Source organism: Hemiscyllium ocellatum, chromosome 13, assembly GCF_020745735.1.
Source record: "Hemiscyllium ocellatum isolate sHemOce1 chromosome 13, sHemOce1.pat.X.cur, whole genome shotgun sequence".
NCBI classification, from domain to species: domain Eukaryota; kingdom Metazoa; phylum Chordata; class Chondrichthyes; order Orectolobiformes; family Hemiscylliidae; genus Hemiscyllium; species Hemiscyllium ocellatum.
In genome coordinates this window covers 64,921,248-65,036,297 of record NC_083413.1, presented here as the reverse complement: position 1 = coordinate 65,036,297, position 115,050 = coordinate 64,921,248, and the positions used below count along the sequence as shown (strand labels likewise).

Below are 115,050 nucleotides of genomic sequence, written 5' to 3'. Positions count from 1 at the left end.
CAGAACCACAAGTGTAAAGTGCAAAAAAAAATTGGGTTAAAAACAAAAAACAAAGCTAAGAATTAATAAAATGGAAAACAGTCATAGAGTCAGAGAGTCATAGAAATTCCAGAACAGAAAAAGACTCTTCAATCTAACTCATCCATGCCAACCGGGTATCCCAACTCAATCTAGTCCCACTTGCCAGCACCCGGCCCATATCCCTCCAAAGCCTTCCTATTCATATACCCATTCAGATGCCTTTTAAATGTTGCAATTGTACCAGCCTTTACCACTTCCTCTGGCAGCTCATTCCATACGTGTACCACCATCTATGTGAAAAGTTGCCCCGTAGGCCTCTTTTATATCTTTTCCCTCTAACCCTAAACCTATGCCATCTAGTTCTGGAATCCGCCACCCCAGGGAAAAGACTTTGTCTATTTATGCTATTCATGCCCCTCATGATTTAATAAACCTCTATAAGGTCACCACTCAGCCTACGACGCTCCAGGGAAAACAGCCCTAGTCTAGTCAACCTCTCCCTAAAACTCAAATCCTCCAAGTCTGGCAACATCCTTGTAAGTCTTTTCTGAACCGTTCCAAGTTTCACAATATCCTTCCAATAGGAAGGACACCACAATTGCATGCAATATTCCAACAGTGGCCTAACCAATGTCCTGTATAGCTGTAACATGACCTCGTAACTCCTGTACTCGATACTCTGACCAATAAAGGAAAGGATACTAAACACCTTCTTCACTATCCTATCTACTTGTGACTCTACTTTCAAGTAGCTATGAACCTGCACTCCAACGTCTCTTTGTTCAGCAGCACTCCCTGGGGCTTTATCATTAAGCGTATAAGTCCTGCTAAGATTTGTTTTCCCAAAATGCAGCATCTCAAATTTATCTGAATTAAACTCCATCTGCCAATTCTTAGCCCACTGGCCCAACTGAACAAGATCGTGTTGTAATCTGAGATAACCCTCTTCGCTGTCCACTACACCTTCAATTTTGGTATCATCTGCAAACTTACCAACTATACCTCTTATGCTCACATCCAAATCATTTATGTAAATGACAAAAAGTAGTGACCCAGCACTGATTCTTGTGGCACTCCACTGGTCACAGGCCTCCATTCTGAAAAACAACCCTCTACCACCACCCCTGTCTTCTTCCTTTGAGCCAGTTCAGTATCCAAATGGCTAGTTCTCCCTGTATTCCATGAGATCTAACCTTGCTACCAGTCTCCCATGGGGTATCTTATTGAATGCCTCACTAATGTCTAAATAGATCACGTTTACCACATTGCCCTCATCAATCCTCTTTGTTAGATTAGATTAGATTAGATTCCCTACAGCATGGAAACAGGCCCTTCGGCCCAACCAGTCCACACTGACCCTCTGAAGAGTAACCCATCCAGATCCATTTCCCTCCGACTAATGCACCCAACCGTATGGGCAATTAAGCGTGGCCAATTCACCTAACCTGCACATCTTTGGACTGTGGGAGGAAACCGGAGCACCTGGAGGAAACCCATGCAGACAGGGGGAAAATGTGCAAACTCCACACATACAGTCACCCAAGGCTGGAATTGAACCTAGGACCCTAGTGCTGTGAGGCAGCAGTGCTAACTACTGAGCCACAGTGCCATCCTTGTTCAAAAATCTCAATCAAGTTTGTGAGACATGATTTCCCACACACGAAATCATGTTGATTATCTCTAATCAGTCCTTCACTTTCCAAATACATGTACATCCTATCCCTCAGGAGTCTCTCTAAGAACTTGCCCACCACTGCTGCCAGGGTCGCTGGTCTATGGTTCCCTGGCTTGTCCTTACCACCCTTGTTAAACAGTGGCACCATGTAAGCCAACCTCCAGTCTTCTGGCACCTCATCTGTGACTATCAATGATACAAATATCTTAGCAAGAGGACCAGCAATCACATGCCTAGTTTCCCACAGAGTTCTAGGGAACACCTGATCATATCCTAGGGATTTGTCCACCTTTATGCGTTTCAAGACATCCAGCACTTCCTCCTCTGTAATATGGACATTTTTTAAGATGTCATCTATTTCCCTACATTTTATATCTTTCATATCCTTTTCCACAGTGAATACTGATGCAAAATACTCATATAGTATCGCCCCCATCTACTGCGGCTCCACACAAAGGCCACCTTGCTGATCTTTGAGGGGCCCTATTCTCTTTCTAGTTACCCTTTTGTCCTTAATGTATTTGTAAAAACCCTTTTCGACTCTCCTTAATTCTATTTGCCAAAACTATCTCATGTCCCCTTTTTGCCCTCCTGAACAAACCCTCAATTTCTTTAGTCGTCCAGCATTCCCTATACCTGCCAGCGTTTCCTTTCACCCTAATAAAAATATATTTTCTCTGTATTCTTGTTATCTCATTTCTGAAGGCTTCCCATTTTCCAGGCATCCCTTTCCCTGCAAACATCTGCCTCCAATCAGCTTTTAAAAGTTCTTGCCTAATGCCGTCAAAATAGACTTTTCTCCAATTTAGAATTTCAACTTTTAGATCTGGTCTATGCTTTCCATCATTATTTTAAGACTAATAAAATTGTGGTCTCTGGCCCCAAAGTGCTCCCCCACTGACACCTCAATCACCTGCCCTGCCTTATTTCCCAAGAGTAGGTCAAATTTTGCACCTTGTCTAGTAGGTATATCCACATACTGAATCAGAAGATTTTCTTGTACACACTTAACAAATTTGTCTCCATCTAAACCCTTAACACTATGGCAGTCCCAGTCTATGTTTGGAAAGTTAAAATCCCTACCATAACCACCCTATTATACTTACGGATAACTGAGATCTCCTTCCAAGTTTGTTTCTCAATTTCCCTCTGACTATTAGGGGGTCTATAATACAATTCCAATAAGGTGACCATCCCTTTTTATTTCTCAGTTCCACCCAAATAACTTCCCTGGGTATATTTCCGGGACTATCCTCCCTCAGCACAGCTGTAATGCTTTCCCTTATCAAAAATGCCAAACCCTCTCCCCTCTTGCCTCCCTTTCTGTTCTTCCTGTAGCCTTTGTATCCTGGAATATTAAGCTGCCAGTCTTGTCAATCCCTGAGCCATGTTTCTGTAATTGCTATGATATCCCAGTAACATGTTCCTAACCATGCCCTGAGTTCACTGCCTTCCCTCTTAGGCCCCTTGCTTTGAAATAAATGCAGTTCCGTCAACTTTAAGGTTAATAAATGTAAAAGTGTATTTTATTTGGATATTTTTGAAAGGAGCAATGACGTATTGGATAAATGGAAATATAAAATGGAGCTCTAGACAAACAGAAGAGTACAATGAGACAGGTGCAGCCATATTCATGCAAATATATTAATATACTGCTTTAGATCACTAATAATGAGTGCAAATTAAATTGAGAGCAGTAAGCTGTTATTTAAATTGATTATATGCATAATCAAGGCAAGAAGAAAATACTGGAACCTGCATGAGTTCAAAATGGTAAATTGGATTAATAATTAAAATAAATATAATTTACTCAGGAAATGCCTTGTGATTTTATCACTATATTTGGATTTTGTGTTTTTTTAATGAAAAGGAATTCCATAATAGACAGAAGAACATGAACAAGTGGGAACATATAAACTACCCTGTATTAGGTGAATATCATGTTAATCCAGGGAGGAGAAGCCATTGAAAATTTTGAAGACAGTGAACTGTGTGGGCTTATGCCATTGAGGATCTTTTGAACATTGTGTTTCTCTTTCTATGCCATCTTATATCCATTTTCAGTGTACAATATCATGAAACATACCTCTTCTGTGGTTAAAAGTTATGTGCGTTCATTTCTCAGAGAATTTTAATCTCACTTACTCCCCTCACTTACACAGGCCTCTCAGTATCTAATGTCACCAGCATATTTCAACACACATCCTCACTATTTCTCCAAGAATTCCTTTGCCTCATTGGCAACAAACACATTTGAGGCAAACTGTTGTGGATACATGCTGCGATTCAGAATTGAACACTAATTCACTCAACATTTGAGTGCAGAGAGTATTGCATTGCTCACATAGTCAAGACACCCTAAGATAGTATGGTACTTGGAAAAAGAAGCAATTAGCTGATCATTTATTTGTCTGCCTTTTAGGGCTCTTGATGTGTGCAATTATGATTGTCTACAAAACAATTACAACACTTCAAAAGAAATTAGGCCACAATTTTTGTTCTGCAGTGGTGCCTGTTTAATTAAAAATGCTTTTTAGTGAGAATCAGAAAAAAGCTTTGGTCCCAAAAGTGCCAGCTGATTAACAGTGCAATGAGGGAACCAGTGCATTTGGGACCTGAGTGACAGGAACACCAAAATGTTATTTATTTATTGTGGTTGATGGATTGGAGAAATAAATTCAGGAACATTGGTCCTGGTGGGCAGTGGTCATAACTTGTCACTAGTTTAAGTCATCAAATGGGTGATTTGGTGTTGAGTTTTCAAAATAGAACCCAGTGAAGATTGAGATTGAATCTGTAATTCTGACCCAGATCAGCCAGTTAAATAAAAACATAAACTGCTGGAGAAATTCAGCAGGCCTTGCAGCATCTATGAAGAGGAAGCAGAGTTAATGCTTGAAGTCCAGTGACATTTCTTTTGAACTGATGGTAGCTAAGAAAAGGTGGTAAATGTGCTGATGTCAGAGGGTGGGGGAGGAATGAGACAATAGATGGAGGTAGAGCCCAGAGAAAGAGCATATGATGGGGAGACAAATGAATGGATAATTGTATGCTCAGGAGAAAGAAAAACTGACAAGGAGCTCATGAGAAGATGAAAATAGATTGTGTGAGTGAAAGCAGCCCATGTCATGACAAGGCATGGGGGTGTGGTCGGGGTTAAAGGATATGGATGATGGTGTTCAGGTAATAAAATGATCAAAATTAATATTGAGCACTGCAGTGCTCCAGCGAGGCTCAGCACATGCTGGAAGATCAGCATCATCTTTTCCACTTGGGGACACTGCAGCCCTTAGGACTCAATGTTGAGTTCAATAATTTGGAGTTGGAGGTATTGTGGAGTCATGGTTTGTCGGGGGGTAAGTTTGTGAGTAGGTGGCTGAGGGGTAGCTGGGCTGGGATGGAGATCAGCTGTATTATTTTTGGGTCATAACAGGTAAGTTGTAAAAGTGGGCGGCACAGTGATTAGCACTGCTGCGTCACAGCGCCAGAGACCCGAGTTCAATTCCAGCCTCAGGTGACTGACTGTGTGGAGTTTGCACGTTCTCCCTGTGTCTGCGTGGGTTTCCTCCGGGTGTTCCGGTTTCCTCCCACAGTCCAAAGATGTGCAGGTCAGGTGAATTGGCCATGCTAAATTGCCCGTAGTGTTAGGTAAGGGGTAAATATAGGGGTATGGGTGGGTTGCGCTTCGGCGGGTCGGTGTGGACTTGCTGGGCCGAAGGACCTGTTTCCACACACTAAGTAAGCTAATCTAATCTATTGTTTGAATCCTTCTAACGTTTCCTGCCCAACTACTAAAGTAAGAGTGTCATACAAACAAGAAGAACATATGGGGAGATAGTGAGGAAAGAGATCAATCTGATGCTGTTGCAGTTGAAAACAGAAGCAAGTCAAACAGTCAGGGCAGGTAGGACTAATAAATTAAACTGCATTTATTTCAATGCAAGGGGCCTAACAGGGCATGGTTAGGAACATTGGACTGGGATATCATAGCAATTACAGAAACATGACTCAGGGATGGACATGACTGGCAGCTTAATATTCCAGGATAGAAATGCTACTGGAAGGATAGAAAGGGAGGCAAGGGAAATGGCGTTTTTGATAAGTGATAGCATTACAGCTGTACTGAGGGAGAATATTCCTGGAAATTCATCCTGGGAAGTTATTTGGGTGAAACTGAGAAATAAGAAAGGGATGATCACCTTATTGGGATTGTATTTTAGACCTCCTAATAATCAGAGGGAATTTGAGAAACAAATTCTCAAGGATATCTCAGCTATCTGTACAAATATTAGGGTGGTTATGGTAGGAGATTTTAACTTTCCAAAAATAGACTGAGACTGCCATAGTGTTAAGGGTTTAAATGAAGACAAATTTGTTAAGTGTGTACAAGAACATTTTCTGGTTCAGTATGTGGATGTACCTACCAGGGAAGGTGCAAAACTTGATCTACACTTGGAAAATAAGGCAGGGCAGGTGACTGAGGTGTCAGTTGGGGGAGCACTTTGGGGCCAGCGACCATAATTCTATTAGTTCTGAAATAATGATGGAAAAGGATAGACCAGATCTAAAAGCTGAAATTCTAAATTGGAGAAAGGCCAATTTTGACGATATTAGGCAAGAACTTTCAAAAGCTGATGGAGACAGATATTCACAGGTAAAGGGATGACTGGAAAATGGGAAGACATCAGAAATAAGATAATGAGAATCCAGAGAAAGTATATTTTTGATAGGGTGAAAGGAAAGGCTGGTAGGTACAGGGAATGCTGGATGACTAAAGAAATTGAGGGTTTGGTTAAGAAAAGGAAGGAAGCATATGTCAGGTATAGAGAGGATGGATTGAGGGAAGCCTAAGAAGAGTATAAAGGCAATAGGAGTATGCTTAAGAGGGAAATCAGGAGGGCAAAAAGGGGACATGAGATAGCTTTGGCAAATAGAATTAAGGAGAATCCAAAGGGTTTTTACAAATACATTAAGGACAAAAGGGTAACTAGGGAGAGTATAGGGCCCCTCAAAGATCAGCAGACCAGCCTTTGTGTGGAGCCGCAGTAGATGGGGGAGATACTATATGAGTATTTTGCATCAGTATTTCCTGTGAAAAAGGACATGGAAGACACAGAATGTAGGGAAATAGATGACATCTTGAAAAATGCCCAGATTATTGAGGAGGAAGTGCTGGATGTCTTGAAATGCATAAAGGCGGATAAATCCCCAGGACCTGATCAACTGTACCCCCGAACTCTGTGGGAATCTAGGGAAGTGATTGCTGGTCCTCTTGCTAAGATATTTGTATCATCGATAGTCACAAGTGAGGTGCCAGAAGATTGGAGGTTGGCTAACATGGTGCCACTGTTTAAGAAGGGTTGTAACGACAAGCCATGGAACTATTGACCAGTGAGCCTGTCATCGGTGGTGGGCAAATTGTTGGAGGGAATCCTGAAGGTCAGTATGTACATGTATTTGGAAAGGCAAAGACCAATTAGGGATAGTCAACATGGTTTTGTGTGTGGGAAATCATGTTTCAGAAATATGATTGAGTTTTCTGAAGAAGTAACAAAGAGGATTGATGAGTGCAGAGTGGTAGATGTGACCTATATGGACTTCAGGAAGGTGTTCGACAAGGTTCCCCATGGAGACTAATTAGCAAGGTTATATCTCATGGAATAAAGGGAGAACTAGCCATTTGGATATAGAACTGGCTCAAAGGTAGAAGACAGAGGGTGGTCGTAGAGGGTTGTTTTTCAGACTGGAGGCCTGTGACCAGTGGAGTGCCACAAGGAACGGTGCTGGGTCCTCTACTTTTCGTCATTTATAAGACCATAAGACCATAAGTATAAATGATTTGGATGTGAGTATTAGAGGTATATTTAGTAAGTTTGCAGATGACACCATATCTGGAGGTGTAGTGGACAGCAAAGAAGATTACCTGACATTACAACAGGATCTTGATCAGATGGGCCAATGGGCTGAGAAGTGGTAGATGGCGTTTAATTCAGATAAATGCGAGGTGCTGCATTTTGGGAAAGCAAATCTTAGCAGGACTTGTACACTTAATGGTAAGGTCCTAGGGAGTTTTGCTGAACAAAGAGACCTTGGGGTGCAGGTTCATAGCTCCATGAAAGTGGAGTCGCATGTAGATAGGATAGTGAAGAAGGCGTTTGGTAAGCTTTCCTTTATCAGTCAGAGTCTTGAGTACGTGAGTTGGGAGGTCATGTTGCAGCTGTACACAACATTGATTAGACAGACCACTGTTGGAATATTGCATGCAACTCTGATCTCCTTCCTATTGGAAAGATGTTGTGAAACTTAAAAGGGTTCAGAAAAGATTTACAAGAATATTGCTAGGGTTGGAGGATTTGAGCTATAGGCAGAGGCTGAATAGGCTGGGGCGGTTTTCCCTGGAGTGTCGGAGGCTGAGGGGTGACCTTGTAGAGGTTTACAAAATTATGAGGGGCATGGATAGGATAAATAGACAAAGTCTTTTCCCTGGGGTGGGGGAGTCCAGAACTAGAGAGCATAGGTTTAGGGTGAGAGGGGAGAGATATAAAAGAGACTTAAGGGGCAACCTTTTCACGCAAAGAGGGGTACGTGTATGGAATGAGCTGCCAGAAGTTGTGGAGGCTGGTACAATTGCGACATTTAAAAGGCATTTGGATGGGTATAAGAATAGGAAGGGTTTGGAGGGATATGGGCTGGGTGCTGGCAGGTGGGACTAGATTGAGTTGGTATATCTGGTCGGCATGGATAGGTTGGACCAAAGGATCTGTTTCCATGCTGTACATCTCTATGATTCTATGACTCTATGTGGGTCATTCAGTTCCTTCAGCCAAACGTCTGTTAAAATAGATCCTGCTGATTTGACTGTAACCTCAAAACCACATGCCTGCCTTACTGATGATAAGATTTCACCCATTTGCTTGTGAAGAATATATCCACCTCCATCTTACAAATATTCAAAGATTCTGGGTAGAATGTTCCTTCTCGAGTGGACATCAATGAGAAACTTAGGTAAATACAGCGAAAGTGGGAAAAGCACATTCTTAAAGTCAAGAAGCACATTTCTGATTTTCTCCATAAAGTTTAAACAATGAGTTCTGAAACTCGCTAACCACATGATTTCTTTGTATTTGGATGCCATTATTAGCTAATCTCACGTCATTTCTGCTCAGCTTCCAATTATCCCCTCCCCACCTGAGAAACTAGACTGGGCCAATTCAGAGGAGTTACCGAGTGGCTATGGCTCACTTTTTTTAGCTAGCCAATCTTATGCCAATAATATTGTAGCCCCTACAAAATCAGCTTTCACTTTCTGCAGTAACTTTTGATGTGACACTTTATCCAACACCTTCTGGAAATCTAAGTACATCTAACAATTTCCCTTTACTTCCTCAAAGCACTCCAACAGATTGCCCAAAAATGATAGTGGTGTTGACTCACCCTTGATTACCTTGAACATAGGTTATGGTCTGCTATAACTTAGAACACAGAAAAAAATAGCACAGGATCAGGCTCTTTGGCCTGCTATGTCTGTGCAACCATGATGCCATTCTAAACTAATCCCATCTATCTGCACTTGGCCTGTATCCCTCTATTCCCTGCCCATTCATATGCCAGTCTAAATGCCTCTTAAATGTTGCTATTGTAACTGCTTCTAACACTTCCTCAGCAGCATGTTCCAGGAATTTACCAGTCTCACCATTAAAAACTTGCCTCTCATACCTCCTTTAAACTTTCCCCCCTCACTTTAAAAGTATGCCCCCTAGTATTCGACATTTCCACCCCAGGGGAAAGAAAAATTCTGACTATCTCCCTTATCCATGCCTCTCACAATTTTGTGTACATCTATCAGGTTGTCCATCAGCTTCCAACACTCTGGTAAAAGCAATCCAAGTTTGTCCAACATCCCCTTATAACTAATAGACTCCAATCCAGGCAACACTCTGGTAAATGTCTTTTGCACCCTCTCCAAAGCCTCCACATCCTTCCTACAGTGTGGTGACCAGAACTGCATACAATATTCCAAATGTGGCCGATACAAAGTTTTGTACAGCTAAAACATTGACTTGCTCACTTTTATACTCACGCCCTGATTGAAGGCAAACATGCCATATACCTTCTTTACCACCTCATCCATTTCAGAATGAGCTTTCAGGGAGCTATCGACTTGCACCCCAATATTCCTCTGCAATGCTCCTAAGGATCCTGCCATTTTCTTTTCCCTTGCATTTGACCTCCCAGAAAGCGTGACACTTATCTGGATTCAAATCCATCTGCTACCTCTGCCCAATTTTCCAATTGATCTATAACCTGCTGTATCATTTGACAACCTTATTTGCCATATACAATGCAACCAATTTTCCTGTCATCTACAAAGTTAGTAATCAGACCAACAACATTTACTAATAGCCTCTAACATTTTTGTGATGACAAATATTAAAATGGCATGTATGTTCTTAGATTTCTGTCTCTCTTCTTTTTTGATTAGAGGAGTTGTTTTCATTATCCCCCAATCTAATGGAATTTCGCCCACATTAAGGGAGCTTTGGAAATTGCATCAAGTATCTCAGTAGCCAGTTCCTTTTTTACCCCTAGGACACTGGTCAGCCTACAGCTCCTGCAAATTATTCAGTACCACTTCTCTTGTGATTTTTGAGGTTTTCTTTCCCTTCAATCCCTGATTTATAGCTGCTTCTCAGACCCTCTATAGTGAAAACAAATGCAAATACCTGTTCAATTCATAAAATCTCAGTTTCCATTACTAATTCTAATGTGAATTTATCTTCACATTAACTTTTATTTTTCAGATACGTGTAGAAATTATTTTGACTTTTCTACCCAGCTTTCTTCTATATTCTAATATTTTACTCCTTATTCATTATTTGCTGTCTTTTATATTCTACCTATTTTTCTGACAGGCTATCGTCAATTTGCAATTATTTGCTTTTTCTTTAAATTTGATAATACTCATAAATTAAACATGGATGGTAGGTCAATAGATTTTTGTTTTGGAATGTACCTTGTTGTAAAGTGGAAGGTGGGTAAATGTACCCTGACTAATCTTGACCAGTTTATAGTAACCATTTTCAACTCAGGCTGTGAGATAGACAAACAGGACTAGAGTCAGGGGAAGGTCCAACAGATGCTTATTGAACACTTAAGGAAAAACAATATTTATCAGATTCTACTATTGTACTTCTGAGGATTCACTATACCTTATCCAGAGGTCCCTACTGCTGCATTTCAATTGTTTGTCTGAAAAAACTGATAATACCTGTTCAATCAGGCTGGTATAGGCTCTTCCTTGGTGTTTGAGGATTGGCTGCTGTTTCAGAACCTGTAGTTGTCAATTTGGGCTTCGCCTCTCATCCAGTGCAGGTCTGATCTTTGGGTCATCTCATGGAGGTGGTCTCTTTGGAGATGCCATTGAAGAAGTTGCAAAAAGCAGAGCAAACTGGGCTCCATGTTACCCTTTTTATCTCCCCTTCATGACCTTGAAGATTATGTGGCCTGTGTTTGATTCTAGCATTGGGCAGGGGCAGGAAGATCCAATGAGGTGACTATTTCCTACATTTTACTTTTTTATATCTATATACTCTACGTAGGCTTGGACTTGTGCTGAGCTGCATACTGCCAAGTCTGTGTCACATTCTTCGAACAAAGCAGGTTCACTGGAGATGCAAACAATATTCAACTAAAAAAAAATGGCAGTTATTATTTGGCCAGCCGGTTCCAGGTCTGATTTGTTTTAACAAGAAATTGATTGTTCAAGGCATGGCTGCATGAATACTATTTGTTCCAGCTATGCGGTTTGTACATTGCAGAGTCTGATTGGGTTAAAATTTGGTTTCTACATTTCAATTTTTTATCCATGCTATTGAATATTTGTCAATATTTCTGTAACAATTTTGGATAACATGAGTCAACTGATCACAATTTGCATTCTGAAGTATCCCCTTTAAATATCTGTCAATGTGTCTCTATTGACTTAACCTTTAACCTTTGCCAATTCACTTTAGAAAAAATCATCTTGGACCAATCCCTCTCCCTCAAATTGAATGCATGACTCAATTGTATTATGGACCCTGTCAATTAGGAATGCCTTCACTACAAGATCATTAATTATTCCTATTACATTGTGCAATATTTGGTCTAGTGTAGCATACTGTCCGGTAGGATCCAGAACATGCTGTTCTAAGAAATACCAGAAAAACATTTGAGGAAATACTGTTTTGTGATGGGGTTACTTCTTTGACAGCAATCTTTAGATATTCACATTTTACTGAAGCCTGAAGATGCTCTACAATTTAATCATACAAACAGAAAGTATTATTATTCTTACAACTCAACCAATCTTGCGGAACATATTGTGTGAGAGTCTGAGTATCACACATACGAATGATAGCCTTAATTGTGGGATTGTTGATGATAAATATCCAATCTTTGGGTGAGAAAAATGCAAGGTAATATCAATAAGAATTGAAACACATTTGATACTTTGAAGATGGCTAAAATCAGCCAAGATTTTACACTTAAAAATCAATGATTAATTAGATAAGCTACCAATGCTTAAAGATTCATAATGGACCAGTACCAAATGAGATGCATCCAAGGATAATGAGTGGTAATTGCAGTGACGCTGGCCTTGCACTTTCCAATCTTCCTTAAACTTAGTTTGGACAATTGGCCACACAGATGCTTTCCTGATGGTGGGATAAACAGAATAAATAAATCAACTCAGGTTGGTGAGGGCTGTGTGATGCAGTGGTACTGTCACTGCCTATAACCCAGGGGACTCAAGTTCAAGACCCACCTGTTCTGGAAGTGTGTGTGATAACATCTCTGAACAGGTTGATTGGAAACATTTCGTGGCGCAGTGATTGTGTTTCTGCCAACATACTAGAAGAAGGTTTGAATCCTACTTGCTCCAGAGGTGTATTATAACACATCTGAACAGAGTTGATTAAAAGTATTGATGCATAAGGCACAATTTCAAAATTCGTGGATGATACAAAAATTGGGAAGCATAGTGAAATGTAAAGATGAAAATGCTAAGTTTGTAAAGGACATTGAAATGCTAGTGGAATAGGTGACAACAGGCAGATGAAGTCCAACATAGAGAAAGACATAAGTTGTATTGGCACAATATGGGAGATGGAGTGAAAATTTAAAAAGGGAATGCAGGAGAAGAAATCTGGATGTAAATGTACATGTGATTACGGGACAGAGAATGGCTCAAGTTATTAATAAGGTGTCCAGTTTGTAAAATATAACAGAAACTTCTAGTTTTATTAATAAGGGCCAGAGTGTACAAGAGAAAGAGGATCATGCTAAACTTGTAAATTATATATTTTGCATCAAATGAATATTGCATTCAGTTCTGGATAAAGGACTTTTGGAAAGATGTGAAGATTTTGGAAAGAATCAAGAGAATTCCAGGGATGAGAAACTTCAGTGATAGAGATGGTTGCAGAAGTTTGGGCTGTCTTCCTTAAAAAAAATGGAGATTTGATGGAGACATGCAAAAATGATGAGGGAGTTGGGACAGAGCAGATAAGTGGCAGTTCATCCCGACCAATGGATTGAGAACAAAAATACAGATTTAAAGTAACTGACAAAAGCAAAGGTAGCATGAAGAAAAGCGTTTTCACACATTAGAACATAAGAACCAGCAGCAGGAGTAGCCAATTCAGCTCTCTCAAGCTTGTTCCACCATTTAATACAATCATGGCTGATCTCATCTTTTCCTTGACTCTACTTTGCTGCCCGCACCCTTTAACCCTTTAGTCCATGAGTAATCAAAACTCTATCTCCTCCTAAAGTTTTTCAATGACCCAGAATCTAATGTGTTCTGGGATAGTGAATTCCTGATTCATGACTATTTGAGAGAATTCTTCATCCGTTTTAATTCTGCCACACCACATTCTTCACTTAAAATTATGACATCTTGTTCTGGATTGCCCCTCAAGGGGAAATTCCTACTTGTCTACATCATTAATATTCTTTTGCATCTTACTTACCTCAATTAAATCTCCTCCCATACTTCTAAATTAGTGAGTATACGCTCATAAAACTAGCCTTTTATCTCTGGAATTAATCCAGTGAACTTTCTTTGAAATACTTCCACACAATTAAATCCATGCTCAGGTAAGGCGGCCAAACCTATACACAGTACAGTATTCCAGATGTAATCCCAATATTTTGTCCAATTACAACAACTTTTCTACTTTTGTATTCCATTCCTTTAGCAATAAATACAAACACTCCAATAGACATCCTTATTAACTGCTCTCCTTGCATATTGGCAACTCATGCAAGAGGACACCCAGATCCCACTACACTGAAACATTTTGCTTCTGTCCAATTAGATAATAAATTGCCTTTCTAAAATGAATAAAACTCACTCACAATTTTGGCCCATTCAACTAACCTATCCATAACCCTTTGTAAAATCCTCACTTCTTCCTTGCAAATTACTTTCCCAACTATTTTAGTGTAATCTGCAAGTGAAGTCTCTCCCTATTTCTAAGACATTCATATAGATTGTAATTATTTAGGGCCCTCAAATACTGAACTCTCAGGCACGCTATGAGTCAGAAAAAAACCCATTGATTCCTATTCTGTTTGCTGTCAGCTAATCCTGTATCCAAACTAATGTATTACTCCATGATGAACATTTACATCGCACTGTCTGAGTGAATGATGGAGGAAGTATCAATCCAGGCACTCAGCAGGGAATTAGACTTATCTGCAAAAGATATTGCATGCAATTCTGGATTCCTTCCTATCAGAAAAATGTTGTAAAACTTGAAAGAATTCAAAAAAGATTTACAAGGATGTTGCCAGGGTTGGACAATTTGGAAATGACAGTGTTGGACTGGGGTGTACAAAGTTAAAAAAATCACACAACACCAGTTACAGTCCAACAGGTTTAATTGGAAACATTAGCTTTCGGTGCGGTGCTCCTTCATCAAGTTATTGTGGAATATAAGATTGTAAGACACAGAATTTATAGTAAAAGTTTACAGTGTGATGTAACTGAAATTACACATTTAAAAATACCTTGATTGTTTGTTAAATCTCTCAGCTGTTAGAATGACCATGTTAGTTTCACTTCTTTCATATGTAAATCAGAAAACTTTTTTTAAACGGTACATTCTCAGGTTAACTTTAACAATTGGTGTCAGCCCAGATAATATGTTGAAGGTGCTCGCCCCGTGTGCTGTTTTCTGTGCCATAATGTTTAGACTGATTCTAATCTAAAAAATGAGTTAACAGAATCTTACATGGATTCATGCAGTTTTTGAGCAAAGTAAAATGTAATTCTGCAAGTACAAATTCACCCCACAAGTGTGTTAGTGTGTATAGTGCAATGGTGGTCACCTGTAGTGTGACATGAACCTAAGGTCACGGTTGAGGCCCTCCCTACGTGTATCCAACTTAGCTATCATGTCTCTGCTCAGCCACTTTTCGCTGCTACCTGTTCCAAAGGCCATCTTAGAGGATGGTCACCCGAAGGTCCGAGGTTGAATGTACTGGACTGCTGGAGTGTTCTCCAACTGGTAGAGAACACACCTGTCTGTTGATTGTTGTGCGGTGCCCATTCATCCACCGTTGTAGCCTCTGCTTAGTTTCACCATTGTACAATGCTGCAGGGCATCCTTGCCAGCAGCATATGACATAGAAAACGTTGGCTGAGTCGCATGAGTACCTGCCACGTACATGGTGGGAGGTGTCCCCATGCCTAATATCCATGTCCACACTCTTTCAGCGCCTACTGTGACAGGGTTGTATGGGGTTGTCCTGAACGCTGGGCAGTTTGCTCCGAACAATGATCTGTTTGAGGTTTGGTGGTTGTTTAAAGGTGAGCAGTGGAGGTGTGGGGAAGGTCTTGGCGCGGTGCTCATCCTTATTGATAATCTGTTGCAGGCCATGAAAAACATGGCGTAGATTTTCAGCTCCTGGGAATTAGTGGACAACGAAGAGTACTCTGTCAGTTGCAGCACGTGTCTGTTTCCTGAGAAGGTCATTAGTTCCTTGCTGTGGCACGTCGGAACTGGCGGTCAATGAGTTGAGCCAGGGTTGGAGAATTTGAGCTACAGGGAGAGGCTGAATAGGCTGGGGCTGTTTTCACTGGTGCATCGGAGGCTGAGGGGTGACCTTATAGAAGTTTATAAAATCATGATGGGCATGTATAGGATAAATAGACAAAGTCTTTTCCCTGGGGTGAGGGAGTCCAGAATGAGAAGGCATAGGTATAGGGTAGGAGGAGAAAGGTACAAAAGGGACCCAAGGGGCAAGTTTTTCATTTTGGACTCCCCTAGCCTGAGGAAAAGACCTTGGCCATTCAACCTATCTATGCCTCTCATGATTTCATAAACTTCTAGAAGGTCACCCTGCAGCCTCCAATGTTCCAGGGGTTGAAGTATGATAGTAGAAAAGTATTACAACTGTAGAAATGGCTGTACAAGTTGCAGGCCACATGTGGAGTACAGTTTGTTCCCCTTATTTAAGGAAAGGTATTATTTCAGAGAAAATTCCAACAAGGTTCATTAACATAATTCCTGATATGAAGAGTTTGTCTCTTGAGCATAGTCAGAGCAATGCACAGCATGGAAACAGACCCTTCGGTCCAACTCGTCCATGCCGATCAGATATCCCAACCCAATCTAGTCCCACCTGCCAGCACCCAGCCCACAATCCTCCAAACCCTTCCTATTCATTTACCTATACCTAACGTTACAATCGTACTGGCCTACACCACTTCCACTGACAGCTCATTCCATACACACACCACCCTCTGCACGAAAAAGTTGCCTCAGGTCTCACCCTAAACCTATGCCCTCTAGTTCTGGACTCCCGCAGCCTAGAGAAGAGACTTTTGTCTATTTATCCTATCCATGCACCTCATGATTTTATAAAACTCTATAAAGATCACTCCTCAGCCTAAGGTTTTACTAAAAAGGTGACATTTTAACTCAGACAATGCTTTGAAGGTCTGAGGTCAGAGTCTGTCTGCATTCCAACCTGGAGTCAGACTGGTTTTATTTCCAAAGTAGGAATTTGTGAAATATCACAGACCAACCACCTGGATTGTGTGCTTTTCCAACATTTAAAAGTCCACCTTACAGGTTTTTAATTCCTACTTTGGAAATAGAACCAGTCTGACTCAAGCTTGAAAAACTTGAACCTTGAATTGTCATGTTTTTAATTTATAAAACTAAGTTATCTTGGGAATATGACTTGATAGAATGAAGTTGCAGGTTTTCTCATGTGATTTTGTCCACTGCAGCACCTCCACATCATTGGAATTTAGGAAAGGTGATCTGAAGATTTAAAAGGGGATTCATAGGCTAAATACTGGCGGGATATCACCACCCCTCATGGGAGAGTCAAGAGGTAGAGTTTAATCTCAGAATGGAGGGGTGGCCAATTAAAGACTGAAATCAGGAGGCACTTCTTGAGGGTAAGTAGTTTGGGGGGGGGGGGCAATTTTTGTGTATACTTGAGTGGCTGAATGGACTACTCCTTTTGATATTATTTCAGAGAAAGTTCCAACAAGGTTCATTAACATAATTCCTGATATGAAGAGTTTGTCTCTTGAGCGTAGTCAGAGCAATGCACAGCATGGAAACAGACCCTTCGGTCCAACTCGTCCATGCCGATCAGATATCCCAACCCAATCTAGTCCCACCTGCCAGCACCCAGCCCACAATCCTCCAAACCCTTCCTATTCATTTACCTATACCTAACGTTACAATCGTACTGGCCTACACCACTTCCACTGACAGCTCATTCCATACACACACCACCCTCTGCACGAAAAAGTTGCCTCAGGTCTCACCCTAAACCTATGCCCTCTAGTTCTGGACTCCCGCAGCCTAGAGAAGAGACTTTTGTCTATTTATCCTATCCATGCACCTCATGATTTTATAAAACTCTATAAAGATCACTCCTCAGCCTAAGGTTTTACTAAAAAGGTGACATTTTAACTCAGACAATGCTTTGAAGGTCTGAGGTCAGAGTCTGTCTGCATTCCAACCTGGAGTCAGACTGGTTTTATTTCCAAAGTAGGAATTTGTGAAATATCACAGACCAACCACCTGGATTGTGTGCTTTTCCAACATTTAAAAGTCCACCTTACAGGTTTTTAATTCCTACTTTGGAAATAGAACCAGTCTGACTCAAGCTTGAAAAACTTGAACCTTGAATTGTCATGTTTTTAATTTATAAAACTAAGTTATCTTGGGAATATGACTTGATAGAATGAAGTTGCAGGTTTTCTCATGTGATTTTGTCCACTGCAGCACCTCCACATCATTGGAATTTAGGAAAGGTGATCTGAAGATTTAAAAGGGGATTCATAGGCTAAATACTGGCGGGATATCACCACCCCTCATGGGAGAGTCAAGAGGTAGAGTTTAATCTCAGAATGGAGGGGTGGCCAATTAAAGACTGAAATCAGGAGGCACTTCTTGAGGGTAAGTAGTTTGGGGGGGGGGGGCAATTTTTGTGTATACTTGAGTGGCTGAATGGACTACTCCTTTTGATATTATTTCAGAGAAAGTTCCAACAAGGTTCATTAACATAATTCCTGATATGAAGAGTTTGTCTCTTGAGCGTAGTCAGAGCAATGCACAGCATGGAAACAGACCCTTCGGTCCAACTCGTCCATGCCGATCAGATATCCCAACCCAATCTAGTCCCACCTGCCAGCACCCAACCCACAATCCTCCAAACCCTTCCTATTCATATACCTATCCAGATGTCTTTTAAACGTTACAAGATTCTCAATTATCTGAATGATACAGGGAGTATTTTGTTTGCATAACTGATCATTCAGATAATCAATCCGATCATAAACAAGCAGCAATGTATGAATGCCACTCATCTAAACATTTCTCAGTTATCTGGTAATACACGTCATAATACTGTTTAATTGAATGCTAGGTTGCCCAACACTTGTTTTTAACATGACTCAGCTTGTTTGGATTATCAAAAATTTGGATAATAGATTGTACTGCACATTTTCTCCTTAACATCACATCATTGCAGACCTTGGGTGTAGGTATGCCATCAATTAGAGACAATTCACCAACTTCTCAGACAATTTGGAATATTACTGGCCTAACCTGTAACTACATCCTGGAAACAAAATCAGACAGAAAATAATTTTCTCTCTGAATTTCTACAAAACAAGACTGAAGCGTCCTTTAAATTTAAAGGCATGTGATTGATTTCAGACATCCAATTTAGGAACTTAGTGAAAAGCTAAAGTGACAGTAAGAGTGGCAAAATCCCAGTTCTACCCAGCACTACCCCAAAATCAGATAAACAGTGAAAATGTAAAATAAAGTGACATTTTATTTCAGCAGCAAAGATTCATTGCAGAACATGTGAGGTAGTTAAGGCAAAACAATGTCAACTTCAGCTTAGTGCAAGATTTTTGATGTCTTTAAAATGTTTCCTGTTGATCCAATAGTTTAGAATGATTTCACATTAAACGCTTAAAAATATATGCTTCAAAATACAGTAAATCACAAATATTACTCAATAAATAACATTTCCCCAGAGCATTTGCACTGCCATTTGTGGATTCAAAAAAAAATCCACTCAGCCAGCACCTAATGCCTCCTGCGTCTTCCCCGTACGCGTGTCCTAACCCCTCTGGTGCCAAAATGCTGCTGCCCTGAAATTGCATCTGTCAGAGGTGTTGCGGCTAACTCAGAGGACTGCAGTTTCAGTATTCGGAGTGGTCAAAAATGGTTCTACTGGGTTTGTTTGTGCCACTTCCGCACTAGCTGCACGAATGTCAGGTTTTTGTATTGTTATTTGGTTAAGGTCACTTGCAGCATCTTGATGGCATTGCATTGTCTGCTACAGAGGAAATTCATCAGTAAGTTTTTGAATTGAAAGTGCCAGCTGCTGACAAAGACTGGTCCTTAACTCCATCACCTCCTGTCAAAGACTGTTATCCCAGGATTGTAGTCCTCCCACATCAGCATCAGTTTGCTTGCCCTCCCCGCCAGCATTTGCCACCTCCTGCTCCTCTGGAGGCCACTCAACAACTTTAATTTGATTACATTTATCATCATCTCCTCTTTCACCCATGGCTCTATTCCCTCTCCACGACACCTTTCAACAATATTGGGTGCTGTTGCCTGCTCACTATGCAGCTTCATGGCATATCACAGGGCTCCACATGCAGGCATGGTTTAAGCATTCAGTTAACACACACCTCTCCCCAATTCCCATGTCTGCTTGACAACCAGACACTGAACTACTGATTCCCACCAGCTGCCTTGCCCTCTCTTCATACTAGATTTAGGTTCTTGAGAAATGCCACACCACCAGCCCTGCTCAGTAAATGTTCCCAAGCATTATGAGCCATCTTAATCTGTTTAAACAGACATGCATCATAATTACTTGTGCTATCTTGCTAAGATTTGACTCACTTCATAGTTTAGAGTTAACATTCACTAAGCATTTTTATCTCACTAATCCAAGGGATCTGTACAAATTGTCAAAATCTCCAAGAGTAACAACTTCACAACCGTCTCAAATATGTCACTCAATCAGTCCACAAAATAAGACCTTCACTTCTTAACCGGTTAAATCCTAAATGAAAGTTCTACAAACCCTGCCAGATCGTGTCAAGTCATTCAGATTCTTGTGACATAGCACTATTCCACAGACTGGAGCAATTAGCAGTCACTGTTTCCGCAACCTCCTTCCATGCCAAAATGCTAACTTTTCTAAGTGCCCTGAGCTTTTCGTAGGCAAGCAGCCTGTGTCACTTTGCCTCTACCCCATTGAGAAGTACGTCAAGGTCTTCATCACTAAAATTATGACATTTCTTCCTCTCATCAGCCTTCTGCACTGCCATTTTTCTGCAAGAAAATATTTTTCAAATAACTGACAATTGGCTGGCATATTTATTAAGTACGTGCTCACTTTCAAAGTTACAGGTTCAGGCTGGAATGCAGCATGTAAGAAATTGAGTGGAATGCAGGACTGCAACATGTTACATTCTGGGCATAATGAGACATGGCATGAGAACAGCAAAGGAACAACAGATTTAGAACTGGGAAAATAAAGGTACTAACATCACGTTCTTACAAATGTTTGGTACGAGAACAATTTACAAAGTGCCGTTTTATCCATTTGTTCACAAGTCTTCAGTAAATCAACTAGTGTACAGCAGTAACTGAAAAATTACAACAAGTAACAAAACAATTTTAACATGTAAAATGGGGAAAAAACCATACAATTTAAGCTAACACCAACTAATCAAAACATTTGCATAATGCAGACTGATAGTCAACAATGGCAGAAACCTCAATATACGAGAACAGCGGACTTCAATTGCATATCAGAATATCCACAAGAAAATGATCAATAGGTGTTTCAGTCTGAACGAATAGTATTTTCAATAGCTCTTCATTTGCACTGTTTTGAAAAAGAGAACAAATATTAGTGAACAGCCAAGAAAGTGACATCCTCCAATGTTTACAATGACATCAAGAAATGATAATTGAGACTTGCAATTAACATGTTCTTTTGGCTTCTTTCAACCAAACAAGGCAACTTCCAATTGTAAACAATATTGCATAGAGTGCTTGATTCAAATATGTTAACCATCTCTAATTACAATCCATAATTGAGAATTCTGAATTGACCACAACTGTGGTAATATTCCTAATGTGGTAAAACGACCAAAGTGTTGAAAAATTAAACCTGCATTGGCAGCCAACATTACGTACCACTTTCAGCAGAATCTTTGACAAAATACTGTCATGTTTCTTCAATGCCAATTGCTGGAAAAACAAAAAAAGTATGTCAGAAGGCATAATAGCCAGGAAAATAAAAACAGGATAGCAAATGTCTTCACCTTTAGTCAGAAATGAAATAGAGCATCATCAGTCATCGCATCTGACGGCACTTCCTATGTGTATTATCATCATTCAGAGATGGAAGAACTGAAACTTTTGGCACAGTAATTTGATTGCAAGCAATGTTACTCATTGAAACTCACCTGAAAATTAATCATCCGTGTGTATACCCAAGCATTCAGGATGGTCAACATCTCTACCTGAGATAAGAGAAATGTGCTCAAAATGATTAAATCTTGGTATATTTAACTCAGGAACCTAATGCTGCGATCAGAGAACCAATACTCAACACTGCTCACCGACAGTAATTCCAGCTTTCAGTAGTTATCACCACCCACAGATTAAATTAGCTTCGAATTTACTTCGATTTACTTCAGATCTTGTAATATTTAAGTACATTTAATATAGTAAAACACCCCAAAGCAGAGAAGCAAAAAAACAAGCCAGGATAGAAATGTGTGGAGAAGACTTTAAGCATGTTTCAAGAAAATCTTTGGGCCAAGATGGAATGGCAGCAAATGGAAAAAGCTGAAATAAGGGAAATGCACCAAGAGCACCCCAAAATGCTTCAGTAAAAGTGACCACAATCCATTAAGAAAAAATTCATTTGCCACATAAAGGTCCTACCTTCAGCACTGACAAAAGCCAATTTGTGATTGAAGTCAGGTCAGCTCTATTTAGCCATCTTCCATTACAACAATGGGCTCTTGGATCCAAAGAAAAATGACAGACAATGAGCATTCAATTCCTTTTGAAAAGAAATTTTAAGAGCAAATAAACCAACATATATATTTACATCAAAAAGGTCTTAAAACATGATCAGAAAACCACTGCTCAACACATTCCAATCTGACGGTAATTCCAGCTTTTGAGTTTGGTTTCATCATTCATGTCTATCCATAACAGGTTATTCAAGTTTAGATACTAATCAAAAGACTGCATGCTCTTTTCAAAAAAAAAAAGAGCAAGCATTGGCTTTACAAGATGACAAAGCTAGTCTCCATTTTAGCGTATGTACATAATCTACTCAAAAACCCAATGATAGTGAATTTTATCAAGGGCACAAGCTGACCTGTTAGAGCAAACACTGTAGTGAACCTATCCAATTCCCATTCTTCAGATATGAAAATGGCCAACTGCGCTGGAAAAAAGCAATTAGAAAATACACTATTAGAATTCAGTACTTAAAACAGCCAGGCCACCTACCACTTACAGCTGTTTTGGATCATTTTGTTCATGCAAGCAATTCTACATGAAAACATGCAGATCCATAAAACTTGTCTATACATGACAAAACATGCTTACTAAGGACAGGCTATTTACAGTCATTAAAATCAAAAACTTCAGTGGTGCAATTTGAGGTTTGCTGCAGGTTATGCTTATGGCACTCTAATTATGCTGAAGGTTTGACAACTGCGATGCAATTGTGATGAGAATACTCTGATGCAAGCATGCCTGCTTTGTTAAATCAATAGCATAAGGAGCTGAAAGGTGTTACTGGAAAAGCGCAAGTCAGGCAGCATCCAAGGAGCAGGAGAATCAACGTTTCAGGCATAAGCCCTTCAGGAATCTTCGGGCTTATGCTCGAAACGTCAATTCTCCTGCTCCTTGGATGCTGCCTGACCTGCTGCGCTTTTCCAGCAACACATTTTTCAGCTCTGATCTCCAGCATCTGCTGTCCTCACTCTCTCCCAATAGCATAAGGACCCAGTTTTTCAAAAGGTGGCCATGACACTAGGAATCATGGACTTTGCACCCACTTGATATAGATTTGAAATACATTTAATTAAACTCACCAATTAACACACTCCCGCAGATATCAACTGTTAAAATAAAACAGCAATAATCAGTAATTTCATTCTTCAACTCAGGATTTATTAAAAACTAAGTTTCATATTTAAAAAGTCAGAATCAGAACAGGATCGTCAGCTTTCCAATCTGACGACACTTCTTATTCAGTTTTATCATTAAAAAGGAGAAATAAAAAGTTTTACAAGCTCAAACAACCTTTGCACCTCAATATTAATCGTGTTCCCGTGCCCCTACAAGCTTAAGCGATTCCGCACATGTTTGCAATTCCCGGGGAGTGAGATGGGTGAAGGGCCGCATACCCAGTCCCCCTCTCCCCTCCCAGCGACCCGGCCGCCATCTTACCGAAAAGAACACGTGCGACCCAAAAGATCCCCGGCAAAGCAATGGAACCCGACACGGGGCTCAGACAGAAATTCCGTACGAATAATCTTCTAGAGGTCAACAACTACCGCGAGGTGCGGGGAAAATGGCGGGACACAGGCCGAGGGAGGCTACGCCGCAGGATGTGCAGACGCGCGCAGATAGAGAGCAACCCAGACGCCGGATCGGCACGTGGCCCGGGGGTGAAGGAAACTGCGCAGCCGCCGGACCGGCACACGGGGAGAAGGGAACAGCTCATGCGCCACACTAGCGCAAAGAGAAATAAATGGATCAGCGCAGGCGTGGATCCGGCACACGCACCGGGACCGGGAAAAGCGCATGCGTTCCTTTCACCGTGGTGCCAGCGGCACCCCCTCCGCTCAAAAACACGCGGTGTGTTTCCACTGGGGAATAATAAGTTTGTGAAACTCTAATCGTTCGCTGAGAATACACTTCAACCGCCATCTCGTAACGAATTACCGTCATGACGGCAGCTCGTGAGCCGAACCGCTTCTTCGTAGAGCGGATACAGACCATCCGTACAGAGTTAGCGACACCCTCAGAGAGACCGTCTGTGTCGTTGGCTCGTGTTCTTATAGGCTCGGCTGGGCGCGCTCCGTGACGTCACATCAGAACTTTAAATTAAACTTCTAATCGGGAACACACACCAGCTCCGGGATGTACATCCAATTTAAATTGCTGCGCTGTTTAAAAAAACTCAATATGTGCCTTCATTTTCAATATTGATTTATGAACGGGGCAGTGGAGGAAGGTCATTTCCGCTGTGTTTAAATCGGGCGCGCGCGGGGTTGGGTCACGTGATGGTTCTGAATGATCTCAGCAGAGAAGCTTCTAGGAGGCATTGCTGCTTATGTGCAATGTGTGCTCATTTGGGTCAAAATACTAGGATTCTACATCCTTTTCTAATTATGCTTTACTGAGTCTCAGAATAGGTACCGTGGTCTTAATTATTTTCCGACGTCAAAGTTCCTGCAGTATTCCTTAAATTTTTTTTTGCTTCTGCAATGTTTTGTTGTAAGCATATTTTAAATTCAGGAATGGGATTTTGCTATTTGCAGTCACCTCGAAATAAACTCCTGGTGCTTTTCAAAACTTCTGGAAATCTTGCTTTGTAAGAAACTATGCTGTTCTTGAAGTGTTGAGCCTGGGCTTGATTCATCTTGTCGCTTAAATTGTGCCAAGGTGTGTTTTTATATCTATCTGAGATGTTTCAAATTGAGCTTGGATTAATCTCTTATCTGAAAGATAGCTTTGCTTCTTGCACTGAAGATCTGGAGTAAAACTTGACCTTTGGATTGTAAAAAGGCAAAAATGGTATTGTGTTGTCGTGAACCCTTCATGGAAAAACTAATTGAGACCTTTTTGCTATAGGAAAATTTAAATTATTTTAAATTGCTATGTTTATTATTCCAATCATTCTGTTCTGAAGAAGGGTCACTGGACTTGAAACCTTATCAATGTTTTCTCTCCACAGCTGCTTCCAAATCTGCTGAGCCTCTCCAACATTTTCTGTTTTTGTTCCAGGATACAGCAGCCTGCTTCATTGACACCACATCCACAACATTCCCTCCCTTTCCCACTAACAAACAATAGAACCAGTGTGTACTATTTACAAGATGCACTGCAGAAATTGACCAAGTTTAAGAAACTGCATCTTCCAAACCTATTACCACTACATCTTGAAAGACAAGGACATAGCAGTGTTTCTGTCAGCAAGTTCCCCTTCAAGCAGCTCACTATCCTCACTTGAAAATATATTGCTCTTCAGTGTTACTGGAGCAAAATCTTGAAATTCCCAGTCATAACAAGACTGTGTGTGTGTGTGTGTGTGTGGCTACACCTAATGGACTGCAGTGATTTGAGAAGGCAGCTCACCATCACTGCCTTGTGATAATAAGGGATGAACACTAAAAGGCATAGCCAGCAAAGCCATGTTCCATAAATGAATTTTAAAAATGTTTTCTAGGGTAATGTTCTGAAGGGGCTAATGTTCATTTTACACTGGCTCCACCTATTCTACTGATGTCGCACAGTCTTTTGGGGAGACAAAATGCCTTCTACCTGAGCTTTCAGAGGCAGTGAATATATCGACTAGCTGCCTCAGGTCTTAATAATTATGACTGTCCAAATGTTGTTGCATTGATTGTTATTATGCAATAAACCCCTTGTATCTTAGAACAATTGATCTTCTGTAGGCTCTCCACAGTAGTATATGCTTTACCATTAATTACTAAATGGATCCAAAACAAAGCAAAGACAAAGGAGGATTGGTGGCAGTGAACTATCTCAAACAATCCTTGACAACTTGTAGAGATGACAAATACCAAAAGTTGCTCGCAGTGATCATCTATGAAAATTCCAAAAAATAAACTGTTTTAATTTGTTTATATTGGAGAAAATGTTATTCCAATCATCAATAAACCAATTCCATTAGAAATCCCATTCAGGTAGTATAATTTTAATGCATTGGTGTGAGCATGCACAATTATACAAAGATGAATGGAAAGAAGTAAAATTAAAATAATATGTAATGTTTACATGTTTTAATGTAGTAAAATGGCTTGAGATACCATGAGCTGCAATGGCACTTTCACTTTAACATTATAAATTTGTTAGTGTTAATTTTAATCTTGATTGTCTATCACAGTTCCATCCCACCCACTGTTTAATTAAAATTTATATTTCTTTCATTAATTTAAAAGCAATTAGATTAATTATGTTCAAGCCTTCTACATAGAATCATAGAGATGTACAGCACAGAAACTGACCCTTCGGTCCAACCCGTCCATGCCGACCAGATATCCCAAACCAATCTAGTATCACCTGCCAGCACCTAGCCCATATCCCTCCAAACCCTTCCCATTCATATACCCATCCAGGTGCCTTTTAAATGTTGCAATTGTACTCGCTTCCATCACTTCCTCTGGCAGCACGTTCCATACACGTACCACCCTCTCTGTGAAAAAGTTGCCCCTTAGGTTTGTTTTATATCTTTCTCCTCTAACCCTAAACCTGTGCCTTCTAGTTCTGGACGCTCCTACCCCAGGGAAAAGACTCATCTATTTATCCTATCTGTGCCCCCCATGATTTTGTAAACCTCAATAACGTCGCCCCTCAGTCTCCGACGCTCCAGCCTATCCAACCTCTCCAGCCTATTCAACATCTCCCTATAGCTCAAATCCTCTAACTCTTCACTTTCAAGGAGCTATCAACCTGCATTCCAAGGTCTCTTTGTTCAGTAGGACCTTACCATTAAATGTATAAGTCCTGCTAAGATTTGCTTTCCCAAAATGCAGCACCTCACATTTATCTAAAACTCCATCTGCCACTTCTCAGCCCATGTTACATTCCATAATTAACATGTATGTTCTGAAAGTCTTTTTGCACATTTGTCCCTTTTGGTTGCTAGTTTGGCACACACTAGCAAATATAATTGTTTGAGTTAAGAAACAGATCAAGTTTCAGTTTGTTGCCTTGGGCAAAGATGTTATTCCCAAAAACTCAAACTAAAACATAAAGTGCTGGAGACACTCAGCAGTCTGACAGTATCTGTGGAAACAGAAAGTAGAGTTCTGAAGAAGTACCATATCATATCAGACTTGAAGCATTCATTTGGTTTCTCTGTCCACAGATGCTGCAAGACTGCTGTGTTTCTCCAGTATTGCATTTGTTTCAGATTTCCAGCACTCTATTTTGCTTTTACTCAAATGCAAACTAACCCGGAGACACTACAAATCCACCAGAGAATTATTTATAGTGCAGAAGGTGGACATGCAACCCACTGATCATTCATTCAAATGAAGAAAATTCAGGAAGACCTAATTGTACAATAGCAATTTATATTTATGTAGCATGTTTTATCATAATGAAGTAAACCAAAACAATGTAAGAGCATTATAAAACAAATCATGACATTGTGCTATATGAAGTGATATTTGATCAGAAAAACAAATACAGTACTTGATTAAAAAGATAGATTTTTAAGTAATGTCTTTGAGGAGGAGGAAAGGGAGTTAGTGAGACAGAAAGGTGTAAGTAGAGATTCAGTGTTTGGGATTTGGACACAGCTACCAATGGTGGAGATATTTTCAGTTGGGTACACATAAGGACAGAATTAGAGTGCAGATATCTCCCAGGGTTGAAGGAGATTAGAGACCTAGCAAAGGGCAAGGTCAAAGATGAGAATTTTAAAATCAAGACACTAATCAAGAGTCAAAAATCATGAAGGTCAGCAAGCATAGGGGAAAGGGACTTGCAGCTCTTTAAGGTATTGACAATAGAGTTATAGATAACGTCCAATCTACTGAGGATAGAATGCTGGAGACAAACCAGAAGCAGTTGTACTTGAGGTAACAAAAGCGTGAATGGAGGTTTCAGCAGCAAGTTAACTGAGTCGAGAGTGTGGCCAAGTGGTGTTGCAGAGATTGAAAAAGCAGTCTTAGTGATGGCATGAATATGATACTGGAAACTCATCTCAGGGTCAAATGCCATATCAAGGATGTGAATAGACAGATTTTGTTTCAGACTTGCTAGGAAGAGGGATAGAATTGGTAGTTATGGAATGGAATTTGGAGCAGGAATTGAAAACAATGGCTTCAGTCTTCCCAATATTTAACAGGGGGACATTTCTGCTCATCTAGTGCAAGATGTTGGATGAGCAGATGGATCTTTAGTAACACGGTATGAGAGAAATTGCAATAAGGTGCTGTTGCCATCATATAAATAAAAACCAATGTCATGCCTTTGGATGATGTTGTTTTGAGTCAAATGTTAATGAGAGTAGGAGGGGGCAAACTAATGATGTTTGGGGTGGTACCAGATGTAACAGTGCAGGAGCAGAAAGAGAAACCAATGCAAATGTTTCTTTGGCTATGATTGTAAAGATAAGGATGGAACCATGTGAGAGCAGTTCCACCAGCCATGAGATATTCAGAATGCATTGGGGGAGAATGGTGTTGTCAACTGCATCAAAGGCTGCAACAGGTCAAGAATGGTGAGGAGGGAAAGGTTACCATTGTCACAGACAGAATACATTTGTAACTTTCCTAAGAGCTGTTCTGGTACTGTGGCTGGAATAGAAACTTCTCATTCAGTGATTTCCATTGAGTAAACCTAAAGGAAAACTAACATTAGAGCAAAAAAAAAGTAAAATAAAATGTAACAAGCAATACTTGTGTTTTACAGATCTTAACACAAGATCTTTACAACACAAAATACAAAATCTATTCATTCACTTTTCATACAGTTTTGCTAATCCTTCTCACAATATAACTAATCAGCAATGCTTTTAGTGTTGACAATCAGTGTTCAATTTTTAAAAATTATGTTAGTCTTCACTCAAAAGTCCATTTATTACTTGTTAAATTAAATAGTGATTGTTGACGGATGTGTCAGGGTATCAGAATCAAGTCTAACATTATTATCCATCCTAGCAGTTCCATCCAGTATGGCTTATCGTGAAGCTTGCCAGCAATGGAATTCACTCTTCCTCTAATCTGAAGACTGAAGCCAATTGACTTTTCTGGCTCAATAGGCAGAGCCTATGATGGATTCTGTAGTAGAGACATCTTACTACAAGTCAGTTTAGGATTTTAAACCTTAATTCAGGTATTTTTAAAGGCGGAGAAGGGTGTTTGAGGGTTTAAAAAAAAACTAACAAAATATGGATATCTGAAGTAGTCATGACTTGGAGATGCCGGTGTTGGACTGAGGTGTACAAAGTTAAAAATCACACAACACCAGGTTATAGTCCAACAGGTTTAATTGGAAGCACACTGAAGAAGGAGCGTCGCTCTGAAAGCTAGTGTGCTTCCAATTAAACCTGTTGGACTGTAACCTGATGTTGTGTGATTTTTAACTTTGGATATCTGAAAGTAGTTTCAATATCGTTGATAGGAATCAGCTTTTCCTCAATCTTTCATCAATACAGAATATTTCATTATAAAATGCAAGTAAAAATCTTGCAAATTTTGTATTTGTTTGACATTTTTCAGAGTGTGTTGAAATCACAATATATATTTGGAAAAGGATTTGAGAATCAGTTTGCTTTTCATGGTTTCACAAGCATTTCCCATCTTCTTGGTAATCCAAGACTTTTTTTAATAAACCAATGTTTCAAAATTGAAAAATGTTGCGAATTTATATAGCATTCAGACTTAGTATGAAGTATTTTATTCTTCTTTCCAGTTATGTCATAATTTAATTAGGAAATATTAATATCTGCAAGCAGGTAGTACATTTTATTGAAAATCTATGCCAAAATGATAAAGTAATTTTGGCTTGGAATATGTGTAGATAATATCTCAAAGAACGAAGAAGGGTATTGATCCCAGGCTGGAAGACAGCAAGTTCTGTATTACTACAATGAAGGGAAACAAAAGTTATTAGCCTCTATTAGTTAATATTTACAAATGTAATCAATATTAAAGATGCAAAATTAAAACTAAATGCAACATTACATTCTATAAAATAATTTCATTTGTTTGCATCCATGGAGGTATTCTTCTGTTTTCTTTTAATATGTGCATGTGAGCACATAGATGCTGTGTTCTAAAATATCATTGATTATTGGTACAGAAGAGGGTGGGCCTTAGGCTAAATATCCACAAGACTAAGGTCCGTTACCAGCCTACTCCCGCTGCACAATACTGACCCCTGTCATAAAACATGGCAGGCCTCCAGACAATATAGATAAATTCCCATTTCTTGGGAGAGTCCTCTGAATGGGATTCATGATGAAAATCAGAACGCCTCCAATGTGACAATGCAGGCTTTGGCCTTCTGAGGAACAGAGTGGTTAATAATGAGGACTGCAAATCCAGCACAAAGCTCATTGATAGAAAACTTATTGGTGTAGCATAAATCCAAAACTTTTTACAAGCCTGGCTATGAAACTTTATTAATTTGGCTGAATGCATTCAATGGATTTTCTCATTTAGCAAGTACTGATAACCAACAGCAATAAAGATATAAAGTTTATATCTAAACACTTACAGTTGGCACATAATATTCAATGACCTATGATGTTCTTTCGAAAGTATGTCATAATAATGGGTTCCATTCAATTTATTGATGCAAATAATGCAGATTAGAACATGATGCCATTTAAAAAATTTCCAACAGATTGGTTATGTTAAAACCAATGCCAAAAATAATATTCCATCTTCACCTCTGTAACACCATGATATCAAAGACTTTTGCATGTTTGTATGTGACAATAACAGTTGTATTAACATGCATGTACCCAAAATTAGAGTAAAAAGCGTAGCTCAATTTTCAGTGAGCAACTTTTCAAAATGGTTTTGAAACTAGGATTTACTTTGTAAACTTATCATAAATATTTCAATAAGTTGTGGATAGCTACCTGAAGTGATTGATCCATCCTCTTGTAAAAAAGAAGATAAGCTTCTCCATTTCTAAACAAAATGAAAATTGTTAAACTGTGATAGTATACAGCGTGTAAAATATATTTGCATTCAGTGCACTACCGTTAATCATGGATCCAAGTGTACAGACAAGATATTGTGCTGATAGTAGCATGGAAAAGCTTGAGCATCAGCTTAGCAATTTTACCACAGCCCAGTGCTGGCAATGAGATGCTACTTCTGTGAACTGATGAAGGCAATGAAAGAAAAGTGGGTACTTGTTACATGGTTGGTTCACATGTACTGATCACTGGTTATAGGCTAGTTTCTAATACTAACATCATCATACATGCTATCTTCCATGTCCACTGGGAAAGACGTGCAGCACAATTGATCTGATAAATAGTACTGCAACAGGAGTTCTGGAACTTTAAAAATTAAAATTCATTTTGCCTTCTGTAACAAGGCCAGTGATGGGTGATAACATTTCCTCCATGATAATCCTCAACACTGGTGCCCCGCAAAGCCGCGCATTCGGTCCCCAATGATACTCCATGCACCTGACTGTGTGGCCAAATCCACACTAACCCCATTTACAAGTTTGCTGATGACAGCATCATTGTAGGTCGAATCTCAAACAATGGCGAGACTGAGTACAGGAAGGTGATACAGTGCTAAATGGCATGGTATAAAGACAACAATCTCTCCCATCAACATCAGCAAAATGAAGGAGCTGGTCATTGACTTCAGTGGAGTGACAGGCATGTCCCTGTCTGTATCAATGGTGCTGGGGTAGAGATAGTTAGAAGTGTCAAGTTCCTGGTTGTGATGATCACCAACAATTTGTCCGAGTCTACTCATGTTGATGTGACAGTCAAGAAAGCACAGCAACATTCCCAGGAGGCTAAGGAAATTCAGCATGTCCATAAAGAATGTTACAATTTTTGTAGATGTACCACAACATAGTATAGCAACTGCTCTTTGCAAGACTGCAAGAAACTATAGAGTTGTGAACACAGCCCAGTCCATCATCGAACTAGTCTTCCATCCATTGACTTGATCTATACTTTCCGCTGAATTGGGAAAGCAACCAACAAAATCAAAGATCCCTCTCACCCCGGTTATATTTTCTTCCACCCTCTTCCATCTGGCATATAAAGGTTTGTATACAGGTACAAATAGATTCAAGAACAACTTCTTCCCTGCTGTTATCAGACTTTTGAATGGACCTCTTTATTGTTAATGTTGATCTCCCTGTGCACTTTTTCGGCAACTGTAACATTGCATCATACACTCTGTTCTGTTACCCTGATGCACTTGTACAGTACGATCTGCCTGTTTAGCATGTAAGGCAACACTTTTCACTATACCTTTGTACACATGACAATAATAAATCAAATCAAATTTGGCAGATGTCTAGCCGGAAGTATTAAAACATATTGTATTATTGAAACTATTTGTGTAAGGTTGCATTGCATGTACTGCTACATTTGTGGGTCCTCTCTATCCTTTAGAATTTGTTAGCCTGTAATGACCCTTACAGATGAGCCCGAACACTCTACATCTTGGTAGCACTTTCATCAACTAGGCAGATTTTCAGTAATATATCCTAGAAAATGAAAAGATCAACATTTTGTTAATTTGTTGTCTGTCTGTATTTGTCTAAACAGTACAAATAGAGTTTTTTTTAAATAAGTGTTTCTTTCCTCGCTTCTTAGCAATGCAGCAGCTGTCTTGTCTGGACTGTTTCTCTGAGAAATTCAAAGATAGCTTTTCCAGATGTGTGGTGGCTACACTTCCTTAAATGTTTCTAGTAGTCATTACAATTACAGATTTATCTGGATTAATTTCAAAATAACTGCATACATATAACAGGCTAAAAATTTGTGGAATAATCAACAATACTGACAACAGGGAGAAAGTATGCCCAAGGCTTTATGATGCTTATTTGGTGAAAGAGGTGGGAAATAAAGGAGAGGTGTCCTGTATCCTCGCAGTGAGTGAAAGCCCCGCAGACATGCACTGACTAGAAGGAAGAATAACTACAGAAGTCAACGTCAGGAGTGTAGACGCAATGAGCTGCAAGGTTTTGTGATCTCAGATAAGTGGTTAAGGTCAATGAGTACATTGTCAAATGCCATGTTCTGGTCAACTGCATCTCTATCCTCAGCTATTGCTCAATTCCTCTTCACTCACCTAAGTGAAAGCTGAAACACATTGACAGTGAATTAATCAAGGCAGCCAGTCAAATATAGTCACAATGCCTCTGACAATTCCCTTTCCCTTGCAGGAGACCATGCATAACAAAAGGCAGCAGGAATTAAAAGCACAGGGATAGCCCGTGCATATTTCAACTCTTATAAAAGAAAGGACCATGCACTGGTTGAGTTGAATGGCTTCATTCAGTGCCATGTGTCCTATGTAATTGTTACTAATAAGTTATAATAAGTTTAAAGGTTTTGTGAATTGGGGACTATACCACCCTTTTCTTAAACTACAAAAATAGTGTCTTCAATACAGATGTGCTCTGGATCCCATATTTTGTAAAGGTGTTTCTGCAAGGATCTAGGGTGCAAGGCATAGAAACTGTTTAGTCCAACTTGTGCACACAAATGTTTTTCTACTCCCCTCAAGTTTCCTTCCTTATTTGGAAACCTATCATCATAACCAACTATTTCCTTCTCTCGTATGTTTGTCAAACATTCCATTAAATGTACAGACACTATTCACCTCAACTGCTTCCTAGTGGATGTGAATTCCACACTCCCACCATTCTGTGGGTAAAGAAATAAAAAAAATTCTTGAAGCTAAAAGGAAAAACATCTTCATCTTTGTCGCAACTATGTATTCACTATAATTTGCAACCTTTGCATGATATATGGTATTTACTTTATTTTAAGTATTTTTGAGCATTTCCAATTTGATGCTTGTGTTTGAAAACAACTTGTGCGAATACATTTGACTTTAAAGGACAATTCTTGAAAATATTTCTATTTCTTATATTCCAAATCCTTGCTTTGCAAAAAACGGTTTAAAAAAACCTGAATTTTAGTTTTACAATTAAAGTTGGCAATAATCATCTCATACAAACAAAATTATGAGGGGCATGGATAGGATAAATAGACAAAGTCTTTTCCCTTGGGTCGGGGAGACCAGAACTAGAGGGCATAGGTTCAGGGTGAGAGGGGAAAGATATAAAAGAGACCTAAGGAGCAACTTTTTCATGCAGAGGTTGGTATGTGTATGGAATGAGCTGTCAGAGGATGTGGTGGAGGCTGGTACAATTGCAACATTTAAGAGGCATTTGGATGGGTGTGTGAATAGGAAGGGTTTGGAGGGATATGGGCTGGGCGCTGGCAGGTGGGACTAGATTGGGTTGGGATATCTGGTCGGCATGGATGGGTTGGACCGAAGGGTCTGTTTCCGTGCTGTACATCTCTTATGACTCTATGACATTCAACAAAGATAATGGAATGTATTGCAATAACCTTACATTTGAAATTCCCTTTGATCAGATGAAGAGCTGAATCCAAATGTCTTTTTAACATCTTCCCATGTTGTCTATCAAAGCAGAGATCAACAGTATTCATAACATAGTTGAACTTATACAATCTGAAAATTCATATGCTGCAGCATTACTATGGATGTAGGCTTGCTCGCTGAGCAGGAAGGTTCATTTCCAGATGTTTCGTCACCCTACTAGGTAATATCTTCAGTGGGCTTCAGGTGAAGCACTTTACATGATTCCTGCTTTCTATTTATATGTTTGAGTTTCTTTGGGTTGGTGATATCATTTCCTGTGGTGATGCATTTCCTGTGGTGATCTCATTTCCGGTTCTTTTTCTCAATTGTACAGAAGCAATTATTCCAACATCCACAAACGAAGCTGCATCAGAACATTATTTCAAAGAGCCAACACACACTGCAGCACTGAGGATCTCTGCAGAGCAGGGGAAAATCACCTATACCATGTATTCAAAAGAATGGGTACCCAATGAACACAGTCCACCGATTTCTCAGCAACAAACCCAAACAAGCCGACAAAACACATCCAGAAACCCTAACTACTCTCCTCTATATCAAAGACATCTCGGAAATGACTGCCAGACTACTCAAACCTTTGGCACCATGGCAGCCCACAAACCCACCAACACACTAAAACAGTAGCTAATGAACTTGAAAGACCGTATACAGACAAAAAGTAAAACTAATGTCATTTACAAAATACCGTGCAAGAACTGTAACAAATACTACATCGGACAAACAGGCAGAAAACTAGCCACCAGGATACATGAACACCAACTAGTCACAAAATGACATGACCCTCTCTCACTAGTATCCTCGTATATAGATAAAGAAGGACTGGGACAACACATCCACCTTAGGACAAGCCAAACAGAGACATGCATGAGAATCCCTAGAAGCATGGCATTCCAACCGGAACGCTATCAACAAACACATTGACTTAGACCCCATCTACCACCCCCTGAGAAAATAACAGGAAATGACATCACTACAGGAAATGATGTCACCACAGGAAATGACATCACCAAACCAAAGAAACCCCATATATATAAATAGAAAGCAGGAATCATGTACTGTGCTTTACCTGAGGCTCACTGAAGATGTTACCTAGAGGGTGATGAAACATCTGAAAATGAACCTTCCAGCTCAGTGAGCAAACCTATATCCAGAACCTCAACCAGAGCTACAAATCTTCTCAAAGCTCACTAAGCAGCATTATTAGTTAACTAACACAGGCTTTTGAGAGATCTTGTGTTAATCTTGATATCTGTAATCTTTGGGCAAGGCATACTCGATCAAAATGCACTTGTGTATGACAACAGCTCCAGAAGAATAATTATTAACTGAAGAAACACATTTTAAAAACAAATTTCATTCCACAGATGTCACAAATCAGTACATATTGGGAGAGGGGTGGACATTTCACAAGAATCACCAGGCGGAATCCACAATGACTAACAGTAGCCTAGATCATATGTTGCAAAGGGAGCATTTGTCTTTACTCAAAATAGCAGCAATGTCTGGACTTCACATTGTTTTGTGAGTGAGCAAACTATAGACGTTTTTATCAGTGATTCTATGTTTCTCCCTGGAGCAGTGCTAACCACTGAGCCACCATGCTGCCCCTTGTTGTGTGATGAGGTGGTTAATGATGCAATGATTTCATGATTGTTGCTAAATGTCCTTATTGGCCAGAAGGTGTTATTTTATATTTGTTAAAAGTTAAAACTTCCCCATTTTGATGAGATATAACATGTTTTAAAAATAGCATTCTTCAAACTTCCTTTGTATTGGTAAATTCATTTTTTTTTCAATCATCATAATTTATCTCACCATCTTCTCACCTTTAAATATTCCATACTATCTCTTTTTCTCAAAATCAATCCTTGACCTCACTGTCTTTGTATGCTACCTCCCAATTTCTGATCTCCTTTTCCTTTTCAAAGTCCTTTTTGCTGTCTTGAAACTCATGGATGTCATAGGCAGAACCCAACGTTTGTGTACACATTTTGTAAGTTTGGGACAAAATTGACTGCATGTGTCCACTTCAGATATTGAAGCAGAAATTCCTAAATACAACTAATATAAACATGACTCTCCCATACACAAGTGATGGATAATCTGAGATTTTAATTCTGTCCAAAGATTTTTTCAGAGTTTTCAAATGGCTTCAGTTGTAAAGATTTCAAGCAAAGAGAAGGAATACTTTTTAATCAGTCATACTAGTAAACCAAGTCATATTTTGGAATAAGGAAATGTAATTTTGACACTGCATTACATCATAATGCACAAATAAATTAATTGGCTAAAATTGCATGGAACTTCAATAACCTATCTGCCTGATAATGTGCAAGATGTACCTGGGATATCATTCTTCCTGCTAATTTATTAGCAAGATCGGCAGACTGTACTTCAGGTAGCCAGACAGTGTCCACAAATAACCAATCTCACGTAGCCCTTAACAGAAGCAACTGTATGGTCTGAACAATAGGAGGAGTATTTAGTTTAAGTGATCTGTATTTAAAATATATGAGTACTTACTTCCGTAACATGTTCATCGTTGAAACAGTGCCATTTTCTTTTTTCAATGTCCTTTATATAAACATAATAATGGCCAAATGATATGAGGTCCTCATGCACAATCACAGATATGAGTTTGTATTGTGGGATGTTCTGCAATGGGAAAATCAATTTTTTTAGTAACAACAGATGTACAGTACAACACATTTATCATTTAAAAATAGCCCAAGCTACAAAAGGCATATTTGCTGATGCAGGGTAGAGGAGTTGAGAAAGAGCAATCAAAGTTGAGTAAATTGTTCTCTTTTAACATTGGGGAGAAAAAGATGGCAAGATTGAATTGTCTCCCTAAATTACTCAATCCAGACAGTTGCTTGAGGATCTACCTTCAGTCACGTGGCAATCATATAAAGCTAGATTAGAGAAACATCATTAGGATTTGTAGAGATGTGATGAGACACGGGCATTAGGCAATTTATGAATGACACTAAAGTATTTCCATTTGATGCATTGGGGAAACAGAACATTAGATGAACAAGACTAGGATGGTAGATTTGTGGGACTCAGTGTGGAAATGGATACTTGTGGCCAATGTTTTGAATAATCTAGAAATATAAAAAGAATCCCTACAGTGTGGAAACAGGTCCTTCAGTTCAGCAACTCCACACTAACCCCTGAAGAGTACCCATTCCCCTATTACTCTACATTTACCCTTGACTAATGCAGCTAACCTACATATCCCTGCACACTATGGGCAATTTAGCATGGCCAATTCACCTGACCTGCACATCTTTAGACTGTGGGAAGAAACTGGAGCATCTGGAGGAAACCCATGCAGACACAGGGAGAATGTGCAAACTCCATAGAGACAGTCTCCCAAGGCTGGAATCAATCCCAGATCTCTGGTGCTGTGAGGCAGCAATGCTAACAACTGAGCTAATGGGATGCCAGGTGAGAAAAGCATTCCCCATTGCATCTTGGCAGCAGCTGCCCCAAGCTTTAGTATGTCCTTCAGGACAGAGCCCTGGATCTTGGAACGTGACATTCTGTTGAGGTCAATTCTTTGCACTGGAAGACCAATCAGTTTTGGGCAGACTTTCACAAGTTGATTGTAGTCCAGGTGCAGTGGATATTTGGCTTGGGAACAGACCATACAGCACTGAGCCCTTAGTAACAGAGCTGTCAGGATGAATCTTGATAAAAACTGCAGCATCTCTCCCCTAACCTTTGCATAGGAACTATGTAACAGTCTCTTCCCCACTGCAGTCATCTCAAGAGCAACGTGCAGTGGCAAAGGGAGACCAAGTGTGCATGAAGGATCTATCGGATAATGGCCCAAGAAATAGTTGATGCATTGCTGATCATCTTTCAAGATTCTATAGACTCTGCTATAAACTCTAGAACAGTTCTTGTAGATTGAATGATAGCTAATGTAGCCCCACTATTTAAAAAAAGGATGTATAGAGAAAATTGACCGGTTAGCCTGACATTGATAGTAGGGAAAATGCTAGAGTCCGTTACAAATGATTTACCAACAGACGACTTGGAAAACAGTGACAGAATCAGAGAGAGAGTCAGCAGTGATTTACAAAAGGAAAATCATGCTTGACAAATCTGGATGGTTTTGAGGATGGGGAGTTTATAATGGGGCACCAATAGGTGTAGTTTTCTTAGACTTTCAGAAGGTTTTGATAAGGTTCCCATATAAAAGATCAGCATGTAAAATTAAAGCACATGGGATTGGGGGTAGTGTACTGATATGGATCGAAAACTGGTTGACACACAGGAAACAAACAATAGAAGTGAATGGGTCTTAAGTGGCAGGTAGTGGTTAGTGGCGTACTGAACTATTTCCAATATAAATGATATAGATGAGGGAACTGAATGTAATATCTTCAAAATTGCAGATTGCACAAAACAGTGTAGAAGGCAGAACTGTAAGGCAGATGCAGAGCTGCTTCAGTGTGACTTGGACATATTGAAGTAGTGGGCAAGTGAATGACAGATGAAGTACAATGAAATATAGTGTGGATAAATGTAAGCTTGTCTACTTTGGTAGCAAAACAGAAAGTCACATTATCTGAATGGTAACTGATTGAGAAAGAGGGAGGTACAACAAAATCTTGGTATCCTTGGACACCATTCACTGAAAGTAAGCATGCAGGTGGAGTAGGTCGTGAAAAAGGCACATGGCATGTCAGCAGTGGGGAAAGTTTTTCTCACCGTTTATATATCTAGATTATTCAAAACCCTGGCCCCCATATCTACCTCCACATGAGCCCCACAAATCTACCATCCTCTTGTCTTGTACACCACTCACTGAAAGTAAGCATGCAGGTGGAGTAGATGGCAAAAAAGGCACATGGTATGTCAACCCTTATCATGGAAAGATTCAAGCACAACAGCAGGGATGTTTGCTGCAATTATATTTAACCTTGGTTAGACCACACCTGGAGTATTGTGTGCAGTTCTGCTTTCCTTACCTGAGAAAGGGAGTTTTGGCTTTGGAAGGAGTGCAACAAAATTTTACCAGACTGATTCCTTGGATAGCAGTACTGGGATATGAAGAGAGGTTGAATCATTTAAGACTATATTCGCTGGAGTTTAGAGCAGTGAAGTGAATCTCATAGAATCCTATGAAATGCTAACAGGACTAGACAGGGTAAACACAAGAAAGATGCAACCAATGATCAGGGAGTGCAGAATCAGGGTCACAGTCTAAGGAAATGGGCTAGGCCAGTTTGGACTGAGAGGAGGAGAAATGACTTCATCCAGAGAATGGTGAGCCTGTGGAATTTTCTATCCCAGAAGGTAGTTGACACAAAAACATTGGGTGTTTTCAAGAAGGATTTATATATTAGGGTTAAGGACATCAAAAGATATGGGGAGAAAGCAAGAACAGGGTGCTGGGTTGGATGAATAGCCATGATCATGTTGAATGAGAGAGCAGGCTCAAAGGGCCTTGTGGCCTACTCCTGCTTCTGTTTTCTATGTTGCTGCGGTTGTGCTAGATCCAATGGAGGGCCCTCTGGAGGTAATGGCCATTCCTATGGCTATAACACTATGAATGAAGGTGATCTTCCTCCTGATTAATTGGGCCTGCTTGACAGGCTGTTTAAAATAAACCTAATCTTTTAGGATGACTCATTCATTATTCATTTGACAGCAGCAATGATGCCTATAATAGTGGCTTTGCCAAAGCTGCAATATTTCTGGCTCCCTAATTGTGGTGGCAGCACTAGCAAGTAGGATATTGTCCTCATTCAGTTGCCATTCCTGTGATAGCTTTCAAATAGGCCAGAACTGGTAAAGTCCCATTGCCCTGTGCTGGGTTTGACCCAGAATGTGGTACCAGCAACAGAGCTGCACAACTTGAGAACAGTCAGCCCTTTGGATAGGTGGGAAGGTCAATCACTGTGCTCTCGAGAATTGGAAAATTCACACACATATTGCATGCATAAAAACATGCCTTGAGGTTGTGAAGTTCTTTTTCACAATTGTTTAAGCTGATGCTTTCTGTAAATTCCATAGAAGTATTTATGAACTTTTTCCTCAAACTTGCAACAAAGTCAAAGCGTTTTAGCTGTAGGCATAGTATTTCTGGCCAAGAACGCACTCTGTAGCCCTGTTGAAGAGAAAGCAATTGTCAAATAATGCAAAGAAGCATTTTAAATAATTTTCATACAAGACTAAGCATTACTGAAATAAAAGGAAGCAAAACAAATACCAAGTCTAATTGTGAATTGTATGCTACATCATTGGGAACATAGCGGTGTAGTGACAATATTACTAGTTGAAGCTAATGTTCTGGGGACAAGCATTCAATTGTTATCATGGGAGGTGGTGAAATAGGAATTCAATAAGAAATGTGGAATGAAAAAACAAGGCTAATGTTGACTATATCACCACTGTTGATTGTCACCAAAGCTTGTCTGGTTCACGTACATCTTTTAGGGAAGAAAATCTGCCATCGTTACCCAGTCTGGACTACATGTACTTTCAGATCCAGAGAAATGTGGTTGACTCTTACCTGCCCTCTGAGCAGTTACGGATGTGCAATAAGTGATGGCCGTCAATAAGTGATGGATGCTCACATCCCAATAACGTTTAATTTTAAAATTACTTGCTAATACAGAAATGACAAATGCCATTTTGGCTGTTTGACATAAATGGATGAATATTTCAATTCAGATTTATTAGTTAAGTACTTACATGTTGAGTTGCTGTCTTTTCTCCACATTGGTCACAATAGCATTTGTTTTCATCATCTAAATTTTGCAATTCAAAGAAGCCATTCAGGGAATTCATCTGGTTAAACATAAATGTTTTCAATGTTAAATCGAAAAAAAAATGGTTTACATATTCTGGATGGTTGCATTAAGGCAATCTAATTTTAAACATATTATGAACAGGGGAGACAATGGCTTTGTCAACAAATTGTCAAATATGTTTTACATTTCAAGGTGAATTATTCCCAGATACTGCTGATTCCATGGCCAATTTGATGATCAGCATGCTACTGGGTGTTTTGGTAGTTATGCCATCAAGCTTCTAACATTATAGATCAAAAGTTCTATTTATTTTTTAAAAAGTACATTTTTTCACCCAATGCACGTCTGTGATGATTTGGTGATAGAGTCATAGAGTTATACCGCATGGAAACAGGCCTGTTGGTCCAACGTGTCCATGCTGACCAGATACCCTAACTTAATCTAGTCCCATTTGCCAGCACTTGGCCCATATTCCTCTAAACCTTTCCTATTGATATATCCATCCAGATGCCTTTTAAATGCTGTAATTGTACCAGCCTCCACCACTTCCTCTGGCAGCTCATTCCATACACGCACCATACTGCATGAAAAAAGTGCCTTAGATTCCTTTAAAATTTTTCCCCTCTCACCCTAAACAATGTTGGGTATTAAGACTAGATAACCATATGATATAGGAGCAGAATTAGGCCATTCAGCCCATCAAGTCTGTTCTGATATTCGATCATGGCTGATTACATTTCTCAACTCCATTCTCCTGCCTTCTCCCTGTAACCTTTGATCCCCTAACTAACCAAGAGTCTATTATCATTGTCTCAAATAGTGACTTGATCTCCACAGAAATGAGTTCCACAGATTGACTACCCTCTGGTTGAAGACATTATTCTTCATCTCAGTTTGAAAGGGTCATACCTTCACTCTGAGTCTGTGCCCTCAGGTCCTAGTCTTTCCCACTAGTGAAAACGTCTTCACGTCCCCTCAATCCAGGCCTCTGAGTCTTCTGCATGTTTCCATGAAATGCCTGCCATTCTTTTCAATTCCATCAAGTATAGACCCAGTGTCCTCTACTGCTCCTCACATGATAAGCCCTTCAACCATGTGATCATGTTTGTAAACCTCCTCTGGACCCCCTTTAAAGCCAGCAATTCCTTCTATAGACGTGGCACCTAAAAACTGCTCACAATAATCCAAATGCGGTCTGAGCAGAGCTTTATACAACCTCAGCAGCACATCTGTGCTCTTTTACTCTTGTCCTCTTGAAATTAATGCTAACATTGCACTTGCTTTCCTCATTGCCCCTGAACATGCAGATTAACCTGAAGAGAATTCTGAACATGCACTCCAAAGTCACTTTGTACTTCAGATTTCTGAAGACTTTGCCCATTTAGAAAATGCCTCTATTCTTCCCACCAAATTACAATATCTCACACTTTCCCACATTTATATTTTGTCTGCTGTTTCGTCGCCCTGTCTCCTCGCCCATTCAAGTCCTTATGCAGCCTCCTGCTGCCTCAAAACTACCCAACATTCTACTATCTTTGTGTCATCTGCAAACTTAGCAACAATGCCCTCAGTTCTTTCATTCATATTGTTTAAGTATAACATGAATAGCTGTGATTCCAAAACTGACCCCAATAAAACTCTACTAGTCACAGGCTGCTATCCCAAAAAAAACACTTCATTCCCACTATTTTCCTTTTGCTAGTCAACCAATCCTCTAACCATGCCAGTATTTTGTTCTGATACCATCAGCTCTTATGTTATTTAACAGCCTCCAGTGTAGTACTTTGTCAAAATCCTTCTGTAAATCCAAATAAATCATGTCCATTGGCTTCCCTTGATTGAACTTGTTCATTACCTCCTCCAACAGAATTCCAACAGATTGGTCAGATATGACCTTCACTTTGCGAAGCTGTGTTGACTCGGCCCTATTCTGTATTACTATGCACTTCCAAGTATTCTGCAAGCTCATTCTTAATAATAAACTCTCAAGTCTTATCAATGAACCAAGCCTAACCAGCTTATCATTTCCCATCTTCTGCCTCCCTCCCTTCTTAAACTGGAGTGTTATGATAGCACTTATTCAGTCCTTTGGAACACTCCCTGACTCCAGTGATTCCTGAGAGGTCACCACTAATGCCTCCACAATCTCTTCCTTCAGAACATGGGGGTGTAGTCTATCCAGTCTGGGTGATTAATCCACCTTCAGACCTTTCAGCTTCTCCAGTACTTTCTCCTTAGCGATGGTCATGGCACTCACCCCTGCTTGACTCTTCAAGTTCTGGTATGTTCCACAACGAAGACTGTTGCAAAATACTGATTCAGTTTCTCAGCCATTTTTTAAAATCCCCTATTCCTAATTCTCTAGCCTCATTTTCCAGCAGTCCACTGTCTATTGCATCAGGGACACAGGTTTGATTCGAGCCTCAAGCAATTGTCTGTGTGGAGTTTGTACATTCTCCTCATGTCTGTGTTGCTTTCCTCTGGGTGCTCTGATTTTCTCCCACAATCCAGAGATGTATAGGTTTGGTAGTTTGGACGTGCTAAATTGCCCATAGTGTTCAGGGATGCGCAGGCTAGGTGGATTAGCCATGGGAAATGCAGGGTTACAGAGGTGGAATGGGGGTGTGGGTTGGGTCTGGGTGGGATGCTTTTTGGAGGGACAGTGTGGACTCAAGGGGTTGAATGGCTTCCCAACTGTAGGGATTTTATGATTCCACTCTCGCCTCTCTCTTAACTTTCCTATGTATATCGAAAAAAAACATTTGCAATGTATATTACAAGGTAGCATATCTCATATTTCATCATCCCACCCTAGCAATGCTTTTTTGGTTGTCTTTACTGGTTTCTCAATCTCAATTCTGGAAAAACACATTTACTTCATTAATGTCCTTTAAAGAAGGACATAGCACCCTTACCTGGTCTAATCTACATTGACTCTGGACTCACCTCAATCTGATTCATTCTTTAGCTTCTCTCTGGGTCTTTAGGAATGGACAATAAATGTTGGCCTAGCAATTCAAGAATAATTTTTTTTTAAAAAAAAGGTGGTGTAGCTAAAACCAGACTGGTGGATGGATTTTACTTAGAAGTGGCAGGTCAAAGATTACTGTGGAAAATAAAAGCTCATGGTTTGGGGGTAGCAAGTCAGTATGGATAGAATATTAGCTGGGTAACGGAAAACAAAGAGTAGGCATAAGTGGATCTTTTTCAGCTTGGCAATGTTTAATGAGTGGTATGTTACAAGGATCAGGTCCAGGACCTCAATTGTTCAGAAATTTATAAATGATTTAGATGAAGGGTCCAGAATTTTATTTTCCAAATTTGTGGAAGACGCAAAGTTGAGTAAGGAAGTAAATTATGAAGAGGACCTAAGGAGGTTCTAAAAGATAGAGATAGATTAATTGAGTGGATAAAGTTTAACAAATGGAGTATAACCTGTGAAAATATGAAATTTATTTTGGCAGCATGAATAAAAAGAGAAGCATATTATATATATATGATTTGAGATTGCAGAGCTCTGAGATGCAGAAGGGTAAGGGTGCCCTGGTGCATAAATCATAAAAAGGTAATTGTGCAGTTAAAGCAAATAGTTAGAATCACAGAATCCCTATAGTATGGAGAGAGGCCATTTGACCAATCAAGTCTGCACTCACCCTCCGAGAAGCATCCCACTCAGATCCACTCCTTCACTCTAACCCCATATTTCCCATGGCCAATTCACCTGCACATTCCTGGGCTATAGAGGGCAATTCTGTTTTTTCAGCATGGCTAATCCACCCAACATGCACATCTTTGGATTGTGGAAGGAAACTGGAGTACCTGAAGGTAACCCATATAACCACACAAAGAATGTGCAAACGTCACACAGCTGCCTGAGGGTGGAATTGAGCGCAGGTCTCTGGTGCTGTGAGGCAGCAGTGCTCATCACTGTACCATCCTATCATTAGAATCCCTACAGTGCAGAAAGAGGCCATTTGTTAGGAACAAAATAATAAAATATTGTCTTTGTTTTGAAGGGAATTGAATACAAACAAAGTGAAGTTATGCTTCAGTTAAACAGAACACTAGTGAGACCACATCTGAAATTGAGCGCAGGTCTCTGGTGCTGTGAGGCAGCAGTGCTCACCACTGTACCATCCTATCATTAGAATCCCTACAGTGCAGAAAGAGGCCATTTGTTAGGAACAAAATAATAAAATATTGTCTTTGTTTTGAAGGGAATTGAATACAAACAAAGTGAAGTTATGCTTCAGTTAAACAGAACACTAGTGAGACCACATCTGAAGAGGTTTGTAAAGTATTGTTCACCCGAATATAGGAAGGATGTAAGTGCATTGGAAGTAGTTCAAAGAACGTTTATCAGACTATCACTTGGAATGGGTGGGTTATCTTATATGGAATGGTTTAACAGGCTCGGCTTCGAGCTGGTAGAACTTAGAACAGCCAAGTGGCAAATTCTGAAAAACAAAAGATCCTGAGAGGTCTTGACAGGTTGAGTGCAGGGAGACTGTTTCCTCTGATGGGAGAATCAAGAACTAGGGTTCATGATTTAAAAATAAAGGGTCTTTAAAATTAGGTATTTCCTTTTTAAAATGATTTTTTGAATATTATTTTTTCTCACAGAAGTATGAGAGTCTTGAGTCCCAAAATGCTAATTCATTTTTAAAAAAATTTGCAATATTGACCATTTAAAGAGAAAGCATTCATATTTTGAGATATTGGTTGTGATATAACAATGATGTGATTGGCCTTATTCAGTTTAACTTTGTAGAAAGTGTACATAAGTTTAGACTTGCGTAAATATTGATTTTATCATCAATGTCTGGATTTCAGAATTCATTGAAACTATTAGCTAAAATCAACCATTAATAATTTTCGCTAAACTGTGTCATGATGCTTGATTATTGAACAGCATCCTAGAATTATCAAAGTTAGGGGAAATTGTGCTAACTAAAAAGCCATTCGAGATTGCAATTAGCATTAGGTTCACTATCCAAGCATCAAAATCAAACATGAAGGGTCAAATCCATATGAGACTTCTAAAACATGTCACATGGGATTTAAAAAGTAACACTTACTACATTCTTATAATGTCTCCCCGATGAAGGTTCGCAAAGCGAAAGAGGAATAGTGAGCATGTGTCCAATCTGCTGGAATTCATTTTGGCATTTTAAACATATTCCATATTCCTCAGTGGTTAGCACATGCAATTCATTAACAAAATTGCTCTGTAAAATAAACAGAAAATGTCGTTAAGTATTAACGTGCATCACTTTTCAATTCTCTTCCAGCAGCATTGTGATATTGGTGCTATGGATCAGAATTTGCACTCAATTGTCAAAGTGAGATCAAATGCCTTGTATCTCCAAGAAAGGTACACCAAAATATATCATAGTTAAATCTCCTGCCTCATAGATTGTCTCAATTTCCAATTGATAGAGTGTTCTTCAACAGGAGTTTGCACCATTAAGCTGCAGTAATGCCATCAGTCACAGAAGCAGCTGGTCACATAAATACATTTTCACAGACAGTAAATCAGGAAATGAAAAGCAATAAAACAAAATCTATATTTACACAGAGAAATAAATATTGGGATACACATAAGATTTAACATGGATTCTGAAAGGTTATGAACATCTTATTTTTCTTGTTAATTATTTTGAAAGTGTAATTAACAATGGAGAAATGTATCAACATTTTTCAAATTCACCAAGGTTCCTTGGACAGCACCTTCCACACCTGCAACCACTACCATGTAGAAGAACAAGGTTGGCAGATATAAGGTAACACTACCCATTGCAAGTTCCCCTCCAAGCCATTCACCATCTTGATTTCATTCCTTCAGTGTGACTGGGTCAAACGCCTGGGATTCCCTACCTAACATCATTGTGGGTGTCGCTACAACAAAGAGACTATAGCAGTTCAAGAAAGGATATCAGCACCATCCTTCCAATGGACAAGTAAGGCTATGCAATAAATGCTGCTCCTGCCAATGACACCCACATCCCAAGAAAAAATTATTCTTCTACAGCCAGATGAATTGTTCAAAAAATACTTGGTTCTCAGAGTGTCTACAAAGGTCAGGGGCAGAACTTCTGGGGTCAACAGCGATCACTAACTGAGAATATATTATATTCAATGACTAGGAAGTGTTTTCTATCCTTGCAGCTGGATTTTCCTGCACTGGCTGCAATAGTGATCTCTCATCCTAACCATTCAAGTTGACCAATGAAGATGATAAATGATGGAGAGTTCACATCAACTTTTTAACAACAACATCTGCTGTATTGAGTAAAGACTTTTAAAGTGTTGTAATGTTGGACAAAATTGATATTGATAGTCGAGGCATGTGGGGGGTATAGGGGGAGGGGCATCCTCCAACAGAAATTAACAGCAAAATAATACAAGAGTAAATACTGGGTGATTTTTCTCACAAGGTCCGAGACACTACTTGCAAATAGCAGATTCAGTAGATGAGAATAGTATTGTGATCGAAGTGATGTCCTCCATTGATGAGCAACTTACTGGCACTCACTCATGAAGAATACTATTTGGATGATGTAATATTGGACTGTCTAATACTGAGTCTTTAACACAGCAGAGGAGTCTTTGGAAGGAAAATCTGTGAACAACTGTGAACATCTATGTCTACTTTGTGATCCACTCCAACAAATTGATGCAGTGGTATGACAGAAGAATAAAATAATAACATTTTCCCATGCTTACACATGGTGTCTTCTTCAGTTGATCCTCTAGTAGATTACAGAGTGAACGGAAGAGTTCCTCAGCATCCATCTGACTCCCCACTTAAAATAAATGTAGAAACAAAACACTTTAAACATTTGGGAATATTATACATTAATTGTTCAAGTATGTCTGTACCTTATGAAAATTATTATATGCTATAAAATGATCACATTCTTTAAGGATCTAAACTAGCAATAAGTCTGAGGATATACATTGTGGACTGATGTCGGTGTAGAAGAGAGTATCTCCGCTGATCTTTCATTATGTTGCACTGTGTCACAGTTCGAATGATTCTGTTCCTGTGAAGTGCCTTGAGACTTTTTCTTCCATTAAAGGCACAATCGAAATGCTAGTTATTAATGAACAAAGATGATGGTCTGAGATTAGGAATTTGCTAGCTAGAGAATTGTGTTTGGGGGCAAGTTTGGGTGGGAAAATATTAGTACATCAGTGTGCTTCAGTCTCGCCCAAGACATTATTACCAATAAAGCAGTATTTCAAATGAAACTTAATTTATTGCATTTCTTTTTATTTCCTAAAACCAATTTCATCAGATCTTTTGTGCACTCCTTGATCAATAGATAAAGTCGCATTAAATATCCTAACTGAAATGGATACTATACTTACCATTAATATGGTTTGACCTCAAGAACTTAATAAATTTATCAGGTGATACAGTTCTCTCGGTTTTGTTTTGTAGATGCTGGAAAACTTTGCCAAGGTGATACAGAATGTGGTTCTTGTTTTTTATCAGAAGGTCTTTCCGTTGGCCACTATAATAAGGAAACAAATGAACTTCGTACACTTAAATCTAACTGAACAGAATTCTGTTCAATATAGTAAACAGCGATGGACAAAATAAAACGGAGAGGCCATGACATTGGTGAAAACTGGCCGGTTTTATTTCAGAACAGACCTGTTGGATCACAATGTATAATTAGAAACAATGTAAAGAATTTTGGCACTTTAAATATCAAAGTACTTCACAGCAAATAGTTTATATTAGTTATAACATTACTTTCCTTTACATTCAGTTTTCTGCATCATGATCATTGCTTTACAGTCAACAAGTTGAAGATAATTGCAGGAGTAACAGCAAACACTGTGCTACATAATGCACAGGCATTTGCTTCAGTTCTGCACAAGTTGATAGGAGCAGAGTGTGGTTAGGGCTGCAGGCTAATTATGTAAATCCAACTCATTAATGAATTTATTTCACTAAGTATCCATTGTCCTCTACTGAAGGGCTAAAACAACACCTCTTTATATTAGACGCAGTGCTGACAGCAAGGTACATCACAGCTGAGCCTGATCCTTTAGCTGACCAACATCCGCATACATAACCTGAGGGGTAATACAATTAGGCCTGGCTGATTTAGGTTCCCCATGGGAGACTGATTAGTAAGGTTAAATCTCATGGAATACAGGGAGAACTAGCCATTTGGATGCAGAACTGGGTCAAAGGTAGAAGACAGAGGGTGGTGGTGGACGGTTGTTTTTCAGACTGGAGGCCTGTGACCAGTGAAGTGCCACATGAATCAGTGCTGGGTACTCTACTTTTTGTCATTTACATAAATGATTAGGATGCGAGCATAAGAGGCACAGTTAGTAAGTTTGCAGATGACACCACAGTTGCAACATTTAAGAGGCATTTGGATGGGTATATGAATAGGAAGGGTTTGGAGGGATGTGGGCCGGGTGCTGGCAGGTGGGACTAGATTATTGGGTTGGGATATCTGGTCGGCATGGATGGGTTGGACTGAAGGGTCTGTTTCCTTGCTGTACATCTCTGTGACTCTATAACCTATCCGCCCATCACATCATCACTAATGCCACACGCTCAGTGACTTCCGCCACCCCTACTGCCTTGTCTGCCACCACTTCCGCCCCCACCAAAGCCACTCACCTGCATTCTGCTGACACGCTCCCCACAGACCCCACTGTCACCAAGCCCACCCCCCCAGAACCCCGAGGCGAACATTACCCCTGCTCATGACTCCACCCCCTTTCACCCCACCACCACACCCACTCCAGTTACAGATTCCGCCCCCACTCTCAGCTCCACACCCACAACAGATCCCAGCTCCAGCCCTGCCGAGTTTTCACCATCCCTCCAGACCTTCCCCTCACTGAGGATGAATGATCAGTCCTCAGCAAAGGACTCACCTTCATCCCCCTCCATCCATGCATCAATGAATTTAATACACGCCATGATGTCAAACAATTCTTCCGCCGCCTCCGCCTCTGAGATTACTTTCACAATCAGGACTCCCGCCCACCTTCCGAGGACTCCTTTGTCCACCTCCAACACACTGCATCCACCTGGACACCCTGCGCTGGCCTATTACCTGCCCTCGACCTCTTCATTTCCAACTGCCACCAGGACATTAACCGTCTCAACCTGTCTACCCCCCTCCCCCACTCCAACCTCTCACCCTCAACAACGCGTAGCCCTCCAATCCCTCTACTCCAATCCCAACCTCACCATTAAGCCAGCGGATAAAGGGGGCGCAGTGGTAGTCTGGCGCACTGACCTCTACACCGCTGAAGCCAAACACCAACTCGAGGACACCTCTTCCTACTGCCCCCTCGACCTTGACCCCACCCCCCATCACCAAACCATCATCTCCCAGACCATACAGAACCTCATCACCTCAGAATATCTCCCACCCACAGCTTCCAACCTCATAGTCTGGGAACCCTGCACTGCCCGGTTCCACCTCTATCCCAAGATCCACAAGCCTGACCACCCTGGCCTACCCATTGTCTCAGCATGCTCTTGCCCCACTGAACTCATCCCATCTACCTCGACACTGTCCTATCCCCCCAGTCCAGGAACTCTCCACATATGTTCGAGACACCACCCACGCCCTCCACCTCCTCCAAGACTTCCGTTTCCCTGCCCCCAACGCCTCATCTTCACCATGGATATCCAATCCCTCTACACCTCCATCTGCCATGACCAGGCCTCCAAGCCCTCCATTTCTTCCTCTCCAGACGTCCCCAACAGTACCCTTCCACCGACACTCTCATTCGTTTGACCGAACTGGTCCTCACCCTTAACAATTTCTCCTTCGAATCCTCCCACTTCCTCCAGACCAAAGGGGTAGCCATGGGCACACGTATGGGCCCCAGCTATGCCTGTCTCTTTGGCTACGTAGAACAGTCGATCTTCCGTAATTACACCGGAACCACTCCCACCTCTTCCTCCGCTACATTGATGACTGCACTGGCGCCACCTCATGCTCCCGCGAGGAGGTTGAGCAATTCATCAACTTCACCAACACATTCCACCCTGACCTTAAATTTATCTGCACCATCTCTGACACCTCCCTCCCCTTTCTGGACCTCTCCATCTCCATTAACGACGACCGAATGGACACTGAGTTTTTTTACAAACCCACCGACTCCCACAGCTACCTGGATTACACCTCTTCCCACCCTATCTCTTGCAAAAATGCCACCCCATATTCCCAATTCCTCCACTTCCGCCGTATCTGCTCCCAGGAGGACCAGTTCCACCACAGAACACACCAGATGGCCTCCTTCTTTAGAGTCCGCAATTTCCCTTCCCACATGGTTAAAGATGCCCTCCAATGCATCTCGTCCACATCCTGCACCTCTGCCCTCAGACCACCCCTCCAACCGCAACAAGGACAGAACGCCCCTGGTGCTCACCTTCCACCCTACCAACCTTCGCATAAACCAAATCATCCAGCGACATTTCCACCACCTCCAAAAAGACCCCACCACCAGGATATATTTCCATCCCCACCCCTTTCCGCCTTCCACAAAGACCATTCCCTCCGTGACTACCTGGTCAGGTCCACGCCCCCTACAACCCACCCTCCCATCCTGGCACCTTCCCCTGCCACCGCAGGAACAGTAAAACCTGCGCCCACACCTCCTCCCTCACCTCTATCCAAGGCCCTAAAGGAGCCTTCCACATCCATCAAAGTTTTACCTGCACATCCACTAATATCATTTATTGTATCCATTGCTCCCGATGCAGTCTCCTCTACATTAGGGAGACTGGGCGCCTCCTAGCACAGCGCTTTAGGGAACATCTCCGAGACACCTGCACCAATCAACCACATCGCCCCGTGGCCCAACATTTCAACTCCCCCTTCCACTCTGCCAAGGACATGGAGGTCCTGGACCTCCTTTACCGCCACTCCCTCACCACCAGACACCTGGAGGAAGAACGCCTCATCTTCGCCTCGGAACACTTCAACCCCAGGGCATCAATGTGGACTTCAACAGTTTCCCTTCCCCGACCTCACCCTAGTTCCAAACTTCCAGCTCAGCACTGTCCCCATGACTTGTCCGGACTTGTCCTAACTGCCTATCTCCTTTTCCACTTATCCACTCGACCCTCTCCTCCCTGACCTATCACCTTCATCCCCTCCCCCACTCACCTATTGTACTCTATACTACTTTCTCCCCACCCCCACCCTCCTCTAACTTATCTCTCCACACTTCAGGCTCTCTGCCTTTATTCCTGATGAAGGGCTTTTGCCTGAAACGTCGATTTCGCTGCTCCTTGGATGCTGCCTGAACTGTTGTGCTCTTCCAGCACCACTAATCCGAATCTGGTTTCCAGCATCTGCAGTCATTGTTTTTACTTCTATGTAAAAATGTCTAAGCATTCGTGTTGTGACTTTACTACGCCTGATTGTGTTTGGTTACCTCCAACTAGTTTCAGAATAAAACCTTGGAGATTGCTTGTCTGTACTATGGGGTACTGGGTACCATCTTTGTCAAATAAACAGTTGTGGGAACTCTTGATGTATCACAGAAGTGTTAAACATATCTTGCCATTCCCTTCCATTTTTAATGCTTCACATAATTTGTGATTACAATGTGAGCATTAAAATTAGAAAAATGACTCCTTGTAATGTATTCTTTAATTAATATAATTGTGTTAACTGATTTAACCTTAATCTGTAAATCAGAGGTGAATCAGAAAATGGCAGGTCACTAACAACTCCAGTATTAAGTTAAAAATCACACAACACCAGGTTAAGGTCCAACAGGTTTAATTGGAAGCACACTAGCTTTTGGAGTGACGCTCCTTCATCAGGTGGTAGTGGAGGGATCAATCCTAACATACAGAATTTATAACAAAAATTTACAGTGTGATGTAACTGAAATTGTACATTGAAAAACTGATTGTCTTTAAGCCTTTCATCTGTTAGAATACAGTGATAGTTTCACTTCTTTCATGTGTAAATCACAAAACCTTTTTTTAAAAAAGTTGCATTCTCGGGTTAGCTGTTAACAATGGCGATAGCTAGATAATATGTTGAAGGTGTTGGCCCAACTCCCCACCTACGTTCGGGACACCACCCACGCCCTCCACCTCCTCCAGGATTTTCGCTTCCCCGGTCCCCAACGCCTTATTTTCACTATGGACATCCAGTCCCTGTACACCTCCATCCCCCATCACGAAGGACTCAAAGCCCTCCGCTTCTTCCTTTCCCGCCGCACCAACCAGTACCCTTCCACTGACACCCTCCTTCGACTGACTGAACTGGTCCTCACCCTGAATAACTTCTCTTTTCAATCCTCCCACTTCCTCCAAACTAAAGGAGTTGCCATGGGCACCCGCATGGGCCCCAGCTATGCCTGCCTCTTCGTAGGATATGTGGAACAGTCCATCTTCCGCAACTACACTGGCACCACCCCACACCTTTTCCTCCGCTACATCGATGACTGTATCGGCGCTGCCTCGTGCTCCCACGAGGAGGTTGAACAGTTCATCAACTTTACTAACACCTTCCATCCCGACCTGAAATTCACCTGGACTGTCTCAGACTCCTCCCTCCCCTTCCTAGACCTTTCCATCTCTATCTCGGGCGACCGACTCAACACAGACATCTACTATAAACCGACTGACTCCCACAGCTACCTGGACTACACCTCCTCCCAACCTGCCCCCTGTAAAAACTCCATCCCATATTCCGAATTCCTTCGTCTCCGCCGCATCTGCTCCCAGGAGGACCAGTTCCAACACCGCACAGCCCAGATGGCCTCCTTCTTCAAGGACTGCAGATTCCCCCCAGACGTGATCGACGATGCCCTCCACCGCATCTCCTCCACTTCCCGCTCCTCCGCCCTTGAGCCCCGCCCCTCCAACCGCCACCAAGACAGAACCCCACTGGTTCTCACCTACCACCCCACCAACCTCCGTATACAGCGCATCATCCGCCGTCATTTCCGCCAACTCCAAACCGACCCCACCACCAGGGATATATTTCCCTCCCCTCCCCTATCAGCGTTCTGCAAAGACCACTCCCTTCGTGACTCCCTCGTCAGATCCACACCCCCCACCAACCCAACCTCCACCCCCGACACCTTCCCCTGCAACCACAGGAAATGTAAAACTTGCGCCCACACCTCCACACTCACTTCCCTCCAAGGCCCCAAGGGATCCTTCCATATCCGCCACAAGTTCACCTGTACCTCCACACACATCATCTATTGCATCCGCTGCACCCGATGTGGCCTCCTCTATATTGGTGAGACAGGCCGCTTACTTACGGAACGCTTCAGAGAACACCTCAGGGACGCCCGGACCAACCAACCCAACCACCCCGTGGCTCAACACTTTAACTCTCCCTCCCACTCCACTGAGGACATGCAGGTCCTTGGACTCCTCCACCGGCAGAACATAACAACACGACGGCTGGAGGAGGAGCGCCTCATCTTCCGCCTGGGAACCCTCCAACCACAAGGTATGAATTCAGATTTCTCCAGTTTCCTCATTTCCCCTCCCCCCACCTTGTCTCAGTCGGTTCCCTCAACTCAGCACCGCCCTCCTAACCTGCAATCCTCTTCCTGACCTCTCCGCCCCCACCCCACTCCGGCCTATCACCCTCACCTTGACCTCCTTCCTCCTATCCCACCTCCATCGCCCCTCCCCCAAGTCCCTCCTCCCTACCTTTTATCTTAGCCAGCTTGGCTACTCTCTCTCATTCCTGATGAAGGGCTTATGCTCGAAACGTCGAATTCTCTATTCCTGAGATGCTGCCTGGCCTGCTGTGCTTTGACCAGCAACACATTTTCAGCTTTTGCCCTGTGTCTCTGTCCATGATATTTCATTTGATTCTAATCTAAAAAGTGAGGTAGCTGAGTTTTACATGAATTCATGCAGTTTTTGAGCTCAGAGTTCAATTCAGCTCCAGTATTGTTCTTTATACAAAAACTTGAATCACTCCCCAACAACACTATGGGTGTACATACCCCACATGGACTATAGTTCATGTGGGATATGTACTATAGTAGTTCAAGAGGGCAGCTAATCACCATCCTATCAAGGGCAATTAGGAATGCACTATAAATATTGACCCAGAGACTCCCACAGGGAGAAAGTGAGGACTGCAGATGCTGGAGATCAGAGCTGAAAATGTGTTGCTGGAAAAGCGCAGCAGGTCAGGCAGCATCCAAGGAGCAGGAGAACCGACGTTTCAGGCATGAGCCCTTCTTCAGGAAGGGACTCCCACATCCAACAAGTGAATATTTCAAAAGACCTGCCAGTAGATGGCACTGCTACCCAACAATTGGCAAAACTGCACGCTGCAGCCTGAATTGACAACCTGGCTTATCGTCAATCCTTATTTCAGAAATTTAAATCATTAACACAATTTGCAAGTAACACACAATTGACGTTGACATCAATAAAAATTGCAATTGATAAGCGGAATGTACCCTGACTCTACTTATCTGTCTTTGTTCTGATTCCCTTGATATTCTTATTTAAACAAATGCTTAATAATATCAATCTTAAAGACCTCACTTGATTCAATATTTTGGGGGGTTGTTTAAAATGTCCACTAGCTTCTGTGTAAGAAAAAAAGAATTTTTCTTCCAGATATTAAGATTTAATCCCTAAAATATCCTCCAGAGGAAATACTTTTTCTGATTCAGTTCTCTTTATACTTAAGTCCTCAATTAGATCTCTTCTCTACCATTTAAACATAAGGAAATATATATCAAGTTCATGCAATCTATGCTCTCGACTTAACACCTTTAGTCCTGGTAGCATGCTGATAAATCACTGAAAGGCCAAAGTATATTTACAAATATCTATAAAAAGCTCTGCCTGTCAATTACATTAATCACTGTTAAGGCTACCTCTGATCAATACTTTACATCATTCTCCACCCACATCTCTTTCTCTGGACCAACTCTTTTTTTCTCCCTCATTTTAACCCTACTCCCAATAAACTGCTGATTACCTAACTCCACCTACTTCATGTTAGCTGGCAGTGTCAAATCCTTTAAATATAACATAGGTATCCCTTTCAAAAACTCAACTGTCCTTGCAAATTACTGTCCCAATTTCCAACCTCCTTTTGGTCTTTATGGTCCTTGAATGTGTTGACACCTCCCACCTCCTTTCCAAACTTTCCTGGAACCTTGAATGTCTGAAATCGGGTTCCTGTCCCTGCCACAGCACCTCTTATCAAAGTCACAGCTTCCATTCACTGTGACTGGCAAAGGTTCTATCTGTCTCTGCCTGTTTGCTGCCTTTAGCACAGGTGATCACTCCACCTTCCTCTAATGCCTTTCCTTTGTTGTTAAGGGTATGATAGCTCTGACCTGGTTCCATTTTTACCTATTTAACAATAACCAGAGAATCACATTCTTTTCCTGTCCCCACAATGTCACCTCTATGTGTATCCTAAGGATAATTCGTTGGTCTCTTTCTATTTCTAATCAACATATGAGCTTGAGCATTTGAGTTAGCTTTCACATGTACACTGACAACAAACACTGTTGTTAAATTATCACACTACTTGTCCAATATCCAGCACTGAATGAGCTGTAATATTCTGCAATTGAATAATGCAAAGACTTACGGCATTATTTTCAGTCCTCACTCTTAAACCCCATTCCCTCGCTACTGAGTACATTTCTCACAATGGCGACAGTCTGAGGTGAAGCAGTCTTTTTGGAACCTTGGTGTTATATTTAATCCTGAGATGAGATTCCAACCTGTATTCATGCCATCACTAAGGCCACCTATTTTTATCTATGAACATCAACTAACTTTGTTCATGTGTCAGCTCATATACTGATGAAAATCTCCAACCTTCATTATCTCTAAGTTCAACTATGCCACCAAACCCTTGGCCCGTGTCCCTGCATTCTACCCTGCATAAAACCAAGATCATCCAAAACTCTTCTGCCTGTGACTTATCTTGCAGCAAATCCCATTCCCATATCACTCCTATGTTTGCAGACATTTTGACACTCAGTTGAGCAATATCCTGGTTTCAAATTCTCATCCTTGTTTTCAAATCATTTCATGGTCTCATATCCCTCTCTCTCTGTAATCTCTCCCCCTTTGATAACCCTCCAAGATCTCTGTGTTGCTCTGGGCCACGGCTGTTATATATTCCCATCTTTTAGAGCTCCATTAATGGCTTCATCCCTTCAGTGGCTGAGGTCCCAGAACTCCTGATGCTCTGAAAATCCTCCCCTAAACTTCCTTCTTTCTCTACTTCGCTTTCTGCCTTTAAGACACTTCTTAAAACTGAATGATTTAATGGTTATCTGGCTTAATATCGCCTTGTGTGGCTCAGTATATTTTATTTTATAATCTTTTCATGCTGTTTAATTATGTTGAATGTGCTATATAAATATTTGTTGTTGTTGGATTCACCCATCGAAGAACTCTCCCAGAATTAATTTACAATTAGTCACTTACAATTACACTTTCAAAATCCTAACTATAGAACATAGAACATAGAAGGATACAGCGCAGTACAGGCCCTTCGGCCCTCGATGTTGCGCCGACCGAATCCTACCTAACCTATACTAGCCCAATAACTTCCAAATGCCTATCCAGTGCCCGCTTAAATGACCATAAAGAAGGAGAGTTCACCACTGATACGGGCAGGGCGTTCCATGAACTCACAACCCGCTGTGTGAAGAATCTACCCCTAACATCTGTCCTATACCTACCACCCCTTAATTTAAAGCTATGTCCCCTAGTAACACCTGACTCCATTAGCGGTAAAAGGTTCTTAGTATCTACCCTATCTAAACCCCTAATCATCTTATACACTTCTATCAGATCTCCCCTAAACCTTCTCTTCTCCAATGAGAACAGCCCCAAGTGCCTCAGCCTTTCCTCATAAGATTTTCCTACCATTCCAGGCAACATCCTGGTAAACCTCCTCTGCACTCGTTCTAAAGCTTCCACATCCTTCCTATAGTATGGCGACCAAAACTGCACACAATACTCCAGATGAGGCCGCACCAGAGTCTTATACAACTGCAACATGACCTCAGGACTCCGGAACTCAATTCCTCTGCCAATAAAGCCCAGTACACCATATGCCTTCCTCACAGCACTATTTACCTGGGTGGCAACTTTCAGAGATCTGTGTACATGGACACCAAGATCCCTCTGCTCATCCACACTACCAAGTAGCCTACCATTAGCCCAGTAATCCATCATCTTGTTATTCCTACCAAAGTGAACGACTTCGCACTTAGCTACATTGAATTCCATTTGCCACATTTCCGCCCAGCTCTGCAACTTATCTATATCCCGCTGTAACCTACCACTTCCTTCCTCACTATCCACAACTCCACCGACTTTTGTGTCATCCGCAAACTTGCTTACCCAGCTTTCAAGTCCTTCCTCTAGATCATTTATAAAGATAACAAAAAGCAATGGTCCCAAAACAGATCCTTGTGGTACACCGCTAGTAACTGCGCTCCAAGATGAACATAATCCATCAACTACTACCCTCTGTCTCCTTCCAGCCAGCCAATTCCTAATCCAAACCTCTAATGTATCCTCAATGCCATACCTCCGAAGTTTTAGCATTAGCCTACCATGGGGAACCTTATCGAACGCCTTACTAAAATCCATATACACAACATCTACTGCTTTACCCTCATCCACTTCCTTGGTCACCTTCTCAAAGAACTCAATAAGGTTTGTGAGGCACGACCTGCCCTTCACAAAACCATGCTGGCTATCCCTGATCACGTTATTCCTACCCAGATGTTCATAAATCTTATCCCTTACCATTCTCTCTAAGACTTTGCCCACCACTGAAGTCAGACTCACTGGCCTATAGTTGCTAGGGCTATCCCTACTCCCTTTCTTGAACAATGGGACCACATTCGCTATCCTCCAGTCCTCTGGTACTATTCCTGTTGACAACGACGACATAAAAATCCAGGCCAATGGCTCTGCTATCTCCTCCCTAGCTTCCCATAGGATCCTGGGGTAAATGCCATCAGGCCCAGGAGACTTATCTATATTCATCCTTTCCAATATTCCCAAAACCTCTTCCCTGCATATTTCCAGGGCATCCATTCTAATTATTTGTGATTCCATATTCACATCAGCAACAGTGTCCTGTTCCTGAGTGAATACTGAGGAAAAGTACTGATTTAATGTCTCTCCAATCTCCTCCGCCTCCACACACAACTTCCCACTACTATCCTTGACTGGACCGATACCTACCCTAGTCATCCTTTTATTCTTGACATATCTATAGAAAGCCTTTGGGTTTTCCCTAATCCTACCAGCTAAAGACTTTTCATGTCCCCTTCTCGCTTCTCTTAGCTCCCTCTTTAGCTCCTTCCTGGCTACCTTATAACACTCAATCGCCCCTACTGAACCTTCACGCCTCATCTTTACATATGCCGCCTTCTTCCCTTTCACAAGGGACTCCAATTCCTTACTAAACCACGGCTGCCTCACAAGGCCCTTTACACCATGCCTGACTGGTACATACCTATCGAGGACACGCAGTAGCTGCTCCTTGAACACTCCCCACATCTCATTAGTGTTCTTCCCTTGAAGCCTGTTTTTCCAATCCACACATCCTAAGTCATGCCTCACTGCATCATAATTTCCCTGCCCCCAGCTATAGCTCTTGCCCTGCGGCACACGATTATCCCTCTCCATCACTAAAGTAAAAGTCACCGAATTGTGGTCACTGTCCCCGAAGTGCTCACCTACCTCCAAGTCTAACACCTGGCCTGGTTCATTACCTAGAACCAAATCCAATATAGCCTCCCCTCTTGTTGGCCTGTCGACATATTGTGTCAGGAAACCCTCCTGCACACATTGGACAAACACCGACCCATCTAATGAACTCGAGCTATAGCTCTCCCAGTCAATATCTGGGAAGTTAAAGTCCCCCATAACAACCACCCTGCTACCTTCACTCTTTTCCTGAATCATCCTCGCAATATTATCCTCTACTTCTCTAGGACTATTAGGAGGCCTGTAGAAAACACCTAACAGGGTGACCTCACCTTTCCTATTTCTAACCTCAGCCCAAACTACCTCAGATGGCAAGTCCTCTTCCATCGTCCATTCCACTGCTGTGATACTGTCTTTGACAAGTAATGCCACGCCTCCCCCTTTTTTACCCCCATGTCTGATCCTACTAAAACATTTGAACCCTGGAACGTGCAACAGCCATTCTTGTCCCTGTTCTACCCACGTCTCTGTAATGGCCACAACATCGAAGTCCCAGGTACCAACCCACGCTGCAAGTTCACCTACCTTATTCCTTATACTTCTGGCATTGAAGTATACACACTTCAATCCACCTTTCTGGTTACAGGCACCCTCCTTAGAGATCACTGCATTATTCCTAACCTCCCTACACTCAAGGTCCTGTACCCTAAAGCTACAGTCCTGGTTCCCATGCCCCCGCGGAGTTAGTTTAAACCCTCCCAAAGAGCACTAGCAAACCTCCCCCCAAGGATACTGGTGCCCCTCAGGTTCAAGTGTAGACCATCCTTTTTATAGAGGTCCCACCTTCCCCAGAAAGGACCCCAGTTATCCAGAAACCGGAATCCCTCCCTCCTGCACCATCCCTGTAGCCACGCATTTAACTGCTCTCTCTCCCTGTTCCTCGACTCTCTATCACGTGGCACGGGTAACAAACCAGAGACTACAACTCTGTTTGTTCTAACTCTGAGCTTCCAACCTAGCTCCCTGAAAGCCTGCCTTACATCCTCACCCTTCTTCCTACCTATATCGTTGGTGCCAACGTGGACCACGATCTGGGGCTGCTCCCCCTCCCCCTTAAGGACCCGGAAAACACGATCAGCGACATCACGTACCCTTGCACCTGGGAGGCAACATACCAAACGTGAGTCCCTGTCGCCCCCACAAAACCGTCTGTCTGTACCCCTCACTATCGAGTCCCCAAGAACAATTGCTCTACCTTTCTCCACCCTACCCTTCTGAGCAACGGGGCCAGGCTCCGTGCCAGAGGCCTGAACCTCGTTGCTTACCCCTGGTAAGTCATCCCCCCCACAAGTATCCAAAACGGTATACTTGTTCTTGAGGGGAATGACCGCAGGGGGTCCCTGCACTGTCTTCCTCCTCCCACTCCCCCTCACTGTCACCCATCTATCTTGAACTTTCGGAGTAACTACTTGCCTATAGCTCCGATCTATGACCTCCTCTGCCTCCCGAATGATCCGCAGTTCATCCAACTCCAGCTCCAGTTCCCTAACACGGGTTTGGAGGAGCTGGAGATGGGTGCACTTCTTGCAAGTGTACTCAGCAGGGAGGCTAATGGCTTCCCTCACCTCATACATGTTGCAAGAGGAACATTGCCCTCTCTGCACTGCCATCCCTCTAAAAGTAAGCTTTCCATAGATCCATAGAAACATAGAAAATGAAAGAGGAGTAGGCCATTCAGCCCTTCAAGCCTGCTCTGCCATTCAATATGATCATCCAACTCAGTACCTTGTTCCTGCTTTATCCCCATGCCCTTTGATCCCTTTAGTCCAAAGAACTGGATCTACCTCCTTCTTGAAAACATTCAATGCTTTGGCTTCAACCATTTTGTGTTGCAGAGAATTCCACAAGCTCACCACTCTTTGGGTGAAGTAATTTCTCCTCATCTCACTCACCCCTGAAACCGTGATCATTTGTTCTAGACTCCATGGTCATTGGAACATCCTTCCTGCATCTGCCCTGTCTATCCCTGTCATTATTTTACAGAAATTCTCCTTCAGTCTTCGAAACTCTGGTTAATATAGTCATAATTGGTCAAGTCTCTCTTCATAGATCAGTCCTACCCACCCAAGAATCAGTCTAGTAAACTCTTCATAACTCTATAATTTCCTGTTTTTGCTCTACCTCCTTTCTAATTAATGGGGTTACATTAGCTACCCTACAATCCAGACTTTGTAGGCCATCTACAGAAAGGTGACCACCAATACATCACCATTTCCAGGGCCACTTTCTTAAGTACTCTGGGATCTAGATAGTCAGTCCCTAGAGATTTATCAGCCTTTACTTTCATCAATTTCCCCAACACCATTTCCTTACTAATACTGATATCCTTCAGCACCTCCCTCTTGTTAAGTTCCTCACCATTTTTGGGATGTTATTTGTGTCCATCACTTTTGAAGACAAAAACAAGACATGTATTTAGCCAGTCTGCCATCTCTCTGTTCCCCATCATAACTTCCCCTGTCTCTGAATGCAAGAGACTTACATTTGTCTCCACTAATCCTTTTCTCTTCATATATCTGTAGAAGTTTTTACAATCAGTTTGCATATATCCTGTAAGTTTACCCTTATTTTCTATTGTTCCACCCATAACCAACCCTTTTTTCCTTCTTTGCTGAAATCTCACCGCTGCCAAACCCCAAGTTTGCTTCTTTTTTGGCCAATTTGTATGTCCCTTCCATGGAAATAATTACTATCCCTAATTTCCCTATTTAGCTATGGTCAAGCCACCTTTCTCATTGTATTTTTGTGCCAGACAGGAATAAACAATTGTGGCAGTTGCTCTATGCAATTGCTTACATTAAATGCTTGCTATTGCCTATGCACCATCATGTCTTTTTTTCCAAAGTGATGTTCCCAATCTATCATCGTTATCATGTGCCTCATAACATCACAGTTTCCTTTATTTAGTTCGAGGACCCTAATCTCAGAATCAACTCCATCACTCTCCATTTCAGTGAAAGAATTCTATTATATTATAGTCAGTCTTCCCCAAGGGGCCTCATACTACTGGATTGCCAATTATTCCTTTCTTACTGCACAATACCAAGTATAGGATGGCCTCTTCTCTAGTTGGTTGCTCAACACAGTGATCCAGAAAACATCCTGTAAGCACTTTAAACCATATAACATCTGGTTTCCCCCTTTACTTCAACATTTCTGCAGCTACTAATTAGTCAAACTTTAGTCTCATTTCCACATTTTAATGCCCTAGTCCCCATTAAAATTATTGTGACCATTCGCCAGTACAGCTTTGGTTACTGAAGACTCCTATATGAATGGATATGGCAGGTTTCGTTGTTCACTGCCAGGTCTTGTTGAATACATAAAGCAATATTGCATTCTGTTTTTGTCCATTCGAACTGCTTACTATTCTGTGATTGCCCTGGAATGACAAAATAATCTCAAGCTTCTTTTCTCTACAATAAACCATTTTCTTAAAACTCTCTCCCATCTCCTTCACATTCACTTGAAACAACATGTGCAAGGAACTCCTGGATATATTTATCGCTAAAATTGAGTCCACACAATCTGTTGCCTTTACTGTTTCCCTCTCTTTCACTAGCCCACTAAGGCTAACTTTCTTTAAAGCTCCGCCATGTTCTAGCCCTGAATTCAAATAGTTTTTTTTATTGTTTATGTCCTAGCTCTCCTCATATTCTCTGAGTTCACATTGTTCTTGAAACACACATCCTGCTTCTTTGATTTGTTCCACCTAACCTTTTGACACTCGACATCCCCTTCTGTTGGCCAATACTGTAAATGAATCGTTCTTCAGATGTTGTCCTTCTTTCCTTTAAATGTCATATTATTATTCCTCTGCTCAAAAAACCAACCTTTTACAGCACAATCCTTGCAAACTTTTCAATTTTCCCCACTGTCCCAAATTTGTACCCTTGAACTTCATTTTTGAATCCTTCCAAATTAGTTGCTGCCTCTGTCACTGTACAGAAACTGTTTTTAAACTGTTTTCAAACTCTGCTCCTTCGCTACTTACCCCATCACTTCGGCTGACAACTGTCTGAGACTGAACCAATCTGTCCATGAACTTGGTGTCAAATTTAACCCTAAAATAAGTTTTTATCCATATATCTGTGCCATCACTAGGGTGACGGCTTATTTCCATCAATGTAACATCGCTTGCCTTCGCCCATCCTTCAGCTCCTCTGCATCTGAAATCCTTGCTCATGTCTATGTTTCTCTATGATGTGAAGCAGCTGGTGTTGGTCTGGGGTGGACAAAGGAGAAACTGAGGACTGCAGATGGTGGAGATTAGAGTTGAAGAATGTGGTGCAGGAAAAGCACAGCCGATCAGGCAGCATCCAAGGAGCAGGCGAATTGACATTTCAATCATAAACCAGTTGGACTATTACTGGATGTTGTGTGACTTTTAACTATGTTCCTCTAGACAGGACTATTCTGTGTACTCCAAACTAATCTCCTCCATTTTACCCTTGGCAAATTCAGGGTCTTTCAAAAACATCGGTGCCCAAGACCTATTTTTATTCATTCATGGGTTGTCGGGGTCACTGGCCGGGCCAGCATTTATTGTCTATCCCGAATTGCCTTTCAGAAAGTGGTGTTGGGCAGAAATTTCTGCCAAATAAATTCTTCTTGACCTGTTGAATTTCATTTGGTGTCGGTAGAACCACAGTATTGTTAGGGATGGAGTTCCAGAATTTTGATCTAACAGTGAAGGAAATATGACTTGTTTACCATGTAACTGCTGCCTTTGTCATTCTTAAACGGTAGCAGGACTGAGTTTTGAACATGCTGTCTAAGGACACTTTGTGAATTTATAGTTCACACCAAATCCTGTTCACCTATCACTCCTGTGCTCATTGATTACACTGACTAAATACTCATGCTTAGTTTCAATTCCCTTCTTGTCCTTCTTCGTCCACATTTCTGAAATTTCCTCTAGGCCAATATGAGACATCCCTCAGCATTGTTCCAGCTGCCACGGGTCTAAGTTATGAAATTTGCACTCTTAAACTCTCTGCCTACCTTTCACTTTATAAGATATTCCTTGTCAAATCACTTTGATTGACCATTTTGCCATCTGCCTAATATCTCCCTCTGTAGTCCAGTTTCGGTGTTCCATTATGAAAACCAAAAGAACTTTGAATGTTGTAAATCAGAAACTAAAACTAAAACTCAGCAGGTCTAGCAGCATATGATTAGATTACTTACAGTGTGAAAACAGGCCCTTCAGTCCAACAAGTCCCCACCAACCCTCCAAAGAGCAACCCACGCAGACCCATTCCCCTACATTTACCCCTTCACCTGACACTACGGGCAATGTAGCATGGCCAATTTACCTAACCCGCACATTTTTGTACTGTGGGAGGAAACCTGAGCACCTGGAGGAAACCCACACAGACACTGGGAGAATGTGCAAACTCCACACAGACAGTTGCCTGAGGCGGGAATTGAACTTGGGTCTCTGGTGCTGTGAGGCAGCAGTGCTAACCACTGTGCCACCGTATGTGAAGAGAAGTCAAAGTTAACATTTCCAATCAAGTGAGCTTTCCTTAGAACTGACTCAAACCATTAACTGTTGTTTCTCTTCACAGATGCTGCTAGAACTGCTGAACTTTTCCAGCCATTTTTGTTTTTATCTCAATGTTCCATTATAATATCTATGTGATTTGGAGGTGCCGGTGTTGAACTGGGGTGAACAAAGTTAAAAATCATACCACGAGGAGGTTGAACAGTTGACTGTATCGGCGCTGCCTCGTGCTCCCACGAGGAGGTTGAACAGTTCATCCACTTTACCAACACCTTCCACCCCGACCTCAAATTCACCTGGACCGTCTCAGACTCCTCCCTCCCCTTCCTAGACCTTTCCATTTCTATCTCGGGCGACCGAATCAACACAGATATCTACTATAAACCGACTGACTCCCACAGCTACCTAGACTACACCTCCTCCCACCCTGCCCCCTGTAAAAACGCCATCCCATATTCCCAATTCCTTTGTCTCCGCCGCATCTGCTCCCAGGAGGACCAGTTTCAATACCGTACAGCCCAGATGGCCTCCTTCTTCAAAGACCGCAGATTCCCCCCAGACGTGATCAACGATGCCCTCCACCGCATCTCCTCCACTTCCCGCTCCTCCGTCCTTGAGCCCCGCCCCTCCAACCGCCACCAGGACAGAACCCCACTGGTTCTCACCTACCACCCCACCAACCTCCGTATACAGCGTATCATCCGCCGTCATTTCCGCCACCTCCAAACGGACCCCACCACCAGGGATATATTGCCCTCCCCTCCCCTATCAGCGTTCCGAAAAGACCACTCCCTCCGTGACTCCCTCGTCAGGTCCACACCCCCCACCAACCCAACCTCACTCCCGGCACCTTCCCCTGCAACCGTAGGAAATGTAAAACTTGCGCCCACACCTCCTCCCTTACCTCTCTCCAAGGCCCCAAGGGATCCTTCCATATCCGCCACAAATTCATCTGCACCTCCACACACATCATCTATTGCATCCGCTGCACCCGATGTGGCCTCCTCTATATTGGGGAGACGGGCCACCTACTTGCGGAATGTTTCAGGGAACACCTCTGGGACGCCCAGACCAACCAACCCAACCACCCCGTGGCTCAACACTTTAACTCTCCCTCCTACTCCACCAAGGACATGCAGGTCCTTGGACTCCTCCATCGCCAGAACATAACAACACTACGGTTGGAGGAAGAGCGCCTCATCTTCCACCTGGGAACCCTCCAACCACAAGGGATGAACTCAGATTTCTCCAGTTTCCTCATTTCCCCTCCCCCCACCTTGTCTCAGTCGATTCCCTCGAACTCAGCACCGCCCTCCTAACCTGCAATCTTCTTCCTGACCTCTCCGCCCCCACCCCACTCCGGCCTATCACCCTCACCTTGACCTCCTTCCACCTATCACATCTCCATCGCCCCTCCCCCAAGTCCCTCCTCCCTACCTTTATCTTAGCCTGTTGGACACACTTTCCTCATTCGTGATGAAGGGCTTATGCCTGAAACGTCGAATTTCCTGTTACTTGGATGCTACCTGACCTGCTGTGCTTTTCCAGCAACACATTTTCAGCTCAGTAAAAATCATACAATACCAGGTTATAGTCCAACAGGTTTATTTGGAAGCACTTGCTTTTGAAGTGCTGCTGCTTCATCAGGTGGTAGCAACCAAAGGAAACACTAGCTCCAAAAGCTAGTGATTCCAAATAAACCTGTTGCATTATAACCTGATGTTGCGTGATTTTTAACAAAGTCTATGCGCAACATCTTGAAGCACTATCCTCTTGAGTTAAACATTTTGGTCATCTAAACTAAAATCTCCTTATGTTCTCTGCTTTTACTTTTTAATATAATACTTTTACTTTTCATTATGTTAAAGATTCTATGTAAACCTAAATTATTATTGTTGTGTTTCATTACTCTAAACTGAATCCAATATCTAGATGTGTTCTGACCAAACGTTCAATATAACTGAAGCATGATTTCCTCATTAAGCCAAAATTCAGTCTGGTTACCTTTTCAATGAGTTATACAGTTATCAAAAAAGAGCCTTCAATTAGGTTAGGGTAGTATTGTTTGTGCACATGTAAAATATAACAAAAGGTGTTTCTCAAATATACTAAATTTTGCAAAATCTGCTAGAAGATAAATTGTGTGATATAACAGTAGTCTTAATTAGTTATAAAACAGAAAAAATGCAAGTAAATCAGCAAAACCAGAACTTACTTCAACAGTAGGTTGCTATATTCTGGAATTATAAACAAGGTCTGCAGAAGGGCATTTACACAGCAGTTATTCTTTGTATTGACGAGTGTCACAAATGCTATGAAAAGAAATAATACATTATTCACTTCTTTGTGATGAACCCACCCCCACCCCCACCCCCAAGTTATTTCCTCCACTCAGCAAGTAAAGCAATAAAGATAAAAACAAAGTCTCATAATATCACATCCAACTCACTTGAATTTTGTGACCCTCTCCCCTTCCTCTGTATTGATGAGAATCATAATATCCTTACAGTGTGGAAGCAGGCCATTCAGCCCATCAAGTTTATACCAACCTTCTAAACAGCATCCCACCAAATCCCTGTAACCTGCATTTCCCATGGTTAATCCACCGAGCCTGCTCATCTTTTCACTATGGGATGAAACGCACACAAACACTGGGAGAATGTGCAGACTCCACACGGAGAGTTACCCAAGGGTGGAATCAAACCCAGGTCCCTGACACTGTGAGGCTGCACTGTTAATCACCGAGCACCATGCTGTCCTGTAGAACTTGAATCATAGTAGTCAATTTGAACAAGTCTCTACAAAAAAAAATGAAATAGCTGTCTGTCTGTTAAAATTGTATTGCGTGAGTCACAGGGTAGAAACATTACATTTGTTACTATTCGTGACTTCTGTACAAGTAGATAAGTTTAATTTCTTTGGTAATGTATTTCTTCGGTGCTTCAATGGAGCATTAGACTAATTTATATGAATACATTCCACAGTTGGACAATCATTTGATTCAGATTAGAGCAGTATTATTGAGACAAGCTGGTGCTTTGAATGTCAGTTCTACATGGTGCATTCCCAAGAACATACGAACCAGAAAATTTCACACAGCAATTTGTATATCTTTACCCAAACAGACGAGAGAAGCATTAATGATGTTGCATGTTGTACCAGATGCATATGCTAACAATCTAGTAATACAGGCAATATTCATTGAAAATAAAACCAATACGGTCGAAGCTATTCCAGCTGACTCCATAGGCAATACGAATTCTCATCTGTCCCTGTGGGACAAAACTGCATCTAATGAAGAGACATGTTTTTCTTATCATACCTGATGCAGAAGATGGTGTGAAGTATTGTTTTGCCTGTTCCCAAGTGACCATAATGACTGTTAAGTCTGTTTGTCCCAGCAGTTGCCACTAAACCTACTGAGTTTCTCCAATGTTTTCTCTTTTTACTTCAGATCTTCAGCATCCTCAGTACTTTGCTTCTAATTAAATATCTTTGCCCAATAACTTTGAAACAATAGACCTCAAAATTAAGAGAGATTTCAACACAACGTGGTATTCAGATAGCGTATAGCCCAGAGAAGAACAGATTAATGTTTGGCAAATTTGCAAATCTGCAATTTGTTTAAAGGATTGGTCAACAGTGGAGGATTGGAGAATTTTTTTTCAAACTATGTTTGGATTATTTTAGTTGTAGTGTTGTTTTCGAATGGTTTGTCTTAGTTACTGTGTTGCAATTTGTCACAGATGTCAAAATGTACTTTTTAAAAGCAGGTTCTTGGATATGAATTGGCTTGAAGTTTCAATAAGATGGAAGCTCTTAATAAATTTTCACATTTTCAGGAGCATCAACTAGGTCAGGAAAAGACGCAAGGAAGATTTGTTTAATTGTTATGGGGCACCTAACTGAATGCTTTCTTTGATTGTTGAAATCGATTAGTACTCCTAAGATTCATTTGGTTACATCTTTAACATTATTTTTTAAAAAATTCTTCATTCATAAAATTTCTGTACATGCACTTACTTTCATTGTTATGAGAACTTCTGAATGGCTTTTGTTGTTTTTCTGCATCAACAATGTTTTGTTTGTGGTTACCGTAATCTGTTAAACGATTTGCATTTTCAAAAGAATGCAGACTTTCACCTCTTTCTGGTTTTCTTTCCTGAAAGAGATGGATGTGAAGTTTGATCATCCTTCATGCAAATTCATTCAGGTTTTGCGAATGATAGATTAATGGTAATAAGCATTTCCATGACAAATAAAATGGAGCAATAAATTCAGGTATGCAAGCTCAGACATTGGGATTGTACAGCCAGATTAAACAAATGTACCACATGTATTAAAGCCATCAATGAGTGATGTATACACGATTCTGCACATTCAAACATAGGCCTAACATAGCATTAAGTTATTATTGTTAGTGTGCTATTCCAGAAAAAAACAATTGTTGATCTAACAATGACATACCCATTGTTATTACTGGCTCAGAAGTTTTAAAACTTCAGTTTTGGTTTGCTGGCCAGGGAAGCATTTATTGTCCATCCCTAATCTCCCTTGAGAAGGTGGTGGTGAGCTTCCTTCTTGAACTGCCGAAATGCATTTGGCTCAGGCAGACCAATAATACCATAATGGAGAGAGTTCCAGGAATTTGACCCAGTAACAATAAAGGAACAGTGATATATTTCCAAGTCAGGATGGTTAGTGGCTTAGAAGGGAACGAGCAGATGGTGGTATTCCCACGTATCTGCTGCCATTTTCTTTCTAGATGGTCATGGTTGCGGATGTGGAAGGCACTCTGTATAGACCCTCAGTAATGTTGGTGGCGAAAGGAATGAATAATTGTGAATTTGATGCCAATCAAGCAGCTACTTGGTCCTGAATAGTGGTAAGTTTCTTGAGTGTTTGCTGTCTTGTGCCTTATAGGTTCTCAAAGAAGTTAAATACAAGAAAGGGAAGATCTTATCCTTGCCAAAAGGATTTGCAAGCTGAGGATAAATTAAAGAGTTCTGGATACTAGGCTAAACATCAATACACACCAAAGGGCCCTGACAGTATTCTAAGGAACCGTGCCTCAGAATTTGGCACATGCAGAATGATTCCAAATTTGAATTACAAACAGTGAACCAGTCAGTTTCTTTGTTAAATTGTCATGCTGCCAGTTAACAGCCCCTTTAGGAATCCTGAACAGGCTGGTGTACATTTTGGTCACCTCAGGACCAATGAAAAGTTTTGCTGAAATTATATTTAAAAGGTTAACTGAAGGGGCCACTTCCCACCATCTTGTCCTCTAGGCCCATTCCTCTTAGGACGGGCAGCCCGTAACACCTGCTTTGTCACCTGCATTTACTGCTGACATCATACAGTCAGCTCCCAGAGGAGCTTGCCATCTCTGACTGCACACTGAGGTCACCAGCTGACCGATTTAAACCACTTATGTTTCCAGTTTAGGCACACGACTGGGACATGAAACTGACTTGCATATCATTTTCCCATAGCTACGTTGAAAATCTGCCCAATATGTCTTTGAATGCTCCGGAACATATGGGTGTGTAGAATTAAGCCTTTACTCTATGATTCTATGAGTTATGTTCTTCTTGAGAAACCAGCTAGCCTCCTTCTCCAAACTGCTCTCTGTAGGCATATTTATCTATTTTCTTCATGATACAATGATTTAATGAAAATCTTATGTAAAATCCAATTGAGTTATATTGCTGCATTTGTATTATCCAAAAATAATTTCTTATACAACTAGGCCTGAAAAACCATACTTTTTTTACCTAGAGCTCAAATGGCAGTCATTGATATTTATCACCATGTAAAATGAGTACCCATGATTGAATTTTACCAAAAAATTGGGAAAGTGTTAATTCTGTGAGTTTAATGCATGTTTTAACTCTGAGCTCTGGCAAGCTCTGTCCCACAATTCTCTGCTGCTGACCTCATTATACATGCACTACAACTCTCCAGTCACTCTCAAGCTATCTCACACTCACCAGCAGGTGGAAGTACGCAATACTACAGGGACTGACTACGATTTCTGCTGGCAGCATCATGTTTAAACCACAGGTCAAACGCTGTAAGCCCAGGAACTTCCATTCATAGTTGCAATGTGGGAAGACTTACCCCAGAGAATAGTGACAAAGGCAACTTAACACACTGATTTAGCATCAGGGATCTGGAGGTCACACTTGGCAGATTATTGGAGAGTAAAGCTGTTCTCCTTCCTCAACAGAAAAGAGATCACGCCACCAGACCCTGCCAGTCTGGGTGAAGTTGGCACCTGGGTCAGTGCAGCGTGCATATTCTGGAAGAACTCCCAGCAGTGCAGGAAGCAAGTTAATGACCTTCTCCGCTCTTCAAGGGCAAGTGCCACTTTTTGCTCTCAGCTGCCTCACATTATCTCTGCAACTGCACCCACTTCGCATCAAGGCTCCTGGTCTACCACTCTTAATTGCAACCAGCATTTTCCCTAAAACTAGCTATATTTTCTGAACTGCCTCACTGTTGCCCTCTTTGCTCAGAGGTTGATAAAGTTTAAACTTAGACTTGTAAAATGAAACCCAAGACTCTAGAAGCAAATAAGATAAAAGAAACAGCCAAGCTATCAGGATGAGCTGCTGTTTAAAGTAAGCTAATGGCAAAGAGATGAAACTTGGGAAAGTTACTTTTAGACATTGATAGTTAATCACACATCAGCCAATCCCTTGAAGTTGCTGTATCTGTCACTAATGAGCAACCTTAGTGCCAATAGCCTTACTGTTATTTTGACAGCACATCCTGGTCTACCTTTGTGAAGGTTTATGAAATTCCAGATCTATTTTCACTGGAGCAGATGAGGTCAACAAAGGAATTAATATAGATTTTGATTATTTCGAAAGATATTGATGGTGTAAAGAAAGAAAAAGTATTTCTTCTGCTTATGGAGCCAAGAACAGGAGGTAATCAATTTCAAACTGTCTTTTAAAAGGTCTCTTCATTGTGTCATGATGACAGAACAAAACTTTGAAGTGCTTTCAGAATTATTAAACTTATAATTTCAGCATATGTTTGTTTATTAAATGAGGGCACCACAGCTGATAATAAAAGATAACTGCAGGTTTAAATTCAATCACTGACTTTCAGAGTCTTGTATAGACTCATGGTGTGCCCACACTGTACAGAGCTAGGAAAACTTCAGAAAGAAAGACTAAAAAAAATGGAACAATAAGAAGAAGCTGACTACCTCTCGTTATGTTTTAGTCTAACCACAACCCTTGCTCTGTGCATGTTAGTGACCTGACCCACAAATATGTACAGTTGTGCGATGCAAAGGTTACAGTATGACAACAGCCATTACACACCTCTACACTGTTGAAATAAACCAGGGAAAATATAACTGGATTCAACCTGTAAACTCAAAATCAGAAAATTAATTGTTCAACTACGAATGTCAACACAATCAGTATCTTCCCATGTAACAATCACAACTTCTTACTATCTCCTCTTCACAAATGACTCAGACTTTATAAATTTTGTTCAGATTTACATCTTGGCCTAATCTGTTTGTAAATGTGTTGCATTATAATTTCTTCTTGTGCTTAAAAAACAATAAACTCACTCTCTCATTAACTCAAGAAAGCATGGCAAATTAATTCCTTTTAGAACATAAATCTGGTTGGAGAGAAAGGTATCCTCAAAGAAAAGGATCCTTTTTTGTAAAATTAACCTTGATGCAATTAACCAGAGGAATGGCGAATAAAGGAGAGTCAGTTCATTCTTCCTCACCCAAGAGATTAACAATTTGCAGTTTCCTGTCTGAAACTCTAACAAATTGAGCCTGCTCATAACAACATCACTGGGTCAAAGTCTTGGAACTTTTTTCCTAACAGCACCAAGGGTATCTCCACATCCAAGAATAGCAGCGATACCTGAAGGAAGCTCTCCACTGCATTCTCCCAGGCAATTAGGAATGGTCAATAAATGCTGGGTCTATCAAAAACAGTCACATTTCATGGGTGAATTTTTTTAAATGGTAAAAAAAAACTTCTTTTTCAGATTGTTAGGAATTGGGATATTTAAGCACAGAATAGTGGTGATTGGAATTTTCAAAACTAAATATTGGATAAATATTAGAAAGCGGATGGAGATTCAGGGCACTGATAGAAAACAGGATTAGTTTTCTACAACTCCAATAAAGAACACAGTGGATCAAATGCTGAGGAACCTATCTGGTTGAATGTAACCTTGTGATTCATCTGTGGTTCAGTACAAGAAGGAGGAAGGAGTTGTATTCAACAGGGGATCATAAAATTTGTCTTTTGCTATGACATGGAGACAGACAGCCAAACAAAATCAGCCTTCCTACCTCTGTATTCATAACACTATAAAATTAAAGCCTTCAAAAACTGTCAAAATTGATCCTAATTGTTCCTAATGGAATTTTTGAATAATCAATCCCAGACTTTGTGAGTAATCAATTCCAGCCACCAGCTCGTAGCTTGCCAAACTCTTAGCAATTTATTAACAACATGTTAACTTCAGCAGAGCAAAAATTAAACAACGAAATAGTCTAATTTGTCAAAGGCATAAACCCTATTTTCAGTCCCATTCACACAAATGACAGGCAGAAATCAAGGAAAATAACAAAACTGGCCAGATTACCTAACAGTGATTTTCATGATGCATTGTTCCACAAGTATAGGTGCAGACTTCTTCATCAACCTTTTGGAGATGCCCACCAGGGTCACATTTACAGTTCACTCAAGCAGTAATAACTATAATTTGGACTAGATTCCCTACAGTGTGCAAAGAGGCCCTTCAGCCCAACCAGTCCATAGTGACCCTTCAAAGAATAACCCACCCAGACCCATTTCCGTCTGAATGATGCACCTAACACTATGGGCAATTTAGCATGGCCAATTCACTGAACCTGCACATCTTTGTGGGAGGAAACCGGAGCATCTGGAGAAAACCCACGCAGACACAGGGAGAATGTGCAAGCTCTACACACACAGTCGCCCAAATCTGGGACCCTGGTGCTGTGATGCAGCAGTGTTAACCACTGATCCACCATGCTGCCTTAGTTTTCTATTCTCTGAGCTTGCAAGCGCTGCTAATGGAAGGTTAGGCAGGGAGCTGTCAAATTTTCATGCTGTAATATTAGTAGCTTTTTTTTTGAAAACTTAGTCCAAAACCAAGTCAAACTCGATAATCCCTGACAGACTGACCATCTCCTGCACAAGGTCTCAGTTACCATTCAACATCTGCTTGTGTATAAGGTCATTTCCAGATTTGCTGGAAACAATTCCCAGGTACAGAACTGAATAGTCGCTAACTTGCTATCTGTTTAAATATAATATTCCTCGCCAGTGACCAAGCATCTGCCAAACCTTTTGATCAGGAACCAACCTGCAATAAGCTGCCAGGCTTTGCCTCAGGAATAAACAAAAGCTTGTTTTCCTTTATTTTCCTTTGAATACAAGCTTTTGACCCACAGTCCAAAAGTCATTTTAGCTCACAGTAACTAATTCACAGCTTCAAACCAAAATTAATAAAAGAACAAGTTTTTAAAAAATGAAAAATCAGAAAGGGTTCTAATAGTGTTTAGGAAGGAGAATATTGTCATTCTCCAACAAGGTTGTACAATTTATAAATAAATCAACCAAACAATCCTTAACTGCACTGATGAAATCATTACCTTTGATATTTTTAAGATTGTTTCAACATATATTTCACTCACCATTCTTGAATGTATGGAACTTGAGTTCCTTCCAGAAAATATCCAATGTAAGAATAATTTCTATTAATTTGTAAGCAGTTGCTTCTTCATAAGTCAAACCACTATTATAGGTTTAAGTAACCTAATTTCTCTAAGAATTATCACAACAATGTAAAGCACAGATAGTCCTTGCAACAAGATGGTGTTTTTCAAATAAGCACAAAAAAAGTGAAAATGTATATTGTTAATTCAATAAGTCAATTAAAAATATTGTTCATGCTTACCACAGATTCCTTTCTGGGTAAACAGGGATTCTTGTTTACCCCATGACATCCAACTTGATCATACATTTGATAACTGAAAACTCCAGAACCAATTTCTCTCCTGTTTGTTTCATTGTATAAGCTATTTGGAAGTCTTTGCTTTTAGTTAATAGAACAGATAAATATCTCAGGTCAATAGAATATAATATGATATTGACTGAATCCATTATAAAACTTCATTTTAGTCTATATTCTGCTACTATAGATCTTTTAAACAAAATCAAGCAAGATTAGTAAATTTGCCAGCAATGTATTTATGAAATAAGACTTAAGTAAAGGATAAAAATAATTCACAAAGAAAGTCATATACATGTTCAGAAGCTTGTTTTGCAAACAATTCAGTCTATAAATCATTGATATATGAAACAAAACAAAACTCTTACAACTGCTTTAATTTCATTATAACTACAAGTAGAATATTTAGATTTACCTGCCAAACCAAATTCTTACACTGGCATTAGTTTAGCATGTTAGGCCTTTCAGCTCCCTGGCCTTACACCCTTCAGCTATTGTATTGGGCTAAACTCTGCTACCATAGACTTTTAAACAAAGTCAGGCATGATTACTGAAGTCGGACTAGACAAATTGTTCTTGCAGAGAGATGGATAAACTTGATAGACCATATTATCTCATTCTGTGCTTTGGTTTTCTAAGACTCAAAAGCAGAAAGTGCTGGAGAATCACAGCAACTCTGGCAACACCTGTCTTTAAAAAATTAACATACTGCTCATTTGTGTTACCTGTGTCAGTGTTCTGGTTTAGATATGAAAACAAGTTTAAGGAAGGATGGGGTGAAGAATATTTGTGAAGAGGGCACTTTTGAGCAACTAAACACAAAGTTTCCACTATATGAAAAAATCACTTCCTCAGATTGTTATGGAACAGATCAGACCTCTTCAAAATATATTAAGAAGGAAGCCCAGACCCTAACTTTTCTTATTTTCTAAGGTAAATGTTAGGTGCTGTGTTCCAGATGCAATTTGAACGTTCAAATTACTTGCCATTAAGCAAAACACAATTTATTCAAACACGGTAGTTAAAATGCAACAAAAGAAAGAGGAACTTGGAATAACTTAACTTTATTGGAAAACTTAACAGAACAATTGATACAGTAACTATTACTAATTAACTGTTCCAGTATAGCAACATCCCATAAACACAGCCTTGGCAAAACACAAATTTAGAAAACAGATTGTCTCACATGTAATTCTCCAGTCCAGGAGAAAAGAACATCAAAAGTCAATTCTGAGAAAGACAGAACTCCAGCTTTTAGCTGTAGCAGAGAGAGAGATGTGTAGCTTTACAAAACCCCAGCAGCTTCTGCTACTGAAAGTTAAAACTAAAGATACTGGATTTGTGAGGCTTGACCATCCCCAATCAGGCTGCTTCTATTGTTCCAACATTCAAAACGAAACCAAGGTCGGACAAGCTGTTCACTGCCTTTTCAACTAGATAGCTCTGTCTTAAAACCCCTCTTTCTTAAAAAAATGGACAAAATAACCTCTTAAAGCCACGTAAATTCCACCAACTTGTCTTTGTATCTAGTTTTCTTGCAGGTGACTGAGTAAATACACCAAATATTATGGCAATTACAACATGTCAAGACATTGTTTATATGTAATGTCCTTTGAAACATCTCTGAAATCATATGAGATGAAAAATGCCCTCTATTCTACCACTGGCATTTGGGGCTCATCAGAATTTTCTAAATTTTGAATGTTATGAGACATATTTCTTGTCTCTAGAGGTGAACAATTAGCTGCCTGCTGAAATCAAAATGCTGCAGCACATCTTTGCCGCATGCAGCCTTCTGGCCAATGAGGTGCAGTTAGCAGTACTATTTCAACCCAACAACTCTTGTTATTTTCTAATCAATCTATTCAGCAGGTGGTCTCCTGGCTTAGAGATGGATCTGTATTTGACTGTTAAATTACAGAACTGTTTCCCACGTTGGCAGCTGTCTGTTTTGGTGCCCGTCACGCCTACCCTATAACAATAGTCAGGGCGTTTTTTATAAATGTGAAATATTCCATGCTGTCAAACAAAATTTGACAGAGGGATTGCCATGGTAGACAGTCTTTCTTGGCAAAGTTAAAAATCACACAACACCAGGTTATTGTCCAACAGTTTTATTTGTGACGACCACCTGAAGTAGAAAGAGCGCTTTGAAAGCTAGTTCTTCCAAATAAACCTGTTGGACTATAACCTGGTGTTGTGTGATGTTTAACTTGGTCCACCCCAGTCCAACACCAGCTCCTCCAAATCAGTTTTTTCTGGGTGAATCTTCACAGAGAGAATTGGCGGGGCGATAAAAAATTGTCAGTGTGTAAGATGGTAATAACAGGAAAACATTTATCTTGATATGTCACATGACCAATAATAACGAGAAATGGAGGGCGGGGCGGTGTGGGTAAATATAGTCGAAAATACGAGTTCTGCTGTTACCTGTGTTGTTCCCGTCCTCCTGAGCTGTGTCTGTGCCGGCGGTGCCGGCGTGCAGTGCCGGTTCACAGAAACACTCCTGGGGCCGGAGCCCGGTCTGGTGGTTGGGACCTGGGAAGTGGAACTCACTGTAGCCCAGCTCTGCTCCCTTCTCCCTGCATTCCTCTTGCTGTGCCCCGATGTGTGGGGTAGCTCCACTGCAGTCTTCGGACTTCTCTGACACGACCTTGGAGATTCACTGTGACAGGAATGGTACGGAGGACAAGCAGTAACTTTCCTGGATGACATAACTGCAGCTCTGATACCCTACAGACGGTATTTGCAGAAGGTGCTGTCTTCATCACACCATTTGAAAACGAGGGAGAGAAAGCGAAACTCCCCTGTTACTTAGCACAACTGAAGCTTAGCAACACTAAATGGAACGCCCAGAAATGTACAACATTCACTGATTTGCTTAATGTCAGATTTCCGGCTACTAGATTTTTTTATCCGCGTAAAAAAATTCTTCGCAAACAGGACAAGATTTCAAGCTAAGATTAACGAAATTAGTGTTGTTGGACTAGCTGCTTATTTTGCTGTTGGATGATATATGAAATGCAGTTCAGAGAACAATATGAACCACATAGTTATTTTATTTACAGACTTTCTCATGGTTTTTCAGGTTGATAAAGTTCACACAGACCCATCGAGTCAGAGAGCTGCAGAGCATGAAAACAGACCCTTCGGTCCAACTCGTCCATGCCGACTAGATATCCTAAACTAATCTAGTCCCATTTGCCAGCATTTAGCCCATATCGCTAAGTCCTTCCTATTCATGCACCCATCCAGATGCCTTTTAAATGTTGCAACTGTACCCGCCTCTACCCACTTCCTCTGGCAGCTGGTTCCACACACACATCACCTTCTGTGTGAAAACCTCGCCTCTTAGGTCCTTCTCAATTTAAACCTATTCCCTCTAGTCTGGACTCTGCGATTCTGGGAAAAGACCTTGGTTGTTCACCCTATCCATACCCCTCAGGAGTTTAAGAAAACTACCCTTGCCTATAGCTCAAACCTGCAACCCTGGCAACATCTGTAAATCTTTTCTGAACCCTTTCAAGTTTGGCAACATTTTTCCTGTAGCAGGGAGACCAGAACTGAATACAGTATCGCAGAAGTGGCCTAACCAATGTCCTGTACAGCCGCAACATGACCTCCCAACTCCTATATTAAATGCATTGACCAAAAAAGGCAAATGTACCAAACATCTTCTTCACTGTCCTGTCTACCTGCAACTCCACTTTCACGGAACTATGAACCTGCACTCCAAGCTCTTTATTTTCAGCAACACTCCCCAGGACCTTACATTTAAGTGTATAAAGTCCTGCCCTGATTGGCCTTTCCAAAATGCAGCACCACACATTTATCTAAATTAAACTCTATCTGTCACTGTTTGGCCTATTGGCCCATCAGATTAAAATCCAGTTGTACCCTGTTTCCAACTCTCCTGTCCCCCCACCTCATCCCAGACCCAACCTTCCAACTCAGCACCACTCTCTTGACTTGTCCTATCTGTCCATCTTTCTTCCCACCTATCCGCTCCACCCTTCCCATCAACCTATCACAATTATCCCCACCACCTGCATCCACCTATCACCTTCTCAGCTACCTTCCTCCAGCCCCATCCTCACCTCTCATTTATCTCTCAACCCCTTCCCCCTCCTCATTCCTGATGAAAAGCTTATGCCTGAAATGTCAATTATCCTGCTCCTTGGATGCTGCCTGCCCTGCTGTGCTTTTCCAGCATCACGCTTTTCAACTCTCTAGCATCTGCAGTCCTCACTTTCTTCTAACCTTCTTTGCTGTCCATTACACCATCAATTTTGCTGTGATCTGCAAACTTACTAAGCATACCTTTCAAATTCACTTCCAAATCATTTACATAATTGGCAAAAGGCAGTGGACCAACCACTAATCCTTCAGGCACATCACTGGTCACAGGCCTCCAGCCCAAAAAGTAACCCTCCACCACTACACTCTGTCCCCTAACTTCGAGCCAGTTATGTATCCAAGTGGTTACTATCCCTGTGTTCCATATGATCTAACTTTATTTTTTGTATATGCATCCATAATGCCAGTAGGACTGTTGTGGTACAGCGGTAATGTCCATACCCAGGTGAGCTGGGTTCAAGTCCCATCTCTATCAGATGTGTGTAATACCAATTCTGAACAGGTAGATGAAAAAAAAACTACACTGTGCCATTAGGAGAGTTCCAAGAATTTCATCAATGGTTATTTTTCCATCTGCATGCTCACCTGCTCTCTTGTCCTTCTGGATGGTAGTCCTCATGTGTTTGGAAGATGCTGCCTAAAAAGCCTTCAGAAGTTGTTACAATTCATCTTATAGATTGTATATACTGTTACCACTATGGATCTGTGGTGTATGGAGTAAATGTTTGTGGATGTGGTGCCGGGGGATGTTGTGATCTAATGGTAAAACCACTGGACAAGTAATCCTGAATATCAAGCTAAAGTTCTGGGGATCTAGGTTCGAATCTCCCAGGGCAGATGATGAAACTTAAGTTATGAAACAAAAATAAAGTGAGGTCAATGGGACAAACGTGTGATCATTGTCAATTGTCATTAAAAACTCATTTGGCTCATTGTGCCCTTTAGGGAAGGAATTCTGCTATTCTTACCTGGTCAGGCCTATTTGTGACTCCAGACCCACAGCTACGTGGTTAACACTTAACTGCCCTTTGAGCAATTAGGGCTCAGTGATACCATATTCCATCAATGAATAGAAGAAAGTAGCTGGCCTTGAGATAAAAGAAAGGGAATCTCAGGCACTGATAACATTCCAACAGGGCAAAACAATTTAGTTGCAGGAAAGGCACTCCCTGTTGTGGGACAGTCCAGAACTAGAAATCAGAGTTCAATAGTAAGTTGCAAACTTTTTAGAACTGAGATGAGGAGACATTTCTTCTCCTGGAGCGTGGTAAGCCTGTGGAATTCACTGACACAGAAAGTGGTTGAGGCCAAAACATTGAATTTTAAAGAAGGTGGCGGGTTAAGGGGATCAAGTTATATGGGGGATGGAGTGGGATTATGGTACTGAGCTCAGTGATCATATTAAATGGCTGAGCAGGCTAGATGGGTCAAGTGTTTCTAGTTTCAATGCCACATCATATCAAAGCATGAAAATACATACAAGTCAGCAACAAGAAAATTTAAAAAGTAGGTAACCATTGTTGTGATTGATTTACAAATACCAATTGGCCATACCGGTCTCCTATGCAGTCATAGGCTTTTCCAATTTTAGCAGCTCCAAATCAATCCCAATCCAAACAAAATGTAAATAATCACCACTAACCCTCAACCCATGGTTACAGTATGGAAAGTACAGATGACCTTTTGTTCACGTATAGGCAGTGGAAGTCACTGGCTGGGCCAACTTTATTGTCAGTCCCTTAAGAAGGTGTGTTGTGAGATGGCCTTAATGTAGTAAAACACTTCTTAATTTATTATGGATATTTGACACGGAGCAATTTCAGGAAGTTGTTTCCAGTTACATCCTATTGAGATTGTTCAGTGCTTACATCATACTGAAATTAAAAGTGAAACTGAATGTATTTATTTCATTTGCAATTGATCTTGAAAACTACGCACGAGATAAACAGCAACTTCCAAATCCTTTGCCGCAGACAGTACAATGGGGAAAATCTTTCAAGTGTTTGTCGTAGGGTTGAAAGGGGAAAAAATGACTATTGATGTTTCACACACTGAGGCAGAATTTAACAGGATTCCCGTTCTCAAGTTTAAGGAATTGTTGTTGAAGAAAATGCCGGGAGAAGCAGGTACGTGAGCAATAACAGAGCATGAGAGTGGGCTTTTGAAAGTGATAGCAGTAATCAGTTAAAGAATTGAGTGGACAATCATAAGACCTGGTGGTACAAAATGAGAATTAAACTACATGATACCGATTCAAATCTTTGGGTTTTAAAGCGCTTATCCCAAACTTTAGAATTTAACTACCAAAGGGATGCGGGGTCTAAATCCTTTTAAGGTTAAAATTGGAATAACTAACCATAGTATTTAGGATGTTCTTGAGGTTTTTTTTACGTTTATTCATTTTTCTCCGTTTGTTTCTTTTGGTGGATTAGCCACTGCAGATCTGCGCCTTCTTTTTGCCAACAAAGAATTGGAGGATAACAAAAAATTCTCTGAATACAGCATCACGGACAAATCAACAATCCTCTTGGTGTTACGCCTGCCTGGTGGAGGGGTCTAGAGAGAAGGGCTCATCACACCGCGAAAACAAAATCTTCCAATGGCCTGATGGATCCCTCGGATTGAGTTCTGATAACGCGAAATTACTCTGTTATTCAGAGATGTTAACACCACTATGTATTTCTTACTTTATAAATAACTTTCATAGCATTTATACTGATGTGGTGTGATAAACTACAAGTTGTATTTTAATATTTAGCACGCAGAAGAGCGTATTTGTTTGGTCTGCCGTCTTAAGTGATCTGTTATAGTCTATAATTGCTATAAAACTTGTTTTAGCTTTACAATGATTAGTAAATGAAACCAATTGTACTTTTTTTTAGTTTTAACTAATTAAAGTACGTATTGCATTATATTTAACTGATATGCTCCTTGGCAGTAACTTTATTTTATGCTAGCATTATTAATACGGATTGTGTATTTAATAGACCACAGAGCGACGTCAGAAATTAAATGGCTCCAGAGCGCTGTAGTAATATTAAAGTTCAGTGTTAGCGTCTATGGAACATGAACATCTCTGGCCAGGATGAGGTTTATTGCCCAATCTGATTACCTTTAAGAAAGTCCACAACTCAGTGGTTTGCCAGGCCATTTTGGAGGGTCAGTTAAGAATCAATCTAATTTATCGGATTCTGGAGTCATATGTAAGGACAGCCAATTTCCCATCCTCAATGCTGACTGAAAGAGATGGCCTTTTGTTTACAACAATTGATAGTTTTATGGTCACCATTGCGAAAATGAGCTCTTCATATAATAAAATCTCTACAGTGTGGAAGCAGACCATTTGGCCCATCGAGTCCACACTCACCTTTCAATCCAACCCTGCATTTCCCATGGCTAGGCAACTAGCCTGCACACCCCTGGACATTATGGACAAGTTAGCATGGCCAACCCAGCTAACCTTCACATCTTTGGACTGTGGGAGGAAGCTGGAGCACCCAGAGGAAACCCATGTAGACACAGGCAGAATGTGTAAACTCCACACAGAGAGTTGCCCGAAGGTAGAATTGAACCCAGTTCCCCAGTGCTATGAAGCATCGATGCCGACCACTGAGCAGCCGTGCTACCCCATGAGCCACCATGCCATCCTGTCCAACTGGTTTGAATGCAATGAATGGGTGAGAGGATAAATGCATCAATACATAAGGTGGTAGGATGGATAAATGAGTCTGGTAAGTGGTTAACTGGGAGGATGGGTGAATTAAGTGGTTAGGTAGAATGATAGTGGCTAGGTAGGCAGATGGATGAGGTATTAGGTAGGTGGAGCGAGTAGTTGTGTCAGTTTGGGAGGGAGAGTCAGATCGAGGGCTAGTCAAGCCAGGTTGTTGGGGGTGGGGGGAGCGCAGTCGTGCAGATAGTAGATGGTACTTCTCCAAGTATTTTAAGGGAGTAATCTGGAGGTTGGAGATTGTAGTTAGGTTGGGTGGGGGCTTATTTGGGGCATGGGTAGTTGGTGGTAGGTGTAGTTGGGTTGGGGGTGTTGTTGCAATGTCAAGATACATGGTTGGGATTTAAATTTGGGATTAGATGAAGGTGCAGGGCTAGTCTGACAGTCAAGGGCAGTTGGGATATTTGGAGGATGGTTGGAGGGTAAGTGAGTATTTTGGGGGTTGGAGGGGACAAGGTAGATGAGTTGAAGTCTCAAGGTGTGATTCAAGGATCAGTGTAACTGATTGGAGATGTCAGTAATGCTAGAATGGGTGAAATAGGTGAGCTTAGAGATTTATCATTCTGACATCATCAATGAAAAACATTAAATGGGCAGAAAGTTCCTTCACTTGTCATTTAGGTGTTATCACAATATTTATCTCCAAATCTACAGCATTAAATAAGACTACCTGATCATTATCATATTGTTGTATGTCGAACTTCATTGCGTATAAATTAGCAGCTACATTTCCTACCATGCTTACACTTCATCACCAGATCCTTTGGGATGTTCTGAGGTTTTCAAGTTGAATTTTCTATTATGTATCTTTAAGATGGACAATTTTTGCTATTAGATTAGATTAAATTAGATTCCTTACAGTGTGGAAACAGGCCCTTCAGCCCAGCAAGTTCACACTGACCCTCCGAAGAGTAACCCACCCAGATCCATTCCCCTCCTCCCTACTAATGCACCTATCACTATGGACAATTTAGCATGGCCAATTCACCTGACCTGTACATCTTTGGACCGTGGATCAAAACCGGAGCACCAGGAGGAAACCCACGCAGACATGAGGAGAATGTGCAAACTCCACACATACAATTGCCCGAGGCTGGAATCGAACCAGGATTCCTGCGAGGCAGCAGTGCTGACCACTGAGCCACCGTGCACACTGATTAATGAATAGACATTAAAGTTGCAATTCTGAACAAGAGAAATTGTTGCCCATTTTCTTCTGAAGAAAGGTTTAGGTTGGAGATCTAAAGCCAAATGCTGCAACTGATGGATAGCTGAAGAAGAAACACAAACAATGGAGACAGTCAATGGTTCAAACTGCATCTGCTAAGAAAATAGACCAGCTGATATTTCAAATACAATGCACTGCTTGCTGCATTACATAGAACATAGAACATTATAGAGCAGTACAGGCCCTTCAGCCCTCGATGTTGTACCGACCTGTGAAAATAATCTAATGCTCATCTAACCTACACAGTTCCATTATTATCCATTTGTGTGTCCAATGTCCATTTAAATGCCCTTAACGTTGGTGAGTCTACTACTGTTGCAGGCAGGCCGTTCCGCACGCCTACTAATCTCTGAGTGAGGAAACTACCCCTAACTCTGTTCTAAATCTATCACTCGTCAATTTAAAGCTATATCCCTCGTGCTTGCCTTCACCATCTGAGGAAAAAAGCTCTCACTGTCCACCCTATCTAACCCTCTGATTACCTTATATGTCTCGATTAAGTCACCTCTCAACCTTCTTTTCTCCAATGAAAACAGCCTCAGTTCCTCTCAGCCTTTCCTCGTAAGACTTTCCTTTCATACCAGGCAACATCCTAGTAAATCTCTTCTGAACCCTTTCCAAAGCTTTCACATGCTTCCTATAATGTGATGACCAGAACTGCATGCAATACTTCAGGTGCAGCCTTACCAGTGTCTTGTACAGCTGAAGCATGACCTCGTAGCTCCGAAACTCAATCTCCCTACCAATAAATGTCAACACACCATATGCTTTCTTAACAACCATATTAACCTGGTGGCAACTTTCAGGGATTTATGCACCAGGACACCAGAAATCTCTCTGTTCATCTACACTGCCAAGAATTTTATCATTAGCCAGTACTCTGCATTCCTGTTATTTCTTCCGAAGTGAACTACTCGCACTTTTCCGGATTAAACTCCATTTGCCACTTCTCAGTCCAGCTCTGCATCTTATTTATGTCCCTCTGTAACCCGCAGCAGTGACCCCAAAACAGATCCTTGTGGCACAACACTGGCAACTGAGCTTCAGGATGAACATTTCCCATCAATCATCACCCTCTGTCATTTTTCAGGAAAAATTTCTGACCAAAATACTAAATCACCTTCAATCCCGAAATTCTGTATTTTGTGCAATAGCCTACCATGTGGAACCTTATCAAACGCCTTACTTAAGTCCATATACAGCACATTTACCATTTTACCTTCATCCACCTGTTTTGTCACCTTCTCAAAGAACTCAATAAGGTTAGTTCAGCATAAGCTACTCTTCACAAAACCATGTTGACTATCCCTTTCCAGATGATTATTAATCCTATCTCTTATTACCTTTTCCAACCCTTTAACCATAACCGAAGTAAGGCTCACTGGTCTATAATTACCAGGGTTGTCCTAACTCCCCTTCTTAAACAAGGGAACAACATTTGCTATCCTCCAGTCTTCTGGCACTGCTCCTGTCAATAATGATAACATAAATATCGAAGTCAAAGGCTCTGCAATCTCCTTCCTGTTTTCCCAAAGAATCAAGGATAAATCCCATCTGGCCAAGGGGTCTTATCTATTTTCAGATCTTCCAAAATTGTCAACCTCTTTGTCAACCTCAATCCCATCTAATCTTGTAGCCTGTATCTCTGTATTCTCACTAACATTGCCCTTTTCCAATGTGAATACCGACGATAAATATTAAGCATTTCCCCTATATCCTCAGATTCCACACACAACTTTCCACTACTATCTTTAATTGGTCCAAATCTTACTCTCGTCATTCTATTATTCCTGATATACCTATAGAAGGCCTTAAGGTTTTCCTTGATCCTATCCACCAACAACTTCTCATGTCTCTTTCTGGCTCTTCTTAGCCATCTCTTTAGATTCTTTCTGGCTAACTTATAACTTTCAAGCCCCCGACCTATGCCTTCACACCCCATCCTCACAAGCCTTCTTCTTCCTCTTGACAAGAGCTTCAACTTCTTTAAGCTATGGCTGCCTCTCTCAAAAACTATCTCCCTGCTTGATAGATATGTACTTATCAAGGACCCACAGTAGCTGTTTCTTGAATGAGCTCCACATTTCAAGTGTGTCCATCACCTGCAGTTTCCTTCCCCATCCTTTGCATCCTAAATCTTGCCTAACTGCATCATAATTGCCTTTCCCCAAGCTATTCCTCTTTCCTTGCAGTATATACCTATCCCTGCCCATTGCTATTGTAAATATAACCAAATTATGGTCACTATCACCAAAGTGCTTACCTACCTCCACATCTAACACCTGGCCGGATTCATTTCCCAGTACCAAATCCAACATGCATCGCCCTTTGTTGGCCTGTCTACATACTGTGTCAGAAAACCCTCCTGCACACATTGAACAAAAACTGACATATCTAAACTACTTGAATTATAGTAATCCCAGTCAATAGAACATAGAACATAGAAGGATACAGCGCAGTACAGGCCCTTCGGCCCTCGATGTTGCGCCGACCGAATCCTACCTAACCTATACTAGCCCAATAACTTCCAAATGCCTATCCAGTGCCCGCTTAAATGACCATAAAGAAGGAGAGTTCACCACTGATACGGGCAGGGCGTTCCATGAACTCACAACCCGCTGTGTGAAGAATCTACCCCTAACATCTGTCCTATACCTACCACCCCTTAATTTAAAGCTATGTCCCCTAGTAACACCTGACTCCATTAGCGGTAAAAGGTTCTTAGTATCTACCCTATCTAAACCCCTAATCATCTTATACACTTCTATCAGATCTCCCCTAAACCTTCTCTTCTCCAATGAGAACAGCCCCAAGTGCCTCAGCCTTTCCTCATAAGATTTTCCTACCATTCCAGGCAACATCCTGGTAAACCTCCTCTGCACTCGTTCTAAAGCTTCCACATCCTTCCTATAGTATGGCGACCAAAACTGCACACAATACTCCAGATGAGGCCGCACCAGAGTCTTATACAACTGCAACATGACCTCAGGACTCCGGAACTCAATTCCTCTGCCAATAAAGCCCAGTACACCATATGCCTTCCTCACAGCACTATTTACCTGGGTGGCAACTTTCAGAGATCTGTGTACATGGACACCAAGATCCCTCTGCTCATCCACACTACCAAGTAGCCTACCATTAGCCCAGTAATCCATCATCTTGTTATTCCTACCAAAGTGAACGACTTCGCACTTAGCTACATTGAATTCCATTTGCCACATTTCCGCCCAGCTCTGCAACTTATCTATATCCCGCTGTAACCTACCACTTCCTTCCTCACTATCCACAACTCCACCGACTTTTGTGTCATCCGCAAACTTGCTTACCCAGCTTTCAAGTCCTTCCTCTAGATCATTTATAAAGATAACAAAAAGCAATGGTCCCAAAACAGATCCTTGTGGTACACCGCTAGTAACTGCGCTCCAAGATGAACATAATCCATCAACTACTACCCTCTGTCTCCTTCCAGCCAGCCAATTCCTAATCCAAACCTCTAATGTATCCTCAATGCCATACCTCCGAAGTTTTAGCATTAGCCTACCATGGGGAACCTTATCGAACGCCTTACTAAAATCCATATACACAACATCTACTGCTTTACCCTCATCCACTTCCTTGGTCACCTTCTCAAAGAACTCAATAAGGTTTGTGAGGCACGACCTGCCCTTCACAAAACCATGCTGGCTATCCCTGATCACGTTATTCCTACCCAGATGTTCATAAATCTTATCCCTTACCCCAATATTGGGGAAGTTAAAATCCCTCATAACAACTACCCTGTTACTCTAGCTCCTATCGCGAATCATCTTTGCTATCCTTTCCTCTATATCCCTGGAACAATTCAGAGGCCTACAGAAAACTCCCAACAGAGTGACCTCTCCTTTCCTGTTTCTAACCTCAACCCAAATTACGTCGGTGGATGAGTCCTTAAACGTTCTCTCAGCTGCAGTAATACTACCCCCCAAACCCCCACCTCCCCTTTTACCATCATCTCTGGAATAGATTTCAGAGCTGACAGCTCTGATTCATTAAGATAATTATATAACATCATATATGTCTTTCTGAGGTAGAAACAAAAAACTGCGGATGCTGGAATTCAAAGTAGACAGGCAGGAGGCTGAAAGAACACAGCAAGTGACGTCTGCATCTCCCGATGCTGCTTGGCTTGTTGTGTTCTTCCAGCCTCCTGCCTGTCTGTTCTGAGGTAGAAATGCAGTCATCTCTTTCACACACGTTTTCTGTATAATGGAGTCATGGTAGGGATTTGGTGATGTGTGTATTATGCAGTAACATCAGTAAACACAGAACTCAGATATATTTGCATGTCTGTGATATTATAGCCTGTGAAAAGATAACATTGTAAATAAACTTCAAGATATCTCGCTCAACAGAATCTGCCTATTTGTGGTATATAGTACACAGGGTAATATATAAGAGAAAAAAAAATCATCATTGCTTATAATAATTTTATCAACTGACCAATCATGGTTTATCAATTACTGCTCTCGGATCTGATGAGTGTTTCTGTCACCTTTGTCTTTTTTTACTTTCAAAGCTTTGGCTATGATACTGACAAAGCTCTGTTTCCTGAGCAGAGGTTTGGAATTTTAGTCAATTTGATGGCACACTTTTCTCTTAATCGGATGCCAACCCAAATGTCAGCATAGAGGGCCGGTCTGAAGCAGGCTAGAGCTAATGCTGGTGTTCCCGGGCCCAACCCTCCTTGACGGTGGGGGTTAGGGTAGTGCTCAACATTGTAATGAGACAGATCAAAGGACTGAGTTGTCTGAATTGTGACCAAAAGGTGGGCGCAACCATTGGGTTGGGGAGGTGTTTTGGATGGGGTATTTCAGAATGGGAAGGAGGAAGTAGGTTCTATACCAGGGAAGCAAGTAATTTAGAGCACCAAGAGGGCTCACCTGCTGGTATGCTGTAAAATCAGTTATCTCCTCCCCAAGCCTTTCCTTGCTTTCCAAGGTCAAGAGAACTTGATTGGCCAGGATTCAATCTGCAAATGAAATTACCATGTGATCATAGCTTCATTATTTCAATGACAACTTGCTTCCAGGGAGCGGGTTGGTTGCTCTCCACCTTACTTTCTGCTTCTATTAAACCCAAAATAAATGTTTGTTTCTTCCTCAGAAGGGAACTATTTAAGTACCCTTAAATTCTCTTAAATACCCTTAAATTCCTCACCTCATGGAAGAGCTGGCTAAATTTATTCACTTTAAGGATGTAAATGTCACTAGAAACACCAACTTTTATTAAACCCACCCTGACACACACACACACACTAAATTTAAAATGTTCTGGTGAGCTTCGCTGTTGAACAGCTTCTGTGGTGAAGGTAAGTTTGCAAAGCTGTTAGGGAGAGTTTCAAAGGACTTCAACCAAGAGTAGACAAAGAAACAATTATTTATGTCCAAATCAGAACATAATGTAACTTGGAGAGGAATTTCAGGTCATGAACATACCTACACCAGTCCAGAAAAGGCTATTCTCCTGTTATTTATAAATGGAATGGATTGAGAATAACTCCCATCTCAATCTTTATATTTCCCTGGCCCTACTATTTCTATTCATCCTCACTTGTACAATGACTGCTGCAATTGTTGTCCATAGCACAGTTTCTTTTGCACTCTCTGCAGGGTTTGATGCATTGTAGCCTAATTCCTGATGAAAGGCTCTTGCCCAAAACATCGATTATCCTGGTCCTGAGATGTTGCCTGACCTGCTGTATTTTCCAGCACCACACTCTCGGCATTGTAACAACACACAGGTTATATATCAATGTACTGCAAGGAGCAACAATATGGGCCATCTTCTAACTCACCATGATTCTAAAAGTATTGCTGCTGAATTTCTAAGTTACTGCCATTATAAAACAAAATGAGGAGGAAATGTATCAGTCAACATATTTTAACTTCTTCCCTTGAGTGAAGTGAACTTTGAAATCAGGAAGAAGAGAAAAAGAGAACAAATGTTTTCGGGGAATTACCTTCATATCAAACAATCCCCAATTCCTATAATCCCAACCTCTTACTGAAAAACAAAACAAAAATATAAGAATTCTATTTCAAATATTGTAATCCCAGATGATAGTAACTTTGCACAAGTCAGCTCTCAAAAGGAAGCACTGGCATTAATCATAAGTTTCATTTTTACTTTTAATTTTTCATTTCTGAGCATATTCACAAGGAAAAGCCAATGTACTTTTAGAAAGAGAACATAAACACTGTTACAGTATACAAAAAAAACATAAATTGCATTACTCTAGACAGGAGCAATTGGAATGATCTCATCTCTTTTATGTCAGTAATACCCTAACAGAAACTCCATCCTCAATGAAAAACTACTCTTATTGTTTGCTAAACCTTTTTGCTCAGCTGGCAGAGCTGTACTTGTTTTCCAAGCAGCAAGTTTCTGCAAATTCACCATTTTCTTAGATAATGTCTCTTCGCGTGACTCTTACATAAACTGCTAACTCAGCTCACTATTATTTAATGTGCGTTTCCAAAACTCAGGACTTCAACAACCCCTATCATGTCTTCATCTCTGACGTGGCCAGAGCCTTCTGCTTCAGGAACTCCCTTCTAACTGACGATTAAGTGCTCCCCAGCCCTGACTGCATGGGGACTGCTAATAGGAGCATCTATGTTGATATGTTTCTTTCTGCTGCATGAAACTGCTTTCAGTCACTTCTCTCTCCCACTGGTGCAGGTAAAATTAAAGTGAGGAAAAACATGAACAATTAGCTGCAAGCTGGCTTGTTAGTCATTTAACTAAAATCACATGACCTCTTGCTGATACTGTTTTGAAATCAATGTTTTTGATTTGCTGAACGTTTTGTAAAAAGTCAGATCTTCACAAAACTGGAATCAAAAATCCATTTCCCTCCATTTTAGACTCCAAATTCTTAGATATTATGAAGCTTCATAACATGAGTGTCTGTTTAATGAATGGCACAGGGTGCACACATACACAAGTACAGCAGAGGTTGAGGTCACATGATTACAGAAAGCCAGCCAAACACCAAGTAAAAATGCACTTCTCTGATCATCTACCTTTTCATAAATGTAAAGGGTTTTACACGCATGATTATTTATAATTATCAAATCATTCAAAATAACTATTATAAATGGCCATAAAGAAAATTATAATTCCTTAATCAGACTGTGTATTAACACTTGTCTACTCCATTCCCTGGTCTCTGCACATGTATTACAGGTGTAGTCCTTAGATCACACAGGTGATTTAAATCCAAATGGAGCACACTGTTGTTTGCTGTTCACCTGTTAACAACTTCTCAGTACTAGGGGAGTGTGCCATTGCTGGGCCGTGGAAGTATTGTTGCCATGGTAAGTGGGGCTGGTGATCCAGCTCTGCTGCTGGGGAATGATGGACCTCTGAGATTGATTGTTGTTCTGTACTCGGTGTAAGTGGTGTGATAAAGCCTTCCTGGTAAGTTGACTACATTGATGGCACAGCTTCTTTAGTTGTGGATAGATGCCCTCAGTTGCAAGGATATATCTGGTCTTTCACAATTATTTCATATATATGCTTGAAGTGACAACGAAACAAAATGATCATAAGTTGCCATCTGGTCTGCTTATTGTTGAGAGGTTTGCAAGTTTATTCAGTAAAAATTATCATAGCCTCATAAGGCTTCTCCTTCATTGAGAAAGATGACTGGTGATGGTTTAACCTGAGGGTTATCACACCACAGGTGAGGGGAGAGGTGGAGAAGGCGCAACTTTCATGGTAACTTTATCTGGTGTGGGATTTGAACCGATGTTGTTGGTATCATTTTGCATCACCAAGTTGCAAACCAAACCCTATGTACACTCTGATTGCCTCACTAATGCTCAGGTTGGGCAATGATTTGGCATTTTTAGACCATAAAACCAGAAGAAATAGGAGCAGAAATTAAACCATACAGCCTATTGAGTCTGCTCTGCCATTCAATCATGGCTGATAAGTTTCTCAATCCCATTTTCCTGCTTTCTCCCCATAACCCTTGATCCCCTTGACAATAAGAACCTATCTATCTCCATCTTAAATCCATTCAATGACCTGGCCTCTACAGCCTTCTGTAGCAGAGAATACCATCGATTCACCGCTCTCTGGTTGAAGAAGTTTCTTCTTATCTTCATTCTAAAAGGTCTTCCTTTTACTCTAAGGCTATGCCCTCGTGTCCTAGTCTCTCCTACCTACAGAAACATCTTCCCAACATCCACTCTGTCCGGGCCATTCAGTGTTCTGTAAGTTTCAACTAGATCCACCCTCCTTCTTCCAAACCCCATCAAGTATAGACTAAGAGTCATAGAGACGTATAGAATGGAAACAGATCCTTTGGTCCAACTCTTCTCTGCCCATCAGATATCCTAACATAATCTAGTCCCATTAGCCAGCATTTGGCCCATATCCCTCTAAACCCTTCCTATTCATTTACCAATCCAAATGCTTTTTAAATGTTGTAATTGTACCAGCATCCATCACTTCCTCTGGCAGCTCATTCCACACAATCACCACCCTCTACATGAAAAAGTTACCCCTTAGGTCCCCTTTAAATTTTTCCCCTCTCACCCTAACCCTATGCCCTCGAGTTCTATACTCACCCCTCCCAGGGAAAAGACCTTGTCTACTTAAGTTATCAATGACCCTCCTGATTTTATAAACCTGTACAAGGTCACCCCTAAGCCTACGACACTCCAGGGAAAACACCCCCAACCTATTTTGTCTCTCCCTATAGATGAAACCCTCCAACCCTGGCAGCATCTTTGTAAATCTTTTCTGAACCTGTTCAAGTTTCACAACATCCTTTCAATAGGAGTGAGACCAGAATTGCAAACAATATTTCAAAAGTAGCCTAACCAATGTCCTGTACAGATGCAGCATGACCTTCCAACTCCTATACTGACCAATAAATGAAAGCATACCAAATGCCTTTGGACTTCTGAATTTTCTCCCCATTTACAAAGTAGTCCATGCTTCTACTCTTCTTCCCTCCCACTTTCTCACGTTGTACTCCATTTGCCACTTCTTTGCCCATTCTCCTAATCTGTCCAAATCCTTCTGCAGCCTCCCCACCTCCTCAATACTATCTGTCCCTCTACCTATCTTTGTATCATCTGCAAACTTTGCCAGAATGCCCTCAATTTGCACTCAGTTTATCAAAGTAAGACTTGGCTTTCTGTCATTTTGCTGATTTTGTCACTCATGCCCATTAATACTTCTAGTTTCAGCAGTTTTTAATGATAGGAAGTGTAGCTTGAGGGAGTCTTTGGAATGGACTACTTTCCATACATACATTAGATGACTTTCTCCATTTAATTGCCTTGCACAAGTCTATGCTGTATTTGCTTGATTTCATCATGATCCTGGAGGAATTTCATTGCCATTTTAGACTTTTGATTTGACCAGAGATAGAACAGAGATGATGCAGTGTTGAATTTCCCAGTCTTTTAGGGAACAGCTAAATGCTTAATTTAACCTTGCCACTCACTACAATATCTGGAATGTTGTACTGACCAAAGTATTCTTTTAGACATTTTATGATCTTACTAGTCCAATTCCCAGCATTCAGAATATTAACTAATTTTTAGAAGATAATCAGTTCCTGCAGGCGTGAGCAAGACCACTCCCAGCTTCACCCATGATAATTTGTGGGCGGCACGGTGGCACGGTGGTTAGCACTGCTGCCTCACAGCGCCTGTAGACCCGGGTTCAATTCCTGACTCAGGCGACTGACTGTGTGGAGTTTGCACATTCTCCCCGTGTCTGCGTGGGTTTCCTCCGGGTGCTCCGGTTTCCTCCCACAGTCCAAAGATGTGCGGGTCAGGTGAATTGGCCAAGCTAAAATTGCCCGTAGTGTTAGGTAAGGGGTAAATGTAGGGGTATGGGTGGGTTGCGCTTCGGCGGGTCGGTGTGGACTTGTTGGGCTGAAGGGCCTGTTTCCACACTGTAAGTCTAATCTAAAAAAAAATGTCTGCCATGTCATGTGTGATAGGGGGTTCTTTAGCTTACTTAACATGGCATTTGCTATCAGTACTGAATTGACTAATGTGATGCTTAATCTCATACTTACGTTTGGCAAGTCGAACACTTTTTTTCTCTTCCTTAAATGAGATTAAATTCTCTGATGGCTGACATGGCTGCACTTCACCAACTCTGCTCATTTTCTTGGAACACTGACTATTTCTATATCTAAGCCTTCCTTGAAAATATTCAATATTTTTGGCTTGAACAGCATTCTGGAGCACAGACTCCCACAGGAGCTGTTCGTGAAGGAAGTTCTCCTCATCTCTGTACTAATTGACCCACCCCAAATCCTTAAATTATGTCTCCTGGATCTGGACTCAAATCCTCTCATTGTGAAAGCCTGTCTACTATTTGCTTCTTCTCCTTCTGCTGTACCTGCATGCTTATCTTCCGTGACAGGTGTACAAGAACATTGTGCCACCCCCTTTTCCAATCTATTGTCATTCAGATAGTAAACTGCCTTACTGTTGTTGCTACCAAAGTTGATAACTTTACATTTATCAACATTGCACTTCATCTGCCATGCATTTGGTCACTCACTCAACTTATCCATATTGCACTGAAGCATCTCCACATCCTCCTCAAAGTTCACTCTCCCATCCTTGATTTCCAATTGGTTCCTGTACACATTAATCCAGAAAACATCTGTACACTATCCAGGAATTCCTCCTCTAGGTTTTTTTTACTGATTTGATGCCAATCTATTGAAGCCAATGTCAATTTTGACTACCAAGAAACAACAACAAGATGACTGAATCTCCTTCCATCAATATGTTGGCAGTCATCACTGAATGAAACTTAACTGGACCTGCTGTATTAAAACTGTGGCTCCAAAGGTAGGACAGAAACTGAGAGCTCTGTAATGAATGATTCCTACCCTGACTCCTTGAAGCCTTTCTGATACTCAGAAAGCTCAAGTTAAGAGGATGGGGAGAAGCTATGGGATGGAGATGGATGTGGCTGTTGCAACACTCTCAAATTCCACACCATAATTGTCACAAACGTTTATTTAATTGTTACCTCTACGACAAAGCAGAAAAAGTAATTCCTGAATTAAAACATTTCATGACCGTAATGGAATGATAGAGCCCATTGCAACAATTCACTCAAATAACATAGAAAGGATTAGATTACCTACCATATGGAAACAGGCCTTTCGGCCCAATACATCCACACCGACCCTCTGAAGAGTAACTCACCCATACCCATTCCCCTACCCTGATTAACGCACCTAATGCTATGGGACAATTTAGCATGGTCAATTCACCTAGCCTGTACATCTTTGAATTGTGGGAGGAAACCCATACAGACACAGACAGTGTGCAAACTCCACACAGACAATCACCAAAGGCAGGAATTGAACCCAGGTCCCTGGCACTATGAGGCAGCAGTGCTAACCACTGAGCCAAGGTGCCAACCAAATTATCCTCACTAGTAAACCCTACTGTTCAGAAAGACACAGGCAGGTTATATGTGGAGTCACCATCAGCTCCAAGTTTTTCACAACACGGATATAGGCATATGTGAACATTTCTTTAATATCATGGGCCACTATGCTGGAATTTAACAACATTCTGGGAGCACCAACCTGTTAAGGAATGCAGCAGATTAAGAAAGCCCATAATCACCAAATTCTTAGTGTGACTGGTGATACATAATAAACTCATTTTGGTAGTTTTGTCAGCAACCCAATGTCTAATATAAAAAAAGTCAAAAAGGTATTTCCTGTGCTTAAGTGTTCAGCATTGTCTGCAACAGCGGTTATGCTAAAAATAATTTGTCACCTTTAATCTGCTGCTAGCTAATACATGGTAACATTGCATATAAAGAAACAATGTGTGACTTACATCGAGGTCGGCTTATCACCGGCAAAATACGGCGAGAACTGCGTTGTGTATTATCATTTAAGTCGCAGTGAATGCTGCCAGCTTCCTGTGCTGACTTGTGGAAGGGACTTTCCAGTCCAATTTATATTCAGTGTTTCTGTACAAAGATCACATTATACAGCTGGGAGATGACAACGCTACAACAACAAATAGAAAAGCGTTACGATCCAGACGACCGTACGCTGAAGTTTGTGAAAAGGAAGGATGAGATCACAGGTAAAGTAAAATATATGCTTTCTGTTATCTGCATGTCAAGTTTTGAACCAGCAACAAGAATTTAGTTTTAGAATTTTTATTCGCAAATTCGTGATAATCGATTAACATGATAAATTATTTTTTCAAAGGCCTTTAAACGTCTTTTGATTTTTCTTCGAGATGACCACGTCCTTTCAGATCAAGGCGGTGTGACTTCAACTGGTTAAGAGCTGATTTAAGTGCAAATAAAATGATGTTACTATTACACTGAAATATACACTAAACATTTCGATGCTTTGTCTTGTATATAAATGATCACGGTTGAAGCTTATTTACTTTGCCAGTAGAATTATGGTGTATTCATGTTCACATTCCCAGATAGTGAGAAGTGAAAGTAAAATCGTCATTGTCCCAATCTCTAATTAAAGAATAACAATTCAGTCATGATTTTACCCTACAGTCACCATGCCTTAGATGAGGGAACAGGTTGAGAAGGCAACTCCTTCATAGTGACTTCAGCAGATGAATGATTTGGAGATGCCGGTGTTGGACTGGGGTGTACAAAGTTAAAAATCACACAACACCAGGTTATAGTCCAACTGGTTTAATTGGAAGCACACTAGCTTTCGGAGCGTCGCTCCTGACAATCACCTGATGAAGGAGCGTCGCTCTGAAAGCTAGTGCTTCCAAATCAAACCTGTTGGACTATAACCTGGTGTTGTGTGATTTTTAGCTCAGCTGATGAAGGAATGGAATCCACGCTGTTGTCATCACTTTCAATCACAAATTAGCCATCCAGTCAAATTTTGGTGATCATTGTCAGAGCTCCCCAGATATCCTTTTACATCCAGTAGTCCCCACATACCCCGGGGGATGCGTTCCAGGATCTACCACGGAAGCCGGAAACCGCGGATAGGAGCGAACCCAATCACTTCAATGGGAAATGTACCTTCCAGGCAACCTCCTGACCCCTGGTTCCCGATAATATGTTTGGGCCGCAGTAATCTGCGGGTAACTGAAAGTGCGGAAAATGATTCTGTAGTTACCGGGGTCGCCCTGTATATGGATGGTGAGGTGGGGAAGGTTTCAATCTACCTCATTTGGGGGCTCTTGACGTACAGTAGTAATGTCCCTATCTCTGTGCCAGGACAGCCAGGTTTAAATCCCACCTCCTCCAGAGGTGTGTTATAACATGCCAGCGCAAGGTGACTTAAAAACGACAAAATGAAATTTGGAAGATGATCTTTGTTCCAGCTATAACTGTAGTGCAAATGCCACTTCCTCATAGAAAATGTGAAGGTCCTAGGGCGGCACGGTGGCACAGTGGTTAGCATTGCTGCCTCACAGCGCCAGAGACCTGGGTTCAATTCCCGCCTCAGGCGACTGACTGTGTGGAGTTTGCACGTTCTCCCCGTGTCTGCGTGGGTTTCCTCCGGGTGCTCCGGTTTCCTCCCACAGTCCCAAGATGTGCGGGTCAGGTGAATTGGCCATGCTAAAATTGCCCGTAGTGTTAGGTAAGGGGTATATGTAGGGGTATGGGTGGGTTGCGCTTCGGCGGGTCGGTGTGGACTTGTTGGGCCGAAGGGCCTGTTTCCACACTGTAAGTAATCTAAGTTTACAAATCTAAGTAATCTAATCTAAGACCTGGGTTCAATTCCTGCCTCAGACGACTGACTGTGTGGAGTTTGCACGTTCTCCCTGTGTCTGCGTGGGTTTCCCCCGGGTGCTCCGGTTTCCTCCCACAGTCCAAAGATGTGCGGGTCAGGTGAATTGGCCATGCTAAATTGCCCGTAGTGTTAGGTAAGGGGTAAATGTAGGGGTATGGGTATGGGTGGGTTGCGTTTCGGCGGGTCGGTGTGGACTTGTTGGGCCGAAGGGCCTGTTTCCACACTGTAAGTAATCTAATCTAATCTGTGTGAGATCTATATTCCAGTTAATGAATATTAATGACTGGATAATTAAACCTCTTGGATCACATTTTCAGTTTCAAAGTGGTGTTCCCTTTCAGAAATTTACATATAACAATAGTTGCTTTGCCTTGTTATTTCGTCACTTCTTTATAAATTCCTGTTGAGCTCAGCAACTTTCAGGTTCCAGGAATTTTAATGGCCATTTTGAGTTATGCCAGCTCAACTTCAATTACTTCCTCTCAAACTAAAGCCCCATTTCTGAAATGGCAGCCAGACTACTGAGACCCCTCGGAATCCTAGTAGCACACAAATCCACCAAAACTCTCAAACAAAAACTAACAAACTTAAAAGATACAGTACAACCCATGGACAAAACCAACATCATCTACAAAATTCATGCAAGGACTGCCACAAAACTATATAGGACAAACAGGAAGAAAGTTAGCCACCAGGATACATGAACACCAGCTAGCCACAAAAAGATACGACCCTCTCTCCCTCGTAGCCCTACACACAGATGAAATAAACCACCATTTCGACTGGGACCACACATCTATCCTGGGACAGGCTAAGCAAAGACATGCCAAGAGAATTCCTAGAGGCCTGGCACTCCAACCACAACACCATAAACAAACACATAGACCTAGATGCCATCTATCAACCCCTCAGAAAACAAACAGGAAGTGACATCACCACAAACCCCAGGAACCCCATTCAGGAGAAAGATATAAATAGAAAGCAGGAGAAACAGCTTCGCTTCACTTGGAGGTCGCCACTGATGATGTTACCTAGCCAGGTAATGAAACATCTGGATATCAAGCCTACAGCTCAGTGAGCAAACCTCACCCTGAGCTACAAACCTTCACAAACCTTGCAAAAATCCATCATCATGTTAAGATGTTCATCAAATATTAGTCCAAGGTCAATGTTTAAACTGGCCCTTCTGTTATTGGTAATTCACATTTGCTGATTCCCAAATAGCATCCTTTCAAAAGTGACTGTGTTCCTTGCCATTTCAGGAGATGATGATCCTAATATTTTGCGAGCAGAAATGTCCTGCAAACATGCAGTTGATCCAAATTCACTGACCGGTTGGTGTCGAAGTCTCCTAGATCAGGTAAGCATTTTTGGCTTTTAAATTGAGTCTGTCAAATTTAAAGAAACTGTATAAATGTGTAAAAATACAACAATGCTTTATTCCACCTGCAGTGATGCTTTTTATGTTTTTTTTTCCAAATTTGAATTTTATTAATATAATTGAATCATTCTTGTCCCTAGTTTCTCATGCAATAAAATGTACTGCAGTGAACATGTCAAACTTTGCTAGACCACAATCTCCCTAAGGAGAAGTTTCAGGTAGTCTGGAGTACATAACACTTGTTAAAAATTATATTCTGAATATGTGGGCTTTGTGAACAATACCACTACTTATTGTACATCAAAATAAATTACTGCACATTGTACTGTATGATGTGACTTTGGTTCTTGTCATCTATTTATTTCAAATTTGGTATTTTATTAGTATTATAATATTTAGTTCTATCTTCAACAATTTAAAATAAAAATCTGCAACTTATTTATCACTTTTATTACATTGAATCTACCTGAGTGAGTTGGGAACTCAGTTAGTGAATTGTAACTGAATGATATACTACTCTGCCACACACATGATGCTCACTGAATTGAAGTTTGAAGCTTTCATTTGCATTTAACTTTGGAACCATAGGGTCAGTATAAGTTCTTCTGCCCAGCACTAAAGGAGGGAACGACAGAGAAATGTGGACATGAATGGCCCTATGATGAAGTTCGCAAGCTGGCAGTTCTGACCGCAGAAGAGCAGCAATATTTTGAGGAAACTGTTGCTGTGTTGGCTGCAGCTGAGTACTGTGAATACCAATCAGTAAGTTTTCTACAGAAATAACAATGCAAGTTAACTGTCACGTCACATATTGATGTAATTAAATGTTGAGGATTTACGTCATTGAAGTAAACTGTCCAAAGTTTGAGCCCCAATACAGATTTCAACAGCACATCATCAATTTACACATATTCCCTGTTTTTTTGTCAGCTGGCAAATCTTCCATCTATGCTTGATTATTACCCGTTACTCTGTGAACTTCCACTTTGTACAATAACCTTTGATGCAGCAACTCCTCAAATGTATCTGGAAATCTGAGTAGAGTATGTCTGCTGGTTCCCCTTTATCCTTAGTACAAGTTACTCTTTCAAAATACTCTAATAAATTGGTTAAAAATGATTTCCCTTCAACACAACCATCTTGACCCTTACCAATTACCTTGAATTTTTCTAAGTGTGCACTGTAATCACTTCAATAATTGATTCTTCAAGCTTTCTCACACCAGACATCAAGTGAACTTGCCTGCAGTTTCCTATTATGTGCACACTTTCCTTCATAAATAGATTAGTTATTTTGGCTTTCTTGCATAGTCCAGTAGAATCTTTCTTGATTCAAAGGAAGTTTGGAAAATTTCGACAAATGCAATTACTTCTTTAATTGCCACCTCTTTCAAGTCTCTGGAATGAAATTCATCTGGAGCCAGAGACTTGTCAGCCTCTAGGTCCAGCAGTTTGTTTAATACAGATTTCCACATGATTGTGATCTCATTATGTTCCTCTCTCCCTTCCATTCCTGGTTTATAGCTGTTATTGGCAATTTTAAAAATATGCTCTATGGTGAAGATGTTATCTCATCCAATATTACTTTATTATCTACTCTTAATTCCCCATTCTCATGCTCTAGAGGTCCATTACTCCTTTTACTTATTATTTTACCTTTCAGATTCCTAAATGAAGCACTTGCTGTCTGGTTTTACATTCCTAGCTAGCTTCCCCTCATACTCTAATTTATTTCTTTTGCTTCCTTTTGTTCATTGTAGGAGTGTAGCAATCCTGGGGTGTTGTGAGGAGTGGATTTAGGGTCTTGATTTTATCAGAGGAGTGATGGTTAAACTGTTAACACATCATCATTGATAACAGAAACATCAGCAACTTCTGGGGGTTTGCACCTTTCATGGTTGCAGTCTGGGTTATCAATGTGTATATATTCATGTCACTAAATATTTGGCCTTATTTTTACCACTAGTGTCCAGGATGCAGCACATTTGTTGAACGCAAAGACCTGGATAACCTAAGTGTCCGCTGCATTATCTGTACTGCTGAGAAACGGAGTGTTTTTGAATTCTGCTGGCAATGCCTGAAGCCATGGAAAGGACCTGGGCCACGTTCTGATCGATGTGACAATGAAGGATGCACCAACATAGAATTGGATACACTGCGTACCTGCCCATTAATTAACCTCCCAGATACTGTTGTGACAAATTGCCCTTCTATTCGGGCCTGCCCTACTTGTGGCAGGCTGCTTGAGCACAACCAATCGGGTTGTAAAAATATTAGATGCAGTAGGTGTTTTGTCGAATTTTGCTTTGTCTGCCTTGAGCTGACGGCGACGTGCCAGGCCACCAGACAAGAGTCATGGTATAGTTATTGTGCAAAAGCGATGGCACCAAGGCAAAATTCAATACCAGTCTGGAAACAAAGAGGTTCTCATTAGTTGTATTACTAGTGATGTTCACAATAAGATAACACAGGATTTAATGGGCTGAATTTAATTTCCTCCCCTCAATGAGTCCGTTGGCAGGGATTTTCAATCAGGTGTGAAGTCACCAGATGAGTACCCTTAAACTTTGAACTTTCACTACAATCCCTCAGGGAAGGCCTATGGACAGCCTTCTCTTTCTTTTTCCAGAATTGGGACACTATTGTGCACCACAAACGCACCCAGCCCATAACAGTTGTCTATTCCGGGCCTGCCTAGAATCTATGTATTTTTTTCCCCAAAATCACCTGTGATTATTTTTATATTTTACAGTGAGACAGCAAATGAAGACAGCTTTATAAAAAGGGTTTATTAACATTTTTTCCCACCACCCCAAGAATACACCCATGTAGCTAATTGGCAAGCTATGCCTGTTGAGGGCAAGGCTAATGTTAAAAAGTGAGAGAGGTTAGGGAAAGAGGGAGGGGACTAGAAAGAGGCTTCAAAATTGTCACAGCTCTTCGATGAGGACTCTGAGAGCCAGGGAGGTGGGGTAGAGGTGATGGGGAGACCCTACAGAGCACAGTAGCCAGAAGAGCCTCTGAAAACGCAGGCCTGACACCTGTTAAAAATCATTCAAAGCCTTATGACTGCCATTACTGCTTTGGAGCCCATGACCACAAAGGTTCAGCTCTCAACCTCTTTGAGATCACAATCCTGACTTTGAGTAGTCCCTCCGTAATTATTCTCAATACCAAAGTGGAGACTTCATTGATCAAACAGATGAACTTCAAGAGTGAATCCACTTTTCTGGAAATTACATGGAACATTGATGAAATACAAGCTAGCATATGTGGTGGAATATTTGATTATGCTTGCCTGGAAAGATTAATTGAATAATAATGGCTTGAAGTAATTGCTGAACCTTACATTTCAAAGCATGTGGGAATGTGAGCGATTAACATTTAAATAGAAGAGAGATTTTCCTCAGTCATTTATGTTAAACTAGAAGCTGGATGAAGGAACTGGAATCTTTAAACCAAATGCGGGTATCTTTACCTGCAATTTTACTATAAACTGTCTGCTTATAATCAAATAAATGAACATGGTGCAATAACTTACTAAGTACAGTTTGATTCTTTAAGGTCAAATTTAATTAACAGAAATTTCTGTCAATCCCACTGGATGAAGAGACCTCAACTGCAGATAACAATCCAGACATGGTTCTGGTAAAGCCCAATAATTTTTAAGACCGCAAAATTCAAGTCTAATGCATCGATAGTTTGAATATTAAGGGTGCCTTTTGGGAACAAAATGGCAATCGCACTAAACACACAAACACTTCCACCTGTTGCATGCTGGACACCAATGTTTGAAGTGTTGAGAAAGAACTGTAAGAGTGTACTGCATGAAATGCACAATGGAGGCAGATTATCAATCAGTATGTAAGGTTGAATTAAGACTCTTGCTACCATTTTGAACTTCATTCCTTCAACTAACATGCTCTGTTCAACATATCCAACTAAAGATGTGCTTTCAACAGCAAATTAGCCTTCTTCTGATACCATCCCCTTTCCCCAACAATTTACTTAAAGAGATCATCAACTATGTTAATTTAGTTGTGCAATAAATCCTTCATGATCCCTGAGTCTGTGGAATTACTGAGGTTTCTTGTGCTATTTAAAGTCGGCAAAGTTGATATGGGATAGTGTTGCAAATGGTGACAACTTTGGTTCTGAATTCAAGGATTCTGGTCAGACCATTTGCCCACAGTTATGGCTTTCACAGATTTTTACAGAGGGGAAAAAGGATGATAACAAGCTGTCTATAAAGGTAGGAGAAATTTAAGGTGAGGGTCTTGTGCAACAATCGTCTTCAGGGACTGTTTTTCATTCCTCAGCTTAAACTAAGACTCTTCACCTGTACATATCACATACAACTTGTCTCTTGCATACTTTCTTTTTGAACAAATTCTTGGTCACCTTTCGCTAAATTCTAAAATTGTTCTAAGCCTTGAAGCTTTCTATTCTGTTAAACAGCATACGCATCTCCTCCTTTTGTTGAATACTACCTTTAACTGGCACTATTAATTACAGTTGATCTACTTTGCCTGTGAGGCATTTTATTTCTGTTGCATCTGTAGTGGCTCAGTTAATTGATAGCATTCATCTTCTAAATCAAAAGATCTGGGTTCCAGGCCCATTCCGGAGATGTGACTGCAAACATCTAGGCTGACAGTCTCATGCAGAACTTGGAGACAGATGTTCTGTTGGAGGGGACATACTTCAGACAGGGTATTAAACTGAAGCTCTGTTGCTCTCTCATTAAAAGCTCCCATAGATCTGTTTAGAAAACTCTCAAAGAAAGAACAATTGAACCTGGTAGAAAAGTAAACCATGGTCTACCGTCCTCTAACCAGAATAGCCATTTTTTTTATCTGAAGCTACTTAAGGAACCAAAAATTCATACCAGAAATAATTTTATGCCTGAAATACTGAGAGAGCTCAGCTGTCATCGGTTGTGACTTGGAATTAGAGTTGGATTTTTATTGCCACTGTATCCAAGTACAATGATACAAAAGGGGACAATATCAGCATTTCCAGTGTCATCTTAGGTACAAGGGTGATTAGGTATAAAGTATAAATATAAGGAAACATAGTCAAAAGTTCAATATTGCAGACCTTCCTAAGAGTTTAGCCATGCTGGGCTTGCATTCCCCACAGGTGTGGAGGTGGAGACTTAATAGCAATCGTGGTTTGTTCGATATATCGCATCAGTTGGATGACACGATGATGTTTTGCTATAAATTCTGTGGCCTATGATTCTGCCCCACTAGCTACCTGATGAAGAAGCAGTGCTCCCAAAGCTTGTATTTCCAAATACACCTGTTGGACTATAACCTGGTGTTGTGTAATTTTTAACTTTGTACTCCACACAGGGTTCGATCTCTTCCATGTTGGACTTGCTCTCCCTGCTGCGGAGGAGAAAGCGAGGACTGCAGATGCTGGAGATCAGATTCGAGAATGTGGTGCTGGAAAAGGGCAGCAGGTCAGGCTGCATCCGAGGAGCAGGAGAATCGACATTTCGGGCTCAAACCCTTCATCAGGAATGATGAAAGGCTGATGCCCAAAACGTCAATTCTCCTGCTTCTCAGATGCTGCCTGACCTGCTGTGCTTTTCCAGCACCACACTCCCTGCCTCAGAGGCCAGGTGATCTCAGGTCACCGCCACTGATGCCAGGATACCTCTAACACAGTCACAGTGGGCTCAATGCCCTGCATTGTGCTTGCTCTTCCCCATGCTCTTAATGTCCCCTGCACTGGCTCGCTCTCCGCAGAAGGGAAGTAGATTAAAGTAAGAGCAACCCACCCAGACCCATTTCCCTACACCTAACACTGCGGGCAATTTAGCATGGCCAGTTCACCTAACCTGCACATTTTGGATTGTGGGAGGAAACCGGAGCATCCAAAGGAAACCCGCACAGACATGGGGAGAATGTCCATATTCCACACAGATAGTTGCCTGAGGTGGGAATCAAACCTGGGTCTCTTGTGCTGTGTGGCAGCAGTGCTAACCACTGTGCCACCGTGCCACTCCGAGTAACACAGCAAGCTAGAATGATAATAAAATAGGGAAAAGCTGCAACGATAGCAGCATGATCATCAGCTGTAATATCTCTGAAATCATTCATTTTGCTGGAACAAAAACACTTGCCTGTTAACGGAACTATACCCACAGATTGATGCATGGATGTTATTGTTCTTCATTTACTTTTCCCCATAAAACAAACTCATGTGGACGATATTGTGTGATAATGAAATGGAGAGCTGCTTTATTCCTCCTAAAATGCATCTTCCTCATACAATCATTGTTAGCATACAGGGCACATAAAAACATCAGAACGAGGACCAGGAGTAAGCAATTCACTCCCCTGAGCCTGCTCTACCATTCAATACAGTCATGGCTGATCATTTGAAGTTAAGCATTACAGAAAAGAACTGTACTATGTGGAGATCTTTTCCTCCTCATCCATTATCCACCACTAGATGCCCTTCCTTGACATTTAGTGTTACCATTCCTTTATATTGCAAAAGCCTGGCCATCTATAAGATATCTAGTTGAGGGCCACACACTTTAGGAAACCCACAATGTACCTTCTGTCTCCAATTTCAACTTTCACAAAGCTGCCCTCAGGACATAGTATAGGCATTCCGGGGAAATATTGTTCCAAAACTATAGGTGCACGTAGCAAGCACTTACACCATCCCAGAAATGATGATTTTGCAAATATTATGCCATGTCCTCAAAACATAAAAATCTTTTGCTCATCACTAATTTGCTGATTTGCAAGCAGAACAAGTATTTCAAGGTGTCAGTTCTGTATCTTGACGCACAGAGAAACATGAGCTGAAAATGTGTTGCTAGAAAAGCGCAGCAGGTCAGGCAGCATTCGAGGAACAGGAGATTCGACGTTTCGGGCATAAGCCCTTCTTCAGGATTCCTGAAAAAGGACTTATGCCCAAAACGTCGAATCTCCTGCTCCTTGGATGCTGCCTGATCTGCTGCGCTTTTCCAGCAACACATTTTCAGCTCTGATCTCCAGCATCTGCAGTCCTCACTTTCTCTGCACAGAGAAACATGCCATCCTTGTGGATCCTGTGGTGCACAAGAGCAATGTTGTTCTTATTGACTTTATGACCCAATACAGCTCAAGCACAATCTCCTTGGGCAAAAAACCTCCAGTAATGGCTCTTACTTATGGTTTCTAACTCCCTTAAGAGTTTCCCTTCACTTTTCTTCAGGTGCAACATATCATTATACTATCTTCTCACTAAGGAAAAATGTACAAAATAGCCCATTTTTAATGGCAAGTTTACAAAGGAGAAATGATCCCTATTAATAGCTGTGAGCTGCAGTTTAAGTTGCTAACTACATCTCTCAAGGAGGGAACCTGAATGGTACACAAAGATCATTGTGGATGGCACGGTGGCACAGTGGTTAGCACTGCTGCCTCACAGCGCCTGAGACCCAGGTTCAATTCCCGACTCAGGCGACTGACTGTGGGGAGTTTGCACGTTCTCCCTGTGTCTGCGTGGGTTTCCTCCGGGTGCTCCGTTTTCCTCCCACAGTCCAAAGATGTGCGGGTCAGGTGAATTGGCCATGCTAAATTGCTCGTAGTGTTAGGTAAGGGGTAAATGTAGGGGTATGGGTGGGTTGCGGGTCAGTGTGGACTTGTTGGGCCAAAGGGCCTGTTTCCACACTGTAAATAATCTAATCTAATCATGACTTCTTCCTTATGTGAAAGTGAGTGCACATCCCACTGCTTTGGCATATTCAGCCATTGACAGATGAGCACATCAATACATCATATTGAATGACCTCATCGTGTATCATTGAGTGACTGTACCGCAGGGAGTACAAAGGTGTTTCAAGAAGTAATTTTTTTGGATTACCAGATGGAGGCAACTTTTTCAAAATCTTTTTTTGGCAAAGATTCAGAAACCTATACGATCTAGTGTGCATAGATTTTTATGTGGTTGAATTTTCCTCTCCTTCCACCACATGGGCAATGGTGAGAAAGATGATAAATTACAACAACAAATGGAAAAATCAGGTTCTCAATGGTCTCATTAATGAGTGGTGACTACCTTATTTCTATGCATTTACATTTTATTATTTGCTCAGCTTGATTCAATTTTTTGTAGTTCCCAATTCTCCACTTCCCTGAGAAATGAGAGAGGACCAATTCCCAACATGAAAGTCAAAGCAGTTACGGATGGCATCAGTTTGCTGCTTGCTTCTCCTGGGCTCCAGACTACTCTGTCTTCTCCAATATGTCCCTGCGGCCCCAAGCACAACATTCTCCTCCATCCTCCATCCATGCATGTTGACCTCACCAAGCCATTAGCCTCACCACATCATCATGCCTGCTTTCAAATCACTTATTCCTGATGAAGGGCTTTTGCCCGAAACGTCGATTTTGCTGCTGTTTGGATGCTGCCTGAACTGCTGTGCTCTTCCAGCACCACTAATCCAAAATTCAAATCACTTCAGTCCTCCAGGACTTGACATTGGTGTTGAGTGGCACTTATGACTTGCATCATTCTGCAAAGTCACTTTGCTGCAAGGACATCCATCTACTCACGCATCCACTCATGCATCTCCAGGATGTATCTTAGCATTCTTTCTTACCAGTCTTTTATTTTGTACTGAGAATGTGCCAACCTCTGTGGCTTGCATTGCTTATTAACACACAGAGAGCAGCAGGCAACTTGTCACGGGTCAGAGCACTAGATGGTCAAGAAGCTGCAGATATTATGGTGGAATTGTATAAAACACTGATTAGGCCAAAGCTAGAATATTGTGTATAGTTTGGAATCCACGTTATAGGTCAGACGTGGTTACACCGGAAAGGAGAGTTTTAATGATGAATAGAGATTGGGTGGACTGTGGTTGTCTTCCTTGGAACAGAGGAGACCAAGACATGATTGAGATTATGACAGCCAATAGTCAGGGGAGGTCAATGTTCAGAGGGCTTAGATTTAAGGTAGCTCGTAGAAGGTTTAAAGGGGACATGATTTTTTTTTTCACTGAGGTTGGTGAAAATCTGGAACTCATTGCCTGTAAAGTTGGTGAATATTAAAACTCGTCTTGCTTCATTCCCTGATATTAAGTCAATGTCTGCCCCTCTGTTGTGTTGCATTCTACATACTGGCTTACAATCTCTCTTCCATACATTTTAAGAATTCTGCTCCCTCTAAACATTTCACACTATGACTACCCCTGCTAATGTTGAGGAAATTGAAATTCCCCACTATCACTACTCAATTACCTCTGCACCTTTCTGAAATTTGCCTGCATACCTGTTCTTCCATTTCTCTTAGACTTTCTTTGTTATATTTCCAGCAATGTGACTGTCCTTTTTGGATTTTAAGTTCTACCAATATGGCTTCACTTGAGGACCCTTCTAAGTCACCTCTCCTTACTGTACTCGGGGTGGCATACTGGCTCAGTGGTTAGCTCTGCTGCCTTACACAGCCAGAGAGTCAGGTTTAATTCTGGCCTTGTGGAGTTTACACATTCTCACCATGTCTGCATGGGTTACCTCTGGGTACTCCTGTTTTCTTCCACAGTCCTGGTTAGGCAGTCTGGCAATGCTAAATTGCCCATAAGTCCAGGGATGTGCAAATTAAGTGGATTAGCTGTCGGAAATACAGGGCCACAGAAATGGAGTGGGTGTGGGTGAGATGTTCTTCAACGGGTGTGTGTGGATGCAATGGGCCAAGTGGCCTGCTTCCCCACTGGGGAGTCTATGATTCTATGCTCTAATAGATTCACTCTGCTCCTATGCATTAGGCTCACTATCCCCCAATCTTGGCCCTCAGTTTACACTGTTGCTGACTCCCTGTCTCTGCCCAGTTGAAGCTGAAGTTTATAATGCGGCCTTACAACCATATGAACCACAAAAAAAACCTTGCCATCTTTGAACTGAAACCAAAATAGGCACCAAATTTCCATGGTGCTCCAAACTTCCAGAACACCTCATTCCTGATTTGTTGCCCTGCCCCCAACTGCAAGCTCCTGGGGAGCTTCTCTATTGAACAGTTTCTGCAGTGTAGGTAATTCCACAGAGTGTTGGGGAGAATGTTGCAGAATTTCAGTCCAGAGTTGGTGAAGAAACAATGGGTCACGTCCCAGTCAAAATGGTGTGTGACCTGATGGGGAATTTCAAATGATGATTATTCCCATGCCCATCCAAAAAGCGCTTTTCACCTGTTTTTACGTATCAAAATGAAATACACTGAGAACAGCCTTTCCTCCTGCTCTTGCTATGGGCTTGGTGTGTGACTTCGTTTTCATTCTCCCAGTTTTCAGTGACAGAAACGGACCATCCCATATCTCACCATATCTCAAAAGTGTTACTGCTGCACTTCAAGGTTACGGCCTTTGAAATAGGAGGATGCGGAGTAGAAAATGAGAAAGGAAATGAATCCACCACTGTAAGTTCCTTTCACACCTGCAATTAGTCAAATAAGCTATCTCTAACAGGAAGTGTAGAATTGTGAAACAGGATGTTAAAACCATTATTTTTCATAAACAAACAAGCCCCCATTTCCCGTAAATCTCCAGCTCAAACTGAGAAAAGAAACAGAAACAAAATAATGCTGTTGGTCGCCTGACAAATTGGAGGATGGTTGTGGTTGCTAGAGTTCAGTCATCTCAGCTCCAGGAATCTCTGCAGGAGTTCCTCAGGGTCATGGCCAAGGCCCAACCATTTTCGGCTGCTTCAACAATGATGTTCCCTCTATCATCAGGTCAGACGTGGGGATGTTCACTGATGATTGTACAATGTACAGCACCATTTGTGACTTCTCAGCTACTGAAAAGTCCCTGTCCAAATTCACCAAGATCTGGACAATACACAGGCTTAGACTGATAAGTGGCAATTAATGTTTGTGCTACATAAATGCCACGTAATGAACCTCTCCTACAAGAGATAATCTAAGAAGCAACCCACTGACATTCAGTGGCTTTGCCATCACTGACTCCCCCACTATCAATATCCTGGGGGATTACCATTGACCAGAAGCTCAACTGGACTTGCCACATTCATACAGCAGCTCCAAAAGCAGCTCAGAGGTTAGAAATACTTTATGCTGAGTAACTCACCTCCTGATTCCCCAAAGCCTGTCTACCATCAACAAGGCACCAGTCAGGAGTGTGATGGATACTCCCCAACTACCTGGATGCGTGTATCTCCAACAATATTCAAGAAGCTTGTCACCATCTGGGATAAAGCAGTCTGCTTGATTGGCACTTTCATTCACTTCCTCCACCACTGACACTCACTATCAGCAGTGGCTACTATGCACAAGACCCACTGCAGGAATTTGTCAAGATCCTTAGAATCTTTCAAACCCACAACTACTTTTATTTGGAAGGTCAAGGCAGCAAATACCAGCATATACAAATTCTCTTCCAAACCACTCATCATCCTGACTTGGAAATATATCCCCATTCCTTCACTGTTGGTGGGTGAAAATGCTGGAATTTCCTCCTTAAACATATTGTGGGTCTACTTACAGCACAGACACTGCAGCACTTCAAGAAGGCAGCTCACCAAGCCTTTCGCAAGGACAGCTAGATATGGACACTAAAAGCTGGCCAGTCAAAGATGCTCACACCCCAGCAAAAATATGTTAAAAAAAAGTCTCATTCCAGGCCATTGTAGACCTGATCCTGCTGAAGTAATATAAAGGGAAGGCTGTGCTGAGAAGCCTTGAATTCCTTGGGTCCTAAACTGTGTACAAGAGTTTGCAAATTCAATTCCTCTGGGACTGCAGCTACCCTTTCTATTCACTGGGGAAAAAAATGGCATGGATTCTGTAAACAGGTATTTACACAGGAGGCCAACAAAATAGCCTTCCTCTTGGAGGCAGAGAGAGAATCGGAGCTAAGATTGGAACCTATTTGTGTTCTATTTTTCCAGTGAGAATGCTTGCAGAGTTCTGCTAGAGGACCTGTCTCAGGTCAGTCTGAGGCCTGTTGAAAAACTTAATGCTCAGCTCAGCTTGGCACAGCCAACTGGGGCCCTCAACGAGCTCTGAAGGGACACATTTTCTCAGCTGGGCAGGTTGGCTGTGGAATTTTATAAGGCATTCTGGGACAATCCGGGGAAGTACTACCCATGGTTCCTGCAGGAATGTTTCACAACCAGAGAGATTCCCATCTTGTGGGGCAGCGCCGTCATTGTCCTGTTGCCTCTGATATAGGATCTCTCCTTTTGGAAAAACTGGCATCCAATCTAACTATTCAGAATGGATTATTGAATCTTTGCCAGGGCTATGTTGTCTCACCTTGGCACCACACTGAAGCATATGATCTACCTGAACTAGTACCACACTGTCAAGAAATGGAGTATCCACAGTATCATCCCCTTCAGTCTGGGAAATTGTTCACCTTTCTTGGACAACTGGTCTATTTACTATCTTCTTCTCCCTTGATCACGAGGTAGTATTCAAAAGGAAAGATGGGTATGGGAGAGATGGAATTTTCGACTCCCTCAAGCGAAGTGTGCAATGGCAAAAATGTTGGAAAAATGTAGCGAAAATGACAAAACAAAAAAAATGCAGTTTTTCTCATGAGGTTTTAAGTCTCGAGTTCTCAGTCTCACGAATGTGCAAAGACTACTTTATTTCTCAGCATTTACATCTCAATATGAACTAAACTCACCCCATTTCTATGCAGTTCTCAATGCTCCTTTTGTTGCTCCTTTTTATGCAATTCCTGACCAAAACATCAGAATGGTTAACTAACTATTTATTTCTCCAGGATTTCAGATGACTCTAGATTCAACCGTGCCACTGCATGTCCATGGATACTGTTATTTTCCACCTATCATTCATGTAAGTGGACATTGCGAAACTACCTCACCACATCATCATGGCTTTTCAGACCACCTCTCACACTACTTTAGATCTTCAATTTAGAACCAAGCTACAGATAGAACTTGCATCCTTTTGCCAGGTTCCTCTTCCTGCAGGCAGGTTAAGTCCATTGACATAGAGTACCTTGATTATGGGGTGAGAGCACAGCGATTCAGTTGAAAATCGAGTTTGGTGACAAGGAGTGGGAAATACTCCTTCCTTTGTCTTTCTCTACATTTTTCAACCATAAGGAGACTAAGAGTTGAAACTTTGTGATTTCACAGGAGAAACGGAAGTAGAAATAATCAATTGGGCTGTTCTCCTCGGAGCGAAGAAAACTGAGAGGAAAATCAATAGACTTTCAAAATCATGAATGGGTTGGATAGTGTAAATGGGGAAAAACTGTTCCCTTCATTAGAGGAACAAGATCGAAGGGTACAATAAGCAAAAGAGATGTCAGGAAAAAAAACTTTTTCACACACCGAGTTGTTAGGGTATAGAACACATATTTTAAAATAAGATGGTTAACTATCAAAATACAATCGTTTTATGATAAGTTTCTCCAAAGTTATGTGAAATGCTGATGAATAAAAGTGATAACGTCAAAAAATTACTCACATCTAAAACTTTCAAAGGACAGTTGATAGAGTGTGAGATGTTCGACTTGTAAGCAAAAGTGAAGCCTAAGGTTAAAGGAGAATCTAGCAGCATGTGTATAAAATTGGTTAGGGGCTGGTGGATACATGGTTATTTTTCAGGTTGAACAGCCACACAGGGAGAAGGTTCTAGAAGGTTTAGCAGCAGGTCCAGTATTATTAATGATATGTAATATAAGATATAGGAAGGTTAATTGCTATTCAGGTGAAGGCACATAGTTTGGTTGAATGCGCAATATATGGCAACTGAAATGAGGCACAGAAGTATGGGCTAGTGTGTATATAGGCCAGAAGAATGAAGTGAGGCAATATATACTACATGGCCCAATCTTGAAGAGGGTGCAAAACAAGGGAGACATACAAATTATGCACACAAATGTTATAAGGCGCAAAGTTCAACAAAGGAGTCAATAAAAGAAATGGGATTTTGGATTTATAAATAGAGGCCCAGAATACAAAGCTAGGAAGTTGTGCGAAGCCTTTATAAATGACTATTTCAGCTCAAGTTGCATTACAATCTGGATACCATGCTTTAGGAAGGAAGTGAAGCAAGTCCATTCTTAGTGTGTGAGGGTCATAGAGATGTACAACAGGGAAACAGACCCTTCACTCCAACTCGTGCATGCCGACCAGATATCCTAACCTAATCTAGTCCTATTTGCCAGCACTTGGTCCATATCCTCTGATCCTTTCTTATTCATATACTCATCCAGATACCTTTTAAATGTTGTAATTATACCAGTCTCCACCACTTCCTCTGGCAGCTCATTCGACAAACGCACCACCCATTGTGTGAAAAAGTTGCCCCTTAGGTCCCTTTTAAATTTTTCCCCTCTCACCATAAAGCTATGCCCTCTAGTTCAGGACACTCCCACCCCAGGGAAAAGACCTTGTCTATTTACCCTATCCATGTCTCTCATGATTTGATAAACCTCAATAAGAACACCCCTCAGCCCCCAACACTCCAGGAAAACAGCTCCAGTCTATTTGGTCTTTCCCATAGCTCAAATCCTCCAACCCTGGCAACATCTTCATAAATCTTTTCTGAACCCTTTCAAGTTTCACAACATCCTTCCGACAGGAGGGAGACCAGAATTGCATGCAATATTCTGAAAGTAGCTTCGCCAATGTCCTGTACAGCTGCAATACAACTTCCCAACTCCTGTACTCAATGGTCTGACCAAAAATGGAAAACATACCAAACGCCTTCTTCACTATCCTATCTACCTGCAACTTCACTTTCAAGGAATTATGAGCCTGCACTCCAAGGTCTCTTTGTTCAGCAACACTCCCCAGGGTTTTATCATTAAGTGTATAAGTCATGTCCTGATTTGCCTTTCCAAAATGCAGCACGTCAAATTTAATTAACAGAAATTTCTTTCAATCCCACTGGATGAAGAGACCTCAACTGCAGATAACAATCCATACATGGTTCTGGTAAAGCCCAATCATTTTTAAGACCGCAAAATTCAAGTCTAATGCATCGATAGTTTTAATATTAAGGGTGCCTTTTGGGAAC

The 115,050-nt window shown here is 41.2% G+C and overlaps 3 protein-coding genes, 1 long non-coding RNA gene and 3 other non-coding genes across 10 annotated transcripts; 2 read left to right on the top strand and 5 right to left on the bottom strand.

Moving 5' to 3' along the window:
- Positions 1–20,606: 20,606 nt before the first annotated feature.
- LOC132821590 (uncharacterized) lies at positions 20,607–24,333 on the bottom strand. Of its 2 annotated transcripts, none has more exons than XR_009645334.1 (7): positions 24,235–24,333; positions 23,379–23,405; positions 22,655–22,723; positions 22,210–22,330; positions 21,726–21,782; positions 21,454–21,507; positions 20,607–21,139 (listed from the first exon to the last, which is right to left on the bottom strand). It is a non-coding gene; the product is annotated as an uncharacterized LOC132821590 (long non-coding RNA). The 2 variants fall into 2 exon arrangements; XR_009645333.1 differs by having other exon boundaries at positions 22,210–22,288; positions 24,235–24,332.
- Positions 21,586–21,658, bottom strand: LOC132821999 (small nucleolar RNA SNORD49). Its single transcript, XR_009645384.1, has one exon. It is a non-coding gene; the product is annotated as a small nucleolar RNA SNORD49 (small nucleolar RNA).
- On the bottom strand, positions 22,400–22,471 carry LOC132822004 (small nucleolar RNA SNORD65). Its single transcript, XR_009645389.1, has one exon. It is a non-coding gene; the product is annotated as a small nucleolar RNA SNORD65 (small nucleolar RNA).
- Positions 23,486–23,554, bottom strand: LOC132822000 (small nucleolar RNA SNORD49). Its single transcript, XR_009645385.1, has one exon. It is a non-coding gene; the product is annotated as a small nucleolar RNA SNORD49 (small nucleolar RNA).
- A 5,356-nt stretch (positions 24,334–29,689) lies between the features above and the next one.
- LOC132821589 (ubiquitin carboxyl-terminal hydrolase 47-like) lies at positions 29,690–78,570 on the bottom strand. 3 transcript variants are annotated; one of them, XM_060834256.1, is made up of 12 exons: positions 78,199–78,570; positions 69,757–69,895; positions 67,949–68,045; positions 48,830–48,975; positions 48,182–48,261; positions 46,534–46,683; positions 41,397–41,492; positions 40,654–40,809; positions 37,206–37,337; positions 34,633–34,700; positions 31,139–31,190; positions 30,054–30,133 (listed from the first exon to the last, which is right to left on the bottom strand). In XM_060834256.1, the coding sequence occupies exons 1-12, from the start codon at positions 78,481–78,483 to the stop codon at positions 30,131–30,133; spliced, it is 1,404 nt and encodes a 467-aa protein (XP_060690239.1). In that variant the 5' UTR covers positions 78,484–78,570; the 3' UTR covers positions 30,054–30,130. The 3 variants fall into 3 exon arrangements, with proteins under 3 accessions (XP_060690240.1, XP_060690239.1, XP_060690241.1); XM_060834258.1 differs by lacking the exon at positions 78,199–78,570 and adding an exon at positions 75,715–75,834; XM_060834257.1 differs by lacking the exon at positions 34,633–34,700 and having other exon boundaries at positions 29,690–30,133.
- A 3,231-nt stretch (positions 78,571–81,801) lies between these two features.
- Positions 81,802–82,762, top strand: zgc:194655 (uncharacterized protein LOC794380 homolog). Its single transcript, XM_060834255.1, has 2 exons — positions 81,802–82,031; positions 82,338–82,762. The coding sequence occupies exons 1-2, from the start codon at positions 81,887–81,889 to the stop codon at positions 82,463–82,465; spliced, it is 273 nt and encodes a 90-aa protein (XP_060690238.1). The 5' UTR covers positions 81,802–81,886; the 3' UTR covers positions 82,466–82,762.
- Positions 82,763–96,853: 14,091 nt separating this feature from the next.
- On the top strand, positions 96,854–103,565 carry LOC132821587 (uncharacterized). Its single transcript, XM_060834254.1, has 4 exons — positions 96,854–97,003; positions 99,912–100,009; positions 100,619–100,792; positions 101,996–103,565. Exons 1-4 carry the CDS (start codon positions 96,916–96,918, stop codon positions 102,461–102,463), a joined length of 828 nt encoding a protein of 275 aa, XP_060690237.1. The 5' UTR covers positions 96,854–96,915; the 3' UTR covers positions 102,464–103,565.
- Positions 103,566–115,050: the final 11,485 nt, after the last annotated feature.

What these genes read in the sequence shown, in the direction of transcription:
- LOC132821589 (XM_060834256.1), bottom strand. Translation starts at nt 78,483, where the DNA reads ATGTCATCCAGGAAAGTTACTGCTTGTCCTCCGTACCATTCCTGTCAC. An exon ending in ACGATGAACATGTTACGGAA is followed by an intron (nt 34,701 to 37,205) that starts GTAAGTACTCAT and finishes CTGCTTTGATAG; the next exon opens with ACAACATGGGAAGATGTTAA. An exon ending in GATCAAAGGGAATTTCAAAT is followed by an intron (nt 31,191 to 34,632) that starts GTAAGGTTATTG and finishes CATTTTGTTTAG; the next exon opens with AAATGGAGAAGCTTATCTTC.
- zgc:194655 (XM_060834255.1), top strand. Translation starts at nt 81,887, where the DNA reads ATGGGGAAAATCTTTCAAGTGTTTGTCGTAGGGTTGAAAGGGGAAAAA. An exon ending in GAAAATGCCGGGAGAAGCAG is followed by an intron (nt 82,032 to 82,337) that starts GTACGTGAGCAA and finishes TTGGTGGATTAG; the next exon opens with CCACTGCAGATCTGCGCCTT.
- LOC132821587 (XM_060834254.1), top strand. Translation starts at nt 96,916, where the DNA reads ATGACAACGCTACAACAACAAATAGAAAAGCGTTACGATCCAGACGAC. An exon ending in AAGGAAGGATGAGATCACAG is followed by an intron (nt 97,004 to 99,911) that starts GTAAAGTAAAAT and finishes TTGCCATTTCAG; the next exon opens with GAGATGATGATCCTAATATT. An exon ending in GTCGAAGTCTCCTAGATCAG is followed by an intron (nt 100,010 to 100,618) that starts GTAAGCATTTTT and finishes TTGGAACCATAG; the next exon opens with GGTCAGTATAAGTTCTTCTG.